Raw genomic sequence first — 144,179 nt, forward strand, 5'->3', positions numbered from 1 at the left:
TGTGTTGAAACTTGGAGTGGAGCTTATCCCAGAATTTATCAAGATTTATACCCAAGCTCAGTACTCATGAATTTCCAATCCTGGGATTGATTACACAAGTCAGATGTTTAGTTTCCCCACTGGTTAAAAAATAATAATACTGTTTTATGGGTTGGTTTAGAAAGGGGGATTTATTGCCTCACAGTTTTGAGGTTTGCAGAAATCCAAATAAAGGCATCATCAAGGCAATGCTTTTGTCCCAAAGACTGGTTTGTTGGGGCTAGCTCCAGAGATCCTTGGTCCTTGGCTCCTCTGTCACATGGCAATACACATGGCAACCTCTCCTTGACTCTCCCTTTTCTTCTGGATTCCTTTGACTTTCAGTTTCTACCTTCTCCCTCTGTGTCTCTCTCTATCCCTCTGAATTGCATTTCATTTACAAAGTAATAGAACTAAGAATCAACCTGATAGAGTTGTACCACACCTAAACTGAAGGAACCTCATCAAAAGTGCTACTTCCAATGGGTTCATACCACAGGAATATATTAAGTTTAAGAACATGTTTCTTGGGGATATAGAGCTCCTAACCACCAAAGATGTTAATCATAAAATCTCAAAGTTGAAGAGAAATTTCCTGAATCACCAGAATCTCTTTCTCAGCACAAAACTTGAAAGGTAGATAGTCAAAACGTTTTATAGCAGTTCATTACATTACATACTGGCTCATATTGCTTTGCTTTTTTCTGCTTAACCCTAAGTTTAACACCTGTGCTCATTCAGCTTTGCTCTTTGATTTTTATTTTTTATTTTTTATTTTTTTAAAGATTTATTTATTTATTTAACTTCCCCCCCTCCCCTGGTTGTCTGTTCTTGGTGTCTATTTGCTGCGTCTTGTTTCTTTGCCCGCTTCTGTTGTCGTCAGCCGCACGGGAAGTGTGGGCGGCGCCATTCCTGGGCAGGCTGCTCTTTCTTTTCACGCTGGGCGGCTTTTCCTCACGGGCGCACTTCTTGCGCGTGGGGCTCCGCCACGCGGGGGACACCCTTGCGTGGCACGGCACTCCTTGCGCGCATCAGCGCTGCGCATGGCCAGCTCCACACGGGTCAAGGAGGCCCGGGGTTTGAACCGCAGACCTCCCATATGGTAGACGGATGCCCTAACCACTGGGCCAAAGTCCGTTTCCCACTCTTTGATTTTTAGATCAGTGATTCTCAACCTTATTTTTTTTGGCCCTGATCCACTTGAGAATTACAACACTGAATCTCAATAATGAAACATCTTTCTCCATTTTAACAGAAATTTCATTTAATTCTGGTATACATATAATTTAAAGTTTATTTATTACCAGATTTCCATAGCCTTTGATGTGTCAATATGCAGTCTCAATGAACAAAAAGAATATACAATTTATGTTGTTTCCCAAACTTCATTGACTGCAAAAATCTCACATCTCCATCTTGCTACCTCTCCAGCCACAGTGTGGAGGATCTATTCATGATATAATTAGTTCTAATACGTGGAAAGTCTTTGAAAGAAAGTTTAAGATATTATACTGTGTAAGCTGTTTACTTGTTCAGAAGTAGTATTTAAAAACTGAAAATGCAGACATATTACACCAATTAACTAAAAATGAAGGAAGTGCTACACCTAAATTTCTCATAAGGCAGATTCTATACACACTATCTCTTTTGAAACTCCTCACTACCCACAGGAATGTTACTTTAAAAGTACTTAATGAAAATTATTGGTGGACTAACAAAATTGCAGACACATCCACTTTTTGCATTCACACACTCAATGAACATCATTTGACTGTTCTTTCCATGATCTGGAATGTACATGCGGCTAAGTAGGTTTTTAAATCATGGTCTATATTTATCCACTATCAACAAAATAAGGAAATGGTGCTGAACCTAGTCTTTTACTTCCCTCCCTATAATTTCCTCTGTTTCTAATTCTGTAGCAATCAAGTTTCAACTAGTTAATCAAATGCCTTTTGTGTAGCAGGTGCCAGGGTGTTTGTTTTCATTAGTGTACCAAATGCCATATTTAGGAACTTGGCCTTTTGGTTAACTGGCTACAGGCATGGCTTTAAACCATTAAATGTGTGTATTTAAACACGGCATTTATTTTTACATCTCCATATCCAAATAATCAGGATGTGGTTATCTGTAAGATGATATGTTATGACTTTTTCCTATATACACCCAAGCACAAAAATATATGTTTTAAACATAATCATCAATATTATAAACAATCATCATCCTGTGCCATTTATAAGATTGGAAAAGATTAAGAGAAACCTGGCTTGGAAAATATAAATGAAAATAGTTAAAGGAAATCCACATGGAAAGACTTATAAAATTGGACAATTTCACACATTGTAACCTATCTTTGACATTATAAAAAGAGAGGAAAGAAAACATCACAATAGTATTTTATCTTTATTAAATAAGAACGCTATTAAAAAAAAAGATATGCCAAAATACAAGGTTATTAAAAATGCAGATCTTAATATATCTTCCTCAATGGTAAGGAAAGTTAAAGAGACATCATCAAAAAAACAAAGGAATAGTTAAGGTAGTTTCTGGTTGGTATTTTTACCAGATAACTGTTGCATTCTTTCCTGTTATCTATCTGTTTTCTCAACTTAAAGAGAGGATGTAGTCATGATTTATTATTCTCTAGTACTTACCAAAAACTCAGCTCAATTATCAATTTGGAAAAGAACACAGAGATAGCACACTGTCTCTTTCCCAAAAAAATGTGGAATCAGAGAAATAGTTATTGATGAACATCATTTGACAATATTTCAAAATAGATTAATTTGAGGGACAAAATGAAGGACTACTTTAGATTATAATACATAGAAATTAAAATTGTATTTGACTTTGCTAAAATGTTATAGGCAATGCTAAAATATTTTTATCTTCAGTATACATCTTAATAAGCCTAGCAAAATACTGATACCATTCTGTCTACATAAAAGATTTATTTTTCCCTATTCTACCATATGTCATTTTACTATAATCTACACTTTGAGATTTCACAATTTTTTAAGGAAGTATTGTAAAGAGGAGCTGTCTTGGGTCACACCAAAAAAGAGTAAATTTACTAAAGAACCTCTTTATAATATCTCATAAATATTCTTTCACTTAAAAATTACATATATATATGTATCTATATCTATCTATCTTGCTATATATATGTGGGATAAAGCAGTTATATATTCAATCAATTCAATCCTCTCAAAAGCCAACTGAAGTGGGACTCTTGTTCACTTGCAAAGGAAAATGAAGCTCAAGTGGTTAAATGGTGCATATCCAAGGTCACACTAACACTAGCACAGATATGAGACATAAATGCAGGTCTTCAGATTCCATTCTAGCATCTTTTCTGTGATATAAGGCTTAAAACTAATATGATGTACTGCCCTGACATCTGGGGAAACTGAGAAGGCCTTGACTGCAGGTTCCCCTATTCACTGCTCCCACAGATAAGTTCCCTGGCCAAACAAAGCTCCTTATCTTCAGAACTAAACACAGTGCCACCTTAACTATGAGTAAAAGGCTTCAGTTCCCTGCCATTCCACAGAATTACTAAAACAAGCCAATCGCATGGTCCTGTGGGAACCAGAGGTCACCTCATCCTCTTGTTCCTATAAAGCCTGCCTCTGCAGTCCCTGCTTGTTTACTCTGTTCCTCAGAGCAATCCCTCATGTGGTGCTGCATGACATACAGCATCTTCCTAGGGCAAGAATACCTCCTTCTCCAAAGGGCTCAAGAGGAGGTGATCAAAACACCTTGCTATTTGCACACACACACACATATTAATGAGATTTAAGGAACTGGCTCACAAGGTTGAGAGGATCGGTAAGTCTGGATTTTGTAGGGCAGGCTGTAACCTGGAAATTCTGATGAGATTGATGTTGATGTCTTGAATTTGAAATTTTTAGGGGAAGCTAAGAGTCTGGAAATTCTAGAAAGATTTAAATTGACGCCTTGAGTCTGATATTCATAGGGGAGGTCAGCAGACGGGAAACTCAGAGAAGCCAAAACGGTGTAGCCTTGAGGCAGAATTACTTTTTTTCTGGAATTCTCAGTTCTCTGTTCCTAAGGACTTCTGCTGATTAGATGAGGCCTACCCTCATTTTATTGCCCAATTTTCTCCAAATTATTTGATCTTCTTACAGTCACACCTGCTCTGTGTTTTTCTGTTCCTTAGCATCATCCTAATACTTGCACTATTGACTTTAAAATTTTTTCCAATCTGATGTGTATTAATTAAACATATTTCTTTTTATTTGCATTTTTTTCCTGATTATTAATGAGGTCTATGAATTTTCTTGTTTATTTTCCACTCAATTCTACTTTCCTATGAAATGCCCATTTATAACTTTGGCTCATTTTCATTAAATTGTATGACATTTAAAATTCTAGTTAGTTACGTGTTCTAATGCTGATCTTTGTCATATAAGAAATATCTTCCAGTCTATAATTTGACTTTTGAATTTGTTTACTGTAATTTATCATACAGAATTTTTCAATTTTGATGATCAAATTTATCATTTTTTTCTTTAAGATGGCTACTATTTGAAACTTACTTAAAAAAAACTTGCATAACCCAAAACAAAAATATTCTCCAACTTGATGTGTGGTGTTTTTGAATATTGGAGTTTAGAAGCTTTTAGACATAACATACTTTTTCTGGGTTACCACAGACCCCACCAGGCATTATTCTCTTATACCTGACCAATTTACACTTTTCCCTTTAGGTACTTTAGTTTGTAATCCTTGAATTAGACAGTCAAAGCAAAAGGTGAATTATATGAACTGATTTCTGAGACTTTAGGTTACTTTGCATTAAATTATGATTATAGCTGTACAACCCAAGTCTAGGTTTCCATGGAAAGTAAGCCTTCAAAGAATATATACTGGCAGATTGACAGCGTCCAATAAGTATTACTTAAGTTTTGTAGCGGTACACTCTGAAAACTGATATGTTGGCTTACCCCTTGCCTCTAACAAGCTTTATAGGAGCTTTTGTTTCTTATGTTTGTATAATGTACTAATAAACGTTAACCCTGATGTGCATGACCCTTAGATGCTGGACTGGAGAGTGGCAAGTGCACATTTCATCCTGGCTGTGACGTTAATGCTGTGGAGCTCAGGAAAAGTGCTCTCAGCGGATGTAGCAACCGAGGTAATAACTTAAAGGGCCACATATTTTTATGAGCATAAGCAGTTTCTATTAGAGTCAGAAAGTAGTGCAGCTCACAAATAAGGAAATGCCTTGATAAGATAAAATCAAGCAAATAGCCATATTTATCTACTGTCTCATTTTTATTACCATCAAAACAAAGTTGCAAACTTGAAATGTAAAGAGCAACAATTATTAATTTTGTCCTCTTGGGGGATTCAGATGTTAAATAGATTGAAAGTAATAGCAAAGATTTGTATTCCTTGATCAAAAGAGCACAGGAGAAAATTTATCATTTGGTCATATGTATAATTAAATCAATTACATCTAGATGAAGTGCTTTTATATGAAATTTGAAGTTCTTTGCATTTCAATATGTGAGTAGTGTTAGCCAAATTTCTTTATTACTATATAAATGTTTACTTGGTGTCCTGACAAATACAAAGTAAAAGAAATGCAAGGGCTTCTTCACACAGACTAAAGTTAATTTAAGTTATTTGATCTTATTAGGGGGAAAAAAACATAAAACATATAAACTGAAATGTATTTCAAATAGAACATTTTGTGTAGGAGTTTTATGGGGTTTTTTTTGTGGCGAAGTATATCTTTTAAAAGAAGCAGAGCTATATTTTGTAGGTGTCATTAGTTGGAAAAATAAAAGCACTTCTTGGAGGATGCACTGAGTCATGAAAAAAAGATCTATCTTTGCCCTTTGAAAGTTTGTCTACTCCTCTTTGGAGTTTCTTTCTCATGATTTTAGCATCCTTTGCTTTTCCAGTTTCCATGTTGTTAGACTTATATAGGGAAGTGACAGAAGTTAAGATTTTAAAAGGAATATGGAACCACATTGTGGACTTCGTCCTGTAGGTAACATCACTGTGAAAGATTTTTAATAGATAGGTAGGTAGGTAGATAGATAGATAGATAGATAGATAGATAGATAGATAGATGATAGTGATAGAGACAGAGGTAGAGACAGAAAGAGATATAGAAAAATATGATGAAAGTGGTATTTGGAAATAATTCCATGGCAATATTCAGAATGGAAAACAGAGTGGAATATGAGGTAGGGAAACAAGTTATAAGGTGACTAATCCCTTACACTAAGCAGTGAAGAGAAACTGATAAGTGTCTATTGATGAAAATCAGAAAGACAGGGACAAGAGAGACTGTCCAGGAAAAATAGAGCAAATTTAGTAACAGATTTCACTGGAATAGAAATAGGCAGCTCAAAAGCTTTGAATCCCTGTATCTAACTATGGGTATTTCAAAGAGAGTTGCTTGTGTCAATGATAAAGGATGCAGTAGAAAGTCACTCTATTTTTATTGTAGAAAAGGAATGAAACAGAAAATGAATGGAACAAATAATCCAAGAATAAATACAGAACGTAAGGGAGATGAAGAGAATTTGAAACTAAGACCAAGAATTTATCACCTGAAAGAATACTGAAAGGGGAAAGAGATCTCCTGGAACTAATGTTTCTTCCCAAAGGGAAATGTTTTCATGCTCTTGGAGACACTACAGAATGACTCAAGAAAGTTAACAAATACATGGAAAAAGAAATACTGTTTTGGGGACTAGGGGGCTAAGAAAAGAGAAGGTACAAATCACACAGTCATCACATACTTTTATCATGTGGATGAAGTAAAAAGTGCAAACGTGTAACCAATAAACAAAGAAAAACTTTACAAGGGACAATAAATTTATTGGGACAGCTCTGGCATATTATACACTCATTATTTGTTAATAAATGAGGCACATTAATAGATATGGTAGTCTCCCTGAAAACAGAAAATGAATTATGTATATTTTCATATACCCTAGGTTTTATTTTATTCAAACCTTATTTCAAAATCAAATAAATAACAAACAAAAAGGAAGCTCAACAAGTTATAGAAGGATTACTCCTAAAAAGTCTGTATAGGAACATTCATCTCATTACAAACTAAATTTTTCTTCCAGTGTTCAGAAAGATACACAAATAAACACAGATTACTTAAATGATATAGTCAAGATCTCCTTATCAATGGAAAAAAAAATGAAGAAGAGAAAAAATGCATTTCACAAAACAAAACCCCACATACTTTTTTTCCTGAACCTTAGCAATATCACACTGTCTTTGCTCTGGCTACAAAAACGTTACAATATTGTTTTTAACTATAGTCTATAAATTACATTAGTTATGTTTTCCCATGTGTCTCCACATTCTTAATACCTTGTAGTTGAAAATCATTTTTGTATTTATATTAACCACAATCTTCAATACCGCCAAAATCAGTTTTATATCTATATTATCCTCCATCTGTCTTCCAGCTAACGGTAACTTCCTAGACTACTCATTTCAACCACAATCACATCCATAAATCAATCATGTTTGTTACACTCATTATAATGTGCTACCATCAAGTCCATCCATTACCACAATTTACAATTGCGGTAATGGATAGACTTACTCAATATTCTACTTGCATCCAGCATCAGCTTCCCCTTCTCAGCCCACATTCTGTCTCCCACCAACCTACACTTCATAGTTCAACTTCATAAGTCTACTCATTGTGTTTAGTTGTAATACAGTAAGGCTATATAATATCTGTCTTTTTTTTGCCTGGTTTATTTCATTCAACATAACGTCCTTAAGTTTTCTATATATTGTCATGTGCTTCCCCAAATTATTTTTTACAGCTGAATAGTATTCCATTGTAAGTATATGCTACATCTTGTTTACCCATTCATCATTTGACAGATAATTAGGTTCTTCCATATTTTAGCAATTGTGAATAATGCCACTATGAATATTGGTGTGCAAATATTTATTCACATCCATGTTTTCAGTTCTTCTGAACATGTTCCCACTAGTGGGATTGCCAGATCATATGGCAGTTCTGTAGTTTCCTAAAGAACCACCAAACCGTCTTCCACAGAGGTTGCAGCATTTTACACTCCCACCAACAATGAAAGAATGTTTCTACTTCACCACATCCTCTCCAGCACTTGTAGTTTTCTGTTTTTGTTTTTTTTTAAATAATGGCCAATCTGTATGTTGTGAGATGATATCTCATTATAATTTTGATCCACATTTCCCTAATAACTAGTAATGTAAGCTTCTTTTCATGGGTCTTTTGACTATTTGTATTTCCACTTCAGAAAAATATCTACTCAAGTCATTTGCTGATTTTTTACTTGGGTTGCTTGTCATTTTGTTGTTATGTTGTGTGATCTTTTTATATAACAAGGAAATCAAACTCTCATCAGATATATGGTTTCCAAATATTTTTTCCCATTGAGTTGGCTGCCTTTTAACCTTAACAAAATCTTTTTAAATACAAAAACATTTAATTATGCAGTCCCATTTATCTATTTTTTATTTTGTTGCTTGTTCTTTGGGTGTAAGATCCAAGAAACTACCACCTATCACATGATCTGAAGATATTTCTCTACATTTTCTTCCAGGAGTTTTATGGTTCAAGTTTTTATATTTGGGGTCTTAATCCATTTTGAATTAATTTTTGCCTAAGATGTGAGATAGAGGTTCTCCTTCTTTTAGATATGGATATCCAGTTTTCCCAGGACCATTTTTTTTTATTGAATAGGCTCTTCTGATCCAGCTGTGTTGGAGACCCTTGTCAAAAATCATTCAAATTACATATAGGTCTATTTCAATTCCTTTGGTCAATCCGTCTGTCTTTCTGTCTTTAGGCCAGTATCATGCTGTTTTTTTTAATTTGTTTTTGCTTTTGTTTTGTTTTGTTTTTACCACTATAGCTAGATAATACCTGTTAAAGTCTAGGAGTGGGAGTTCTCCAACTCTGTTCTTGTTTTTTAAGATATTTTTGGTTATGTGGGGGACCCTTAGCCTTGCAGATAAATGTGATAATTGTCTTTTCCAATTCTACAAAGAATGATATTGGAATTTTTATCAGGATTGCGTGAAATCTATAGATTAATTGGATAGAATTGACATCTTAAGAATATTTAGTCTTCCTAACCATGAGCAGGCATATCTTTCCATTTATTTAGATCATCTTTGCCTTTATTTTATAGTTTTCTGAATACAGGTCCTGTTTTACTTTGGTTAAATATATTCCTAAATATTTTTTCTTAAAGTCGCTATTGTAAAGGGAATTTTGGGGGGAGAAGGGGATTTCTCCTCAGGTTGCTCATTAGTAGTATATAGAAATGTTACAGATTTTTGTGTATTAATCTTGTATCCTACCACTTTCCTGAATTCATCTTTGTTCTAATAGTTTTGTTCTGGCTTTCTCAGGATTTTCTACATATAGGATCATATCATCAGTGAATGGTAAAAATTTTATTTCTTCCTTTCCTATTTGAGTCCCATTTATTTTTCTTGCCTAATTGCTCTAGATAGAATGTCTAGCACAATACTGATAACAGTGGAAAGAGTGGGCATACTTTTTTCGTTCCCAATCTCAGCAGGAAATGTTTTAGTCTTTTGCCAGTGAGTGCAGCATTAGCTATACAGCATTTTTATATATGCACTTTATCATATTGAGAAAGCTTTCTTCTATTCCTATCTTTTGATAATTTTCATCAAGAAAAGATATCATATTTTGCAAATGCCTGTTCTACAACTATTGAGATAATCATGTAATTTTTCTTCTTCAATTTATTAATGTGGTGTATTACACTGATTGATTTTCTTATGTTTAAACACCCTTGCATACATGATATAAAGCCCACATGACTGTGGTGTATAATTTTTTAATGTGTTTTTGGATTCAGTTAGCAAGTATTTTTGTTAAGGATTTTTGCATCTATGTTCATTAAAGAAATTGGTCTGTAACCTTTTTTCATAATGTCTATATTTGGCTTTGGTTTTAGGGTGAACATAGTACCATAGAATGAGTTTGATAACATTTCTTCCTATTCAGTTTTTTGGAAGAGTTTGAGCAAGATTGGTATTAGATCTTCTTTAAATGATTGGTAGAATTCACCTGTGAAGTCATTTAGTCCTGAACTTTTCATTTTTTGGAGGTTTTTTATGACTCTTCCAATTTCTTTACTTGTAATTTGTTTGTTGAGGTTTTTTGTTTCTTCTAGAGTCAGTGTGGTTTGTTTGTGTGTTTCCAGGAATTTTACCATTTCATCAACATTGTCTTGTTTGTTGGAGCACAGTTGTTCTTTTATTTCTGTTAGGTCAGCGCTGATGCCCCACTTCTCATTTCTGATTTTATTAATTTGCATTAGTTCTTTGTCTTTCTTTGTTACTCTAGCTGTTTATCAATTTTGCTGATCTTCTTGAAAAACAAACTTTTTGTTTTGTTGATTTTCTCTATTTCTTTAATTCTCCCTTTCATTTATTTCTGCTCTAATCTTTATCATTTCTTTCCTTCTGTTTGCTTTAGGATTGGTTTCTGTTCTTTTTCTAGTTCCTCCAGGTGTGCAGTTAGGTCATTGATTTTAGTGCTTTCTTCTTTTTTAATATAAGCATTGAGGGTTATGCATTTCCCTCTCAGCACCACCTTTGCTGTATTCCTTAAATTTTGATATATTGTGTTCTCATTTTCATTTTTCTTGAGGTATTTACTGATTTCTTGTGCAATTTCTTCTTCCATCCACTGTCTTCATCAACTGAAGTCGTGCTGATGCAAAAATACCAGGAATCTGTTGGCTTTTATAAAACAGTATTTATTTGGGGTAGAAGATTGTAGTTACCAGGCCATAAAGCATAAGTTACTTCCCTCACCAAAGTCTGTTGTCACGTGTTGGAGAAAGATGGCTGCCGATGTCTGCAAGGGTTCAGGCTTCATCTTTCTCACAAGGCTCCATAGTCTCAGCTTCTTTCAATATTAACTGTAGGCTACGACAAGTCTTGTTTCTCTCCTGGGGCTCATTTCTCTCCAGGCTCAACCATTCTGCTCTCTCCACAAGGCCAGCTGTAAACCGTCAGGCAAATGGCTTGTGTTTCTTCCTGGGGCTTCTGTCATGTCTAATGAACCCTTCTCTCTTTCCTCATGTGTTTGCTTCTCTGTGTATTTATTTCCCAATGCTCCAACATTAAAAACTCCAACTAACTCCTCTGCCTTGTCATTTTCTCTGTGAGTCCCCACACATCAAGGGAGGTGGGGGGACTCAACGCTACTGATGTGGCCCAATCAAAGCCTTAATCATAATTTAATCAAGTAAAAGTGAAACCTCTGAATCCAATACAAACTAATGTGCCAAGAGGAACAGACATGGACACAAATATAATCCAATATCTATTTTTGGATTTCATAAACTGTATCAAACAACTACACCCACTGATTATCTAAGAGCTTATTGTTTAATCTCAATAAATTTGTGAATTTTCCCTTTTTCTGCCTCTTATTAATTTCCAACTTTATTTCATTATGATTAGAGAAAGCACTTTGTATAATTTCAATGTTTTTACATTTATTTAGATCTGACTTATGTCCCAGCATATGGTCTATCCTGGGGAAAGATCCATGAGCACATGAGAAGAATGTATATCCTGCTGTTCTGGGGTATAATGCTCAATAAATGTCTATTAGGTCTAGGTTATTCATCATCTTATTCAAGCTCTCAGGTTCCTTATTTATACTCTGTCAGATGTTATATCTAATGCTGAAAGTGGAGTGTTGAATTCTCCAAATATTACTGTAGAGACACCTATTTTCCCCTTCAGTTTTGCCAATGTGTGTCTCATGTGTTTTGGGGCACCTATGTTAGGTGTATAAATATGTATTGTTGTTATTTCTTCTTGGTGAATTCTCCCTTTTATTAATATGTAGTAACTGTCTTTATCTCTTACAAGTGTTTTGTATTTAAAATCTATTTTATACAATATTAGTACCACTACTCCAGCTCTTTTTTTTCATTACTATTTTCATGGAATACCTTTTTCCATCCTTCCATTTTCAGCCTATTGCGTCCTTGCATCTACACTGAGTCTGTTGTTGACAACAAATAGATGGCTCATGGTTTTTTGTTTGTTTTTGTTTGTTTGTTTTTTTATCCATTCTATCAGTCTATGTCTTCTAGTTGGGGAATTCAATCCATTAACATTCAGCACTAAGGCATTACTTCCTTTGTCCATTTTATTTCTTGGCTTTCTCTTGTCATATCTTACTATTGTCTGTCTTTTTATCCTTTCAATTTCTCTTACTTAGGTTCTTCATTTCTACATTTTTCTCCAGGGCTCTCACTCTTGTCTTTTCCTTTCAGGCTGTAACACACCCTTTAATAATACTTGTAGATCCATCTCTTGGGAACATTCTCTCTCAGTTTTTGTTTGTCTGAAGACTTGAAACTCACCTTCTTTCCTGAAAGATTGTTTTGCCCAATAAAGAATTCTTGACTTGCAGTTTTTTTCTCTTTTCAACACCCTAAATATATTATACCACTGCCTTCTTCTGTGCTTTCTGATGAGAGATTGACACTTAGCATTATTGAGCTCCCTTGTAAGTAATGCATTGCTTCTCTTACTGCTCTCATAATCCTCTCTTTGTTCTTGGCCTTCAACATTCTGAATAGTAGATGTCTCAGAGTAGGTCTATTCAGATTTATTCTGTTTAGGATATGTTGTCTTTTTTGTATATTGGTATCCATGTTTTGCATAAAGATTGGAAAACTTACAATCAGCATTTCCTCAAACATTCTTTCTATCCCTTTTCTATTCTCCTTCTAGGACACCTATAGCACAATTGTTTGTGTAGTCCTTATTGTCATTCAATTCCCTGAGACCCTGTTCAAATTTTGCATTCATTTTTCTGCCTGTTCTCCTATTTTATTTCATTTATTCATTCTTCTATCATTTCAAATCTTCTGTTATATGCCTCTAACCTATTTTCAATCTCTTCCTTTGTGTCTTTCATCCTGTAAATTCTGTTCCTCTTTTCTTTTTTTTTTTTTTTGCCAGCCTTCAAATTGTTCTTTATGCTCTCACAGTGTTATCTTAATATCCTTTATTTCTTTAGTCATATTTTCCTTCATCTCCTTAAATTGTTTTAGGAGGTTTGTGTGACTATTATTGATTAGTTGTCTTATATCCTGTGTCTCATCTGGATTCTTGATTTGTTCCTTTTGCTGGGCCACATCTTCCTGTTTCTTACTATGGCTTTTTTTCTTATGCTGATATCTTGGCATCTGATTATTTTTGTGATTTTTCTCTGTTAATCAATGTCTTTCTCAGTGGTTTTATGTCACAGTTCTTCTTTGACAACTGGTTTAAACTTTTCTAAAATTTTAAGAGTGCCCTATTTAAGTAATCAAAACAGGGGTGCAACACCCTGCTTCTTCTCAGGAAGAAATGTCCTTTCCTCTCTCAGTTGGTCACTCAGCCCACAGGTTTGGCTGTTCACCCTGGGAGTGGGGGATGGGTGTCATCCCAGCTACAGGGCCCAACTCACAGATTTACTTTTGGCCTCTTCATCTCTCCATTCCCAGTCCTTCCTGTACTATGTGTACAGCATTCTCCTGGTCTGCAGTTCCCCAAAGTGGCTCTCTTAGACAATTTCCATGCCCTCTCCCCTACTTTGCAAGAGAGCTGCTCTCTGTCTGAGTTACTCCAATGCCATTTTGTATCACTTTCTCCCTTAGGTTTAATATGAAACTTAGTGCATAGTGGATGCTTAGTAATTGTGGCTCAAATAAATAAGGATTGAATGAACAATGAAAAGAAAATAGCATGAGGTTTTAGTTATCTAAGAAATCATTCAATATGCATTCATCAAAAACTTACTGAACACTAAATATGAGCAAACTAATGGGCTAGAATTGAATGAAGCAAGTAAAAGATTAAACAGACTTTACTCTTAATTCACTCACAGTCCAACAGAGAATACACATGTATTGTAACCAATCTACTACAAGGTAAAATGTAGTGATTGCTATGATGCAAGAGGTTTAAAGTGCTAGGGGAATAATACAGAAGAAGAAATTGTCACTGGGAAAGAATCAGAAAGAATGATCAGTGAATATATCAAATTTTAGAGGCAGGCCTGAAGTCTTCCTTTTTTTCTTCTCTTTGTTTTTGTTTTGTTGTTATTTCTTTTAGATATAATTCACCTCTATGTATTTCAGTTCACAAAAGTCTAGCTTTCTTTCTGGAAAATAATGCTTCATGATGGGCATGTCAACTAAAGATGGAAGAAGCAAAATGTAGATCATTATATTTATTTTGGGTTTCTTGGTCTTAATAAATGGAATCACTTCTCACTGCCCTACAGGACTTTGATTCTGGAGTCATAGATGTACAGTCACAACCCACAGTTGGGGAAGAAAAATCAGTTACTGAAATGGCAGCAAAACTCTTGCTTCTTAATGAACTTGTGTCCCTGGAGAATGATGTGATTGAGACAAAGAAGAAAAGGAGCTTCTCTGGCTTTGGGTCTCCCCTGGACAGACTCTCAGCTGGCTCTGCACGTCGTAAAGGTAAAAAAAGGTAAGTGAGCTCTAGGAGAAGGAAAGTTAACATTTTCTAATTCTTCCACTCTGAGTTTAGAAACAGCAAAAATTCCACATAAGAAATACAGTGAAAATCTTGTAGGTAACCAGATTTGACAGGAGGTTAGCTAACTTGTGGGATATATAGTACGATTTTGTAAACAACTGTTTAGGGAGCAAAATTAGTGCTGTAGCATGCATTATTAATTTTGCCATAGTATTTCCTCAGAAAGATGCTATTACATGGAGATTTAAAATAGTTGTCATAGGACATTACTGGAGTTTGGAGATAAGTGGGAATGTATGTGCAGTGGTATAAATGTTCTGGTTAATTGAGTTTTCTTTTTAACAAAATTCTTGGTAACAAGAATAGCATTTTTACATACTCACTTATCTTTCTAAAATATGTGAATGAGTTCACACTCCTAGATAAAGAGGTAGTGGACAGCACTTAGGATGTGAAGTCAGAACATGTGTTTTAAATCAATTTTCTGCTAATCTCTAGTCATGTCATTTGTACAAGTATTTTATCCTTTGTGATCCTCAGCTTGTTTATCTATAAAATGCAGTTAATAATTACCTTGGTAAAAATCAAATGGGATAATTAAAAGAAAGTTTTGTAAGCTGCTTATTATTGTAAAAGAATTAGAATTGATCTCCATTTGATTATTGAGTATCTGTCAATATTTTAAAGTAATCATTCCAAACAATTCATTTTCTCCCCCCTCAACATCTGTTCTTTCATACTGTACATTTCACATTATCACTGTCACAAGAGACTACATAATTACCAAAGCTAGAAATCTGGAGAATTTACTAGAATTCCTATTTCTCATGCTGAACATCCCATTTTCAGTAAATTCTCTAAATCTCACCTGTTCCATATCTGAAATATCGTCAAAACGTTACCTCTCCTGAAGGTTTTCCTAACTCTAATCTTAATTTTTATCTTTTTCTCATTTTTCTTTCTCCAGTCTTTTCTCATCTCTCCCTTTACCACCACAACAAATTCTTCATCAATGAATATTCTACTCTGCCACCAGCGTGATTTCTAAATCAAAAATCTTTGTGTGAAATGTGTCCCATTGCTTACAAGATAAAATTCAAATATTTAAGCAAATTCTATAATAACTTTGTGGTTTGACACCTCATTACTTCTTTATCTGATTGCTTGGAGTTCAACAATTTGTCTTCTTATTCATGGTTTCATAGACTCATGATACTCAATTTCCAGGATAGAGAATGCAAATTGTTAGGCCTCTGTTATAAAAGATTCCCAAGGCTACACCAGGAATTAAGATCACCACTTGGGGACTGTAATTTATTCTACCTATGCTTGAAAAATAACCCCACACCTGTATTTTGAACTAATTTACAAATTAGTTCTACTTATGTCCTAGTCACCATACTGGGCTCCGGTGGGAAAGAAGAGGAAAATATAGTCTTTGTCCCTCAAAGAAGTCACACTGTTATAAGAAACGCTGAAATATTTGTAATGCATTATATTACAAGACAAGAAGAGATATGCTTAAAGAGGAATGTAAGAAGAGGTTGGGTTATGTAAATCCAAGAGATAAGTGAACTTTTTAAACTTTTTTAATTGAAGTTTATCATTCATAGATCAACAGTTATAAACAATAAGTGTATAGTATAAGTTGTGAACTTACAAAACAAACATGCATACCATTACACAGGGCTCCCACACATTACCCCACTACCAACACCTTGCATTGCTGTGTGAGGTGACTTTGATGTAAATTTTAGATGTTGTATAACTTTTCTTGCTATGTGAGCAACTGAGTACCATGCAACAATATACAAATGCTATACATGAATATATATATGAATTAATAATAACAGAAATGCATAGTATATATGCCAAATATATTGTATAAATCTTATGTTTATAATATATATGTATATAAATGTGTATATGTACAGAAACACACATATATAATCCATATCATTGAGGTTTCACCATAATAATTTATCATCTAACTATATCCATCATTCTATCTATCTATCTATCTATCTATCTATCTATGAAGCATAACTTAGCTTACAAGAAATTAAGGGAAATAGCCAAACATTTAATATACTATGTATTAGTCTGCCAATGGGGTCTTGATGCAAAGTATTAGAAATCTGTTGGTTTTTATAAAGGGTGTTTATTTAGGGTAAAAGCTTACAATTACAAAACCCTAAAGAGTCCAACCTGAGGTTGATTTCTCACCAGTCAGTTGCCACATGTTGAAGCAAGATGGTTGCCCACCTCTCCTGGGCTTCCTCTTCCTCTTGCGGCTCTGTTGGCCCAACTTCTGATCTCAGCTGTAGGCTTGCATAAAAGCTTATCTCTCAGAGCTTTCTATATCAGCCTCTGGCAAGGGCTCATTTCTTTCCAGGCTTTCTCAGCTGCTCAGCTGCAAACTATCAGGTGAATGGCTCATCTTTCCCTGGGTCCCCATATCAAACATGATAGAGCTCTTTCTTCCTGTGTGTCTTCTTGAATGAGAGTCCATTTATATAGGCTCACCAAGGGTATGGGGACTCAACCTGAGCCACGCCTTACTGATGTAGTTGAATCAAAACACTAATTTTAACAGGTAAGTTAATCAAAGGCATTTCAGCTGAATCTAATGAAATTAGGGGTATCACACCCAGAGGGATAGATTAGTTTGCAAATACAATCTTTCTCTTTTTGAGAGTCACAAAAATAATCTCAAACTGTCACATACTCTATCTGAAGAGATTTTCACACAGAAAGGCTGCAAATAAACTGTTATAAAACATGCAAAAACTTAGGCAGTATTATTCCATTCAGCACTTCCTCAGGAGTCTACTAGATGATGTTCTTTAGGTAACCAAAATGACTGGATGGACATCATTGTAAGAATTAATTGTAAGCACTGCCTTTAGAACTAAACTGAAATGATGATTGCAAGGAAGAAAGTACTTTTTATTGTAGTTATATGTTCTGATAGTATAGATACAGTATAACTATCAAACAATTCAGGGAGCGTGGGGGAGCATATAAAATGTTGAATGAACTTTCAATTGCTTCGTGAACATTAATAGGTAATAAAGGGATTTATTCCAAATAGATGCTTAGGGACATGGAGAAGAGGTAAAAAAGAGAAATTGCAAACTAAAGGTAATAATTTATATTAGGTTGGTGTAAAAGGAATTGCTGTTTTGGACTGTGAATTTTAAATCATTATAAATAGGCTCAAACACATCTTTGTTAATCAAAATAGGAACCGTTACAGTCAACACATTTTTGCCAATAAGAAAAATTTTGCTTATTCCTGTAGCATAAAAATCCATGCTTCAGGATTTGACAAACTCTTGGAAAGCATTTTCTACATCCTGCTGGTTGTGGAAGTGGTTTCCTGCAAAAAGTTGTCAAGATGCTTGAAGAAGTGATAGTCAATTGGCAAGAGGTTACATGAATATAGTGGCTGAGGCAAAACTTCATAGCCCAATTCGCTCAACTTTTGAAGTGCTGGTTCTGCAACATGCAGTCGGGCATTGCCGTGGAGAAGAATTGGGCACTTTCTGTTAACCCATGCCAGCTGCAGGCATTGCAGTTTCAGTGCATCTCATCAATTTGCTGAGCATACTTCTCAGATGCAATGGTTTTGCTGGGATTCAGAAAACTGTAGTGGCAGCAGACCACCAAACGGTGACCATGACCTTTTTTAGTGCAAGTTTGGCTTTGGGAAGTACTTTAGAGCTTCTCAGTCCAACCACTGAGCTGGTCATCACTAGTTGTTGTATAAAACCCACTTTTCATTGCACATCACAATCTGATTGAGAAATTGTTATTTGTTGTTGCATAGAATAAGAGAAGATTGATGCTTCAAAATTATGATTTTTTAAAAATTTTCAGTCAGCTCATGAGGCACCCACTTATGGAGCTTTTTCACCTTTCCGATTTGCTTCAAATGCCAAATGACAGCAGAATGGTTGACATTGAGTTCTTTGGCAACTTCTCCTGTAGTTGTAAGAGGATCAACTTTGATGATTGCTCTCAATGGTTTGTGGTCTACTTCCAATGGCAAGCTGCTACTATACTCCTCAACTTCAAGGTTCTCGTATCCTTTGCAAAACTTCTTGAACCTCCACTGCACAGTATGTTCGTTAGCAATTCCTAACCAAATGCGTTGTTGGTTGTTGATGTTGAAAGTAGTGTGTGCTGCTTTAAGATCCATTTTGAACTCAAATAAGAAAATTGTTCAAATTTGCTTTCTGTCTAACATCATATCCATAGTCTAAAATAAATATAAAATAAACAGCAAGTAATAAGTCATTAACAAAAAACATAAAGCAAGAAATGCACAGTAAAATGATGTCCAACATAACCACATTTATTTAAGAATGTATGCCAATATCAAATGGCACATTTCAACAATGCAAAACCGCAATTCCTTTTGCACCAACGTAATACTACAGAATAATAGACAAACAATTGAAAAGAGAAAGAACCAAGCTTATTGATAAAAATATTAGTACAAAGGTATCCATAAGAATAAAAATAATCCTGAAAGAAATGACAACACAATAACATAGAACACAAGTGCAAACTTTTATATAATATACCTATACATAAAACATAAAAATATTGTAGATACAAAAATACATTGATCATATCAATAAATGTTAATGATGTAACTTGCCTATTAAAATATAAAATTTTCTAAGTGGCTAACAAAGCAAAATCCAAAAATTTTCTGTATTCAAGAGACATAGCTAAATATAGATACTTAGAAAGACTGCGATAAACGAATGGCAAATTATACTAAGGAAAATACAAATGTAAAAGAACCATTGCAGCAATAAATATTAAAGCAAAACCACAAGAGCTTTTAGGAAATAGGTAGAAATACATTAATTATAGGAACCATTAATGCCTTTTTAAAAATCCAAGAAAGATTATATATTCACAATTTAGAAATGATAGAGAGGACCTATAAAACATAATATACAAAATAGAACTTATAGGTCTGTTTTGAACTCTGTACTTCAATAGTAGAGAATATAACTTCTTTTCGAGCATATATAGAACACTCACAAAAATTTATCATGTTCTGGGAGAAAAACAAAACCACAAGAAATTTTGAACATAAATATCACAAAAGCATTTTCTAATACAAATGAAATAAAACTAGAAATTAATTATACAATGTCAAAAAAAAAAAAGGCACCTTTACCTGGAAAATATAAACCTGTAATTAAATAACTATTGGATCAAAGAGGCATACAAAATGAATTTAGACACCTTATTGAAAATTATGATAATGTATTATTAAGGAACCATAAAGCAAACATCAGGTTAAACATATAGCATTACAACAATAAAAAATGTGAAGTAAACACTATGCCAAAAAAATGTAGAAAGTACAATAAACTGAGTAAGAAAAGCAGGAAAAAAGCAGCAGCAGAGTTAATAATGATAAATCAATAAGTGTACAGACCAAAACAAAGTTGCAATAAATAAATGTAAAGCTAGTATTTTTAAAATCAGGAAAACTGTCAAGTCACCAGCTAATCTAAATAAGAAAAATGTAGAAAGCAAAAATATCATAGATAAAATGTTGGCAAGCAGATTCCAACAATACTTTAAAAATATAATACGTCCTGAACAAGGGGGTCTTATTATAGGGAAGTAAGAGTGGTTCAATGTCAGGAATTTCTTTAATGTAATCCATGGCTATGGAACTAAGGCATATGAGCATATCCATAGCTTGCAGAAAAGATATTTGACAAAATCTAACATTTATGCATGTTAAAAATAAAAACACGCAATGAAAAAATCTGACAGATAACTTCCTTAGCATGCTTGTTTGTGTGTGAGTATGTGTGTCTGTGAACCTTACTTAATCCTGGGATATACTGGAAGCTTTGCTAAAGTAAGGAACAAGAAAAACATACTCATTTTTCCACTAAAATTTAGTAACGAATTAGACAAGAGAAAGTATTTAGAGGCAAAGGAACTGGAAAGGAAGGAATAAAATTTTGTTTATTTGCAAATATTGTGTGGGGAAAAAACAAGATAATCAGTGAAAAAACTACTACAAAAAAACTCTTTTAATAAAAATAACACATAAATGTATATACATATAAAATAGCATAAAGTTTACTAGGCTTTCTATGTAAAAACAGATAGCTAGAAGATATGTAGTACAAAAGAAAGGAAAATGCTTAGACATAAAGCTAACAAAGAGTGTCCAAATCGTAAACTAAATATAAGCAATATATTATACATATAAAATATTATATTATATTTTAAATAAGTATAAATATTGTTTTAGTTTAGGTAAACTAAACAATATTAGAATATTCAAGACTGAATATAAGCAAATGAAGATCTATACTATGTTCTTGGATCAAAGACTCAAATGCATAAAGATGTCACCTCACCAAAAGTTAAATTATAAACTTGATACAGGTCCAATTATAAATACCATCAGTTTATCTGGAGCTAAAATCATCTATTACAAAGTTAATTTGGAAGAATAAAAAGCCAGCCAAATTTTTAAAAAAGCTACCATGGCTAGGAAACTATTTGAAAAGAAAAAAAAAGGAACCATACCTAATACTTTTAAATATTTTACATTCCTTTCTTTAAAATAGCATAAGTTGGCCCTAATTCAAGAAATAGACTCAAGTATATGTACAACTTTAATATAGGAAAAAAGCAGCATCTCACATTAGTGCATATGGCAGTTCGATATCATTTATGAATTCCAAAAATGATATTAATTATGTTTGTAAACTGGTCTGTTCCTCTGGGTGTGAGACCTTTCAACTGTATTAGATTTAGCTAAGATGTCTTTGATTAAATTATGTTAAGATTAGGGCTTTGATTCAACCACATCATTAGGGCAGCCCCCTGGTGGTCTGATAAAACACTTTCACATAGAAGTAAATACACAAGTAAATTAGTAGAGTATAAAAATCCCCACCACCTTTGTGGGCTATATAAATGGACAATCAAGGAAACACACAGAAGTAGATACACAGGGAAGATACATAGAGGAAGAGAGCTTCACAGACATGGCAGAGGCTCTGGGAAGAGATGAGTCATTTGCCTAATAGTTTATAGCTGACCTTGTGAAGAGACCAGAGCAACTGAGCCTAGAAAGAAATGAGCCCCCAGAAAAGAGACAAGCCCTTACCAGCCTACAACTGAGGTCAGAAGAAGCTGGGCCCACGGAACCTTAAGAGAAAGAGGAAGGCTGAACCCTCACAGACATCACCTACCATCTTGTTTCAACATGTGGCCAAAAACTTTGGGTAAGAAAATACCTCTTATGATACCTTGAGTTGGACTCTTTAGGGTCTTGTAATTGTAAGCTTCTACCCCAAGTAAATACTCTTATAAAAGCCGACAGATTTCTGGTACTTTGCATCAGCACCCCTTTAGCTGACTAACATACCTGTTTAGTAACATATTCACAGATTATAGGGATTAGGTTGTGGGCATCTTAGAGGGACCACTATTTTACCTAACACTGAGGTTATGATATATTCTTGTAGGCAAAAAAAAAATGGTAGATATTAGAAAAATAATTTTCAACTCAGTAATATTTAAACAAACCCTTTGCAAACTTTATATCAAATTTCATGAGGTCTCCTTTTATACAAAACAATTAAATTTATATAAAAGGAGAAAGTATATTCTAGTAAATAGTTAAAATCAATTTTAACTAATAATTTATCTTTAAAAATAAATTATTTTATTTCATTTCATATTTAAGAATATTTAAACTATAATTACAGTTACATGGTAGTTCTTAGAATGAAAATAATGAAGCAAGCACTGTACATTTGTAGTAATTTACCCAACAAAACCCATGGTATGTTGGCATGCTATCACATCATTTGCAATGATATTTCAAAACATAATAATAAAGAAAGGCATTTTGACAATCAAGAATCCATGCCCAATTATGGCAAATTAGTTCATCTAAATCAATCCTCTGATAATGACAACTGGAGATGCTGGCACAGATCATGATGAAAGAAAGGAAGGAAGGAAAGGTGGGAGGGAGGGAGGGAAAGAGAAAAGAAGGAAGGGGATAAATAAATGGAAAGAGAGAGAAATATTGATATCCATTGGAGAGTCTTTGAAGAGCTAATAAGACAATGAAGAATTAGCTGTTCTATATAGCTGTGGAGGAAGGAAGGAAAATGAGGTATCGAAAGGTGAGTTCAGCATTTGAGATACTTACCCCCAGGAGGAATATATTGGTTCTGTCAAATGCTACTAAGAGGAAGATAATCTGAGTTACATTTTTTTACAACCTTTACATGAATTGATGGATAAAATTTGGCACTGATGTCCTGCAAAGGTGAATGGTCCCTAGTGAACACCGACCTATTGTTGGTTGAAATTTTGAAGAGCTTATGCTCTAGAAGTGTGAACTGAATATAAACCAGCACTTTCAGGGCCTGCAGTACAATGTTGATCATCTTCAAATCACCTCAAAATGTTTCAAATGCAACATAATAAAATATAACCTGGTAAACATGGAAATCCAGCAAAAACAACATATAACAGAAGTCTACTCACATAGCTCTAGATATTGAAGTTGCCAGACCATACATTAAATGAATTGTGTTTAATCTCTTCAAAGAAATAACGTATAAGATCGTAACTCTATGAAAAAGAATCAAGAAGAAATTCTATGACTTAAGGATATATTAATGGGAATTAATAGCTTAATAATAGGATTTAACAGTTTAGACATAATTAAAGATACAATCAGTGACTGTGGCATTTTGGTATTATTTATGAATTCCAAAAATCCATAGATATTGGATTATGTTTGTAAACTGTCTTGTTTGCATAGTAGATTGGATTGGATTCAGAGGATTCACTTGAGTTTCCAGGAGAAGTTGGCTGTCCGAAGACAAGCTGGTAAATTCTCACAGCAAAGTCTGTTGCCACATGTTGGAGCAAGAGAGCTGCCAGTCTCTCTGAGGGTTCAGCCTTCCTCTTCCTCCTAAGACTCTGTGGTCCCTGCTCCTTTCTTTCTCAGCTGTAGTTTAGCATAAGGCTTTTCTCTCTCCCTGGGGTTCATTTTTCTCTGGGCTCAGCTGTTCTGCTCTTTCCAAAAGGCCAGCTGTAAACCCTCAGGTAAATGACTCATCTCTCTTCCGGTACCTCTGTCTTGTCTAATGGAGACATCTCTCTTTCCTCAAGTATCTGCTTCTCTGTGTGTTTACTTCCCAGGGCTCCAACACCAAAATTGCCAACTTTCTCCCCTGCCATGTCATTTTCTCTGTGAGTCCTACTGACATGGCCCAATCAAACCCTAATCATAATTTAATCATAATCCAATATCAATTTTTGGAATTCATAAATATCAAACTGCTACAGATGTAAAATATTTTTAAATGGTTGCCTATAGAGAAAGAGAGAAAATTAAGTCAAGAGGTCAAAAATAAAAGCAAAACTTCTTTGAACTATCTTTGAAACCATCTAAACATTTTACATAACTATATAAAGAAAATAGTTATCAAAATGTGATACCTAAATATTAAAAAGGCTATACTTCTTTGAATGTATCTTTGGAACCATCTAAATATTTTATATCACTACATAAATAAAATCAATATTAAAATGTGATAACTAAATATTAAAAACAATTAAAACCATTTAACTTAAATATGTATTCCAGTTGATATCATTACTTCACAAAGAATTACTCAAAATGTCAAAATAAAAGAATTACTCTGTACTCCTAAGAGAAATATGCCAAAAAATCTGAAATAAAGAATACTGAAAACTATTTTCTATAGTGGTGTTGATACTGTTATTCTGAGATTGTTGAGAATATGGTGTGGGATAAGGCAAATAAACAATGATTTATGATTCTAATTCTGTCATTCTTGATTCTAATAAAAAATGGGATTCACAGTATTAAAAAAATGAGATGAAGATGTTGGCTGAACAAATTAAGTAAAACAAAAACCTGGTGGTCCTTAAATATCCCATAAAATACAAAATTTCCATGAAATATTCGTAAGAGTATGAACTCATGTTTCTGAGTTTAATACCAGCATGAGTTCTATGCTCTAAAGTCTCCTTGAAACAATTACTCACCCAGGAGCAATAAGCCACCTCAGTGTCCAGATTGTCAACGCATATTATCATTACCCATTTAAAGGAACAAGGACTCCTCTGAGAAAGGGATAGGGCAGAGAATCTATAAAACGAACTTGAACAGCTTGTCATACCTGAGAGCAAGGAAACTTCTTGCTACCAAGGTCAGGTCAAAAGAACTAAAGAACCAATCTGAAGAGGTTACCACTTGTCAAAATAAGACAATTTGAGCATCAAAATGAACATTAATTTACCAAGCATTGAACATGTTTAAATATATGAATTAAAAATAATATTTAAAGACTAATTTACATTTGCAGAATAGTGGTTATCAATTCCTTGTTTTGGAAACTTGTAAATAAAGAGAACATTAAATTCACCGTTCCTATATAAGCTGTACACTAAGTAATAGTAAATATGGTGGAAATTTCTCTTTATAAAATTGTAACAGCTAAAGCAATGAAAAAGAACTGATAGAATTAGTAGATGAGGTTGAAATTCTTTTTTGTGGAATTATTCTAGCTAAAAAATTTATAAGGAATGATTTTAAAAATCTCTATTTTGCAAACCCTAATGAAATGACAGACTTAGGCAATAATTATCAGTGGCTGCTAGCATCATGAGAAGAAAAACAGCAAGCCATTATATGTTTCCTGATGGAAGAGTCTAACACTACATATAAAATAATCTGGCCACAAAAAGATCCATCTACCTATGTTTTGTTAATATATATGTTTAATTATTTAAAATATTTACATTACATAAATGTTACATAAAAATATAGGGGTTTCCTATATGCCCAACTCCCCACACCTCCCACATTTTCCCACATTAACATCCTTCTTTAGTGTGGTACATTGATTGTAATTGATGAACACATTTTGGAACATTGCCACTAAGCATGGTTTATACTTACATTGTAGTTTACACTCCCTCCAACATAATTCTGTAAGTTATGACAAGATAGTGTGGATGAAAGAAATGGCTTCAGAGACATTACAGGGTTGCAGACAGCAAATTCCAGACAATGGGAAACTATAAGACAAATAATTTCTTCAATAAATTAATTACAAGTATTTGACAAAAAAGAGATATTGGGGGAAGGGGATCCTAAAGATTCAAGTAACATTAAAAGACTTGTTTAGAATCACAGTGGTTTTTGGAGTACTGATTCAAAAAAAGATCTGTTTAAAAATTAACTTATTTAAGAGATAGTTGGGAATGTGAACAGTGAATATCTGATGATTAAGAATTATAGTTTACTTTTAAGTGTGAAAATGGTACTATGGTTATGTTAAAAACGAGATGGGATGTCTGATTTAAATATCTGAATATGAAATTGTTATATCTAGGATTTACTCAAAATAATACAGGAGTGGGGATTGTATAGATGAAATAGGATTTGGCATAAATTGATAATTGTTGACATAAGAGATCATTATACTATTTTGTTTTGCATGTGTTTGAAATTTTCCATAATAAAAAACTCTAAATAAGAAGGTAAATAGCAGATTTTATTCAGCAAAAGATTTTAAAAGTTCATGGCAAGATAAGGCTAAAGAAGTGACTCAGAATATACCACAAAGATGTGGAGAAAAGAATAAGTTATTGTGACAATGCAATTTTTTTAGGAGGTACTGGGGATTTGAACACAGAACCTCATACAGGGGAAGCAGGCATATAACCAGTGAATTACATTCGCTCCCCAATGAAAGTTGATTTTTTCATTTGTTTATTTGTTTTGTTTTTAGGATGTACCAGGGATCAAACCCGAGACCTTGGGCATGGGAAGCAGGCACCCAATCACTTGAGATACATCTGCTTAACCGCTTAACCTATATACATTCCAATTTTTTATATATATTTTTATTAGAAAAGTTGTGAGCTTTCAAAACAATCAAGCAAAATGTGCAGAATTCCCATACATCACCTCCCCACACCAACAACCCTTTCCATTGTTGTGGAACATTTATTACAGATTATGAAAGAACGTCATCAGACTATTACCACTAATTATGGCCCATAGTGTACATTTGGAATATTTTTCCCATGCATAAAATTGAATAAGAGTTGAGTGGCAAAAATAGAAAGTAGAGTAATAATCACTCTTTCATTGGATTATACGTATTTTCTTGAGTATTTTCCAAAATGGTAAAATAAATGTTTTCTCAAATTCAGGTGTAACAACAAATTTTGACCTGAAAAACTAGACTGCTTTTTTTTTTTACTAATACATGGTGTTAATACTAGTACTGCTTATGACACAAGACATGGATTAAAAACAATTATTCTGGTAAGAGATGGCTTGAAGACTTGAATATTCCAGGCATAGTCTTTCTTTTTTCAAAAAATAATATATTTTTTTAAGATATTTAGATTACATAAAATGTTACACAGAAAATATAGGGATTCCCATATGTTCCACTCCCCACATATCCCACACCCTCTTACCTAAATAACATTCTTCATTAGTGTGACACATTCATTGCAATTAATAAATGCATCCTGGGGCATTGCCGCTGAGCATGGTCCATAGTTCACATTGTAGTCTGTACTCTCTCCCACACAATTCTGCATGTTATGGGAAGATATAAAATAGCCTATATTGGCCTATATCTGTTGTTGCAATATCATTCAGGACAATTCCCAAGTCCCAAAAGAGTCCCCATATTACACCTGCTTTTCCCTCTCCCTGCCCCCCAGAGCTTCCAGGGGCCACTGCCTCCACATCAGTGTAATTTCTTCCATTGCTAGAATCACAATAATTCTATAGTAAAATACCAGTAAGTTCACTCTAGTGCATGGTTCATTTCCCAATCCTGAGGATTCTGGTATGGTGATGTCCACTCCACCTCTAATTGAGAGGGAACTTTGATCCCATACAACAAATGGGTGGGACTCTTTTGCTTGCAATTGTAGGCTCTCTCATTTCCTTGGTATGGTGGTTGTCAATCCCCACCTCCTTGTTAGGTGTCCTGGGTGACTCCAATGAACTGGAGAGTAGGTCTTGCAACTCCAGTGAGGCTCAGGGCCCAGCTGGCATATGGACAGCCCAAAGATTCCAGTCTTTTGGACATACATCTACAAACTCCAGCAACAAGTATAGGTTTAAATAGAAGGGACAGATGAGCCATGTGCAAGGAAGCCGTTACTGAGTCCAACTCTTTTGCTCTCAGGAACACAAACTCCAAAGTAGGGCCCACTGGCAAGGTATCAAACTCCAGAGCTATCTGCCCTGACCACAGGACCTCAGTGTCTCCAGAGCCCTCAGGAGCCCCACTATTTGGGGTAGTATCCACTTTGGCAGTCTATGAGATCCTGTGAGATGTGCATAAACATTACCTCTTGGATGACCTCGCAACTCACTTTGAAGTCTCTTAGCCATATAAACTCATTTGTCTTTACCTTTTCCCCCTTTTATTAGAGGTCTTTTTCCAGTTGCATTGCTAGTTGGTACTTGGTAGTAATCCCTCAGTGCCAGGGAGGTTCATCCCTGGGAGTCATGTCCCACAGTCCAAGGAAGGTAAAGCATTTATATGCTGAGTTTGGCTTTGAGAGAGGCCACATTTGAACAACAAGGAGGCTCTCAGGAGGCAAACTTTAGGCACCCCACAACACTAGGCTAAGTTTCAATTTCAAGCACAAAGGCTCACAAGCAATAGTCATCAATATCAAGGGCCCATCAATGGACCATCCTCCTTCACCAGTCATTGCCCCTGCACTTGAGAGACTATTGCTGCTCCACTAAAGAACATGGCAGAGCTCTCCTGGATGGGAATTCAGTATTCTCTCAGTTATGGTGTGAGCCTCCATCCATTGTGACAATGCCCCATAAACATTTGAACACATTTATATACCTTATATGTGTGCCCAGATGAACTTCCTCCCATGTATCCCCCATCCCTGACACCCCACATCAATGATCCTCCCCTGCCCCATTTGTAACACTTCTGTGATCCAAAGTTTCTTCAAAAATGAAGCCAGTCATATTCTTGGGAGGGCTGAGTAGCATGGTGTGGATTCAGTATAAATTGATAAGAAGAATGATAAGAAATGAGGTTGGGAAGGAGTATTGGGGCCAGACAAAGCTGCTGTATTCAACAACCATTCATATTGCTGCCCTCTGGACTATTGTAGTATGTAACTGGTTTAACCTTAGTCAATATCCCTGGAACCAAATTGCTATGATCTCATCCAATGTTGTGTAAAGTTGAAGGGATTTTATTACAGTAGTTGTGACCTTTAAGAGGTAAAAAAATATCTTTGTGTTCCTTCCATTTTCTCTACCTTTACATTCATGTCCTATGAGAAGGTTGGCGGTGTTAAAGAAAGGTAATGCATTTGCAGAAAAGCTTACCCTTGGCTTGAAAAATTGAGGATTTCTCCCAGTATAGACCATTTATCATGCTTCATTACTAAGGTTAAAATACCAATATTGTGTTACCTTGTGTTCTATGGTTCAACAGCAAAGATGACTGCTAGTGCCAATATTACTTTACTTAGAATCCATTTATAATGAAATACACATTAATAAATTTGTCATTGATGTATAATTTATGGTTTTTTATGTTTTCATTTTTAATAGTTAATGCTTAACTAATTCAAATTAAATACCAAAGTTACTCCTTCAGATTTTTCTGCAGCATTCATTTTTTACCAGAATTCCTGTTCTTGGTGTGAAAATAAATATTAAATTTGGTTTTTATATTATAGAGGTGAAAAAATATGGGAGAGAAATAATAACCATCACATCAAGTATTTCTATACACATTCTTGAGTTTTAATTGAAGAACATAATTTTGGACATCTTTCAGTGTAATAACTCAAATAACATTCACATTTAAAATTTTCTATTACAAAATTATTTTCAAAGTCAGTTAAATATTTAATACAGTCACAGGATTAAAATTAAAACTTTCACATATTTAGTAGTAAGAACTTTCTGTTTAAAGATCTGCAACTATTTTGTGGAAATGTTTCATAAAAATTAGAGAAATTTTGCTTGAGAGAGGTGTATTCAGGGTTAGTTGCTGCTCTTTTATCACATTTTATGAGATAACACAGAAAGTTTTATTCCCTTCTTATTTATTTTTGGATTTTTAAAGGCCAGTGAATTATTTTATTATTTTAGTACCCATCATTGAACATACTTTCTGTGGTTGTTTATAAACATCTGTGACTTTCATGTATATCCCTTCAGTTTTCTCCTTCTCTGGCATGTATTCTGCATATCCTCGTACTAACCAAAAGAAGGTTATAGGCCAAAATCCATCTTTCATACTTAAGTCCCAAATATATCATAAGTGTTTTGTGTGCCATGGATCACTTTAGCACTCTGGTGAAACCTATGTTCCTCTTCTCAGAATATTGTTTCAAGTGGATAAAAATCATAAGCATTTGGAGGTTACCAAGTATATGGAAAGAGACTTTCAAAATATTTTTAAATAACTTGTAATAAAATAGTATATGCTTCTTTATTACCATGTAAAATAGTAATATCAGATGATGGTCTAAAAATGATAATTTCAAGTGGTGATGAACAAACAAACAATTTCAAAGTATCTACAACAACTAAAATGTGATCTAAATATATCTATGATTTCTATTTGTAACAAAGGTCCATGTACTACTAACACTATTCTGATATATTATCTATATTCATAATTGAAACAAATGCTATTCTATTAGTCAGAGTTCACCAGAGAAACATATCCACAGACATATATATGTGTGCGAAAATATGATGATCTCTATTTTAGGAATTGGCTTACATAACCATAGGGATTGGCAATTCCAAATTCCTTAGGGCAGGCCATAAGTTGGAACTCTGATGAAAGTTTCATTGAATTCCCCAAGAGAAGCTGTCTATCTGGTGTAGGGAGAGAAATTATTCTTTCTGACTGTGAAAGTCATCAATTCTTCCTTTAAGTCTTCAACTTATTGGATGTGACTTCTCTTACTGCTGAAGGCAGTCTCCTTTGCTGATTGTAGATGTAATCAGCCATAGATGGAATCAATTGACTAAAGATTTAAATACGCAAAATACCTTCACAGTAATGATCAGGCCAGTCCTTACTGACCAAACAACGTGACCCTATAATCTTAGCAAGTTGACACATGAACTTAATCATCACAGTCCCCTGTTGTCAACCTGGTACTCATATACATCTCCTTAGACCATACTTAACCTCTAAATAAAAATAATGACAGTCATATTTCCACCTAATATAATTCCACTGCCCTGCATAAAAACTGAAAATGCACTAACACTGCCCCAGAAGTGGATGCCAGTCCTTGTCTAATATTCACTCTTTAACTTGATATTCTATAACTTAATGCTATGACAAAAAGTTAATACATCTTATATAATATGATAATGGGATAAGACAGGGAAGAAAACAAAGATATTTGATACATATATATATAAATGTATTCATAACAAATCAAGGAAGAAATGCTCATACCCATTTAGTCCTTATTTCTGTAACTGGACATGTAGTCAAACTCATATTTATAACCAGCTTTTTCCATTATCCGTTCATCATTCTTTTTACCCTCAGCAAGTACCTCAGCTGGTCTGGGTTCTTTGCCTGGTGGTGTGACCCAAACCTTCATTCCTGAAGTTTCTTGGCCATTGGTAGTCCTGCCTAGATTGAGTTGTTGCATTTTTCCATTGACTTTAATTACATGTTAGTACTAAGAGACACCCTACAGAATCTCCTATACCCCATGAAACTCTTCTTTACCTCTCTTATGTAGTGTAATAGTAGCAGTCCTATTTCCCCCTGATAATCAGGATCAGAAACCCCAGCCAGGACAGTAAGTCCATTCTTTGCCTATTGATTCAGAGCCATGAGCATCCCAAAGTGGCCAGGGGGTAGGCTTAACTTCCAGTTCAATGGGATCATTATTGTGTTTCCTGGTGGAAGCACTCCTCCTTTTGGAACTAAGACCTATAAACCAGAAGAGCTTAAAGTCATGGGTACTGAAAGCAAATTTTTTTCTAACGAATCACTAGAGATAATAGGAGTGGCACCATTCCCATTTCAACTCCCTTGATTCCTGAACCCATGTGTCCTGATTATGGGAAAAACAGCAATGTAGAGTGGATACTGATTTAGAGCCTCCTGGATAATATTACTCCTATACTGCAAGGTATTGACACTCAGTGGATGCCATAATTGATCCTTCAATAAACCACTCCACTGTTCAATCAATCCAGCTGTTCCAGAATGATGGTGAACATGCTAAGACCATTTAATTCCATGAATATATGCCTACTCATGCACTTCATTTGCCATGAAGTAGGTTCTTTGATCAGAAGTAATGCTGTGTGAAATAACATGGTATTGGATAAGGTATTCTGTAATTCCATGGATGGTGGATTTTGGCAGATGCATGGTATGCAGAGATGGCAAACATATCTGTAGTATGTGTCTATTCCAGTAAGAATAAAATGCTGTCCTTTCCATGATGAAAGTGGTTCAATATATCAACCAGGTAGCATGTTGATCCCTGCTGCTGGTATATTGAGCACTCAGCAGTAACTGTAGCCAGGTCAGTCTTGTTGAGTGAAAGTGTTGTTGAGCCAATGCCTGACCTCAATCCCTACCATCATGACCACTTTGTTCATGAATAAACAGCAACATGGGGAGCTGGAGAAAGAGGCCAACCAGTATCCATAGAACAAGTCATTCTATCTACTTGATTATTAAAATCCTCCTCTGTTGAAGTCACCCTCTGATAAGCATTCACATGGAACACAATATCTTCATGGGTTTTTCCCATTAAGAAAGATCTATTCACATAACTTTTCCCAGACCTCTTTGGTACTTCAGCCCAGTCTCATATATACCACTCCCATTTTATGATAGAGTGTTAGTGTGCACACTGAACTTTCTGGCTTGGTGAACCAGAAAATACCGAGTGCATGATTGGCAATTCATGTTTTGCGGTAACTTGGTGGCCCTAGGTTAAGTGTGTGGTCTCTACTAGACCCAGTAACTGGCAAAAACTGTTTCCCAAAAGGAAAGTAGTTATCTACAGAGGATGGCAAGTCTTTGCTCCAAAATCCTAAGGATCTTCATTGTGATTCTCCTATAGAGTCCTACCAAAGGCTCCAGATGGTATTTCTATTTGACACTGACACTTTCAGTACCATTGGATCTACTGGATCATATGACCAAGTGGCAGAGAAGCTTACATGGCAGCCTGGGCCCATTGCAGAGCCTCTTCTTGTTCTGGTTCCTACTCAAAACTAGCAGATTTTTGGATCACTCAGTAAATGGGCCAGGGTAGCACACCCAAATGAGGACAAGTTGCCTCTAAAATACAGAAGCCAACTTTTTTGGTTGTAGAAGAGGTCAAATGCATCAGCTTATCTAACACCTGAGAAGGGATACCTCAGTATGTTACATACCACTGAATGCTTAGAAATTTCACTGAGGTGGGGGTCCTCGAATTTTAATTGGGTTTATTCCACACCCTCTGACATGCAAATATTAAACAATAAGTCTAGAGCTTGCTTACTTGGCCCATTCAGCTTCATGGCATGATTATAATCTACCAATGTTGTATTTTGTGGAAGGGAAATGTGATCAAGATCCCCATAGACTAGATTATAACATAGGACTGGAGAGTTGATAACCCCTGAGTAGGACAGTGAAGTTTTAGCTAAATGAAAACTGTTTCTTTACTCAAAGGTATCAAGAAAAATAAAATTGCCAGATTAATAGCTGCATACTGGGTACTAGAGGATGTGTTGATTTGCTCAAGCAATGATACAGTGTCTGGAAAAGCAGCTGCAATTGGAGTCGCCACCTGATTAAGTTCACCATAAGGTACTGTCATACTCCAAGAGCCATCTGTTCTCTACACTGGCCAAAAGGGAGAGATGAAAAGATGTGGTGGGAATCACTCACCCTTCATCTTTCAATCCCTCCAGGAATCCAATATTATTTGATTTACTATTTTACTAGGTTGAGTTCTAGTGGCTCTAGACCATTGTTTGTATAATCATATAATTGAGAGGAAGGGCTCCATAGTACATAGTCAGAATAAGAATATTATGTGCCATCTACATGCATTCAAATCCATTCAGTGTGGTTGTTGTTCCTTATTCCATGGATAAAAACTAAAGCAGATACTATGACTCTGTTAGTCACATTGAAACTTTAAGAAATTCCTTTAGTCACTTTTATTAGGAAAAACAACCACATTTTAGTCATTAAAATAGCCAATTTTATGTTTTAACCCAAACCTATGAGTATTATTAAATATTCTCCTCTCCCTAGTTTGGGCATCATTCAAGCTGGAAAGCTGCAGTGGGAAAAGGTGTGTGGTCAGTTGGTTCTTACGTCCTCCCCTACTGTAGTAAGCTAATTTCTGTCTCCTCCAAAATGGAGGATGGGGTGCAGAGAGATAAAGTCTTATTTGACTTATACTATCATGACCTGACTTTAATGCTCACTGGCCTTGGTACATGCTAAAAGCTAACACTTTATCATAGGATGATTTTGTGAGATCTTCACATAGCCCTTCTTGGGATATAAACATCCCTAACACCAGCAATGCTTCCTCTCCAGCATGTTAGCTTTGCCCCTCATCCCTATCCCACCCTCTCAACATCTCCTCTTGACACCACCATCAGCATACATTGACTGCAATTGTCTCATCCATCAGCATTGGCAGAAAGCTCCTGGGGCAAGATTCCTTTTATAATTAAACTAAGTCACTTTATCCACTTGCTTTACATCCACTCCACAGAAGGGCCATATCCTAATCTCTGGTCACTGAAAATGAAGCTGTCCTTTATACAACCATCTCTTCACTTTGACACCAAGCCAATCCTTACTGCTTCATGCCCTTTAAACTTTCAAGACACTGTTCTATCATGTCTACCATGTTTCAACCATGGGTATTTGCCATTTAAAAATCAGTTCTACATAGTTTTGTGGCCTTTCCCCCAAAGGAGGGAGGAGGGAACATGCTGCAGTTCTCTAATAATTTACCTCAGAGAAATGCCTCCCCCTTCTTGGTTTATTCAACCTCAATCTTTGTATTGGAGTAAAGTTTGAAAAATAAGTTGTGGCAAATTCCCTTGAAAATACTGCATAAGCCTTGCACCTCACTTTGGAAAGCAAGAGGAAGTACTTGCTACCTACTCCATTTATTTTCCTCAGCCTTTTTGGCCCACAGTCAAAACTGAAGTGGAAAGAATAATCCCATTTTAACATCCTGGTACATTATTATTATTAATATTATGTCTTCAAAACACCCTAAAAGAGAGGCATTATTATCACATTTATTATTGTGTTTTCAGAGAGGTAAATTTGCCTTAGATGACAAAGCTATAAATTATATGATAGGTTGTTTGATTTCAAGACCAAAGACTTTCAATAAAATATGCTGCTTCAGACAAAGATAAATACCCTAACTTTTCAGTTTTCTTTCGAATTCATTGTGAAGCAATGCCACAGGCCTAGGTCAGTCTAGGCATCCAATGAGTTTTACTGTTTCTTATCCAGATCTTATTTGGTGATGTCCAAAGCAGGTTGTTCAATAAGACCTCCATTTCAGATATGCATTCCAAGTGCAGTACACTTTTTGCATGCTTCCCTTCACCTAGTTGAAAAGTCTGACTGTTCAATGGAAAAATGCCCTTGAGCACAATGATCTTTGGCCATTCGTACCAATAATTGCTCTTTATCTGCCTCTTCTTCCCCCCAACTCAACACTACAGGATGAGTCAGTCTCTCCACCTTTTCCCCCACCTTAATTTATATATAATGGCTTAAAATTTTTCCCAAAAGGGAAAGTACAGGAATCCATAAAATGGGCTCTGAAATAAGTATTACAAACAAAAATACTGTAGGATATTTTTGTTTAAGTCCATTTTCTGGATAGAAATTTGAAAAGCTTCATAAAGTCCTCTAAGAGATTCCTGAGTCAGTTAAGAAAGACCCCTTCTGCCTTATCCAACAGCTCTGCAGCAATTTCCAAATCATTCAAGCCTGTGTTACTTTACTATATCTTAAATATCTTTTTTTATTCTAGTGCTCAAGATATATTTCTGAATGCCATGAGTACGGCTCATTCCTTTGGATTTTAATTCAGAAGCTGACATTGTACCTAGTCAGCAACATTACCATAAATTTAATAGAATCTGTTTCAAATTGAATTACTGTTTTTACCATAGATCTCTAAAAGTCGACTTTTGGTTAAATGAAGTAGCACTTTCCTTCATAATTCTGATCTTACCTCACTTGTTAAGCGTGAATCACCTTTCTTCTAGACTCATATTTCCACCTGGAGAAATTCCTATTAGGGCAAGACTGCTGACCCCTTGCATTATCCTTTGTTCATTCCTTCTAGGGGAGGAAATGTTATTTCTCTGATTTGTAAGTTTGGGAGGAATAGTTGAATATGTTCAGCTCATCCCCAACCTTCCTGGTTTTATTGGATAAATATTACTAGTTGAATACATTTGTCTCATCTAAGGAAGAGATGTAAGGAAACACTTTGAAATGCAGATGTAAAATCAAATTCTACATTCAACTTTATCAGTCATATCAACTTTATCAGTAATAAAAATAATATTTTTATTTCTATGCCTCAGTCATTCCCATCTTTTTTCTATTGTTTCTGAGGATGGACTCAGGAAAAAGGAGCAATATGTATTGGCTTTAAAAGCACATCATCATTCAGACTTACCATGTTCCTTCACCCTAGCACTCTGGAATTTTAATTTAAAAGCCTAATGGTGTGTTTTAAATTTAAACATGACTCTATGGACTTTGATTATATCCCTTCTCATCCTTCCCAGGGCTTTGCTGAATCTTTTCTTTTGTTTTTTGCTCACATATCAGTTCTTCCAATCTTCTGTATATTTGTCCACTTACAGTTATTTCATAATTCTGATCTTCAATTTTAAATTAAGTATTCAGGACTGCTGGTTTCAGGTTATCATTAATTTGTTTTATTATTCTCACATAGATTCTTCCTGGAACTCCCAAATCAAGCGTGATCTTTTCTCCTGTGGAATACCAGAGCAGTTTGAATCTCACTATATTAGACATTTATATCTACATAGACTATGTAATATAACTTAGCAACTTAAGACAGGAGTAAACATTCTGTTATCTCACACAGTTTTTGTGGCTCAGAAATCCTGAAGCAGCTTGGCTGGGTGCTTCTGGCTCAGCATCTCTCACAAGGTTACAGTGAAGATGTTGGCCAGGGCTACAGTCATCTGACTTGGGTTAGAGGATTTACTTCTAAAATAACTCACTCACATGGCAGATGGCAGGCAGCCTCAGTTCCTCACTGGCTGTTGCCAGAAAGCCTTAGTTCTTTGCCACATGAATTTCTCCATGGAACTATTTGAGTGTCCTTAGGAAACGGCAGCTGGTTTCCCCAGAGTGAATAATCCAAAAAATCAAGGCAGAAGCTGCAATATCCTTCATCACATAGCCTCAGAAGTCATACATCATCGTTTCCACATTATTTTATGGGTTACAGAGGTCAGCCCTGTTCAACGTGTAGGGAGAATACATAACAACCAAACTACTGGGGACATCTTGGAGTCTGGTCACTATAAACACCTAAGACTTGTACTAATACAATTTAATTTCATGTTTTACTAGCTCATTTACATTAGCTATTTAAAAGAAAAAAACAACCTTTTTTCGCTATTACTATAAAGATCTTCCTTTTTGCATAGTACTCCTTGGTGGTGGTGCTACGTACCCTCCTTAATGGGGACCTAGCATTTTATTGCCACTTTAAGCTGTAGCAGCAAATCATACGATTGTTCACAGGGAACATGTTCCATACCCTAACTCCTAGATTTCTTTCTTTGGAATGCAAAACCATAAGCATGATCAGTAAAAGTTGTTTCTATACACCACAGTTGGTTAAAAAATAAACTTTAAAAGTACACATAAAATGAATATTAAAATTATGAAGTGTTAGTTCTCATAATAAGCCTTAAAAATGTTAAAAGCATGGTTATTTTATAAGACATCATCTCAGACCATGATTTAATTAAATCAATAACAGAAAATAATTAGGGGAAAATGTTTTAAAAATTAAAATATGATTCTAAAGAATGCATGAGTCAATGAAGAAAATAATAATGGAAATAAGGATACATAGAACTTAATGAAAATAAAAAAACTAACAACAAAAATAATAGAAATGAAAAATGGATTAAAATTATTGAACTAAGTATCTAAAATATTAGAAAATGAAGAGAAGAGTATATTTGTTTATTTATTTATTTTTAATTAACTAATTTTTTAAATGTTACATTCAAAAAGCATGAGGTCCCCATATAATCCCCCAATCCCCTCAACCCACTCCTCCCATAACCACAACCTCCTCCATCATCATGGGACATTCATTGCACTTGATTAATAAATATCTGAGCACTGCTGTACCACATGGTCAATGGCCCACATTATAGTTTACACTCTCCCCTAGTCCACCCAGTGGGCCATGGGAGGACATACAATGTCTAGTAATTGTCCCTGCAGTACCACCCAGAACAATTTCAAGTCATGAAAATGCCCCCACATCACACCTCTTCTTCCCACTCCCCACCCTCAACAGCTACCATGGCCACTTTCTCCATCTCAATGCTACATTTACTTCTTTTTTTTTATTTTTTTATTTTATTTATTTAATTCCCTCCCCTCCCCCGGTTGTCTGTTCTCTGTGTCTATTTGCTGCATCTTGTTTCTTTGTCCGCTTCTGTTGTCCTCAGCAGCACGGGAAGTGTGGGCGGCGCCATTCCTGGGTAGGCTGTACTTTCTTTCAGGCTGCACTTTCTTTCGCGCTGGGCGGCTCTCCTTACGGGGCGCTCTCTTGCACATGGGGCTCCCCTACATGGGGGACACTCCTGCATGGTGCGGCACTCCTTGCGCGCATCAGCACTGCACATGGGCCAGCTCCACAAGGGTCAAAGAGGCCCGGGGTTTGAACCGCGGACCGCCCATGTGGTAGACGGATGCCCTAACCACTGGGCCAAGTTCGTTTCCCTACATTTACTTCTATTACTAATCATAATACTTCCAGAATAGAATATCAGTAAGTCCACTCTAATACATATTCTGTTCCTCCATGCTGTGGACCCAGGGATGGTTGTGTCAGCTACACTTCTGTATCAAGAAGGTGCTTAGATTCCACTTGGATGATGGATGCAATTCTCCTGTTTGCAATGATAGGCAGTCTTGGCTCCCTGGTGTGGTGATTGACCTTCTTCACCTCCCTGTTAGCTGGGTGGGGTAGGTCCAATAAACCAGAGGGTCGGAGTTACAAGCCTGTTGAGGCTCAGGGCCTGGCTATCACATGTACAGCCCAGAGATTCAGGTCCCCTAAGTATACACTAAACCCCAGCACCAACCACAAATCCGGTAAAAGTGACAGGAGAGACTTGTGAACAAAGATCACATCTGAGTACAACTCCATCACACTCAGGAAGACAAACTCCAAAGTAGGGCCAACTGATATGGCACTGAAGTCCACATGCTATGACCATAGAATCTGTGGATCTCTGTAGTCCTCAGAAGAACCAATACCTGGGGTTGTATCTACTTTAGCTGTCTCTGGGACTCTGCTGAGGTATGTGTAAGGGTGACCCCACCGATGACCTCCTGGCTCTTTTTTGAAGACTCATGGCCATATAAACTCATTTTTCCTTTCCATTTCCCCCTTTTATTCAAGGTCAAAAAGCATTTTGAACTCCTGATACTACATGTAGGCTGAGATATTCTGCTGGTCTGAGTTGACCCTTTTATTCAAGGCCGTTCTCCAGCCACATCATCAACTGGTACTTGGTAGTAATCAATCAGTGCCAGGGAGGCTAATCCCCTGGAGTCATGTCCCATGCTGGGGGGAAGGCAATGCATTTACATGCTGAGTTTGATTTCAAGACTGGCCACATGGAGGCTCTCAAGAGGTAACTCTTAGGCACCCTGCAGCTCTAGGCCTAGTTCTTATTTCAGGCACACTGGTTCACAAACATAGTCATTAGCATCAAGAGCTCATTGTTGGACCATCCTTCCTTATTGGTCTTAGCCAGTGCACTTGGGGGATCGTTACTGTTCCATTAGGGAATATGACAAAGCTCCCCTGGCCAGGAACTCAGCACTCCCCCAGCCATTGTCCCAACTGTAACCACTATGAAAATATCCAAACATTTTTCTGCACCCCGCACATATGCCCTGGAGAACTCCCTCCCAACCATGCACTCCCCACCAATAACACCCCACACCAGTATTCCTCCCCCACCACCATTGAACCCCTCTGTAGTCCAAAACCTCCCTGAAAATGAAGCCCAATATATTGCCAGGTTCCATTAATAGTAAAATGGAATATAGTGATGGGTTTAGAGGTTAGATATAGAATACATACTAATTTAGAAAAAAAGTAAAAATAAATTGAGGTATCAAAATATTAAAAGGCTTTGTTTTTGATGTTTCATCTTCCATCACTGCAATAAGTGTTGCCCTGTATGCACATTGGCAAGGCACCTTCTTCCATCTCTTCCTCAGTGTTTACGTCCTTTCTTTTCTTTTTTTTTCCTTATTATGTTTGTCTTCACAAAAGTTTTAGACCACAGTAATTGATATATACAATATACAGTACTTCCACATATTCATCATTAGACACTTTGTCCCTTCCCCAGAAATAATCTTTTTACATGTTCATACTATATTTACTGCAACTGATGTACAGATATTGAGACAATATCTTTTAAACAAGCTTACTCTTGGGTTTACATTGTAGTTTATATTTTAGACTATACAATTTTCTAAATTTTTAGTTATCTTATGTTTTACGTTATGATTTACATTTTAGCCTATAGCCCCTATCCATTTTGGAGTGATTTAACAAGTCCTATATCCATCCTTGCATAATCTTGTGGAACACTTCCATCGCCCCACAATTACACTGATTCTGCCTATTCAAAACCTCTTTCCCCCTCCCCTCAGGGCCCACAGTGAAAATCACTCTTCATTGCTTGAAGGACCATGTTCAGAGATACTTGCAATAATGTTGAGGGCTTGACATGCTCGAATGCCCTAAAGCATTGGGAGCCATCGTTTCTCATAAGAGATACAATTCCCTCTATTTGAGAACATCAGTCCTCCTCAGGATGTGGGTATACCTTCATTCTCATTGTATGGGTCTCTATCCAATGATACAGCTCACTATGACAAAATGAGCACTCACACACTCCCAAGAAGTCTCTCCTGTATCAGATTCTCCCCTTTAAGCATCTTAAACAGATAACCTTCCTTATTATGTTTTTGAAATAGTTTTCTCAACAATATACTCTCAACCACATATCTGACAATCTCCTATGTTCATATGTTCCCCCACACTCCCCCCAATTTCTTTGGCTATATTACCCATCCTCCCATCCCTAACCCCCCTCAAGCCCACAAAGCCCACCCAAAGGTAACCCTATGCCCCAATTTTATCCCTTCCCTGTACAAATACTTACCTCCAGCTTATCATAGATTTCACCCAGGTAGGTGTCAGCTCACAACCTTCCTCTACCCCCCAAATCCCTTTAAGCCTATCATTCAGTCTCTAGCTCTCTGAGGCAGCTTGGTTTACTTATTTCATATCATTGAGGTCATGTAGTATTTGTCCTTCAATGCCTGGGTTGCTTCACTCAACATAAGGTTCTCAAGATTCATCCACATTATCACATGTGTTTGTAGTGTATTCATTCTTAAAGCTGAGTCATATTCCATTGTATGTATATACCACATTTTATTTATCCATTCATCTGCAATGGGCATTTGGGTTGATTCCAACTTTTGACAATAGTGAACAATGCTGCCATGAACATTGGTGTGCATATATCGGTTTGTGTCCTTGTTTTCAGTTCTACTGGGTATATATCCAGCAGTGGAATTGTTGGATCACATGGCAAATCTATAGCTAGTGTTTTGAGAAACTGCCAAACAGTACTCCAGAATGGCTGGATCCTTCCGCATTCCCACTAGCAGTGGATGAGTATTCCCATTCCTCCAAATCCTTTCCAGCACTTGTAGTCTTCTGTTTTTTCATAGCTGCCAATCTTATAGGAGTGAGATGGTGTCTCACTATAATTTTGATTTGCATTTCCCTAATAACTAGAGTTTTGGAGCATTTTTTCTTATGGTTTTTAACCATTAGTATTTCTTCTTTGGAGAAGTGTCTGTTTAAATCTTTTTCCCATTTTTTAAATGGGTTGTTTGTCTTTTTACTTTGAAGATATAGGAGTTCTTTATATATGCAGGATATAAGTCTCCTATCAGATATACGGTTACCAAATATTTTCTCTCATTATGTAGGTTCTCTTTTCACTTTCATGACAAACTCCTTTGAGGTGCAGAAGGCTTTAATTTTGAGGAAGTCCCATTTATCTATTTGTTATTTTCCTTCTCATGCTTTTGCTGTGAAGTTCATGAAGTCATTTCCTATTACAACCTCCTGCAGATGGTTCCCAACATTGCTTTCCAAAGTCTTTATGGTCTTAGTGCTTATATTTAGGCCTATGATCCACCTTCAGTTGATTTTTGAAAAAGGTACGAGCTGGTAATCTCTTTCATTCTTTTACATATGGATATCCAGTTCTCCAGGCACCATTTGTTAAAGAGGCCATTCTCTCCTGGTTGAGAGGGTTTGGTGGCCTTATTGAATATTATATGACTGTATATACGAGGATCTATATCAGAACTCTCAATTCTGTTCCATTGATCGGTGTGTCTATCCTTATTCCAATACCATGCTGTTTTCACTACTGTAGCTTTGTAGTACGTTTTGAAGTCAGGTAGTGTGATTTCTCCCATGTCATTTTTCTTTTTCAATATGTCTTTGACTATTCAGGGCCTCTTTCCTTTCCAAATAAACTTTATAGCTAGTCTTTCTAGTTCATGAAAGAATGCTGTGTTGATTTTTATTGGGATTGCATTGAATGCGTAGATCAGTTTTGGCAGGATACACATCTTAATAATATTTAGTCTTCCTATAGATGAACAGGGAATATTCTTCCATTTATGTAAGTCTTCTTTGATTTCCTTGAACAGTGTTGTGTAGTTTTCTGTGTATAAGTTTTTTACATCTTTAGCTAAATTTATTCCTAGGTATTTGATTTTTTTATTTACTATTGTAAATGGTATTTGTTTCATGATTTCATCCTGAGATTGCTCATTATTGGTGTACAGAAATGCTACTGATTTTTGTGTATTGATATTATAACCTACAACTGTACTGAATTCATTTATGAGCTCTAGAAGCTTTCTTGTAGACTTCTCAGGGTTTTCTATGTATAGGATCATGTCATCTGCAAATAATGAAATTTTGATTTCTTCCTTTCCAATTTGGATGCCTTTTATATCTGGGTTTTGCCTCAGTGCTCGAGCAAGTACTTCTAAGACAATGTTAAATAGAACAGATGATAGTGAGCATTCTTGTCTTGTTCCTGATCTTAGAGGGAAAGATTTTAAGATTTTACCATTGTAAATGATGTTGGCTGTGGGTTTTTCATATATACCCTTTATCATGTTCAGAAAATTTCCTTATATTCTGATCTTTTGCAGTGTTTTTATCAAGAAAGGGTGCTGTATTTCGTCAAATGCTTTTTCTGCATCCATAGATATGATCATGTGATTTTTTTCCTTCAATCTGTTTATATGGTGTATTACATTATTGATTTCCTTATGTTGAACCATCCCTGCATACTGGAATGAATCCCACTTGCTTATGGTGTATAATTCATTTAATGTGTTGTTGAATACGATTAGCAAGATTTTGTTGAGGATTTTTGCATCTAGGTTCATTAGAGAAATTGGCCTGTAATTTTTGTTTCTTGTGGTGTCTTTGGCTTTGGTACTAGGGTAATGTTGGCATCATAGAATTAGTTAGGCAATGTTCCTTCTGATTTGATTTTTTGGAAGAGTTCCAGCAAGACTGGCATTAGTTCTTTGTGGAATGTTTTGTAGAATTCATCTGTGAAGCCATCTGGCCCAGGGCTCTTCTTAATTGGGAGGTTTTAATGAATGATTCTATCTCTTTACTTGTGGTTGGTTTGTTGAGATCATCAATTTCTTCTTTCATCAATAGAGGCTGCTTATGTGGTTCTAGGAATTTGTACATTTCCTGTAAATTGTCCTTCTTGTTGGAATATAGTTTTTCAAAAGTATCCTCTTATGATAGTCTTTATTTCTGTAGGGTCCATTCTTATTTTGTGTATTTGCATCTTTTCTATTTTTTTCTTTATTAGTCTAGCTAAGGGTTTGTCAATTTTATTGATCTTCTCAAAGAACCAGCTCTTGTTTGTTTTTTTTATCTTTTCAAGTGCTGTCTTATTTTTTATTTCATTTAGTTCTGCTCTTATCTTTGTTATTTCTTTCTTTCTTCTTCTTTTGGGATTACTTTGTTGTTTTTTCACTAATTCCTCCAAGTGTGCAGTTAGTTCTTCAATTTTAGCTCTTTCTTCTTTTGTGTTATATGAATTTATGGCTACAAATTTCCCTCTCAGTACTGCTTTTGCTGCATCCCTTAAGTTTTGGTATGTTGTGTTATCATTTTCATTTGTTTCAAAGTAGTTATTAATTTCTTTTGAGATTTCCTCTTTGATCCACTGTTTTTCTAAGAGTGTGCTGTTTAATTTCCTTATATTGTTGCAAAATCTGGGCCTCTGGCCCTTGCAGATTTCAAGCTTCACTCCACTGTGGTTGGAGAAATTATTTTGTATGATTTTGCTCTTCTGAATTCATTGAGACTTTCTTTGTGGCCTAGCATATGGTCTATCTTGGAGAATGATCCATGTGCACTTGAGAAAAATGAATATCCTGCTGCATTTGGGTATAATGTTCTGTATAAGTCTATTAGGTCCAGTTCCTCTAATATACTGTTCAAAGTTTTTGTTACTTTATTGATTCTCTTTTGAGATATTCTTTCCAAAGTTGATAGAGGTGTATTAAAGTCGCCAACTATAATTGTAGAGACATCTATTCTTTCCTAGTTTTTCCAGTGTTTGCCTCAAGTATTTAGAGGTGCCCTTGTTAGGAGCATAAATGTTTATGATTGTTCTTTCTTCTTGAAAGATAATCCCTTTCTTTAATATGTAGTGTCCATCTTTGTCTCTCACAATTGTTTTGCATTTAAAGTCTATTTTGTCTGATAGTAATGTAGCTACTCGAGACCTTTTTTGGTTATTGTTTGCTTGTGAGATTGTTTTCCAGCCATTCACTTTTAACCTCCTTGAATCCCTGGGCTAAGATGAGTTTCTTGTACACAACATATAGATGGGTCATATCTCCTTATCCAATCTTCCAATCTGTGTCTCTTAACAGGTGAGTTTAATCCATTGACATTTAGTGTTATTACTTTCAAGGAATTACTTATATTAGCCATATTTTCTTTGGATTTGTGTTTGTCTTATGTTGTTTGATTTTTTTTCTCTTTTTGTAGTTTTAGCTGTTCTTACACTCTCCCCCTACTCTGTCTCTCCTGTTTCTTTCTTTCCTCCGCAGAACTCCCTTCAATATTTCTTGAAGGGCAGGTTTCTTGTTGGCATACTCTCTTAGTTTCTGTTTATCTGTGAATATTTTGAACTCTCCATCATTTTTGAATGCTAGCTCTGCTGGATAGCGTATTCTTGGTTGGGAATTCTTTTCTTTTAGTACCTTGGTTATATCATACCATTGCCTTCTTGCCTCCATGGTTTCAGGTGAGAGACCAGCACTTAATCTTATGGAGCCTCCATTGTATGTGATGGTTCTCTTTTCTCTTGCTGCTTTTAGTATTTTCTCTTTGTCATGTGCATTGGATAATTTGACAAGTATATGTCTTGGGGTAGGCCTGTTGGGATTTATGCTGTTTGGGGTGCACTGTGCTTCCTGATCATGTACATACGTCTCCCTCAATAGGTTTAGGAAGTTTTCAGCCATTATTTCCTCCAACACCCCCTCTATCCCCCTTTCTCTTCTCCTTCTGGGAGGCCTATAATGAGTATGTTTGTGCATTTTGCATTTTCATTCAGGTCCCTAAGTTCCTGCTGGATTTTTCTATCTTGTTATTGATTAATTCTACTATCTGTTTGATTTCAGATGTACTGTCTTCCACATCACTAATTCTTTCCTCTGCCTCTTCAAATCTGCTGTTATTTGCTGAGAGTGTATTTTGATTTCTTGGATTGTGCTGTTGATCACCATCATATATGTGATCTTTTTGTACATGATCACAATTTCTTCTGTATGCTCTCCAAGTGTTTTCTTAATATGCTTAATCTCTTCCTTCACTTCATTGAATTGATCCATGATACATGTTTTGAGAGCTTTAATTACTTGTTCAGTGTTGGACTTCTCTTCCTGGTTTTTAGTTTGTTCTTTGGATTGGGTCATGTTTTCCTGATTATTGGTATGATCTGTAGTTTTTTGTTGCTGTCTGGTCATCGTTTTATCTTGTTGGGTTTATTCTGTTGATTATCTTCTCTTCTAGCTTGGGGTTTAGTTAGCTGTTGTTTTTGTGTGCATGTTAAGACTTCTCTTTGTCACTTTTTTCTTCTTATTCTATTTGCTTGTTGTTGGCTAAGTTCCCTTGAAGGAAAATATTAGGTCCAGAGAAAGCAAAAGGGGTAATAGTAGTATTGATAGTGAGTATTAGCAGAAGAACCATATGGGATCTAGGAGAATGGATATAGAACTCTTGGAAGTTGTGTACAGTTATAACAATAAAAAAGTGGAGTACCTGTAAAGAGATATTAAACTGAATATGGGGAGGAATATACAATGAATTAAAAGGTCAGTGTGATTAGGAGAGAGGGAAAAGAAAATAGAGGACATTAACATAAAGAGTGAATAAATGATAGAAAACAGATTAGAGATATTAGAGATAAAAAGTCAGAAATATTGGGGGCTAGACAGAGAGAGGTGGAATGTAAGAGAAACAATAAATGATGGAGGAGAGAATGATGTAAAGGAAAGGGGATTGCATTGGTAGCCAAAATCAGTACACACAGAAAAGATAAAACTGAGAATGTGGAAGCACAGCAAATAAGAAATGTTTCCTACAGCACTAATATAAAAAAAAAGAAAAAAGAGGGGGAAAAGGAGAAAGTGAAAAGAAAAAAAAAGCAGAGAGGGGAGAAAAAAGAAAAAAAAGGCAGTGGGGGGGGGGGGATAAAGAGGAGAATAAAAAGGAAAACAGACCAACAAAAAAGACCAGACAAGGCCTCAGACAAAGAATCCTCTTTGCAATTGAATAAACTGCTTAGGAGTCTGACCTTCCCTCTTTCTCCCTTCCTCACTTCCTTCTCTCCCAAGGCAGCAGGAAGGCTCCAGTGAGGGCTCCTGTAGGAAATTCAAATGGGTCCCTGGTGAACCAACTCACCTGAGAAAATAACGACTCTTAATTTCTCAAGAGAGCACACAGCCCTTGCCAGAAACCCTAAATATGCTATTGGAAGTCTGTAAAGCATGTCCTACTGTCCCTCTCTCTTAGGTGTGCTACAAGGGGACCTGGTTGATTTTCTGACTCCACCTTCTCCCAGACCAAGTTTCCTATCCCAGGGCGTTTAGGTAAATTGGGCTCTCTCACCAGATTTGCTTCTTCTCTATTCCTAGGCTCTCCCCAAGCCAGCTAATATCACCTCCAAATTCAATAAAAAGGGGGGGCCAGGAAATTGTACCTGCACTCCTTAGCACCTTTGCACCTCCCACCTAAACTCTCCAAGTTCTGGAGTTAGTCCAAGTCTGGAGGAGTGGGCAATGCCAGATTTTCAGGAGTGCTGGTTTCGGGAAACAGAGGCCCAGGAGAATGTGGACTCAGGGTGTTTAGTGTGGGCTGTGGGGGTTTAGGGGACACAGGTGTTTGGGGGACATGGGGCTTGGAAACTCTGCCCCACGACCAGCAGTTCTTAGTGAATGCCACAGCTCTTAGCCCTAGCGGGGTAGGGATTTATCTTCCCATAGCTTCCACATTCAGTGTTAGAAACCCACAGTTCTCCCTAGAGCAAACACCAATTCTGCTGCAGTCTCTCCAAATCGAGAGGTTTTAGGTTCCCGAAATAGCCTGCTCTGGTAGGACTCCGTCACCACACAGCCGATGGTTTCGAGGCTAAAACAAAGTCCAAATCAAGATGCAGTCAAGGCAGTGCTTTCTCCTGGAAGTCTATGGCCCAGAGTATATTTGAAACACACAGAAGCAACACTGCCACATGATAGAAAAGCAAGGAACACCAAATATTGCTGGTCAGCCAGAACACTACAGACCCTTGATGGAAGCAAATCTTCTAGCCATCATCTTTTTTTGGACTTCTGGCCTCTGGAACCACATAACACTTCCTTGATGAATTCCTAATAGAAAAGTCATTTTTTTAAAAAATTTCCATGGATGGTAGAAGACTTAAACTATAGATACAACTATATTCCTAATGAGCTTTGTGACCTTGGACTTATGGAAAGATGGTGGCATAGACATAAGCATGGCTAATCTCTTTTCTAAAAACAGCAAGAGGAAAATTAGAAACTGCACACACACACACAAAACTATTCTAGAGGTTTGCAGACCATGGGAGTGCTGTCCATTTTCCAGGAAGGAGCAGAGCAGGGCTATGGAGAAGGTGAAGAAAAAAACACAAGTAAATCAGCCCACAGCTGGGAACAGGAACCATTCCCACCTTGGAGGCAAACACCTTCATCACTGGTAGGGACTGACTGCCACTAATGCAATGGGAAGCACTGATTTTGACTCCCTGGGAAAAGGGAGGGTGAGTTTGAAATGTGGGGTGAGGGTACCATAGTAGGCCTGGAGGGGTACACCCTTGGGTATTGTTTCAGCATCAAAGACAGGTGGAGTTTGGAGTAATCACATTTTCCACTAGAGCTGAGGGGAAAGGTTTGTCAAAGTTCCCTATGTCCTGATGGTTGAAAAAGAGTGCACTCAAGAAAGAAAACAAAAACAAAAAAAAAAGAGGCTTTTTGGCATATTTATTGTCTCCCTCCCCAAGACCCTGCACCCCATTAGTTGGCTCCTGACGCTGTTTTTATGAGTTAAATAGGGGCAATTTTAAAGACCCCAGAAAAAGTTTAACCAAAAAGCAAAAAAGAGCCATAGCACAAAGCCAATCAGCCATAAAATCTTAAGGAACAGAGAGAAACCAACCACCAGAGTAAACATCCCTTTATAATCAGATGGCTAGTCATTTGCAAAAAATTACAGGCCATACTAAGAAACAGGAAGATATGGTCCAGCCAAAAGAACAAATTACAATGCTAGATGAGACACAAGGATTTGAAACAACTGATCAATGATATTCAAACAAATCTCCTAAATCAATAAAAAGGATTTGATGGAAAATATGGATAAAGACATAAAGGATATTAAGAAGACACTGAGTAAGAATAAAGAAGAATTTGACAGCTTGAACAGAAAAATTAACAGAATTTATTGGAATGAAAGACACAATGGATGAGATTAAAATCACATTTGAGGCATACAGCAACAGATTGAATTGGAAAACAGAACATCTGCTATTTAAAATTCAGAAAAACAGAGTAAAGAATGGAAAATTTTGATCAGAGGCTCAGGGAATTGAATGATAGCGCAAAGTCCAGTAACATACACATCATGGGAATTCCAGAAGGATAAGAGATGAGAAAAGGAGAAGAAATAATATTGGAGGGACTAAGGGCCAAAAATTTCCCAACTCTGATGAAAGACATTAAAACCCATGTCCAAGAAGTACAACAAACTTCAAACAGATAAATCTGAATAGACCTACTCAAAGACACATACTTTTGAGTAGGTAAGATTAAAATAGGCACAAATAAACTATAAGAGTTCATAAACAGGATGTTGGCCTTACAAGAAATACTAAAGGGAATTCTGCACCCTGAAAGGAAAAGACAGGCAAGAGGGACTCAGAGGAGAGGGTAGAAATTAAAAATATCAGAAAGAGTAACTAACAGTGTAAAACAACAGGTGAAAATAAGACATGATGTAAGAAAGCCAAAGATTAAATGACTGAAGTAAGTAATGCTTTCACAATTATAACATTGAGTGATAATAGATTAAACTCTCCATCAAAAGACATAGACTGGCAGAATGCATTTTTTTAAAAGTATGAGTTATATATATGCTGTCTATAAAAGACTCACCTTTGATGCAAGGATAAAAAAGGCTGAAAGTGAAAAGTTGGAGAAAGATATTCCATGAAAACAGTAGCCAAAATAGATCAGGAGTAACTGTACTAATTTTGGACAAAACAGACTTTAAATGCAAAACTGTTATGAGCCAAAGAAGGACATTATATATTAAGAAAAGGTGTAATCCACCAGGAAGAAATAACAAGCATAAATATTTATTCACCAATCCAAAATGCCCCAAAATACATGCAGCAAACACTGACAAAACGACAAAACTGAAGGGTGAAATTGATGTCTCTACAATAATAGTTGGCCACTAACATCAATAGATAAAACAACTAGAAATGCGATCAATAAGGAAACAGACCACTTGAGTAATAAGATAAAATGACTAGATATATACAGAACATTTTACCCCAAAACAGCAAGATACACATTCTTCACAAATGCTCATGGATTTTTCCCAGGATAGACTACATTGTAGGTCACAAAACAGGTCTCGATAAATTTTAAAAGATTGAAAATATACAAAATACCTTCTTTTATCATAAAAGAATGAAGCTGGAAATCAATAACAGGTGGAGAATGGAAAGACTCACAAATATATGAAAACTAAACAACACACTGTCGTTCGAAGAAGAAATTACAAGAGAAATCAGTTATCTTGAAGTGAATGAAAACAATAACACAAAATATGAAAACTTGTGGATTGCAGTGAAGGCAGTGATGAGAGGGAAATTCATAGCTCAACAGGCATATCCTAAAAGGGAAGAGAGAGCTAAAATCAAAGACCTAACTAAACAAATGGAGGAATTAGAAAAAGAAGAGAAAATAATTCCAAAGAAAGCAAAAGGAAAGAAATATCAAAAGATTAGAGCAGAAATAAATGCAGTTGAGAACAACAACAGCAAAACAGTAAGAGAATCAACAAAACAAATAGTTGGCTCTGTAAAATGATCAATGAAATTGATGAATCCCTGAGGCTACTCAGAAAGAGAAAAAAAAAAGAGAAAATGCAGCAAAAGAAAATCAGAAATGGGAGAGGGAACATTACTACTAATCCCACAAAAATAATATGGTTCATAAGAGGATATTATGAAAAACTGTATAACAAAAGTGTAAATAACTAATTGTTCATGTGTTTCTAGAAAAACACGAATGATCTACACTGACTCTAAAAGAAATATAATACCTCAACAAAATAATCACAAGTAAGGAGACTGAATTAGTCATTAATGCCTCCCAACAGAAAATATTTGGCAATTACATGTCTGATAAGGGTTTTTTGTTTGTTTGTTTGTTTTTAACAAATCAATTTTATCGATACAGACAAATCATCCAAAGTGTACAATCAATGGTATTTTCTATAATCACATAGCTGTGTGTTCATCACTTCAATCTCTATTAGAGCATTTTCATTATTTCAATATTAATAAACAAAAAACAAACACAAAAAGTCCTCACCTCTTAATCTTTCTATGCTTCCCTAGTATACACAGCTGCTGTTTCTAGCTATTCTATCCAAAGTGTATAATCCGTGGCTTTTAGTATAATCACAGTGTTGTACATTCATCATCTCAAACATTTTAAAGCAATTTCATTACTCTAAAAAGAAAGACACCACATGCGCGAGCATTCCTTCCTCATACCTACATAACCACAAATTTACTTTCATATTTATAAATTGATTTATATTTACATTTTACATAAATGAAATTATACAATATGTATTACTCTGTTTCTGGTCTCCTTCACTTAGTTTTGGGTTTGGTTTTTTTTGTCTAATATTAACATTTTGTTCATATTTGTTCAGCTTACATTTTTTCAGCTTCAAAGTAAAATGGTCTTATATATGCAATTCTACTAATATTCATATTTCACATAATACATTTGTTTTTTACATAATATGTTTAGTTCATAATAGGGTAATCACACAGTATTTGTCCTTTTGTGTCTGGCTTGCTTCACTCAGCATAATGTTCTCCAGGTTCATCCATGCTGTCATATGTTCCACCACTCCATTTCTTCTTACCACTGCATAATATTCCATCATGTGTATACTCCACAATTTGTTCATCCATTCATTAGTAGATGACCACTTGGGTTGTTTCCAAATTTTGATTATTGTGAATAATGCTGCTATGAACATCAGTGTGCAGATATCTGTTTGTGTTACTGCTATCCATTCTTCTGGGTATATACCTAGTAATGGTATTGTCGGATCCCACAGCAAGTTTATTTTCAACTTCCTTAGGAACTGACAACAGTCCTCCACAGTGGTTGTACCATTCTATATTCCCACCAACAGTGAATAAGCATTCCTATCTCTCCACCTTCTCCCCAACATTTACAGTTTTTCAACTTTTTAATAGTGGCCAGCCTAATAGGTGTGAAATGGTATCTTATTGTAGTTTTAATTTGCATTTCCCTCATCACTAGTGATGCTGAACATTTTTTTATGTGTTTCTTTGCCATTTGAATTTCTTCTTTGGACAATTGTCTTTTCAAGACTTTTGCCCATTTTTTAATCAAATACTTTTTTATTGCTGAGTTGTATGATCTCCTTATATATCAGATATTTTCCCCATTGAGTTGGCTGCCTTTTCACCCTTTTGACAAATTCCTTTGAGGTGCAAAGCTGTTGAAGTTTAAGGAGGTCCCATTTATCTATATTTTCTTTTGTTATTTGTGCTTTGAGCTTAAAGCTTAAGAAACTACCACCTACTACAAGATTTTGAAGATGATTTCCTATATTTTCTTTTAGGAGTTTTATGGTTGTTGTTTTTATATTTAAGTCCTTCATCCAGTTTGAGTTAACTTTTGTATAAGGTGTGTGATAGGGGTCTTCTTTTTCTCTTGGATATGGCAATCCTGTTCTCCAAGCACCATTTGTTGAATAGACTGTTCTTGCCCAGCTGGGTGGGCTTAACAGCCTTGCCAAAAATTGCTTGACTGTAGATATGAGAGTTAATTTCTGAGTTTTGATTTGGTTCCTTTGGTCAGTCTCTCTGTTCTTATGCCAATACCATCTGTTTTTACTACTGTAGCCAAGTAATATGCTTAGTTAGGAAGTGAGAGTCTTCTAACTTCATTCTTTTATTTAAGACATTTCTGGTTACTTGGGGCCCCTTACCTTTCCAAACAAATTTGATTGGCTTTCAATATCAGCAAAAGGCTGATTTTTGTTGGGATTGCATTGAATCTGTAAATCAGTTTGGGTAGAATTGACATCTTAACGATATTTATTCCTCCAGTCCATGAACACAGAATGTCCTTCCATTTATTTAAATCTTCTTCAGTTTCTTTCAGCAATGATATGTAGTTTTCTGAATACAGGTCTTTTATGTCCTTGGTTAAATTTATTAGTAAATATTTGATTGTTTTAGTTACTATGATGGCTAGGTTATTGCGTCAACTTGGCCAGGTAATTCTGTGCAGTTGTTTGGTCAAGCAACCACTGGGCTAACTGTAATATAAGGGCATTTATGGACTTTAATCACCATTGACTTTACTGCAGTGGTAAATCATAGATAGCTGATTACAATTACATCAATCAGGGAGATAGCATCAGCAATGAGTGACAATTTATCCAATTAGTTGAATCCCTTAAAAGGGGAAGTTATTCCAGCATTGAGTGAGAATTTCCCAGCTCATCTTTGGACAGCCAACATCTCCCAGAACTTATCAAGAACCTTCACTGGACTTTCATAAGAGCCCCTGGTTCTGGCCTGCCTGCAGACCCTGGACTTGTGCATCCCCACGGTCATGGGAGAGATTCATAAAATCACATTCTATTGACAGATATCTCTTGTTGATTCTGTTTCCCTAGAGAACCGTGACAATTACAGCTTTTATTTTAAATGGAATTTTTTTTCTAATCTCCTCCTCAGATTGCACATCAGTAGTGTATAGAAAAGCAATTGATTTTTGCATATTAACCTTGTAGCCCCCCACTTTGCTGAACACATCTATTAATTCTAGTAGCTTTGTTGTGGATTTTTCAGGATTTTCTAGATACAGGATCATGTCATAAGGGAATAATAAAAGCTTTACTTTCCTTTCCTATTTGGGTGCATTTTATTTCTTTGTCTGGCCTAATTCCCCTAGCTAGAATTTCTAGCACAATATTGAATTATAATGGTGACAGTGGGCATCTTTGCTTTGCTCCTGATCTCAGTGAAAGCTTTCATTCTTTCACCATTGAGTACAATGCTAGCTGGCAGTTTTTCATAAATACACTTAACCATATTGAGAAAATTTCCTTCTATTCCTACTTTTGGAGTGTTTTTATGATGAAATTGTGCTGTATTTTGTCAAATGACTTTTGTACATCCATTGAGAGAATTGTGTGATTTTTCTTCTTCAATGTTTCAGTATTTTTTTTACACTAACTGATTTTCTCTTGTTGAACCACCCTTGCATACCTGGGACAAAACCCACTTGATCATGGTCTATAATTATTTTAATGTGCTTTCAGATTCTATTTAAACTATTTTGTTGAGGATTTTTGCATCTGTATTCATTGGAGATATTGGTCTGTCATTTTCTTTTTTCATAGTATCTTTATCTGGTTTTGGCTTCATAGAATGAGTTTGGTAGCATTCTTTCCTGTTCAATATTTTGGAAGAGCTTGATCAAGATTGGTATTCGTGGTATTCTTGGCACCAATTGGAAATGGTGGCAGAATTCACCTGTGAAGCCATCTGGTGACAGGCTTTTCATCTTTGGGAGGCTTTTGATGACTGTTTAAATCTCTTCACTTGTGATTGGTTTATTAAGGTCTTCTATTTCTTCTAAAGTCAATGCAGATAATTCATGTTTTTCCAGGAATTTCTCCATCTCATCTACATTTTCTAGTTTTTTTGTAATACAGTTGTTCATAGTATCCTCTTATGATCTTTCTTATTTCTGTTAGGTCAGTGGTAACATCCTCCCTCTCATTTCTGATTTTATTTATTTGTGTCTTCTCTCTTTTTTTCTTTGTCAGTCTCGCCAACTTTCTGTCAATTTTGTTTATCTTCTCAAAGAACCAACTTTTGGCTTTATTGATTCTCTCTACTCTTTTTTGTTTGTTGTTGTTCTAGAGTTCATTTATTTCTACTCTGGTCTTTAGTATTTCTTTCCTTTGGCTTAGTTTGGGATTAGTTTGCTGTTCTTTTTCTAGAATGTTCCAGTTGTGCAGTTAGATGATCAATTTTAGCTCTTTTTTCTTTTTTAATGTAAGCATTGAGGAGTATAAGTTTCCCTCTCAGCATTGCCTTTGCAGTGTCCATAGGTTTTGATATGTTGTGTTCTCATTTTCATTCGTCTCAATATATTTGTTGAATTCTCCTGCAATTTCTTCTTTAACCCACTGATTGTTTAAGAATGAATTGTTTAATTTCCATATAGTCATAAATTTTCCCTTTTCCTGTCCATTATTGATTTCCAACTTTATTCTGTTATGATTAGAGAAAGTATTTTGTATAATTTCAATCACTTTAAATTCATTGAGATTTGTCTTGTGACCAAATATATGGTCTATCATGGAAAAAGATCCATGGTCACTTGAAAAAAAATGTATACCCTGCTATTTTTGGGTGCAAAGTTCTATAGATGTCTGTTAGGTCTAGTTCATTTATCATATTATTCAAGTTTTCTGTTTCTTTATTTATCATCTGAACAGATGTTCTATCCAAGACTGAGGGTGGTGTATTGAAGTCTCCAGTTATTATTGTGGAGGTATCTATTTCTCCCTTCAGTTTTGCCAGTGTGTGCCTCATATATTTTTTGACACTCAGGTTACATTTATGATTGTTATTTCTTCTTAGTAAATTGCCCCTTTAATTAATATATAATTAGCTTCTTCATCCCTTATAACAGTTTTGCATTTAAAATGTATTTTATCTGATATTAGTATTACTATTCCAGCTATTTTTTGGTTACTATTTGCATGAAATATCTTTTCCCAACCCTTCACTTTTAACCTGGTCCTTCTGTCTGAAGCGAGTCTCTTGTAGACAGCATATAGATGGTTCATATGTTTTAATCCATTCTATCAGTCTTTGTTTTTCAATAGGGGGGGTTCAAGCCATTAACATTCAATGTAATGACTGTAAAGGCATCACTTACTTCATCCATTTTGACCTTTGTCTTTCTCTTGTCATATCATAACAATAGTTTATCTTTTTACCCTTTCTAACAGTCTTCATTTCTACACTCTTCTCCAAGTCTCTCATCCTTGATTTTTCATTTCAGGTTGTAGCACTCCTTTACGATCTCTTACAATTCTCATATTTTGGTAACTTATTCTGTCGGTTTTTATTTGTCTCTGAAGACTTTGGACTCCCCTTAATTTTTTAAGGACAGCTTTGCTGGATACAGGATTCTTGGCTGGCAGTTTTTCTTTTTCAGTACCTTAAATACATTGTACCACTTCCTTCTTTTCTCTATCATATCTGATGAGAGATGGGCACTTAATCTTATCAAGGGTTCCCTTGTGGTGCTTTGCTTTTCTCTTGCTGATTTCAAAATCTTCACTTTATCACTGATATTTCTCATTTTTTATATTAGAAGTCGCAGGGTAGGTCTGATCATGTTTATTCTATTTAGGATGCATTGTGCTTCTTGGATGTTTATATTTATGTCTTTTATAAAGGTAGGGAAGTTTTCAATTATTATTTCCTCAAATATTCTTTCTGCCCCTTTTCTATCCTTCTCTTCTCCTGGGATGCTGATAATATGTATCTTTTTGCGCTTCACCTTGTCATACAATTACCTGAGACCATGTTCCACATTTTCCATTGTCTTTACTTTCTGTTCTTCCATGTTTTCCAGTTCAGATAGTCTGTCTTTGAAATCAGTAATTCTGTCTTCAAGCATTTCAAATTTGCTCTTATGTGCCTCTAATGTATTTTTAATCTCATCCATCATGTCTTCCATTCCCATAAAGTTAGTTACTTTTCTTCGCAGACTTTCCAATTGTACTTTATGTTCACCCAGTGTCTTTTTAATATCTTTAATCTCTTTAGTCATATTTTCTTTAAATTCTTTAAAATGATTTAGGAGAGTTGTGTGATTATCACTGATTAATTGTCTTAAATCCTGAATCTCTTCAGTATATTTCATTTGTTCCTCTGGCTGGGTCATCTCTTCCTGTTTCCTAGTGTGTATGGCTCATAAATTTTTGCTGATGTCTAGGCATCTGATATGTGGGTGAATTATGGCCAGTTTCTCTTCTTGCTTATTGTTTTGTTGTGGGTTTTTTACAGCTCTTCTTTGATATTTGGTTCAATTTATCCTAAGACTTTAAAATTCTCCAGCTTAAGTTACCAGAATCATGCCAGAGACTCACTAATGGGGCACAGAGTTTCTCCCAGGGGTGGGGTGAAGAGAGCTCTAAAAGCCGTTTCTGTCCATGTAATTTCCAGACCAGCCAGCAAATGGTGCCTGTTGCCTCACCTTTCCACAGTTGTGTATATTTCTTGATTTTCCTTTGTTTTGATCTGGCCAGAGCCAAGATTCAAAGCAGATGCTGCTGGTTGAATTCACTGAAGAAAAGCCCCTAATTCCCCTTCCCTTTTCTCTTGTAACTGTTGGCAGGGAGGAAGACCTCTGCTCCCCTTTCAGTCAGTTGAAATTAGCAGGGGTTTTTCCTCAACTGAATATCTTGTGGTTAGGGGAGAGGAGCTCTTCCTGGCAGCAGGGAGGTTTAGTAACTCACAGTTTGTTGTTTGGGCTTCTTTGTCTCTCTGTCCCTCACTCTCCTGGGAGTTGTGAAGCACTGTCCAGGTCTGCTGGCCCCCAAAGCAGGTCCCTCTGGCGGGCTTTAGCTGTTTCTCCATTGTTTTTGTGAGAGCTGAGCCTTCTCTGCCAAATCCAGTTCCATGTTTCCACTATTCCCCCAATAAGTGTTTAATATCCATGATATATAAAGAAGGCATACAACTTAACAATAAAAAGGCAAACCACCTGATTAAAAATGGGTAAAAGAGTTAAAAAGACAATTGTCCAAAGAAGAAATACAAATTGTGAAGAAACACATGAAAACATGTTCAACATCCCTAGCAATTAGGGAAATGCAAATCAAAATTACAATGAGATATCATTTCACACCTATTACACTGGGCACTATTAAAAAGTCAGAAAACTGTGAATGTTGGAGAGGCTGTTGAGAAATAAGAACACTTATTCACTGTTGGTGGGAATTTAGATTGCTACAGCCACAGTGGAAAACTGTTTGGCAGCTCCTAAGGAAGTTGAATATAGACTTGCCATGTGACCTGGCTATACCATTACTAGGAATATACCTGGAAGAACTGAAAGCAAGGACATAAACAGACACCTGCACACCAATATTCACAGTGGTGTTATTTATAATTGCCAAAAGTTGGAAACAACCCAAGTGGCCATCAAGTGGTGAATGCATAAACAAATGGTGGTGTGTACACACAATGGAACATTATGCAGCAGTAAGAATAAATAAAGTCATGAAGCATATGACAACATGAATGAATCTGGAGGACATTATGGTGAGTGAAGCAAGCCAGACATGAAAAGACAAATACTCTATGATAGCACTATTATGATCTAAATATATTATGAAATTAATAATTAAAATATAGGTCACCAGAAAATAGAATGAGGGTAGATGATGGAAAGCTGAGTATTAATCTGTGCTGAATTAGTTAAAAGGTTGTAAATCTTTGGAAATGATTGGAAATGGTGAGAGCACATCAAGGTGTTTGTGACCAGCAGTGTGACAGTGGTTGAAAGGGAAAACCTAAGGACAGGTATATTACTAGAAGAAAGGTTTTAAAATATAACATTGGACTGTGTAACATAATGAAACCTCATGTAAAATACAAATATGGGTGATATTGCATATGTAAGATTGTTTTCACAAAATATAAGTACAAATAAACTAGAGAGAAGGAAACAGGATAGCACCTATATGTGGCAGGGGAAGCACAGAGAAATTGAGAGGTAATGAGATTGGCTGGTTTTTGCTTTTTAGTGTTATTTTATTATTATTACTGGAATAATCAAAATGCTGTAAAAATGTTTGAAATGATGAATGCATAAATATGTAATTATAGCAAATACCATTGATTATATACTTTGAATAGATTTATGCTTTATTAATATGTATCAATAAAAGTGATTTGTTAATAATAATTTTTAAATAACAACAAAGGAAACCCAGGACCAGAAGTCTTCACAGTTGAATTCTACCATTCATTCCCAGAATAATTAATACCAATCCTGCTCAAAATCTTCCAGAAAATTGAAGAGGAGGGAAAATCACCTAACTCATTTTATAAAGCCAACAACACCCTCATATGATACACAGATACAGATATTACAAGAAAGAAAATTATAGACCAATCTCTCTAATGAATACAGATGCAAAATTCTCAACAAAATTCTTGCAAATTGAATCCAACAGCATAAAATTAAAAGAATTATACACCATGTTCAAGTGAGTTTTGTCCTAGGTATGCAAGGGTGACTCAACACAGGAAAATCAAATAACATAACGCACCACAATAGAAGAGGAAATACACACAGATGGAAGGAGGAAACCACATGAATCATCTCAAGTTGCAACAGATCCCCCTACCTCACCCCATAAACAAAAATTATTTTCAAAAGTACTAAAACTTAAATGTGAGAGGCAAAACTACAAAAATTTTTAAGATAACAGATGTGGCATTTTGAAATTATTTTATGAATTCCCCCCAAAAAAGAAAGATTGTGTTGTGAGCTAAATCTATTTCTGTGGTTGTGAGGCCTTTTCAATTGGACTACTTCAGTGAGGAGTGACTCAGGTCAAGTCTCTGCTTTCTTGATGGGTCTGATATAAACCAAGACACACAAAAAAGGGAGTTCCACCATATTTGATCCTGCCCTGTGAGATAAAGGAGAGGCTCAAAGAGCTGAAGCCCAGGGACTGATGAGCCATATGCCTGATAACTTGCAGCTGAATGTGGGAAGAAAGCAGAGCAGCTGACATTGATAGAAGAGGCCAGGAAAGAGAGACAAGCCCTATTCCTGGTGACCCACAGCTGAGCTCCAGGACACAGTACAGTCTCACCCACTAATGGGAAGGGAAGGCAAAGAACCAGGTAGAGATCACCTGCCATCTTGCTTTACCATATGGCAGCTGACTTTGATGAGAAAGCACCTCTTAAGGTGCCCTGTGTTTGACTTTTCACTGCCATGGAACAGTAATCTTTCTGGCCCCAAATAACCCCATTTATAAAAGCTAACCCATTTCTGATACTTTGCATTGGCAGCCCTTTGGCAAACTAAAACAACAGAAGAGAATATCTTCATGGCACTAAGATACAGAACTATTTAGTAAACAAAATATGAAATATTGATAAACATGAAAATAACATTAAAGAGTTCATAGAAGACACAATGAAGAAGACTAATTATAGAATGGAAGAAGACATTTACATATGACTGATAAAGTCTAATATGCAGAGTATATGAAGCCCTTCTACAAAACCATATTTAAAAGAAAAACAAACCAACAGTAAAACAGAAAACAGAATTGAATGAACAATTCCAACAAAGAAATCCAAGTGGCCAATAAACAAACAAAATGGAAAACAACTTAATTAGTATTCAAGAAAAGAAAATTAAAACCAAAATGAAGTATGATTACAAGTGGATTAAAATTGCAAAAAATAAATGTCCAACAATACAAGGTTAGTATAGATTTGAAATAATAGGAACAGTCACTCACTGCCCTTTATTGGGTAATTTGACACAATTTTGGAAAATTCTGACATTATGTAATAAAATTAAGTATAGGTATAGTTGGCAATTCTAACACTAAAATTATACATAGGAAAATACTTAAATGTGTGCCAAAAACATGTATAATAATTTTTTCAGCTGGATAGTACATTATAACAAAAGAAAAATGAGTACCTCCAAATTCCATCCATGGATTATGGGAAGATGGCATCACACTAACAAGCAGGGTTCAATGCTTCCATAAAAACAACAGAGAAAGAGCCAAAAGCTATCTGAGGGACCTGCTTTGGGGGTCAGCAGACTAGGACAGTGGTACACAACTCCCAAGAGGATGAGGGACAGAGAGATAAGCCAAAAAAACAAACATTAGTCATCAATCCCCTGGAGCAACAGAAAAGGCTCCCCTCCCCTACCTCCAAGATATTAAGTTGTGGTAAAACCCCTGGCTCACTGTAGCTGACTGAAAGGGGAACACACACCTTCCTCCCTGTCAGCTGATTCAAGGGAAAAGGGAGGGAAGTTGGGAGGCTTTTCTTCAGTAAATTTGGCTAGCAGAGCCTACTTTGAATTTCTCTTCTGGAGAACACAGGAGAGCCAAGACTGAAACATCTCTGTGGAAAGGTGTGTTGACAAGTGCCATATAAAGGCCAGTCTGGAAATTGCATGGACAAAAACTGTTCTCTGTTATAGCTGTATACTAACCCTAGGAGAGAATCTGTGCCCCATTAATGAGTCCCTGGCCTGATTTTGATAACTTAAGCCAGGCATTTTTAAAGACTTAGAATAAGTTGAACCAACTATCAAAGAAGATCTGTGAAAAAAATACATGAGAAAGTAACTGACAATAAGACTAAATTCACAAGCATATTCAGATGCCTCGACATCAGTAAAAAATTACAAGCCATACAAGGAAACAGGAAAAAAATGGCCCAACCAAAAGAGCTTACCAAATATCCTGAAGAGATACTGGATTTAAGACAATAATCAGTGATAATAACATAACTCTCCTAAATCACCTCAAGAATTTAAAAAAATATGACTAAAAAAACAAACAAACAACATTAGGAAGATACTGTGTGATCATAAAGAACAATCTGAAAGTCTGTAAAGGAAAGTATCAGACCTTATGGGAGTCAAAGCCATGATGGATGAAATTAAAAATAAGAGCAGATTTGAAATGCTCGAGGGCAGAATTAGTGGTTTTGAAGGCAGAACATCTGAACTGGAAAAGACAGGAGAACAGAAAGAGAAGAGAATGGGAAAAAATGGGACAGAGTCTCAGGGAATTGAATGACAATGCCAAATGCACATATATTCACATTATCAGTATCCCAGAAGGAGAAGAGAATGGAAAAGGGGAAGAAAGAATATTTGAAGAAATAATGACCGAATACTTCCCAACCCTTATGAAAGACATAAATACCAATACCCAAGAAGGACAATGCACAACAAACAGAATAAATTCAAATAGACCTACCCCAAGACATCTACTATTCAGAATGACAAACATCAGATATGAAGAGGGGTTTCTGAAACCAGAAAGAGAAAAGCAAAGCATAACATACAAGGGAAACTCAAGGGAAACTCAATAAGATTAAGTACCTACCTCTCATCAGAAACCATGGAGGTAGAAGAAAATGGAATGATGTATTTAAGGTACTGAATGAGAAAAACTGTCATCAAAGAATTCTGTATCCAGTAAAGCTGTCCTTCAAATTTGAGAGTGAGTTCAAAGTCTCACAAACAAAAACTGATAGAATATGTTACAAAAGAACAGAATTACAAGAGATGCTAAAGGGAGTGCTGTAGCCTGAGAGGATAAACAAGAGTGAAATTTGGAGAAGAGTTTAGAAATGAAGATTATTAGGAAACATAAGTGAAAGGGTAAGAATCAAACAATAGAAAAATATTACAACAGAGAGTCGAAGGACAAAATGGATGAAGTAAAGTGAAGGAAAAAGATTTTTTTTAAAATTTTAAATGGATGAACTAAGTAATTCCTTTACATTAATAACATTGAATGTTAATGGATTGATTGAACTCCCCAATCAAAAGATATAGACTGATTGACTGGATAAAAAGTATGAGTCATCTATATGTTGTCTACAAGGGATCCACCTCAGATGTAAGGACACAACCAGGTTAAAAGTGAAACATTGGAAAAAGGTATTCCACACAAATAATAACCAAAAAAAGAGCTGGAGTAGCAATATTAGTATTGGGAAAAATAGATTTCAAATGCAAAACTGTTATAAGGGATGAAGAAATTCATATACTAATAAAAGAGGGAATTGACCAAGAAGAAACAACTGTACTAAATATTAATGCAACTAACCTGAGTGCCCTAAGATACATGAGGCACACACTGGCAAAGCCAAAGGGAGAAATAGATATCTCCACAATGATAGTTGGAGACTTCAATACACCACTCTCAGTCTTGAATAGATCATCTGTTCAGATAATAAATAAATAAACAGAGAACTTGAATAACATAATAATTGAACTAGACTGAACAGACCTCTATAGAGCATTGCACCCGAAAACAATAGGATATATGTTCTTATCAAATGCTCATAGATTCTTCTCCAAGATATACCATACAATGGGGTCACAAGACAATTCTTAATAAATTTTAAAAGATTGAAATTAAACAAAACACAGCCTCTGATTATAACAGAATGAAGCTGTAAATCAATAGTGGATGGAAAAAGGGAAGATTCATAAATATATGGAGATTAAACAACACACTCTTAAATTATCAGTGGGTCAAAGAAGAAATTGCAAGAAAATTCAGCAAATATCTTGAGGAATGAAAATGAGAACAAAACATATCAAAAGCTATGGGACAGTGCAAAGGCAGTACTAAGATGGAAATTTAAAGTCCTCGGGGCTTACATTAAAAAAGGAGAAAGGGCTAAAACTGAAGATCTAACTGCATAACTGGAGGATCTAGAAAAAGAACAGCAAATTAATTCCAAATGAAGCTGAAGGAAAGAAATAGAGAAAAACAATAGTAATGATCAAAGCAGAAATAAATGAAATCGAAAAAAAAATAGAATCAACAAAACCAAAAGTTGGTTCTTTTAGAAGATCAACAAAATCAGCAACCCTTAGCTACACTGACAAAGAATTAAAGAAAGAAGACAGAAATAAATAAAATCAGAAATGAGAGTGGGTATATTACCACTAACCCTGCAGAAATAAGAATAATCATAAGAGGATACTAGAAACAACTGTATGCCAAAAAACTAGACAATGTAGAGGAGATGGGCAAATTCCTAGAAACATGCAAACCAGCTACACTTAGAAGAAATAAAAGAACTCAACAAACCAACCACTAGTGAAGAGATAGAAACAGTCATCCAAAATAGCCCAAAAATTAAAAATCTGGGACCAGTTGACTTCAATGTTTACCAAACATTCTAAGATGATCTAATCTAATATTGCTCAAGCTCTTTCAAAAAAAATTGAATACAAAAGAACACTACCAAAGTCATTCTAGGAAGCCATCACTCTAATACCAAAACCAGATAGAGATACAATGGAAAAAAGAAAATTACGGACAAATATCTCTAATGAATATAGATGCAAATCCTCAACCAAATTATTGCAAACAGAATCCAAAAGCAAAACACGTTTAAAAAAATTACACACCACAATCAAGTAGATTTTATCCCGGGTGTGCAAAGGTGGTTCAACACAAGAAAATCAATTAATGTAATTAACCACATTGATAATTCAAAGAAGAAAAATGACATTATCCTCTCAATTGATACAGAACAGGCATTTGACAAAATACAGTACCCTTTCTTGATAAAAACACTCCAAAAAATAGGAATAGAAGGAAGCTTTATTAATACAATAAAGTGCATATATGAAAAACATACAGCTAGCATTATACACAATGGTGAAAGACTGAAAACTTTCCTGCTGAGATTAGGAACAAGACAGGGATGCCCGCTGTCACCATTGTTATTCAATATCATGGTAGAGGTTTTAGCTAGAGCAATTAGGCTAGATAAAAAAAAAAATAGAAGGCACCAAAATAGGAAAGGAAGAAGTAAAACTTTCACTATTTGTTGATGATATTATCCTATATCTAGAATCTCCTGAAAAATCAACAAGAAACTATTAGAATTAATAGACAACTTCAGCATAGTGGTGGGATACAAGATTCATTTGCAAAAATTAACAATGTTTCTATGCACTACTGATGTGCAATCTGAGTAGGAAATCAGAAAAAAAAAAGGCATTTTTATTAGCAACTAAAATAAACAAACACTTAGGAATAAATTTGACCAAGGACATAAAGGACCTGTATTCAGAACATTACAAAACATTGCTAAAGGAAGCTGAAAAAGACTTCAATAAATGGAAGGACATTCCATGTTCATAGATTGGAAAACTAAATAGTGTTAAGAGATCAATTCTACTCAGACTGATTTACAGTTTCAATGCAATCCTAATAAAAATCCCAACATTCTCTTTTGCAGAAGTGGAAAAACCAATTATCAAATTTATTTGGAAGGGTAAAGGGCCCTGAATAGTCAAAAAGATCTTAAAAAAGAAGAATGAACTTGGAGGACTCTCACTTCCTGACTTTAAAGCCTATTACTTGGCTACAGTTTTAAAAATAGCATGGTACTGGCAGAAAGACAGACACATCGACCAATGGAACCAAATTGAGAACTCAGGAATGAATGCTTACATCTATAGTCAAGTGATTTTTGACAAGGCATGCAAGCCTTCCCAACTGAGCCAGAACAGTCGATTCAACAAATGGTGCTAGGAGAATTAGACATCCATAGCCAAAAGGAAGAAAGAGGATCCCTATCTCACACCATATGCAAAAATAACTCAAAATGGATCGGAGACAACCATAAATCTCCTAGAAGAAAATGTAGAAAAGCATCTTCAAGACCTTGTGGTAGGTGTACCCCTTACATCCAAAGCATGAGCAGCAATAAACAAAAAAATAGATAATTTGGACCACCTCAAAACCCTTTTGCACTTCAAAGGATTTTATCAAAAGGGTGAAAAGGTAGCTCAATCAATGGGAAAAAATATTCAGCAATTGCATGTCTGATAAAGGTTTAATATCCATAATATAAAAAGAGAGCATACAACTCAACAATAAAAAGCAAACAACCAGATTTTAAAATGCACAAAAGACTCTAAAAGAAAGTTGTTATCAACTTGCCATTGGACCCAGCAATACCATTACTTAGTGTATATCCAGAAGAGCTGGAAGAAGAGACACGAACAGACATCTGTACACCGATGTTCGTAGCAGCATTATTCATGATTGTCAAAAGTTGGAAACAATCCAAGTGTCCATCAACAGATGAATGGATAATCAAACCGTGGTGTATTCACACAATGAAATATTATGCAGTGGTAATAAGAAATGAAATCGTGAAGCATATGAAAAAATGGATGAACTGGAGGACATTTTGTTGAGTAAAGCAAGCCAGACACAAAAGGACAATTACTGTGTAATTGCACTATTTTGAACTAAATATATTATGTAACCTCTTGGCATTAATAGTTAGAATACAGGTCAGCAGAAAACAGAATGATGTTAGAGAATGGAAAGCTGAGGTTTAATCTGTGCAGAATTGGTAAAAAGGTTGTATGTAAATCTTTGGAAATGAATAGAAATGGTGAAAGCATGTAGGGCTGTTTGTAACCAGCAGTGCTATTGGGTGGGTAAAACAGTGGTTGAAAGGTAATGTCTAAGGTCATGTATAGTACTAGAGGGAAAGATACAAACTGTACAATGGTACTGTATATGACAGTAAAACCTCATGTAAAGCACGAATAAGGATGATATTGCATATATAAGACTTTTTACAAAATACAAATACAAATATACTAGACAGAAGGAAAAAGAATAGCAACTATGTACAACAGAGGAAGCATAGAGAGATTGAAAGGTGATGAGCTTTGTTTTTTATTATGATTATTGGAATAATGAAAGTGCTCTAAGAATAACTGAAGTAATGAATGCATAACTATGTGATTATACCAAATTGCACTGATTGTACACTTTGGATGGGTTTATGCTTTATTAATATGAACCAATAAAATTGATTTGTTAAAAAATAAACAAATTTTAAAGTTCCATCCATTATGGAATGGGTAAATTATTTCATATTTGAAGAATGAAATATTTGCTGAGAAAAGTAAATTCATGATTCCATTTTAATAAAATTCTAAATCCACCTAAAAATGAGTTTTGAAGAGTAGATGCATAGATTGAGATTATAAAGAAAAGCAAGGGAATGATTAGACCAAAATTAAGGTACAAATTACCTCCAGGACAGAGCCATGAAAAGGATACAGTTTGGGAAGGAGCACACTGGAGACTTCTAAGGTTCTGCTAATATTTTATATAGTAAGTCAGTGCTATAAACAGGAAAATTAATTTATTTTACTTAGCTTGAATAGATACATTTATAGGCTTTTTGTGTGTGTGAAATGATTTCCAGTACAAATTTTAAATACAATTATTCTAACACATTTTTAAGAATATGAAACACTTTTATAAATGGAACTATCATCAAAGACTATAAATGTTAAAGAAAATAGCAGTTGGCATAGAAATCTATGTTTCTGGGCGATGATTAAGGTTGTGTTTAAAATTGAAAATCTCATTCTTTTGACAATAGATTGATGGATACTCTATATCCTTAAAATATTTTTGGAATATTTTAGAATTGTGGGTTGCTTTAAGTACATATATAGTATAACTTGTCATACTACTATTTCGTCACAAGAGGGACTAAATAGAAAGTACAGTCCTCCCATTTGGTCTTAAAAATACTTCTCTATCTCAACACGTATTTTTAATAATGTGTATTCTTGTCAGTGCAAGTTTTATAGATCATTGTACTATTATGCTTATTTCATATCAGAAAAAATGTTCAGCTAAATGTAGTTTACTGAGCTATTGTAGTTTCTGTTTATCTGCTTTCTGAAAATTATTTTTATTTTTGCATCAGTGCTAAAAATTTTAAAGATTGGATTTTTTCAAATATATTTGTTCCATTTATTTTTCTTATTTGATTTCAAGGTACCTATGAATACTTGCAACTGAATTTGATAAAGTGAATCAAAATAATTATGGATCTATTGCTAGAACAAAAAAATATTTATAACCTAGGCATCTACTTTATCCACTTGACCAGTGGGTTTCAATCTCTTCTCTAAGTACCCTATAGGAGCCACTGTAATCAGGGAGGAGGGGAAGCCTCTTTGCTGAGACAATTTCACACTTAACTTTTTAGAATAACATCCTCTTTTATAGAATTTTTATTTTTAGAAATAATTCCTAAGCCAGAAATCGTTTTAAAACCACTGGACTAGACTCGTAGGAATGAATAGTATCTGTTTAAATGTGTAAAAGAGTTTCATGTGCATTTTTAACTTATTAGCTTTTTTTAATGTAAATTGTGAGCTCTAAGAGCTTATTCATTATTGAGGCCCAGTGCATAGAACAAATACATATTCTTAAGTATAAAACAATTAATTTTCATTTAACAAAGAAGTGTTTTAAATGACTAAATAGCTCCCGAAGTTAGGCAGGGCAAGGTATTATCTAAATTTTACTGAAAAGGAAAGAGAAACTCAGAATACCAAACTTGCAAATAATTATAATACCAGTGAGAAGAGTCAAATAGAACCCAAGTCTTTCATCTCGTTTCCTAATAATTTTTAGATCAAATATGGCAGAAAGGAAGGAGAGAATGGAGAAAGAGGGAAGGAAAGAAGGGGAAAAAGTTTATTTTGCTTTCTGTGATACAACAGCTGCCTCTCATTTACTTGAACAGGAAGAGAAAATACTGTAAGAAAACAAGGAAGTAAAATGCTATTTTCATTTATTTGATCTTCATTTTTGAAAACATAAGTTGGTAGTATAGGCCAATAAATGTTCTGTTCTAATTTATAATGATGCATACTTCTCTTTTAAAAAGTAAAAGAATGATTTTTTCATGACAGCATCTCATTCTCACTAAAATGTTCGTGCCTGGAATTAAGAGACTTACATTTATGATATGGATATTATTTTACCAAATAACTAGATTTTCAAACTGTAAGCATGTTACTCCACTTAAAACATGTTGGTTCTTAGAGTCCAAAGTCTTAAGTGTTTTCATTCAAAATAGAACATACCATCACAGAATGAAGGTCTCCAAAATTTTATTATAACTGCATTATTTTCATGGGCTTTGTTGTCATTGTTGCCCTTGAAGAAATTAATTGTTTGCAGTTTTAAAATTTTATCTGATTTTTAATGGGGTCCGGGCTTTCTGTCTTCCTCTTTCCCTTCCATTGGTCCATCAATTAATTGCCCAGCTGGGACTGAAGGCTCTCATTCCAGCTGGAAAATCTGCAAAAGAAAACCTGAACACTACAAGTCTAATGAATAATGTGCCTTTTTTCTAAATTTAGCCTTTCATGAAGTTTTACAAAGCTAGACTTTAGGACAGTAGTTCTCAGAGTTTGATCCCTAGAACAGCAGCATCTTCATCACCTGGGAGATTGCTAGAAATGAAACATTTCCAGGCCCACCTGAGATCCACTGGATCAGAAATGCCAGAGATGTACCACTGTTTTATAGTATGTTATACATGTAGTGCAGTCCAAACTTTAATCACTGTACTAATTAAATGTTCAAAGAAAACACAATTCCTTTAACTTTCTATAATAGATCTAATTTTCCCTGCTTGCTACACCCTTCCTCCCTCTTTCACCCCACCCACCAACACCTACCCCAATGACAATAAGGAAAAATTTTAATTTGTCAATTTAAAGTATCACAATTTTTTTGTATTAAGTTTTTTAAATGACTCGGGAAAAATTCTCAATCTTTCCCAATTCCTCACATTTCCTGGGCAACTTCCCAAGATGACATGTGGCTATCAAGGGTATGTGAGGGGGAATATAAAATGACCTGTGACTGAAGATTCCTGGAGGTTTGGCTGTGATTCCCATGAGTTCACAGACATGGGCTGCCTGTCCAGTTATCATCAGTGACAAAGTATTCATTCTGGCCTTTCTTTGTTAGTTCTCTCTGGAAAACTCCACATTAATTCTCAGGGGCTTGCAGAGGCTTCTAAGTCACTCCAGTATCAGGCGAAAGCCAAAAGCACTACTGGAAAGATTGCTGAGGCTGGATATCTACCAAAAAATGTTTGCAATTTAAACCATTGTATTACTCAGTGGACTACCCTGTGATATGTACACAAGTAGAAAGTAACTGATTTTGATTTTCTCTTCAAGTACCTAATGTGTCTCACCTTCTAAGGCTATATTAGGCTAACTACTTTGTTAATCAACTCCAAAATGTCAGTGTTTATACATATAAAAGTTTATTTCTTGTTCCTGTCATACTCCAATGTGAACCTGTGGGCTGAGGAGGGCATTGATCCACCAGTCCTTCAGAGACCAAGGAACCTTCTCTCTATTGACTATACCATCCCTCAAGGCATTGTAGACCTCCACTCTATATTCTGTATCCAGCAGGCAGACATGGCAAAAGAGAGAGCAGAGAGCAAAATGCAGCAAGATTTTTAGAGGCCACCCACTCAATCACAACACCACCTAATTGAAAAAGAGAATGGAAAAAGTTGTCTACAAAGATATATTGGACTTGTTGAAAACATAGCAATGTCTCTTCCCAAGGGGCTTCGGGAGGTCAGTACATGTCTCACTGAACTTTTTCCGAACTGTCATCTTCCTCTTCTCATAAACTTCTTGAACACCTGGAACTGATGGGATTTTCACTTCCTCTTCCTGTTCACTTCTTCCTCTAAGTGTTATCTTGCATACTGAGGTGGCTTTCACCTTACCCTGTCCCTAGAGTTATAGTAGTGGAATAGTCAGTAAATGAATTTAAGAGTTAAAGGAATGAAAATCACATTCGTTTAATATTTTCTATATATTAACCACATTATACTTAGACATAAGCCCTAAATCACAAAGAGCAATGTATTAGTTTTCTCTTGCTCTGCCCTAATAAATTGCCATGAAATTGTTGATTTAACACAACACAAATTTACTATGTTATCTGCTACCTAGACAACAGAGCTCTATAGGTCATAAATCCAGTACAGTCTCCCTGGACAAAATCAAGATGTCAGGAGGTCACATTGCTTCCTAGACGCCCTAGAGAAGAATCCATTTCCTGTTCTTCCAGGTAGTTGACAGAATTCAGTTGTGGTTACAGGGCCCAGGTCCCTTTTCCTTCTGGTTGTAAATTGACACCCAGCTACTAGAGCTGTTGTGATACTTGGTTCATGGCTCCTTCCTCCATCTTCAAAGCCAGTAATGGAGAGTTTAATCTTTCTCACATTGCATCTCTTTGGCCCACTCTTCCTCAGTCATCTCCACTTTTAAGGATTTAGTGATTAGATAATCCAGGATAATCTTCCCATCTCCAGGCCTTTAACCTTTGTCATATTTGCAAAGTCATTTTGATATGTAAGGTTACATAATCACAGATTCTAGGGATTGGAAAATAGACATCTTTAGGCGTACATTATTCTGGCTACCACAAGGGAAATAACTGCTTAAATTAAGAGTTCAAAATTTTACTTATGTGAATAAAAAGAAAAAAAACATACAGAGGAGACATTTTTACTTTTCTTTAGCAGCCATTTTTTAACAATTATATCAGAAGACCTAAACTATTGCTAATAGGCAGAGTTTCTTATGGTTCTCAGCTAAGATCAATAATTTTATGCTAATTTTACAGTTAACATGCTTTCCATTTGGCCATCATAGAATGTGTTTTCCAGAAATCAAAGCAACCTATTAAAAATTTGAGGCAAGGATATGGATAGGTTCAGAATAAGCATTAAATATGTTTTTCTGAGATCCCCCTCCCATCTCTCATTTAATTAACTAGATCAAATCATTGTCCAGGTGGCAGAGGCCTAGAAGATGATACATATAATCAATACAGATAGCAAAACCAAAAACCGATCTAAAAAAGCAAGGTGCATGTGAATCAGCAGGAAAGAAAGTAGAATTCAGTGAAAAACATGATATAACCCTATTCTTATTGGATCCCCTGAGGGTAAACTTCATGATATCAGGTCCCATATCTATTTTTATCATCCCTGTATACACAGCACAGAGCACAGTGTCTGGCATATCAAAGGCACTAAATAATTATAAAATGAATCCATGAGTGAAAGAATGAATATTTTTCTGAGATATTTCTACACTTACCTTCAAATTAATTACATTAGTTAAAAGTGACCAATGTTTACAGTATTCCCTATGTGCAAGATACAGCGATAAAATCTTCTCATGTTTCCATTGTTCTTTATGCTTTTCAGGGCATTGTAATAAATTATTTATTTGCTTATGATAATACCTTGGAACATTGATGAGGCCTGGTTTAAGGTTAAAAATTTGGTAGAAATAAAAACGAGAGATATTTTCCTCTATAACTTGCATTATTAAATCTTTATCAACCTGAGAGTGTTTAATTTCTACTTTTTGAAGGTAAAGACCATTTTTTACTCATGTATCCCAATACAGCAATGGAAAGAACCTTATAGTTAGTAGGTATACAATATATGATATTAAGGGAAAAAATCATAGACACAGAGATTTTCATTTATTTTTAGTGTTTAAATTACGTAGTATGGAACAATGATAAAATGCAAGTAATTAGAAAAAGAATTAAGGAAGTTAATGAAAAATTTCTGAAACAAAGGTTTTTACTCTACTGAAAATGGAAACGGTTGTCTTGTGAAGTAGTAATTTCTATTTCTTTAAGATATTTAAGCAATGAGTTGAATCATTGCTGGTCAAAAAAATGAAGCAAAAATTCTCACATTTGGTGGGAGAATAACCTTTAATATTCTTTCCCATTCCAAAAAAAGTGTTGTTCTCTTTCTCTTTCTGGACACTCATTGCATTTATAGTGTATATTATGCTGACATAATTGTTTACTTATGTATTCAATTTTGCATGTATATTATAAGTCAATAAAAAGCCTATCAAATCTATATGTCAATTATCTTTAACTGAGAGACAAGCCACTTGCTACACAGGCTTCTTAGCTTTTCCTACCTATTTCTATCTTCATTAAGGGAACTTGAAATTTCTCTTAACTCCAAGGCTGTGCACACAAAATTCAGAGACTTCTGTTTGAAATTTGGTTTGACAGAATTAGTGATGACAATAATAAATCAAACCAAAATGTTAAAAATTTTCTTCTTTTATTTATAGAACATATGAACTGAAGGGTACATTAGGTTTCTTCTTGTCCTCTGGGTTTATTTAAACCATATTTTCAGTTAATGAAGCTGCTTTATTTTTTTTTCAAAGATTTAGTTCAGAGAATATATTTAAAAAGCATAGATCAACACATACAAGAGCTTCTTGGATGAAGTTTTATGGAGACATGAGGGTCACACCCATTCCACATTCAGTTTGTGTCACAGTACCCTTTCCTCTCCCACCACCAAAGTCCCCCAGAAGAATGATTCCAAGACAGAGGTTGTATTTCCAATCTTCCTTAGTTAATAGAGGAACACACTAAAATCTGAAGAGGGGAGGGAATTTTCTAAACTAAAACCCCTACTTAGCGGATTGGTATGGTGGGAAATGCATTACCTCCAAAACTGATAAGACCTACCTTTTCATCTGGGCTCTAATGCTAATGGGTTATTTGATCTCGCATAAGTTCTTTAAGTGCTCTGTGCCCTAGTTTCCTCTTTGATAAAATGGAGGTAGTAATGCCTACTTTGACATATGTTGAAATGATAAGAATACAATTGGACACATAATTGCTACTCAATGCCCAGTAACTATCATTTTTTATTTCAACCTATTAGGAAAGTCCCCTGATCTGCATGAAAAAAGGAGTAAATGCAATTATTAATAACTTGTCCTTTAGCTTAAAAGTGATCTCCTTGGTTTGTTTCAGGAAAGTAGTAGATCATCCCAAAAGGCGATTTGGTGTCCCTATTGATCGGATTGGTGGAAACCGGCTTTCAAATCCCAGAGGCTAATTGATTCCAATCGTGAGTACAGTAAAAATATACAACAATTCATGCAGGCTTTTGATTAACATTTCACAACTGATCCACCCTACTTTACCTCTCTCCTATTTCTTAGCTTATAGATTTCCTTTTTCAAACATTTGATGACTTAATATATAAATAACTTAAATAGCATTAAAGAAGCAAAGGGATGTCCTTGATTTATCATACTGAAATGAATGATTCAGTTATTCTCACAGACTTCTATATAATTGTTAAATGCTAATATGTAAACAAGGGTTAAAATTCTAATTAATTTAATAACTCATCTCCATTAAATACATAATGTGTAGACATCGCTTAGCTATGAAGAAGATATATTCCAACAACATATAATATATTGTTGCCAAAAAATATATCACAGGAGATATAGTTATGAATAGCATGGAATATAGGAGATAGATTCATGTAGCAGAAAGAATATTAGTCATGAAATGAGAACACTTAAGCCAAATGCTGGTTCTGTCATTCTTTATCTTTTTTCCATCAAATGTACATCTTGTACATTTAGATAATGAAACAGTGATATTGTGAAGATTAAATTAGATGTTTAAAGAGGTCCTAGAATGCACTGAACACACAATACATACAAATGACAACAATTCTGAAAACTTAGTCAGTGCTGGGCACTGTGCTTAGTACTTTACATGCATTGCTTCATTCTACCATCCTGTTCCATAGAGTAGGTACTATTAATCTCTCTAAAATCTTGGAAAGTAAGACAGCATAAGAGAGAAAAATGCCAACTATGGAGGTCAGTTTTGTCTATCTGTTAGCTATGAGACCTTGCTTAAATTCTGAAGCCCTCCTTCTTAAAATGGGAATTATTATCATTTCTATCATATAGCCTTGTCCTAAGGAATAAATAAATTGATACATATTATACACTTAAAATTGTACCTGACACATATTAAGTACTCAATAATCATTTGTTGCTGTTATTATTGTCATACAAATAAGTGAAAAGGCTTAGATATGTTAAATTAACTCATAATGCTTCATAGCTAATATGAGTACACATAGAATTCAAACACAGAAAATTTAAATCCTGAGCTTATATACTAAATGCTATATGTAACCATCCATATTATATGTTTAAACACTAAATGCTTGCTGAATACAAAATCTAGGCAATATATTTTCTCCTAAAAAGGTTTATAAAGGAAGCCTCTTCCTTCCCAAACAGATAAGGTAAGCTATGATCCTCAAATCAGTTGAATGATGTTGAGGCCACGGAGCATCACTTTAGACCTGATCCTCACTTAATTGAAATCATTCCATATGTCCTTCCCAAATGCTCTAAAGCTACATTAAAAGGTCAATATTTTACCTTAACTTTCTCATTGTCAGAATGACTTAGCTAAAAGAAACTTTATTCTCTGTGGAGTTGCTCATCAATGAAGTTCTGAAATCGCTGAATGCCCATAAACACAGGAGGCCTTCCTGAATACTGCCAGGAATCCTGCCATATGAATAGTACTATCTTCAAAAACTCAGCTTGAATTTTCTTTCTTTATATCTGTAGATATACCAAGGTCATCTCATCAGGGTTATTGAAAATCAACACATTTATATTTGAGTAGGAAATAAGGTAATGGGCATTAAAAACCAGATAACTCCATGGATCAGGGTCACAATCCCTCAATTTCTACATGTATTCAAACATCATAAAACTGAAGTTAAAATAATTAGGTTTGATGTGATTTTCACATGTGCCCTATCACCTATACTGCTTCTGAATTCAGCCAAAACAGTTATCATAAACAGTTCATCCAGGGAACTTTTTTTTTATTTTTCATTTTAATTTTTCAATCTTAGAATCTCCTGATCATTTCTCAACTATAAAAGCCAAGTTGAGTAAATACATGTTTCCTCAGCCACTGTTAGTTGAAATTCAAATTGGCTTATTGTGTGCTTCTGTTAGCAGACTTTGCTGAACATCATAACAATCCTTGCCCTTATTATTAGAACCTCAAAATGATAGCAAAACATGAGAATAGGTTTAGAAAAGAACTTAATATCATATAGTCTGTTTGTTTTTCAGTCATGGTGGGTTTACCTGAATTTATGATTAAACCTTTATGTTTCTATTCATTATTTCCTATCAATATCACTATGATTTTTTAGGTTTTTTTTTTTTTACTTCTTCATGGGCAGTTTCATGTTTTATACTTTATGAATAGTAAAATTCATAACAATAATAATATATTTGTAATCTCCATTTAACATTTCAAAATTATTCTATATTCTTTCTCGAATTCCTTTGCATTAAACAGGATGCAATATACACACCATTAACAATAATTTGAGTCATTAAATATGCTCACAGTCATGTGCCAAGTTGACATTTAAGAAAATATTTCATTTAATACAATCCCATTTTTTTTCAATAAATAAGGAAACAGGTGGTGAAAGGAAGGTGATTTGCCCAGAGTTTTACAGATGATCAGGCAAAGCAAGATGCAGGACTCAGGTCTCTGGATTTGTAGGTCAGAAATCTCTCCGTGACCCATAAGGTCTTGGAGCTAGATTGCCATTGCTGGGTGAAAACAAATAGAAAAACTTAGTTTCACTTCTGTGGGGTTTGATGTATACTCTTTTGGAGAGGGTATATTTGTGGGTTTTCACCTTCTAGGTTTCATTTTAGGTCTTCTTGCTAAAAGTGAAACTTGTACCTAATTGTGGAAGTTTTGTTTGGCTTGAGGTCAAATCTAAATACAGCTGCTGTGTTTTACCTAGTTTCCAGCCCAAGTGTTAATCCCTTGACCAAAACATAATTTGAGAAGGAAGATAATCTGACATTTACACAATGTCTTCCTGAAATTATTTTGAATTTTCATTATGCCTCAGATCTAAGCAACTCAGATTCAGAAAGGTATTTTGTCTAAGGTTGCACAGCTTCTCTAAATGCAATTAGCAAGTTCTAGGTCTCTGCCATTGAAATCATGATGCCTAATTAATGAAATCTGGTAGAAATATGGCCATTAATTGGGTTGCCAAGTTTTATCACATGCATTAATATTTTCCTTTTAATGCTATGAAGTACATATTGCTACAGTACACTGGCAATTTTTATTTTAAAATATTGACATACTATCATTCAAATAAATCAATAGAACTTTCAAATATGGAAGAAATATCATATTTTAAAATACAGGTATTGGGTTAGACTCTCTTACCACAAAATTTTCAGTTACCAATGTGTTATCATAGTAACAAATAAAAACTAGAAGTCAGCCTTCCTTTATTTTTCCATTGTTTGTCATGGCTTTTGAATTAAGATTGAAATTTGAGTAATAGAAGAAAGGAGGTGTGGCAGAGGCAGCTTTCAATTTTTATTAAAAAATGAGCACCAGAGTCTAGCTTTTATTTGAAATTATCGTTTTGCATTGTTGTCTCTGCAATCAAAACACGTTACGTAAATGAAAGTTATAATGAAACATGCCTTTAGAGTTTTAGCTCTTCTCAACTGATATCAATGTACTTCCACCTGATCCACAGAGTTCTCATTAGCTTTAACAACTTCAACTCTCACCTTTTCAGATGCACCTTCCTTGGGTGAAACGTCACAGGATATGGAACATGCTTCATGAAGTTCTTCGCGCTGCTTAATGAGTAAATGTTTAAGGAAATGACCTGCAAATCCTTTCCAAATCTGGTACTTTAGTTTATCACATCAGAACGTTGTTAAATTTAATTGTTCAGATCATTTCAATGCATGGATTTTTTTTAAAGTATTTTAATCATTCAAGGATGGTCACCTTTCCTCAAACCTTTTTAAAGTAAAAGTCAAAAAGTACAATACAGTGAAATGCCTTCTGTCTATATTTGCAATTCACATTAACACAATTGAAGAATTGTAACTGAAGGCGGATTTCCTTTTGTTAAATTGAAATACAACTTGTTCATCATACGGGAACTAAAAAGGCAAAAATGTATATGCTTCTCTTGAGTGCTTTTCTTTGCCTTTTGGATAATAATTATGAAATTAGGCTTCTGTTAACATAGTCAAATTGCAGTCAAGTTCAACCAAATAAAGTACAGTCCCAGAGAAATAAGAGAAGCTCTCTGAGCAAGGGAATAAAGCAACAACAACAAACAAAAACAGAAAAAAGCAGTCATAAAGTCCATAAACTTTATTCCCCCAAGAACTGATAAAATGTCTATATCTGCAGCTCAGAGCATACTGACTTAGAATTAAGGAAATGAAGAATATTACTCATTTGTCAGGCTTGGATATCCAATGTCCCTGTCTAAAATCTTTCCACGTCCCTAAATTACAACTGATGGTTAATTAAAAGCAGCAGTAGCTAATTATGAGAATAAATATACAGACTTAACAGCTGAAATTAAGAAAGAAATCAGAAGGATCACTAAGTAATAAACCACCAGAGTAGTAAGGGCTCAGATGAATACACATCATTTTAGCTCAATATAGTATACTAAGAGATCATTTTGATGTTACTGAATCATCTTAGAAACTAACCTGTTTCATATACTGTGCCTAATAAGGCATTAAAGGGTATATTGTGTTTGAGAAAGATTTCTTTCAATTGATTCAAATTACTTTTTTAGGGGAGGGCTTTCAAAGAATAAGTTTTCATATTCTGGAAAGCTCAGTTCTCAGCGATATCTGTTAAGCCACTATACTTAACAGCTCATAAACTCATTTGCATTCGATATAAGATAAAGATAAATTATTCCTTGGAGCAGAGACTAAGCATAAATTAGTTCGCATAAATTTTAAAGCATCTTAAAAATACGTCTTTTTTAAACCCTAGTAATCACCTTCAAACAGGACTGATATGTAGGAGTGACAAGTTTTGGCTAGTAGAGCAGAGGTTTATATCAGCATATAAAGAATGATATGTGGTGTCTTCCTATTAGAAGAGGAAAGGGCAAATGAGAAGTTGTTAATCTTAACTAAAAATTAATGTACTTGTGTGATCCAAAGCATAAAATATATACAAAAGAACCCCACAATGACAAAAAAAAAAGTATTAGAAAGGAGCAGATGAACTAAATGAATTGACTATAATGAAAGACTAGTTATTCTGCTAATGTGCTTTTAAGAAGACCCAGTTGAAAAGATCTGGAAAGGAGGAAATTTTTAAAAAGAATGTGTGTACATTGAATACAGAGTGGCTATCTATATAAATTATTAGTTTTCTGAAATATTTTCAACTTGCAGAAAATACTCAAATTTAAGTTTATGAAATAGCGATAAATGAATCTTTTTTTTAATCCTAATAGAGGGGCTAGAGCAAATTGATTGGAAGACAAATCAATTTTCGGAAATTTAATCAAATCTGTTCATAAATTTTCTTTAGAAAGTTAGCAGAGCTACACGGGAAAATATCTCACAGAACTCACTACTTCAAAGAATTATTATTTAAGAAAAAGTTATTATCTCTACCACCTTTTCTCCAAACTTCAAGTGAATTATAGGAATGTTTCCTTTTCCTGGGAAACTTGCTTTCCTGTGCCTCCTATTTGAATATTCACAAGCTTGTAATCCAACTGGGAGATGCATCATGCTTTGACCAAATATATTAAAATGTACTCTAGCCTAAAGATATTTCATGGTAAAGATTTAAACTTGGATTAAACAAGTTGATTTCCTACATTTATTTTTCAACTTCAAAATTAGGCTATGGTATCTGACTTAATTAAAATAAAGGATGGCAATATATTGATTTATACTCTTTTCTAACATGAAAGGAATGTGCCTCATAGTAAAATTTATACATGAGTTTTCCATCAAGAGAAAAGAAAACTGTTTATTCCACTTTATTTCATATTTTAACTTTTACTCCTAGTTTGTACAGAGTAGAAAATGAGGCAGAAATATGCTAGTTTACAATAGGGCATTCCTTTGATATAGCAGTAATTTAAGACATAATTTCTGTTAAGAATATAATAAATCATCTCGTTTATTTGTCCAATGCATTTTATACTATTGTACCTATTGTGTTCAGAAGCTACAAACTTGCAAGGACTTTTCACTGGGTTGCTGAGGTTCCAAGGCTGAGTTGGGGGAAATAAAAAAGTTAATGGATGTTGAGATGTGAATATCAGAATCAAATTAAGTATAAAGGTATGAGTAATCATTATTTTTAAATTACTACATTTAGTACCAAAATAATACATTAGCTTTTTGCCAATTGTTCCTATATGGTGTTCATATGTATAAAATTGAATATGGACTTCTGAGCTCTGGTGTCAATACATAATAAAATGGACAGGAGGAAATGTTATTCCTGACTACATCATCTTAAAATTTACTCACACTACAAAACATCTGGCAATTCTATCTTTAATCTACATATAGCTTTCAGGAATTAAATTTATTAAACAAATCATTAAAAAATAACTTACGGAATTTTATAAAAGGAAGAAGCATCAGAAACTTTTCAGAATGGTAGAACCCTTTACACCTAAAGGCCCAAAATGCTTGGCTATTGTTCACACTGCTTTAAGGTTAATAAATATGAGATGATGAAAACAGAAGTTTTTGTCTTTCTTTATGGTAACATTATATTTGTGTTCATGGCTGTTGTAAATACATGGGAACATCTTCAGACATTATGTGGCAACTAATATTTATGTGCAGTTTTGGAGTTCTCAAGCAAATATATGTATAGCACTCAGGCATAATTTTCAATTTAGTCTGTTTTATGTTTTTTTTTGTTTGTTTTTTTCCTAGTTTAAACAATATGGCTCATTCTATCTTACAAGGTAGTTTTACCAGTAAACATAATAAACTATCATATAGATAAAGCTGCACAGCCCCCATATCTCAAAATAATGAAATGTATATAGGCTTATCAGGCCAGTCATCACATAATTATAAACTAGTCATTAATAATTTTTACTTGCAAAATTACCTTTGGTAAAACAAGTGGCAAACAAAGTTCAAATTTAACTCTCAGCCTTGGAATTGTTTGTTAAACTTGTTCAAATGTAAGCAAGAACAGTTTGATGTATACAAGTATAAACTCATATGAGTTTTATTGTGTTTTTGTTTTTTTTTTCAGCATGAGTCTAGTTGAGAGAATCAAATACACTCTAATGTAGTGGAAAAGGTAGAAATGAGATCTCAGAAACCAAGAGGCAAATTGTTCTATAAGCAAATTTTGTTAGATATTATATAAAAGATTTCTACTCACTGGTATTGTGGTTGTAGTAATGGTTGTGGTTGCAGTAATCTTAAGGAAAATTGCCTACATTAATAGAAAAGATATGGTGGCCAGCACTATCAAAGTTGGAGTAAGGATAATGATGACATATGTTTCCAATAATGGAGACAATATAATTTATTTTAACTTTCCATTATGCTTTTAAAAAAATATTTTAATCGATAGCACAATAGCACAATCATCACAGGACAAAAATATATGTAAACAATAAATTTATGTAAAGCATACAGCAGACACAACACTCAAATTTAGCACTGCAAAGCCATTTTGATAGCCAAATGCATTCAAGAGTGTGTGTGACACATTTGTCATCATTCATATCATAAAACATAAGCTTATTACAACCCACTTAATCAGAAGTCAACAAGGTGAGAAAAATAATATTAGGATAAATGTCACAGTTCATACATGAAATAGCAATAATATGTAAGCAGTAGAGTGAGTAGTTATAGTCATCTTTTTCTAATATTATATTTTTTGCATCCAGAGAAAAAGCTTTAGACAATTATTTCCTAAAGCAGTCTATAGGAGAAAACAATTTTTATTAGGAGGATCTTTGATAAAACATTATATTTCAATAAAATAGTCTGTGTGTAGGTGAATAAGAGAGAGTTTTATAAAAGGGATGTTCAATATGGTAGCCACTAGCCAAATCTGAATCTTTAAATTTAAATTTAAACTAAATAATATAAAAAACCCAGCTTCTTCATCATACTAGCTACATTTCAAATGCTCAATAATCACTTATAGCCTGTGGCTACCATATTGGCAGTGCAAATTAGAGAATAGCCCATCATCACAAAAATTTCTATTGGACAGCACTGTTGTACATTATAATGCATGTATTACAGTCCAGAAAATAAAGGTTGGCATTTTAGGTCTACCCTTCTATTTTACAGTTGGCATAATGGAAATCTCAAAGAAGTCATTTAAGTAAAAGTAGTGGTAAATGCTTTTCTGTTGGAGGCAGTAGAGAGAGGAGTTTAAAGATCTCTGCAAACCATCAATTATATTTAAGTAAATTCATTCTTTATCATATTGAATCTTCACATTCTAATCACAAAATGATACTTCAGACAAATCAAACCAATTCTGCAGTTGACAGCATTTTAATCTTCAAGTGCACAAATGAATCTTCTAAAATTTAAGTTGTCTGTAGTTTGTTCTCAGCCAATCATTTGACATAACAGTAATTTGATCCATCTAATTATAAATCCCTATAATTTATTTCAATCCAAATAGCTTATGAAACTGACATCTCTTGGAGATGGATCTTTGATTCACTATTAATTATTTGAGTAGACAATAAAGAAGAAGTTGAAAAACCCATAATAGAGTTAAATCATTCATTGAAATTAATGATTAAACCCTATGTGCTTGACCAGCTTACCCTCCTTAACTCTACTCACCCAACTGTAACCCCCATGCCATCACCACATACACGCACAGAGTATCATAACAACACTCACAGACTACTTCATTTCTACAAGTGCCACAGCTTCCCTTAAACAAAACCATGCTCAAGCCCTACAAAAGCAGAAGTCCATTCTCAGACTTTTAACTAAAGAGCTTAGTCTCACTAACCCAATTTTCTTCTTATAGATTGCTTTAGAAAGCTATCTTCATTGCCCTTTCTGTCATTTTGGATGGTCAGGCTCTTTGAGTTTCTCAATGTGACAGAAAATTACAAACTTCTGAGCCTACACATAGCCAAAATTTATACCACTTGATTAAAAATAATGTTTAACATCTTGACTAAAACAAAAAAAATTTCCTTGTCTCCTTTAACCTACTCTAGCTAATAGCTAATTTTCTTCTTTCTTTAGAAAAAAACTTCTCAAAAAACTTGTGGAGAAATTGGCCACGGTAGTTGCTGAGGGCAGGGAGAGGGAAGAAGAGATGTGATATGAGGGCATTTTCAAGACTTGGAGTTGTCCTAAATGATATTGCAGGGACAGATGCTGGACATTATATATCCTGCCATAACCCACTGAATGTACTGGTGGAAAGTGTAAACTACAATGTAAACTATTATCCATGTGGTAGAGCAGTGCTCCAAAATGTACTCACCAAATGCAATGAATGTGCCACAATGATGAAAGAGGTTGTTGATGTGGGAGGAGTCGGGTGGAGGTGTGTGTGGGGTTTATGGGAATCTCATATTTTTTTATTGTAACATTTTTTATGATTTATGTATCTTCAAAAAAATACAATTAAAAAAATGATGGAAATGTGGGATGGGGAATGGGTTATATGGGAATCTCTTGTGTTTTTTAATGTAACATTTTGTGTGATCTATTAATTTTTTAAAAAGATAATTCAAAAAATTAAATTAAATTTTTAAAAAAGACTTGTCTATTCTTAGTTAGCCCAGGTTTTCTACCATGCTCTCTTTAACCAAAGCCCACCAAAGAATTATTGTCTAGGTTACTAATTTTCCTTCCTTGGCTGAATTAAACTGAAGTTCTCAGCTCTTTTCTTACTGGAATTATCCTAACTTTAGATACGATTGAATTCCTTCCTCCTAGGAGCAATTACTTCACTTGGCTTCTGGGGCATCCCTTTCTTTGTCCCCTTCTGCCTTGGTAACCACAATTACTCAGCATCCATTGCTGATTCTCCCTCATTTGCCCAATCTATAAATCCTGATCCTCATTGCTTGGCTCTCTTCTAGTTTCTATCTGTAGTCATTCCCTACATTGTCTTATCACAACATCAAACACTATTGATATATGCGAATAGCTGTGAAATCTATATCTCCAATCTGAGCCACTGCCCTAAATTCCAAATTCATAAAATCAATCATCAACTCGAATCTCTACTGGGAAGATTTTGTAAAGGTATAACAACTGGGGGAGACCCAAGAGAATGGAGTAGGAAGCAGCAGGACACAGTTGTCCTCCAGAAGTGGTAAGAAGGTAGTCCGGCTTACTGTGCATGGGGAGAGCAGCAGGGGAATGGGGGGAGCAGTGCACAGGTGGCCGGTGAGGGGGAGGGCCTTCCCAGATGGTCAGGGAAGCAGCAGGGCAGTGGGGCAAGTAGTGAGGGCAGCCAAAGAGGTTCCAGAGGGAAATGGCAAGGGCACAGGGCAAGTGGCCCATCAAAAAAAACAAATAAATTTATTTATTTATTTATTTATTTATTTATTTATTTATTTTTAAGATTTATTTTTTATTTATTTCTCTTCCTTTCCCAGCCCTCCCCCCAGTTGTCTGCTCTCTGTGTCCATTGGCTGTGTGTTTGTCTGTGTCTGCTTTGTATGCTTGTCAGTGGCACCTGGAATCTGTGTTTTTTGCTGCATTATCTTGCTGCGTCAGCTCTCCATGTGTGCAGCACCATTTCTGGGCAAGTTGCAATTTTTTCGTGCTCGGTGGCTCTACTTATGGGGTGCACTCCTTGCACCTGGGGCTCCCCTACATGGAGGGCACCCCTGCGTGGCACGGCACTCCTGGTGCGCATCAGCACTGTGCATGGGCCAGCTCATCACACGGGTCAGGAGGCCCTGGGTTTGAACCTTGGACCTCCCATGTGGTAGGTGGATGCCCTATCCATTGGGCCAAATTCTCTTCCCAAAGGAACAAATTTAAAAGCCAGAAAATAGGCAATTAGTTGGAACAACTAATCCAAGATGTCCACACAAATCTCCTACATCAATTTAAGGAAATGAAGTAAGAGATAGAGAATATTAAGAAGACATTGGATGAGCAGAAAGTGTAAACATACATAGAAAAATAACAGATCTTATAGTAATGAAAGGCACAAGAGATTAAAATGAAAATGCAATAGAAGTTCACAACAGCAGGTTTGAACAGGCAGAGGAAAGAGCAAATTAGAAGATACAACATCTGAAATCATGCAGCTAGAAGAACAGAGAAGAAAATATCAAACAGGATTTCAGAAAATTGAATGATAGCATGAAATGCACAAACATACACATTATAGGTATCCCAGAAGAAGAAAAGAAGGGAAATGGGGCAGAAGGAGAATTTGAGGAAATAATAGCCCAAAATTTCCCAACTCTTATGAAGGACATAGATGTACAGGTTCAGATAGTGCAGTGTACTCCAAACAGACTAAATCTTAAGAGAACTTCTTGGAGACACATACTAATCAGATTTTCAAATGCCAAAGATAAAGAGAGAATCCTAAAAGCAGCAAGAGAAAAGCAATCCATCATATATAAGTGTTGCTCAATAAGATTAAGTGCTGATTTCTCATCTGAAACCTGGGAGGCAAGAGGGCAGTGGTATGACATATATAAGGTACTGATAACGAAAAACTGCCACACAAGTGTTCTGTATCCAGCAAAATTGCCCTTCAAGAATGAGGGAGAGATTAAAATATTCACAGATAAACAATAATTGAGAGAATTTGTCAATAAGAGTCCTGCCCTATAACAAATACTAAAGGAAGTTCTGAAGGCTGAAAGGAAAAGACAGGAGAGAGAGATCTGGAGGAGAATATAGAAATGAAGAACATTAGTAAAGGTTACTAAAAGGGTAAAAACAAAAATAAGGTGTGATATTCAAAGCTTAAAGATAAAATTGTTGAAGTAAATTCTGCCTTGACAATAATAACATTGAATGATAATTATAATGAATTAAACTCTCTGATTAAAAGGCACAGATTAGCAGAATGGATTTTTTAAAAATATAATATCTATTTACTGTCTACAAGAGACTCACCTTAGACCAAGGGACATAGATAGGTGGAAGGCAAAAGATCAGAAAATTATTTTCCATGCAAACAGGAACCAAAAAAGACATGAGGTAGCTATACTAAGATCAGACAAAATAGACTTTAAATGCAAAACTGTTATGAGACAAAGAAGGACACTGTATACTAAAAAAGGGGGCAATCTAACAAGAAGAAAGAACAATCATAAATATCTATGCACCTAACCAGGATGCATATATGCATAAATGAGGTAAACATTCTCAAAACTGAAGGGAAAAATGGACACCACTACAATAATAGTGAGGGACTTCAATACATCATTCTTAGCAATAAATAGAACACCTAGACAGAGGATCAATAAAGAAACAGAGATCTTGAATAATATATAAATGAACTAGACCTAAGACATATACAGAACACTGCACAACAAAGAGTAGGATATACATTTTTCTCAATTACTTATGGATCATTTGCCACAATAAACCACATATTGGGTCATAGAACAAGTCTCAATGAATTTGGAAAGATTTAAATTATACAAAGCACTTTCTCTTATCACAATGGAACAATGCTGGAAATCAATAATGGATGGAGAACTGGAGAATTCACAATTATATGGAAGTTAAACAACATGCTCTGAAACAATAAGTCAAAGAAGAAACTGCAAGAAAAATCAGTAAATATCTTGAAGTGAATGAAAATGAGAACAAAACATATCAGAACTTATGGGACACAGTGAAGGCAGTGTTGAGAGGAAAATGTATAGCCCTAAATGGCTATATTAAACAGAAGAAAGAGCTAAAATTAAAGACCTAACAACAAACCTTGAGGAATTATAAGAAGAACAACAAACTAATTCCAAACAACACAGAAGAAAAGAAATAAAAAGAAATTAGAGCAGAAATAAATTAAATTGAGAATAAAAAACATTGACCATGAGGTGCAGTGGTGCTTAGAGATGTATTCACCAAATGCAATGAATGTTTCATGATGATGGAGGAGATTGTTGCTATGGGGGGAGGAGTGGGTGAGGAGGGTGGGGGGTATATGGGGACCTCATATTTTCTGAATGTAATAAAATAATTAATTAATCAATTAATTAATTTTTTAAAAACAATAGAATCAACAAAATCAAAAAGTAGATTTTTGAGAAGATTTGTAAAATGACAGACCCTTAGCTATAGTAACAAAGAAACAAAGAAAAAGAGAGAAGATGCAAGCAAATGAAACAAGAAATGAGAGAGGAGACATCACAATTGACCCTGAAAAATAGAAGTTTCATAAGAGGAAACTATGAAAACCTGTATGCTAATAAATTAAACAATTTAGATGAAATGGACAAATTCCTAGAAACACATGAACAGTGTACACTGACTAAAGAAGAAATAGATGACCTCAACAGACAATCACAAGTATTGAGTTTGAATCAGTTATCAAAAATTTACCAACGAAGAATTTAAGTCCAAGACCGGATGACTTCACAGGTGAATTCTATGAATCATTCCAAAAAGAAATAATACCAATTGTACCCAAACTCTTCCTAAAAATTGAAGAGGAGTGAACATTCCTAACTCATCTATGAAGTCAACATTACCCTAATATCAAAACCAGATAAAGATGCTACAAAAGGGAAGCAGATGTGGCTCAGTGATAAGGCTTCCGCCTACCATATGGGAGGAACTGGGTTCAATCCCTGGGGCCTCCTGGTGAAAAAGAAGAGAAACTGTGCCTGTGCAGCAAGCCATTGTCTGTGTGGCGAACCAAGTGCCCACATGGTTCACCATGTGCCCATGTGGTGAGTCGAGTGCCCACACAGTGAACCAAGTACCCACATGAGTGCCCACATGGTGAGCCAGTGCCTGTACAGCAAGCCAAGTGCCCATGCAGCAAGCCGAGTGCCCATGCAGTGAGCCAGTGCCTATGCAAGTGAGTCATGCAGCAAGATGATGACACAGCAAAAGTGAGATGAAGGTGAGAGTCAAGGTGAAACACAGCAGAGACCAAGAACTGAGGTGGCACAATTAACAGGGACCCTCTCTCCACATCAGAGGTCCCCAGGATCAAATCCTGGTGAATCCTAGAGGAGAAAGATGAGAAGACAAAAGGAGAAATAGATACAGAAATAGACACAGAGAATGGACACAGCAAAAAGAGCAAGGAGGGAGAAGGGGAGGGGAAGAAAAAAGATACTACAAGAAAAGAAAATTACAGATGAATTTCTCAGATGAACATGGATGCAAAAGTCCTCAACAAAATGCTTGCAAATTGAATTCATCTAATTCATAAAATGAATTATACACCATGATCAAGTGAGTTTTATCCCAGGTATGCAAGAATGGTTTAACACACAAAAAATCAATTAATGTAATTTCCACATTAATAAATTGAAGGAGAAAAATCACATGATCATCTCAATTGATACAGAAAAGGCTTTTAACAAAATGCAGCATCCTTTCTTGATAAAAACACTTCAAAAGATAGCAATAGAAGGAAACTTCCTCAACATGATGAAGGGCATATATGAAAACCCACAGCTAACATCATACTCCATGGTGAAAGACTGAAAGATTTCCTCTAAGATCTGTTAAGATCTTGTGAAGACAAGGATGCTGACTGTCACCATTCTTATTCAACGTTTTGTTAGAAGTACTTGCTAGAGCAGTCAAGCAAGAAAAAGAAATAAAAGGCATTCATATTGGAAAGGAAGATGAAAAACTTTCATTATTTGCAGATGATGTGATCCCAAATATAGAAAGGCTTGAAAAACAAAACTACTAAAGCTAGTAAATGAGTTCAGCAAAGTGTCAAGATATAAGGTTAAGATGTAAAAATTGGTAGTGTTTCCATAGAGTAGTAATGAGCAATCTTAAAAGGAAGTCAGGGGAAAAATTTCATTTACAAAAGTGACTAAAAGGATCAATTATTTAGGAATAACTTAACCAATACAGTGTCCTTAAATGTTGAAATGCTAACTGCTTCTAAACCCCAAACACTAAAATGGGATTAAAAATAGCTCAAAGTCACAGAGGCCCAATAAATATAAATTGGATTAAAGGACTCTGGGCAATGATCAGATACAGTGTGTGGCCTTTAAGATATGTTTGAGATATTTTAAGGCAGCTGTCATTAATTTGGGGCAAAAAATGCAATATAATTCAAACTGTTTGGGAAAAAACCTGAATGTAACAAGCAGTTGAGAAGCTTTCCAAATTTTTGAAAGAACTTCATTGCTGAAAAAAACCATGAACCCCGGAATAAAACAAGATTTTGACCCTTAAAGACAAAATAAACTTTGAGCCTCCAACCTTGTGAGACTAGGAAGGGACTTGGGAAAATAGTGCAATTCATAAGAAACGATTATATCCCAAGTAGCACATAAAATGTGTCCATGCATAATAATGGAAAAGCAAGAATCTCACAAGGGGTAAAGCCAGGAGAAAAAGAAAATAATAAATGAATGACTCCTTTTAGAAAATAAAACCAAGTCTTCATCAAGAAACCTCCCTTGCCCCTAGGGTAGAAGACCCTCACACTATCAGCCCAGTGGGATGTCAGGATTGCTGAAGATAAGCATCCCAGATGTTGTGTGCCTCGCAGTCTTCTCCTTCATGAATGGAATTATTGATTATGGTCATTGTGTCCTTGTTCCATGGCCATTTATTGGGTTCATGTAGAATGGATAACTAGTCCTTTAAGTCACTGGAAGAGATTTGGAATGTCTTTAATGGGAAAGAATTAAGTAAATTTTATATTTATAAAGACATCAAAGGATTTACTATGGTAGAGGGAGTGCTCCCCAAGTGTTACATATACTTACTTACCTTTACCAGCCTGCCTTGTGAATGTGTGGGTATAAGACCAATTGACTAATTCTGACGAATGGACTTGAGAAGGTATGATGCTTGTCACTTTGGACTGAGGCAGTATAGCGGGATGCCTCCTCTATCTCTCTCCTTTACCTGGGCAATCATGAAGATAGCCATGATATATCAATATTCTAGATGATATAACTAAAATACAGAATTGTGCATTATGCACTGTACTTTATGTTTGGAATTTATTAATCCTCTGAGATTTGGCTTAAAACTGTTTCAGCCTCACAGCCTAGGCCATACGGACCAATGAAAGGTCCAACAAATCATTATTCTGATCCTTTTCCACCACCAAACTTTCTCTTTCTGAAGCTTATCACTGCATTAATAAATAGAAATTTCCACTTTTTCTAGTTTCTCAGATACCAGCCTTTCTTTCATTCCCCACATCTAAACCTATAGCAAATTTTGTTGACTTTTTTCCCAGTATATATCTATAATCAAACCCCTTCTCATCAATTCATGGTCCTAGCTATTATCATTTATCATCTGGACCATTAAACTGTTTCCACTTTTGTCTCTCTTCTGTAGTCTATTCTCCACAAAATAGTAAGAACAGTTCTGTTAAAATTTATTGCATGATACTCTTTTGCTCAAAATTTTCTAATTATTTCCTACATGACACAGAGAAAAAGCTAAAGTCCTCAAAAGGCCCTAAGGATTCCCTCCCTGCAAATATTTAAACTAAATCTTCTACAGACTCTCTCCTTCAGATTCACTGGCTAGGTAACTTAGCAGTTAGGTTATTATCAGCACATTATTTCTGATCTCTGAGATGTAGCTTCCTCATCTATAAAATGTGCAAAGTAACAGCTATCTTATGGTGTTTTTGATGACAATAAAATTATTATTATAGTAATAATGATTAGAATGATTAAAAACAGTTGATTCACACAGTACTTGCTATACATTCTAAATATTCTAAATATCTTTCATATATTAATTGATTTGATCTTCCCAACAATCCCATGAAAACTATTACTATTAATACTTGCATTCTTGGTCAAAGAAAACAAGGCATAGGAACTTAGGCAATTGCTTGCCACATAAGTAGAAAATGTTCATGTAAAGACTTGAATCCAGGCAATCTAGCTCTAGAATCTATGTGCTTAACCACTACAGTTTAAGACATTAGAATATAAAATGCTTGGTATATGCTAAGTGTTTAATACCAGTTACATACTCTTAATAGCACTGTGAAAACAGGTTTTTACAGAAGTTAAAGATGGAGTTGGAGAGAGGGGAGCAAGTAAAAATAAATAAAATTTGCCTGAGGAAATCTCACATCCCTACATGAATAGAGAAACACACAATTTTTTTTTTCAAAAAATGAGAACTAATTCAGCAAGAAAAGATAATTTCTCAGGAAAAGTTATGGAAAGTTAGAAGGATTCAAAAGACTAATCTTTCCAAAATCAACTGTTACGAATAAAATATGGAACAAGTGTTATTATTCTTCTTACTTAAATGAAAATTCTCTAAAATTTCTGAATTGACTTTAAAATTATTTCTATTTATGATCCTTCTAACTCCATATTTAAGTCAAAATACCAAGGGTAGGACAGAACTTTAAACAATGAGTACATATTGCAGTTAAAGCAGGAAAGTGTGACCTTGTTACCTACTATTCTAAATATGACAAAGGTCAGAAACATTAATATGGGAACACTTCCATTGGAATCTTTTTTAAAGATGAGCCTTGAACTTTGTCACCATCCTAAGATTAAGAAATGTCAACTTAATTTCTTCTCTGTTGTATATAAATACAAAAGTAATCTTTCCAATGTCAATTTTAAAACATTAAGATGAAAGCTTGCCTGTCTTGTTAGAATGGAAAGAGGACAGCTTTCTCAGCTGTCAAAAATCAAATATGATAATTCATTAGTCTTTAAAAACAACCATTGAAGTTCTAGTGAAGAACAGGAAGAATAAAAGAAGGGAAGAAAGGAAATAAGGAAAGATGGATGAAAGAGAGAAAGGAAAAAGAAAAACACAAGTAAAGAAGAATAAGAGAAGAAACAAAAAGAAAAATTGGAAATCAAGTTTACATTTAGAGGCTGCCTGGGAAAGGTACATGACTCAACAGGAAATCAGGAAGAAACCAATTTTTAAAGGAAGTCAACTCTGGGTGTTAATGGGGTGGCAGTTAATTCGGCTTGTGTAGCTGGATGTGATTTTATGCCACCTATAATGAACAGTCTTTTTGAAAGAACTCCAAAGAGCTATGTGAATACTTGGATTTCCGGAATTCTTTGTCCTTTTTAGGCAGAAGAAAGTATTTTGAAGCCCCGGGGTTTCCACCATAATTCAACCCATGCTAATTTTTAATAAACTCTCTAATTGCCTAGCCCCTGAAGACCTAACTTACTAAAGTAGGGGCTCAGTCTGGGCCAATGCATGTGTTGATGTCCTGGTTGCTCAGAAAAGAATGATGGTGCTAAATCTCTCCCAAATAGCCACAGAGTTTGAAAAATGGAAGTGCATGTAGTTGTTTCTAAGGGTTTAGAAATCATCTATCTCAGTGATATTCAAATTATTTTCAAAATAATGATGGGGCAGTATTGCTAAGGGGAACCATATTGGGAGGCCAAGTGCCAGTCAAGAGGGCAGCACTTCAGGCCCTCCAAACCAGCTGCTTTGAGCAGAAGGGCTCCTCTTTTATATGTTTTATTTATTGGAAGTTCTTGAAATTTTGTTTGGGGGCAAAAATAAACTTTCCACAGTTTAAAAATAATGACTTTTGAAAACCACTAATCTAGTTACATCCTCCCTTTTGAAAGATAATGAGATTTAGGCCAAGAGAATTTTTAAAATTTTCCCATGTTCTCATAGTTAGGTAGTTAGAAAATTGGAACTAAAATCCTGATTTCTAGAGTTTCCTGACAGTCCATCTTAAGCCATAGTTTTGTTCTGTTTTGAATAAATGTGATTATTTTTCACTACGGATTTACTTCACCATTTTACTAGTAACAAAAAAATTTACATTAGATGATTAATGGTTTAAAAGAAATCATTTGACCAAAAATTGCCTTATAATTATTAATAAAATTGAGTATTTAAGAATTTCACTTTCTCACCTGGTCAATTTCTTCCAATTTGTTAGCCAGTTCTGTATCTGTATTTGTAATATGAAAAATGTATTTAATACATTATAATTAATACTCAATTCACTTCAGGACACACAGTCAAGATCTATGGGGATGACAAAGGTCTTTTTATTATGATTTGGAACCACCCACCCATCCCTAATACAAAGCTCTAAATACTTTTTCAATACCAATAATATTGAAATGCAGTTATATCTTGAGAAAATCCCTAATTTCCAATAATAAGTACAAAATGTTCTAAAGTAGACCATAGTTCTAACACGGACTATCATTTAACAATAAACTATTTTACTGACATAGAGAAATACTCATGAAACAACACTACATAAAAAAAAATAGAACACAAATTTTTATTGATAGATACTTTAATCAAGAAGGAATTTCCCCCAAATGTTAATCACACAGCTGAGTTCTAAAATTTAGATAAAATTTTTTAATCTTATATAACTTAATATACATTCTTCAGTGAAAATTTATTACTTTTTAATTGTAAAACTTCAATTTTTAAGTATTTGGGAAGGTATTATTTTAGCCAGTAGACTGTCCCATGAAAACAGACATTTTTCAAAGAGTTCAGATGTTCTTTGCAGAATACCATATTGTCATACTGTCTCATTTTCTCTAAGGTCAAACTTGCTATATTTCTGAAGAAATCTCAGTCATTTCTTAGAGAGCAGTCTGATGCATAATTGCAAATCAAATTCTCCTTTTCTACCAATGAAAAAAAAACTCAAGTGGTATAGTCTAAATCTTCCATTCACAATCTTTACATCAATCATTCCCCAAATTGAAAGAATTTTATTGAAAAGGGAGTTGCTTATGGAAGCTGATGTGGCTCAGGCAGTTGGGTGTCTGCCTACCACATGGAAGGTCCCAGGTACAGGTCCCCATGCCTCCTAAAGAAGATGAGCAAGACAGTGAGCTAATGTGACAGAGTGGTGTGGAGAACTGATGCAATAAATTGAAGATGCAACAAGATGAGAATGCAACAAGTTGACCATGAACAGACATAGTAGACAGTGAGTGCAAAAATGAGGGGGATAAGAAATAAATAAAATAAATATTTTTTAAAAAGGGAGGTAGCTTGAAAACCACAAAACTTCTTTTAACTTATGAAATTTCTAATGGAAACCTATGAACTTAAGACTCTCAAAGCATTTGGTAAAGAAAATATTATCTGTACCCTTGGGAATGGGAAATACAAGTAAAAACTATTTTTTAAATTAAACAGTTACCATTGCATTGACTCCTTTAATTGAACAAAATAAGCCTTTAATATTTAAAAATAACCCCATTGCTTTTAGAATACAAAACAAGAAAAACACACCTCAACAACAGACCTGTAAGGGATGTTCTGTTTTGTGCTTATTTGCATGTATTTTGTTGTTTAATATAAATTGCTGTTTGTTTGGGGTTTTTTTCTCCACCCCCCCTCCATTGTCTGCTCTCTGGGTCCATTCACTGTGTGTTCTTCTGTGTCTGTTGTATTCTCATTAGGTAGCTCTGGGAACCCACCCTCGGATCTTCCGGAGTGGGAGAGAGGTCTTCATTCTCTTGCTCTACCTCAGCTCCCTAGTTCGTTGCATCCATATTGTCTCTTCTCTGTCTTTTTTATTGTTGCATCATCTTGCTGGGTCAGGTTTCCATATGGGCGGCACCACTCCTGGGCGGTCTGCAGTCCTGTGTGGGGCTGTACTCCTTGAATGGGGGGCACTCCATGCACAGGGCAATACTCCTTGTGCACAGCAGCACTCCACGTGGGCAGCTCACCACATGGACCAGGAGGCCCTCATTATCAAACCCTGGACCTCCTCTATGGTAGGCAGAAGCTCTATCAGTTGAGCCTCATCTGCTTTCCTAAATTGCTGTTTATGAAGAGGAGACCAGAAGATAGATCTGATAGTTTTTACAGCTTGAATTTATTCCCAACTCACCAATATTGGAAGGTCATTGGAGAAAGTTCCTATTCAGTAGAGCCAGCAAAAGCTCTTCATGATTTGTATTTTTTTATCTAGAAACAGCTTATTTCCTGTAATGAGCATAAACATCCATTTCAGACTGTCACTGAAAGGGTTTCTAATTAAGTAGGTGTCATCATCAACTATTACCACAACATGGTCCATAGCCACATTTGCCACACTTTTTCTGTACTCCCCTATTATCAACACAGTACATCCCTGGCATAGATGCATGAATGTTATAGTACTGCAGTTAATCACAATCCATAGGTCACTCCAGTCATATTTTTTCCTTGCTTCTCCACATTCCCACCATCCTGCAACAGTGACATACATCTACTCTAGCTTACAAAGGACACTCTTGCATCTGTACCATCAACCACAATTCTCATCCACTGCTGGGTATACTGTGTTATTTAGGCCCTAGATTATTCCCTAGGTTTCTTTCAGCTGACATTTACATCCAAAGACAACCCTTTACAGCCACATTCCCATTTATGAACCAGCTGTTACTCACTATAATGTGTTACTGTTTACTTTTACAGTAAAGTTAATTAAAACTTCCACAAACCTTAAGCATCAGTAGTCCATCTCAGGCCTCCTCTTATCTCCTTTAAGAATATACCACCTACTGCCAGGTCTTGAAGACATTTTCCTACATTATCTTCTAGAAACTTTATGAGACTTGTTTTATGTTTAGGTCTTTGATCCATTTTGACTTAATTTTTGTGTAAGATGTAAGATAGGGGTCCTCTTTCTTTCTTTCTTTCTTTCTTTCTTTTGGCTATGAATATCCAGTTCTCTCAGCATCATTTTTTTAATGGACTGTTCTGCCCCAGTTGGGTTTAACAGGCTTGTAAAAAAACACTTGACTATAGGTGTTAGGATCTGTTTCTGAACCATCAGTTTGGTTCCATTGGTCTATGTGTCTAACTTTATGCCAGAACCATGCTGTTTTTACCACTGTAGCTAGGTAATATGATTTAAAGTGTGGAAGTTAGAATCCTCTGACTTAGCTTTTCCTTTTTAAGATATTTCTGGCTATTTAGGACCTCTTATCCTTCCAAGTAAATTTGATAATTGTATTTTCCATTGCTTTAAAAAAAAATGCTGGTGGAATTTTTGTCAGGATTGCATTGAATCTGTATATCAGTTTGGGTAGAACTGACATCTCAATGATATTTAGTCTTTCAAACCATAAACATGGTATGTTCTTCCATTTAGGGTTTTTTTCAAAATTTCTCTTAACAATGCATTGTGCTTTTCTCAATACAAGTGCTTTACAAGCTTGGTTAAGTTTATTCCTAAATTTTTATTCTTTTTAGTCATTATTATAAATGGACTTGTTTTCCTAACTTCCTCCTCAGATTGAGCATTACTAGTGTCTTTATTTTTCCTGCTGTTTACAAGTTTATTTCTGTATTGCAAAGATTATTTCCCCTTCCCCAAATTTTCAGAATGTCCTGTATTCCCACATTCAATCTTGGCTGTCACAACCAGAGAGAAAGTACAAGGACCTTCTTTTTCTTGCATCTATAGTGGAACTAGTGTCTGTTAAAGTCTATTTTATCTGACATAAGTACAGCTACTCCAGGTTTTTCGTTTTTTGGGGTTTTGTTTGTTTTTGTTTTTGTTTTTGTTTGGTTACTGGATGTATGGAATATCTTTTTCTAGCCCTCACTTTCCTTGGATCTAAGGTGAGTCTCTTGCAGACAGCATATAGATGGTTCATATTTTCTTATCCATTCAGTCAGTCCGTGTCTTTTGATTAGGGAGTTTAAACCATTACCATTCAATGTTATTACTGTAAACACAGTTCTTATTTCTCCCATTTTGACCTTTGGGTTTTATTTGTCATATTTTATTTTCATCACTCTTTTAAGACTTTTCATTGCTTTTACTGATACTTTTACTTTTACTAGAATCTTCATTTCTTGACTCTCTTTCAATCCTGTTTTTCGTGTCTTTACTTTTCAGACTGTAGCATACCCTTTTGTATTTCCTGCAAGGCCAGTCTCTCTTTATATAAACTTTCTCACTTTCTGTTTATATGAATATTCTAAACTCACCATTATTTTTGAATGACAATCTTGCTGGATATAAGATTCTTGGCTGGAAGTTTTTCTCTTGCAGTATCAAATATATCATACATTTGTCTTTTATCTCCATGGTTCTGATGAGAAAGCACCACTTAATCTTATTTAATATCACTTATATACTATGCATTACTTTTCTTTTGCTGTTCTTAGAATTCTCTCTTTGTCTTTGGCATTTGACTTTCTAATTAGTATGTGTCTTGAGTTGGTTTATTTAGATATATTAGGATGGGAGTATATTGTGCTTCTTGGACATGGATATCTAAGTCTTCAATAGGGGTGGGAAATTTTCTACCATTATTTCTTCAAATATTCCTCTGCAGTTTTTCCCTTCTCTTCTCCTTCTGTGACACCTATGACACATGTTTGCACATTACTGTCTTTTCATTCTCTAACACCTTTTTCACTTTTTTTCCATTCTCTTCATTTGTTCTTTTGTATCTTCATTTTCAGAAGCCATGTCTTCAAGCTCACTAATCCTTTCTTCTGCTTCCTCACATCTGCTATTATATGCTTCAGTGTATTTTTAATTTTATGTATTGCATTTTTCATTCCCATAAGATCTGTTCTTTTTCTATGTATGCTTTCAGATTCTTCTTTGTGCTCATCCAATGTCTTCTTAATATCCTTAATCTCTCTAGTCATCTCATTGAATTTATTAAGGAGATTTGTTTGAAGAAATATGATTGGTTGTCTCAACTTCTTTATGTCAAATAGAGGCTTATCTTGTTCCTTTAACTGGCCATATCTTCCTGTTTCTTAGTATGGATTGTAATTTTTTTGTTGGTGTCTTGGCATCTGACTTACAAGATGTATTTTTTCTGGGTGTAGTTTCTCTTTTTAGTTTAGGAGTTTTTTGCCCTTTTTCCCTTGATGGTTATATAGTAGGAGCCAAAGATGTAGTTGGTGCTGTAAGCTCTGGAGGTTCAAGCTGTCAGCATTGCCCCAGGGACCAATGAAGTTTTTCCTACCTTTCTCCTCTGCCAGGAGTAGGGACAGAGCCACAGCTGGATGTAATAATCCAAGTTGTACAGGCCTATCTGTAGTTGCCCGGAGAGACTGATGAAAGTATGCCCTTCCTCCCTTGCCTGGAGTGAGGATGGTGCTGCAGGTATGGGCAGCAATCTATGCTGTGCAGGGCAAATGTGACTGCAGTTGCCCTGGTAGACTTCTGACTATTCAGTCTGTGCCAGGCAAATTGACCTGCAATTTCTTGGAGAGTTGGGTGCAGGTCCTGCCAGCTTCCTTCCTGTCAGAGGTGGGCCTGAAACCTAGGCTAGGGTGCAGGCCAGTCTGGGTGGAAATAGCTGGTCCCTTCTATCACTGTAATTTTCAGTCAGCCCAGCTTCCCCTCTTCCTGGGGACAGAATCAAAATGGCGACTTAGACAAGTTCAAACTTTAGCTGCTCTTAGGGTTATATTTTAGCCAGCTGAATTTACTAATCAGTAGCTGAAGTCAGTGGCCAACCATTTCTTTTTTCCCCTGTTCTTGGGAAATGGAGTTTTCAACTCCAGGCAGCTTGTGCCTCCAGAGTAGGTTGAGAACCAGCCTCCACACAGGATAGCCTGTAGTTTCCTGAAGAGGCTGGCACAGTTACCCCCAGCTTCCTCCCTGCCAGAGGTGGAGCTAGGGCTTAGGCTAGAGCTGCAATCTGATCTGAGTGGAAAGAAGCCTGCCCCTTCCATCACTGTGATTTTTCAGTCTGCCCTGCTTTCCCTCATGCCAGGGGTAGAATTAAAATGGTGGCTACTGGCCTCTTTCTGACATGGACAGCTTCAAACTTTAGCTGTTCTTGGGATTATACTTTAGCCACCCAATTTTTCTAATCTGTTCTGAAGTTGGTGCCCAGTCATCTTCCTCCCCTATTTTGGGGAAATGAAGCTTCCAATTCCAGCCACAGAATAGCTCCCGAGGCATCTTGTGCCACCAGTTCAGGATGGGCACTGGCCTCAGTGGTGTGGAGCGCTCTACTTATCAATCTTCTCTGCAAATGGGCAGTCTCCTCTTTCCATTTTTTGAAAGATATTGCAGGATGCTCCTCTGGTCTCCTGGAGCCCCAAAAAGGTGCTTTAGATAGGTGATTACTAAATGCCCTGTAGCTTTAGCTGACTCCAGGAACTTCTTATTCTACTGCCACCTTACTGGTCGTCCTGCCCTTACCTTTTAAGACAATCACCTTTGACAGACCTTTCTGAAGAAAACTTTTTTTCAGAAAAACTTTAAAAATCATTTATTTCTTATGTAAAATATTGGCTAAGAAAAAATACAAGAAAATAAGTCTTTTGTTTCTCTTTTACATTTTTAGTTTAAAAGCGAATTGGATTTAGCTTTTCATAAAACACGTGTACTCTTTTTTTTTAAGATTTATTAATTTTATTTATTTCTCCCCCCCCCACCCCCACCTCATTGTTTTTGCACTTGCTGTCTGCTTTCTGTGTCCATTCACTATGCATTCTTCTGTGTCTGCTTGTCTTTTCTTTAGGCAGTGCCGGAAACCAATCCTGGGATATTCCAAAGTGAGAGAGAGGCACTCAATTTCTTGCATTACCTCAGTAACCTGGTCTGCTGCATATCTTATTGTCTCTCCTCTGTGTCTCTTTTTGTTGCTTCGTCTTGCTGCACCAGCTTTCCAAACGGCCAGCATCCCTGTATGGGCAAGCACTCCTGTGCAACCCAACACTCCACATGGGCCAGCCCTCTGCATGAGTCAGCTCTCCGTTCAGGGCAGCTTGCTGTGTGGGCCAGCTTGCCTTCACCAGGAGACCCCAGGAAACGAACCCTGGACCTTCTATATGGTAGGCAGGAGCCTAATCCCTTGAGCCACATCTGCTTCCCTACATTGACTCTTAAAATGTTTATATCTTTGAACAGAGAGTTAATATTGATAAGGGTAATATTTGTAGATAAAACACCTGAGTATAGTTGCACCTTCAGTACAAATGATGGTGAACCTTTCAGAGGTAGGTGAGTACTTTTACAAATAAAAAGAAAATACTGATTCATTAAACTCAAGATACTGAATTTCAAACACTTAGTTGACTCCTTATTTTTCATATAAATGTATAGACTTTTACTGGATATAGAAAAGAACTTTGTGAGAAAGAAGCTTGGGAAACCCACAAGATTATGACATAATGGAGAATAAATTTTCCATAGTCTTTGTAGTCAAGATATTCTTTCTTCCATATTTTGTGGTAGGCAACATGCCCAGCTTTAGGTTTAGCCATTGAAGCATGCTTTATTACGTCCAGGACCAAATGAAAGCTGGCAAGTGAGGGCCATTCATCTTGGATATTGCCAAACACTGATAGAGAAGAATGGAGACCCCAATTTATAGTCCTTATCTGCACACAAATGCTTATTTGAAAAAAAAAATGTTAAAAGACTAACGTCAAATATTTGGTTGCTTGGAAAAATATGGGTACACAGAGAAAGCCTTGGTCTAATCCTGGAAAATTTAGACCAGAAAACTATGTAAAAATAATTTGATATTCTCAACGTACATATAATGAAATAGAGATAGAAGGGGCTCCCAAAGAGAATATTTTCCACTCTGCTGCCTGTGATATATGCTTATCAGTGTGTGGCAATTTGAGGTAAGAAATATTATTTAATTGTAACTGAACAAAAACAATTTAGAGGTGGTTTCTATATTTTGTATACACATGAAATCAGAAGTTACACTTACTACTAATACCCCCTTATTTTCCTCAACAAATGACCACATTTTTCCTCATATATTTACATTGTGATGGGAACATTGAAAATCTAATTTCACAAAAAGAACAATGGAGGCTACCAACTGCAATGATTTTGACTGGCAAGATAAAGACAAAATGTCATGGATAAAATCAAGAATCTCTGATTCCCAGGATAGTATTTAGATCTCTGAGATGACTTGCCTTTCATTGAGAAAATTCTTATAAGTGAGTAACAAAGGTTTATGCCATTTTGTTGCTAGTGTCAAAGGAACCCTCCAATTTTCATTGATCTTTTAAAACCATATCTACTGGCCTAAGCACATTATAGGCTATCACACAAAGAGACTGTAGTTGTAAGTACACTATTCTTTACATGTCAAGCAAGTTCAACCATAAAGCTGAACTTAACCCAAAAGTGGGAAACTTGGTTTCTTTCCTTAACCCAGTGTCATTTTTTAAAAAAATTATTGTTTTCTGTCTTAGATCTTCCTACATAAGTTTAGAGTGAATGATATCTCATTCTTCCTAATGATGTCAGTCAGAAGAAAGAAAACCCTGAAATTTCAAACTAGAAGGAATGTTAGTGAGCACTATTTTAAAGCACTCTTTATAAAGCATGAAAAAATATTAAAAGTTTCAATGAGATTAAATTGCTTGCCTAATATTAAGCATCTTATAACTCAACCCTGAAATCCAGCTCTACTGATTCTCAGATTACAAACTGTTTCTAACATAGAATGCACTGGAAATTTTAAAGGAAGATAAATTCAAGTTACATTATAAGAGCAGAAACTTATTTTCGCTCTCTTTATCATGGTATATATTTCTAGATATCATAGATGAAATAATCTCACTTAACGTAAGTCCCCTAAACATATTAACAATCTGATAAAGTCCTTTCATTAGGTGAGTGTCAGCATCATTCTCTTGAAAGTGTTAAGCATATTGCCCCAGGCATTATTATCCTCAAATCCTCAAACATAAATTTCTAAATAGATGTCTTTTTCTCTGAGCCAATCTTCTGTCATAAGTGATTTACTAATAATCCCATAGGATAGAAATGACTTACTTCTTTCCCCAATGCATACCTTTGTAATATACACAAATTTTATACTGTGTATATATTATACTGTAACTGACAGTAATACTATTTATACATTGCTTATCTTTGGTCATGTAATAAGAATGAGAAAAAGTGTCCAATGAGAAGAAAAAAATAAAATGTAGCTAAAATAAATTTGGTAGATATTGATTAAAATTACTTTGGCATAATTTACTTGGAAAGAATAGCATAGCCAATTATATTTAACTTAAATAGCAACTACCAAAAGGATTATTGGTGATTAAAATATAGTAATACCTTGAAACATCATTTCCATAATGGCATAAAAGCCAAACCTCCACAAACAGTAAGATAAGGATTACTTATCCACCTGTAGGATTTTAGACCCATGTGTACACGACCTGAGTAAGATATGGCCATCCACACACTAACACTATAAAAATCATTGCCGATAACAAAGCTAGAACCCCAAAGCAAAGAGGAGTTTGATATTGTTCATATCAAAAACAATTTTCTTCTGTACTAGCTGAGAAACTGGCTTTCCAGGTTAAGAAGAATATTTCAATGAACCTGGAATGCAGCAGAGCTCACTTTTAAAAGGCAGCATGTTTGCTTCAAATACAAAAGTTCTAACAACAATAAAAAAAAAAACCATAAAATGTAATAAATACATCCTGTCAACATGACTCACAACTTGGAAAAGTGACAGGTTTGCTACCCAATCAATAATAGGAAGAACCCAACAACCTATCTCAGACCTGTCCATTAACTAAAAGGGGGCATTGCTATGCATGTCCACATACTCAGACACCTTGCACAAGCATAAAGCAAAACCTGGAAATATCGAGTGAATTGACTGGATTTTCAATATTTATAGTTTAATTTCCTGGTGCAAGGATTAATTAAGCTCAAATCCTATTAATACTAAAGTTGAGCGAATAGAAGGAAGGTGAAAGTGCAAGCAATGCTTCCCATTTGACTAAATAGGAGCCAGGTGGCAGTCTTCCTTGATAGCAATGTTTTGCAACCATCACTTCATTCTTAACCAACCAAATAGATCCGGGTTGAGAAGGGTTCAAAATTGAAATGATTACTGTCTTCATGTGTTGGAGAAGGATGGTGTCATTTTGCTGGAAGCATCACTTTTAAAATTCGAGGTTAAATCTAATTAATTTAAAGTTGGCAAATGTCCTGTCAATACTCTTTTCAGTACTTGCTTTAATTGCGATGGTTTTCTAAGTCAATGTCTTTCAGTATATCTCCAGTTCCAAATTTATGTCTCCAGTAAGACTATAATGCCCTCTGATCTTAACTTTTACTTCCCCCAAGTGACTTTAGATGCATCAACCCTAAAAGTGAGTCAGTTCCAAGAACTTACATTATCACACAAGATGATGGTAAGGAGTGAAACGGCCAAAGTTTTCATTAACCCATTGCTTTAGTATGTGACCTGAATAAAGTCCAAACCCCTTAGTTTGATATTTAGGGTTTTTTTCCTTACACAGTCTCATTTTCCACTACATGTATTTGTGTACCAGCCACATTAGACTTCTAATTCCCCAACATATCCTTCTCTTTGATCATTCCAGAGCTTGGCTTACATACCTCCATCTGCCATGGTCATTTTAGTTACTGAAATGTAACTCATTTCTTAAAGCCCCGGATCAAATGTCACCAGCCTTTAGGATCTCTCTCTCACTGTTGATCTCTCTCTCTTTTCTTTTGCTTTCAGCTATAATTATCTTTTCCCCCTTTGTACAACACTTTGCTTATATACCTGTCATAATACAAAATCCATTCTTCCTTTTATTATAGTTATGTGTTTCTGTGTTTGCCTCCACCCTAAGTTGTAAATACTTTGAGCAGCTAATGCCAAAATCATTTCTGTCTATTCAAGTATCACAGTGATAAGAAGGAAAACTAAATAAAAACATGATTTATAGAATACAATGTGAATAAATAAATAAATAGAATTTCTATTAATTAAAAGGCAATATAGGAATGTGGTTGTGGCTCAAATGATAGAGCATCCACCCATCATATAGGAGGTCCAGGATTCAGTACCCAGGGCCTCCTGACACATGCGGTGAGCTGGCACACGTGCAGTGCTGCCATGTGCAAGTAGTACTGTGCCACATAGGGGTGTCCCCTGCATAGGGGTACCCCACGAGAAAGGAGTGCATCCTGCAAGGAGAGCTGCCCTGAGCCAAAAAAGCACAGCCTGCCCAGGAGTGGTGCCACACACACACAGAGTTGACACAACAAGATGATGCAACAAAAAAAGCGCCACAGTTTCCCAGTGCTGCAAGAAAGAATGCAAGTGGACACTGAAGAACACACAGTGAATGGACTCAGAGCAAACAATGGGGGGGTGGGGGGGAGAGGAGAGAAATAAATAAAATAAATCTTAGAAAAAAAAGGCAATATAGTGTAATGCCCTAAAACTTCATATTCAGTTATAAATATTTTTAAAAATTCCAACTCTTTGTGTCAACTTTTCTTGATCCTAAAAATTCAAGAATAATGTTTTATCATACAATAGTTTTTTCAAAATATTCTGTCATACAAATACACCTTAATCATATTTATCATTATTTATTAAGTTATATATACTTATAGCAGTTTGATATTGTTTATGAATTCCAAAAATAGATATTGGATTGTTTTTTAACTTGTCTTTTCCTCTGGTCATATTAGATTATATTGAATTCAGAGGTTTCATTGTTACTTGATTAAATTATGACAAGGGCTTTGATTGGGCCATGTCAGTAGGACATCAAGTCTCCACCCCCTTAGTGGGTGGGGACTCACAGAAAAAAACACAAGACAGAGGAGACAGAGTTTTGAATGCTGGAGTCCCAAGAAGTAAATACATAGAGAAGCAGATACGTGAGGAAAGAGAGAAGGCTCCATTAGACACAGCAGAGGCCCTGGAAAGAGAGACAAGCCATTTGCCTGATAGTTTACCGCTGGCCTTGTGGAGAAAGCAGAGCAGCTGAGCCCAGAGAGAAACAAGCCCCAGGAGAAAGAAGAGACTTACCCCGCTCTACAGCTGATTGGAAGAAGCTGGGACCATGGGGCCTTAAGAGGAAGAGGAAGCCTGAACCCTTGCAGACTTTGACAGCCATCTTGCTCCAATACATGGCAACAGACTTTGATGAGGAAGTAACTTCTGCTTTATGACCTGGTAACTGTAAGCTTCTACCCCAAATAAATATCCTTTATAAAACCCAACCAATTTCTGGTATTTTCCATCAGTATCCCTTTGGCTGATTAATAAAACGCTAATTCATATTTTAAATTCAAAATTTATTTTTAAATTATATTATAATGTAAAATGGAAGGTCCATCTCACTTTGACATATAGAGGATATAAATGTGATGAAAAATGTATAATTATAGGTTAAATATTAAAGAAAAAAGTAATAAGATGTAAAGTGTACTGATAATAAATCTGATCAATATCCTACCTTGAAGACCTGAGAATAAGTTCTCCAATGAAAAAGTTAAAGATGAGCCAGTGCTAAAAGCATATTCCATTTGAAATTACTTAACTTTTTAAAAGATGCTTTTAAATATAAATAAGATTATGCTGATTTTCTATTTTTTATTTTTTATATTAAGCAGCACAAAGAAGTAAGTACTCATGCATGTGTTCTTTTTTGTTTGTTTGTTTTGGGGTTTTTTTATTTTTTTATTTTTAAAAGATCTTTATTTTTTTTTAATTCTTTTTTAAAAAAATATTACATTCAAAAAATATGAGGTCCCCACACCCCCACCACCACTCCCCCCACAACAACACTCTCCCCCATCATCATGACACATCCATTGCACCCGGCGAAGACATCTCTGAGCATTGCTGCACCTCATGGTCAATGGTCCACATCATAGCCCACACTCTCCCACATTCCATCCAGTGGGCCATGGGAGGATCTACAATGTCTGGTAAAAAACACGGAACACTTCACGAATTTGCATGTCATCCTTGCGCAGGGGCCATGCTAATCTTCTCTGTATCATTCCAATTTTAGTATATGTGCTGTCGAAGCAAGTACCATGCATGTGTTCTTGAGAGTTGCAAAATTATTTTATTACATTCTTTGATAAGGTTGGATACTTACAATTTATTTCTAAACAAAATTATATGTATGACTTTTGTTCCACAAACTTTTATTTCAGTAAACTTGAAACAATTGCCCTAATATTATCTTCTGTCCTGTTTTAGGAAATGTTGGCAAAGAGACGAAAAATAGTTCCTTATTCATGACTACGGTAGCTTGCCACAACTTTGTGGAGAAAGCCTACAAAGACCTTTTATTAAATCTTTCAAATCTGTCTCCTTAATTGTCAGAGTATTTTGCTAAGTTCTAGTCATGAGTGCATAGCCAAATTGTTCAATTTAAAGCAATTTTTCACTATTGGTGGTATGAACAGATAAATGAAGTTAGAATATTTGCTTCTGAGGCTCTTCGTATACACATTAATTATAATAAGTATATAAAATTATAATTTATAGTTATGCTTTTTCCATCATATGTATACCTTCTGTATACTAACACTGATTTTCCATTTTCCATAATGATATCATTTTTGAAAAATAATGTTGCATTTAAAAACTGAGTGTTTAAATAAATTGTTGCTATTGTTTTTTTATTGTTCCCATTTATTGAGCCAGGTCCTGTTTAATCTCATGCTATTATTATTTTTTATCTTTTGTGGCCAAGGAAGAAAGTTGTGGAGGCTAAAGTGAAACTGAGATCTGTCCTACTGCAAAGCTATGATTTTAACCCACATTGTTCCTTGTCCACCTAACAAAATTGGGGGAACACAGAGTTGGAAAATGATTGACTGCTCCAATAGTAGGAACCCACATTTTTAAAAATGTCTTATTATTTTTAAAGAAGCTTTAAATTACATAACTGATATATTGAAAATATAGGGAATTCCCATATACTCCACCCCCTCCACCTCCCACATTTTTTACCATTAACATCTTTCATTAGTGTGGTGAATTTGTTACAATTCATGAACAAATATTGAAGCATTGCTACTAACCCTGGTGAATGGCTTACATTATGGTTTACACTTGGCACTGTACACTCTTATAGCTTTTGACAAAATTTAAAATGGCCTATATCCATCATTACAAGATCATGCAGAACTATTCCATGACCAAAAATGCCCTATGTTCCATCTATTTACTCTTCTCTTCCTCTCCCCTCGGAACCTATGGTAACCACTATGTTTCAATTTTTGAAGAATAAGGTTCATAATTACATGAATTAATATTGAAAGTTTGACATATTGGTCTGTTTTCTTTTATTAGGCACTGCCTATGTTCTCAAGAGATTCTTGGCCCTTTTTAATTGAAAACATAGCAGCTCTCCCTAGGATGGGAGTATTTTCTTGTTTATTGCAGGGGTCTTCACCCACTGAGATAACACACTAAGACAAGATGAACACTTACATAGTCCATAGAAGCATGCCCTAGGTGCACCCTCTCACATATCCCCCCACCCCAACACCCTGCACCAGTGACTCTCCCCTGCCACATTTGCCAGAAGAACATTCCCACCATTGTAGTTTCAGCCACAGTCCTGAAATACCCAGTATTCATCTGTTCCTTTCTCCAGCCCTCCCGTCCATTCTATGGATAATACAACCCTACTCTTCCTCACCCTCCAGTACCGTCGAACCCCTCACATCCCTGCACCAACATCACCCCCATTCACCGCCCACCCCTTCCCATTTTATTGTAGGTTTTGCATCATCTCACAACACTCAACATTTTTAAAGGAACATTGCAAACATTTTAACTTTGTATTTTCAAGAGCAATCCTTTTGATCACTTAGTCTGTGTACCAATTACAGCATATAATAACATTCCTGTTTGTTAGTGAAAACATTGTCAAGTTATATTATAAATTTATATATAAATATATATATTATTTATATATTATAAATTATATCTAAATAGAGCTATCCATTGAACAGATAGCTCTAAAGTTAACCTACATCATTACTATTTTGCATAATAAGTCAAAGGAGAAGGAAAGATAACCAGCTTCCTTATGGTGACTCAATTACATGTATTTCTTACTATCTCTGCTAAGCATTTGAGCTTTTTTTTCCCCAGTAAGCAGAAAAATTGGATGATTTAATTTTGATCACTCCTCTGACCCTGTTAGTTATTAGTAGAGTTCCTAGCGTATAGTTAAATGAATGAAGAAAAACAGCAGGCAGAAGGAGGAAGGCAAAAGTAGAGGTATTCATATCCTGACAAGTGAAGTCTTGGATTTTATTTTCCATTTAAAAGAAGTCAAAATGACATTAATTTGTCATAAAATAAAGGAGAATTCTGAATTCCAAATTTGGCACCCTGTCAATAGTCCTTACTTTGGAATGTATGCTCCCCAGTGTAACAGAGTTAGATTCATTTATAAGTTCTCTACACCTGGCTCCTCTGCCCGTTTTACTTGACCCTATAATGAACAGTATACTTGTTAAATTTATGTTCCAGAGACTTAAATCTTTGGTCTGTCCATGTGTCAGTTGAGCCCTGAATCTCAGCAGAGTTGCAACACCTACTCTCCAGTTCATTAGACTCACCTAGGACAACTAACAAGGAGATGATAATGGACAATGCCCATTCCAAGGAAGAGAGGGCACCTGCAACTGCAACCAAGATAGTTCCATCCATCTGTCCCATGGGATCTAAACTCCCTCTCAGAGTGAGCATCACCATCCCAAAATCCTCAAGAATGGGGAATGGACTAAAGTAACCATTATTCTTCTACAATAGACTTATTAATCTAGCAATGGAAAAACTCTTATCATTGATATAAAGGCAGTGGCCACCAGGGGTTCTGAGGAATAGGAGAGGTAAGAAGAGGTGTAACATGGGGCATTTTAAGGACTTTGGAGTTGTCCTGAATGACATTGCAGTGATGAATACAGACCATTGTATATTTTGTCATAACCTATAAAACTGTGCAGAGCAGAGTGTAAACTATAATGTAAACTGTAATCCATAGTTAGTAACAATGCTTCAGTGTGGATTCATCAATCATAACAGGTGTACCATAATAATGAGGGATGTTGATGTGGGAAAGTATAGGAGGGGAAGGAGTGGAGCATATGAAAATGCCTTATATTTTTTAGGTAACATTTATGCATTCTAAAGCTTCTTTTAAAATTAAATTTTAGAATTAATTTAAAAAATAAACAAAGGAGAAATGTCTATTCAAACCCTTTGCCCATTTAAAAATTTTTTTCTGTCCTTTTATTGTTCAGTTGTATTGTTTATGTATTCCAGATACTTGTCCCTTACCAAATATAAGATTTGCAAACATTTTCTCACATTCTATGGATTATCTTTTCACTTACTTGGTAATGTCTTCAAAGTGCAAAATTTTTAGTTGAATGAATTCCAATGTGTCTATTTTTTCTTTTGTTTCTGGTATTTTAGTATAATATTTAAGAAACTATTGTCTAATCAAAAACACAAAGTTTAGCCCAGGCTTTCTTCGAAAAGTTTAACACTTTAGCTCTAATGTTTAGGTTTGTGATCCTTTTTGATATAAGTTTCATATATGCGTTGTGGTAGGGATCCAACTTTATAGTTTTGCATGTGGATATACAGTTATCCCTGTGTCATTTGTTAAAGATTATTCTTTCTTCAATGAATGTTCTTGGCACCGTTCTGGAAACCAATTGACCACAGATAAATGGGTTTATTTATGGACTCTCAATTTTATTCTTTTGATCTCTTTGTCTGTCCTTATGCCAGTACCATGGTGTCTTAATTACAGTAACTTTGTAGTAAGCTTTGAAATTGGGAAATGTAAGGCTCTAAATTTGCTTTTCCTTTCCCAAGATTCTTGTGTCTATTTGGGTCTCTTGCATTTCCAAGTAAATTTTAGTATCAACTTCTCAATATCTGAAAAAAAAAACGACAGATGATATTTTGATCCATTTTTCATTGAATCTATAGATCAATTTAGGAAGTTTGTAATCTTAACAGTATTGTCACCTAATCCATGAACACAAGAAGTCTATTTATTTAGGTATTCTTCAATTTCTTTCAACACTGTTTTATACTTTTCAGAGAGCAAATCTTATATTAGTCTTGTTCAATTTTTTTCTAAGTATTTTATCTTTTCAATGCTATTGTAAATGGAATTGAGGATTTTGTATTTATATTCAATAAGGGATATATTAGTCTGCAGTTTATTTGTTAAGTTTTTTCTTGGTTTTGGTATCTGGCTTACACAATAAATTGGGAAATGTTTTCTCCTCTCATATTTTTTTTAAGAGTTTGAAAAATGTCAATATTAATTCTTCTTTAAATGCTTGGTAGAATTCACCAGTGAAGTCATTTGGGCCTGTGTTTTTCTTTGTGGGAAGGTTTCTGAAATACTAATATGAACTTCTTACTTCTATAGGTCTATTTCTTCCTGATTCAGTTTTGGTAGTTTTTTTCTTTATATGAACTTATGCATTTAACTAGGTCATCTCATTTTTGGCATACTATTGTCTTGGTATTCTTTTATAATCTTTTTTAATTACTGTAAAGTTGGTAGTAATGTCCTAACCTTTGGAATTTGATTATATTTTTAAAATCTGGAATTAAGGCACTATGAGATATTTTGTGACTTCTTAATTAAGAAGAGCCCTGAGATATAGAGACCTCACTGGAAAAGTCCTGGGGAGTATAATAGTAATAATAATACACACATACAACAATTATTTAACACCAACCAGCAAATATAGGAACAGCCTTAAGAACTTTCCACAAATTATCTTCCATTCTTAAGGCAGCCCTCAAAGATAGTTGCATCTCAATTTTACCAATGAAGAAAGCTAAGCCTCAGAGAAAGAAAAAGGGATTTTTCTAAGGTAATACCAGACTATGTTCTTTATACCACACCACTGATAAAATTGACTTGGAGATAGGGTGGTCACCTGAGGAAAAGTAGGAGAATTACCATCCAGAATCCAGAAGGGGTTCTGTCCTAGTGAATGGACATGGAAACCGGGACTTTCAGGCATAGACACACTGTTGTCTAGTTCAGTCTATATTTCAAGCAGCATCTTAAGCAATGACTGGGAGAATGGAAGATGCTTGAGTAGATGTGTATATGAGATTAGTTAGATTCTGGTCCAGTCCAGGGCTTCAAATCCAGGATCAAATATATGGGTCTATACTTGTAAGGCATGATGTAAAACAAAACATCATTCAGAATCTTAACTAAGGTGAAACCAGTAAGGACAAATCATCTGAAATGGATAGCCCATGGGAACAGAAAGAACAAAAACTGGACTAAAAATCCAAGGGCTATTAGAGAATTCAAAATGACATAAACAGTATCTGTGTAAGAAAACAGATTCTCTAAGCTTTAGGATGTGGTAAACAGCAGAAAACAAGACTTGAGACCAGAGGAAGAAACTGCTGGGAAAAAATTTGGACCCCAGTTTAAAGGGTAGGTCCCCCTGATCAACAGGAGCCCTAGATTATTATAAATATTTCTAGCTTCAATTTTCCCTTCAACTACCATGGCTGTTGTACTTGTAAAGATCTTTCAATCAAGGATCAGACTTCTGTATGTGCTCCTCCAATCTTCTCAAGATGGTTACATTATCAACTATTCCTTTTATAGCTTATGATGGTTAGGTTCATATGTCAACTTGGCCAGGTGATGGATGGTGTCCAGTTGTTTAATCAAGCAAACACTGTCCTCATTGTTACTGTGAGGATATTTCATGGACTTAAAACATCAGTCAACTCACCGCATCTGTGGCTGATTACACCTGCAATCAATTGTGGAGATTGCCTTCCACAATCAGTCGAAGGCTTTAAAAGGAGAAGCGAAGATTTCAGCAGCCAGAAGAGAGAATTTCCATCTCTACTTCAGCCAACCAGCTTATCCTAGGGAATTTATGAAAACCCTACATCAGAGTTCCCAGCTTGCTGCCTGCCCTATGGAATTTGGACTTGTGCATCAATACAGATTTTTTTTTAAGATTTATTTTTTTATTTTTTAAAATTTATTTCCACCCCCCTTGTGGCTTGTTTTTTGCTGTCTGCTCTCTGTGTCCATTCACTGCACATTCTTCTGTGTCTGCTTGTCTCCTTTGTTGCATTGTCTTGCTGTGCCATCTCTCCACTGGTGCAGGCTGTCAACTCTCCACAAGGCACAGGTTGTCAGCTCTCTGTGGGGCATGGGGTGCGGGGCACAGGCCAGCTTGCCTTCCCAAGGAGGTCCTGGGATGTGAACCCAGGGCCTCCCATATGGTAGACGGGAGTCCAATCAATTGAGCCACAGCCACTTCCCCCCACAGATTTTTTAAAATAAAAACCGCATAATATATACAGATCTCTCCTGTTGGTTCTATTTTTTAGAGAACCCCAATTAATACATCGCCTGTCTCTTCACTCTCTCCCTCCTTGCAGGAATTTTTCCATCATCTAAACACTTCTTTCTATTTCTCTTCTTAAAATAAACAAACAAATACTAGATCCCTCAAAGTCTTTTACCTACTATCTCCAATTTTTCCATCTCACCAGGACCAAACTTCCTGAAATAATTTTCTGCCTCCAGTTTCTTTCCTCATATTTATTCTTCAACCCATTTAATCTTGCTTTCATCTTGCAACTCCCCTGGAACTGTCTTTCCGAATAATCTCATTACCACAAATCCAATAAACACTTTTTGGTCCTCATTTTCCTGAATGTTTTTGCAGAATCTCCGTGGTTCACCACACTCTTCTCCTTGATAAACACCCTAGTTTTTCCCTAATTTATGATTGCTTTTTTCAGTTGTTTTGTTTCGTTTACCATTTTCTTCTCCTGTAGTTTACCTTAAAAGATGAACTTTCTCAGGGTTTTCTTCTATAAATATTACAATCTCTTCTCCTCAGGAAACACAGATTAATTGTCTACAGACCAATGACTCCAAAAATTTACATCTCCCTTCTTTTCTCTTGTTTGGATACCATACCTTTATATCCAAAGACAATTTCATACCTGAATTTCTCACAGACTTTTCAATCATATCCAAAATTGAACTCAGCTTCACACTAATAATTCAATTCTTTTTCCTCAGTAAATGATATGACTATTTGGCTAGTGTTTCATTCAATAAACCCCTTCTCCCTTACCTCTCCTTTTCCAATCGAAATTGAAGTGTTTCAAGATTAATCCTCCTAAGTATTTTTTAATTTTTCCTCTTCCATCTATCTTCCTTGCCACTTCCCTAGACCAAACCACTATCATCTCGCACCTGAACTACTGAAATATCCCCATTAACAGGCCTCTCCCTACCCACCGTTGTTCCTTTTAAATCCATTCCTCACAGTTACTAAAGTAATTAAAGTAATTTATTGGAAACGCAAATATCAGTATGTAATACTGCTTAAAACCATTTAACTGTTTTCCATTACCCTTGGGATAAAAATAGAAAGTCAGCATAGTCTATAAAGCCCTGCACTGTCTGCTTCTACCTACTTCTCCAAATCGTCCAGAACCCCGCCCCCCACTTGCCACAGTTCAGCCATAAAGATCTTCTTTCAGTCCTTCAAATATGTCAAGCTACTTTCTGCCACAGGGACTTCACACCTGCAAAGAGGCCTACCCTCTTCCCCACTTAGACTCATGCACATTCCTTTTTAGCTTCAGTTAAAATAGTCATTTCCTCTGATTTCTCCAGACCAGGTGGGTCTTCTTGACAGTCTCTCATTTCACACTATACATCTATTTCCTGAATAGCTCATATCATAACTCCAAATGAATTACTCATTTAAGTTTTTGTGTAGTATCTGTTTCCATTGCACTATAAGATTCATTGTGGCAAGGAGTATGTTGCCTCTTTTGAAATTGTAACTTTAGTAACTAGAAGAGTTCTGGCCCATAGCCAGGACTATAGCAATAGCAATAGTCCTCCCGCACAAGTATCTAAGGATTAAACAAATGAAGAAAGAAATAGAATAGGAATCCATGTATAGTACTGTTTGTGCTTGGGTGCTTTTCAATAGTTTGACTAATTAAAATCCTACCTACTAAAGAAAAGCAAATTCCTAACTATTTTAGGCACAGAATAGGGATATCTCATAGAAATTAGAAGGGTGAGTGAATCCAATACTAGGTAGGGCTTGGACGTCCAAATTTAGGGTCTCTCAGTGCCTGGAAGGAATGAGGGAGATAGAAAGATGAAGCCACTATACTTGTTTGAGGAGGAAAGAGCAAGTATTAAGCAATGAAGTGGAGAGAAAACAAACATAAATTTGACTTAATAGGCAAGTAACTAAAAATATGTGAAACCTTAATGTGTGTGCAGAAAAGGCAATAAACTGTAATAGTGTTTGTTGCACTTGGGAAAAAAGCATCAGTATCTGTGAAGAAAGATGGTGTTGAAGCCAAAAGATAGCAATAAAGGAATCTGGCAAGCCTCTTGCGGATTATGAAGGTCTGAGGTCAAGGCTCCTTCCAAGGAAGCATGGGTGCAAAAGCCTCTTTGTATGAGAATCTCTTCAGATGAAGAGCCTACTATAACTTCTGTGTGTTTTCTCCTGTGTGTGCCTCTTGGATCTGAGCTGTAGTTTAACTTAAGGCTTTGTCCCTTAGATATGTCTGACTCATAGAGCAATATGTCTATCCTTGGCCCTTTTTTGACTTTACTCTTGTTAGGAACCATCTCTAGAGTTCTGTTTGTTCTTCTCTGACCCCGGTTTCAGCTTTTCCATTTCTCATAGCCTGACAGATGGTTTAGACTTTGCCTCACTGTACAGTGGAGAGTGAAGAATGCTGCTAAGAGACCATTCCTTTATTCACATGGTTCCCCTAGTCTTGAAGATGCTTAGCCTTCATTTCCAGTCTTCCTGGAAAACTCATATTTTTAAAAATCAGAAATCCAAGTCCATTTCAAATAAAGACTTCTTTGATCTCTTAAGGGCAGAATAAATTACTTCTTCTTCCCAATTCTTGCAGCATAAAATGACTTTTGTTATTACACTTGTTTTCTTAAATTAATAATTATGTCAATGTATTTTTCTCCCTCTAAATTCTGAATGACTTGAGGACAAGGATAGTAATACCTCATTTGTCATTGTAGCTCATACCTTTCATCAATTTGTGGGTATTAAAGGAGAAAATAGATGTAAAATATTTATCATAGAGCTCAACATATAGTAGGTGATTATAAATGCTAGTTAAATTGAATAATTATTCCACTATTGATTATCTACTTTAAATAATCTTCTTACTAAGCAAATCAATTTTAAGAAAACCATATTATCATGATAATTATGTTGAGAAATATGTACATTGTCGTCCAGTTAAAGTATTTTTTACTAGACTATATTTTTGTGCAAAAAATAATGACATCTGCCCCTACCATATCCTTGGGACATCTAAGCTCTAGGCTTCATTAACTCATGTGTGAGATGATGGCATTAATTATATCTAAGATCTTTTCCCTTTAAATATTTTCTGACAATATTCTGCTAAGCACTTTATTATAATCTACTGTTCTATAGTTGTTGTATGTATATTTATCTTTTCTTCTTTAAAGAAAAGGAAATTCAAGACTCTCCTTATATATTTGCACACCTAACATAGTACCTAGCAGAATAATAGACTCACAGTGGCCTCAAAAAAACTCTTATGTTGATTTACAGAAAAGTCATTGGTTTATTTAACAGTGCTTTTATTCTTTATCCACAGTAAATCAAAATTGTTCAGTGAACTTTACTTTATAATTTCCTTTCCTTTCATTTACAGGAGTGGCTTACTGCCCTACCCAAAATGTGTCACTTTACTCTTCTTGGCTAAGGCAGCTGTTCTCCACTTCTTCTATAAGTGGATTCCAGTGGTCTTTCTGCAGCAGGTGGCCAAACGGATTCAAGAACTTACTTGCATCTTAGTCAAACTGGAGTATTTGTTTCATTTTAGTAGGTTGTCTGAATATTTGAATGAAAACCAATAAGATAGTTCAAAAATACTTGGGAATGTTTTCACATAAAATTTTCATGTAAAGCACATTTCACATTTCATTTTATTCAGTTCTAAGTGATCCACAATGCTACATTGCCTTTCCACAAATTTCTCTTTGTGTATGAATACAATATTTTCAAGGTTTCACTGTGAAAATCTTTAAATGTCATCAACACATTGAGCAAAGGAATAAGTTAGATATTGAAAAATTCTAATTACTTTTAATAACTAAATTTTGGTGATGATAATACATCCATAGAACCCTGCTCCTAATAGTAGTGCCATAGGGAGAAGATGTTATTAATAATGAGAATTCTTTCTCTGAAAGGAACCATTAGATAGAGTCAATATTTATGAAGCTTTTATCCTGACTTGCGTAATTTGTAACTGTTACTGAACGTGATTTTACAATTCAGCTAGTCATAAGTTCATTAATTACTGAGATAGGATAAACTGAGGTTTATTGGCACTTCTGGAGTTTTGGTAAGAAGTAAGGTTTGAGAGGAAAGGATTCCCTGGAAGGTGGAGGGTTTAGAAACAATCAGTTTTGTTGGCTGCCAAGGTTTAGCTCCACTCATGGACTTAGTACGAGACATCTCCAACAGACATCCCTTAAATTCCTTGAGCAGATATTTCCTCTGGGAGAGGGGAATTTAAGATAGGAATTACTACAGTAATATAAATAGGAATGAATTGCCTTTATGAGATCTCATGGTTAATGCATGAGTGCCTTTTCGAAACCAACCATGTGATCATCAGAGAGCTAAGTGCTATGAGGGATAAAAACATTTAAGAAGGGGAAGGCGGGGCAAGATGGCAGTGGAGTAAGGCACTCCAAGAGTCAGTTCTTCCTGCAGGGCAGTTAGTAATCACCCAGAGCTATCTAAAGTACCTCTTTGGGGGGCCCAGGAGACCAGAAGAGCATCCTGAAACATCCTTGAAAGAATGGAAGTAGGAGACTGCCCATCTGCAGAGATTCATAAATAGAACACTTCACACTGTGGAAGCCAGTGCCCATCCTCCACTGGCAGTGCAAGCTACCTCAAGAGCTATTTGGTGGTTAGAACTGAAAGCTCCATTTCCCAAAAGTGGGGCAGGAAGAGATAATCAGGCATTAACTTTAGCTACTGATTAGTAAATTTATCTGGCTAAAGTAGAATCTTAAGAACAGTTGAAGTTTGAATCTGTCCAAGTCAGAAAGAGGCTGGTAGCTGCCATTTAACTCTGCCATAAGAAGAAGCAGGGCTGGGTGAATATTATATTGATGGTAGAGACCAGCTTCTTTCCATCCAGGTCTGACTGTAGGCCTAGCCCATGTTCCAGCCCCACCTCTGAAAGGAAGTAAACTGAAAGGACCTGCACCAGCCTCTCGATGCAACTGCAGGTGCTTTTGGCCCACAAGTACTGGATAGCCAGACATCTGTAGCTCCATCTCTGTCCCTCAATAGGATTGGAGGGGAGCAGTGTTTCCTCAGCCTCTCTAGGAAACTGCAGGCACTTTTAGCCTGTATGGACTGGAATATTGGGCGCCTGTGGCTCCACCTTATCCCCCATAGGATAGGAGAGGGCTGGGGTTTCTTCCAGCTCTCTGAAAAACTGCAGGCACTTTCAGCGTACACAGACTGGACTGTTGGATGCCTGTGGCTCCATTCCTACCCATAATAGGAAAGGAGAGGAGCTGGACTTCCTCAGCCTCTCTGGGCAACTGCGAGGGCTTTTGGGCCACATGGACTGGTTTGTTGGGAGTTTGTGATTCCATCCCCACCCCTTAAAGAGCAGAAGGGAGAGTACTCCCTCAACCTCTCAGGGCAACTTTAGGCATTTTTTCCCACAAAGGTTAGATTCTTGGGGAGACCCCAGCAGAGGAGGAAGTGGACCAGTGCTATGCCAGTCTACCTGGGCAACTGTGGTCAGTTTTGAGACACGTGGCCTGGTTTGCTGCCTACACCTGCAGATCCATCCCCACCCCAGGCAAGGGAGGAAGGGGCACTGCATTAGTCTCTCCAGGAAAATACAGATGGTGTCGGTCTATATGGCTTGGATTACTATACATGACTGTGGCTCTGTGCCTATGCCTGGCAGAGGATAAAGGTAATTTTTATTAATTAATTCCTTGGGCAATGGGAGCAGCATCAGCCTCCACAGCTACCACAGTACAAACTTTATCTTCAATTTCAACAAAACAGTCAGCAATGGAGAAAGGTCAAAAAAGCTTTAAACTAAATAGAGAAACTGTGCCCAGAATAAATAAATCTAGTAAACCAGATGCAAACACACCAACAAAAAAATTACAATCCATACCAAGAAACAGGAAGATACGGCCCAAAGAAACAAAATAAGCTTCCAGATGACATAAAGAAATTAAGACAATTAATCATAGCTGTTCAAACAAATCTCCTTAATCAATTCAGAGATGGCTAAAAAGATAAAGAATATTAAGAAGACAATGGGTGAGCTCAAAGAAGAATTTGAAAACATACATAAAAAAATAGCAGATCTTATGGGAAAGAAAGGCACAATAAATGAAATTAAAAATACACTGGAGAACACCTGAGCAGCAGAACAATAAAGAAACAGAGAGCTTGAATAATATGATAAATGAACCTAATAGCCATATACAGAACATTGTACCCAAAACAGCTGGATGTACATTCTTTTCAAGTACTCATGGATTTTTCTCCAGGAGAGACCATATATTGGGTCACGGAACAGATCTCAGAAGCACCACTACCTGGGGTTGTATCTACTTTGGCTGTCTCTGAGATCCTGCTGAGACATGCATAAGCACAACCCCTCTGGTGACCTCCCAACTCATTTTGAAGTCTCTTAGCCATATAAACTTATTTGTGTTACCATTTCCCCCTTTTATTCAAAGTCTTTTAGTTGCATCACCAGCCAATGCTTGGTAGTAATCCGTCAGAGCCAGGGAGGCTCATCCCTGGGAGTCAAGTTCCACACTGTGGGAAAAGTAATTCATTTATATGCTGAGTTTGGCTTAAAGAGTGGCCACATTTGAGTAACATGAAGGCTCCCAGAAGGTAACTCTTAGATACTCTGCAGCTCTTGGCCTAGTCAAAATTTCAAGAACATAGGCTCATAAGCATAGTCATCAGTGTCAAGGACCCATCACTGGACTATCCTTCTTCACTGGTCTTTGCCCTTGCACTTGGGGGATTGGTGCTGCTCCATTGGGGAATGTGATAGAGCTCCTCAGGATGGGAACTCAGTACTCTCTCAGTTGTCATGTAGAACTCTACCCACTATGTCAATACCTAATGAACATCTGAACATATCTATATACCCTATATGCATGCCCTAGCGAACTCCCTTCCACCTACTCTCCAATTCGTTGAACTTACCCAGGTCAGCTAGCAAGGAGATGAGGATGGTCATCCACCACACCAGGAACTGAGAGAGTCTACAACTGCAAGCAGGAGAATCCCATTCATCAGCCTTGTGGGATCTAAGCCCCCTCTCAATTTAGAGGTGGAATGGGAGGCGCCATTCCAGATCCTCAGGATGGAGGAATAAAATATGGATTAGAGTGGATTTACTGGTATTCTACTATAGAATTATTGTGACTCTAGCAATGGAAGAAATTATATCATTGATGTAGAGACAGAGGCCACAGGAATTGCTGAAGTCAGGGAGAGGGAAAAAGAGATGTGATATGGGGGAATTTTCAGGACTTGGAGTTGTCCTCAATGATACTACAAGGACAGATGCAGGACATTATATATCCTGCCATAACCCACCAAATGGACTGGGAGAAAGTGTAAATTACAATGTAAACTATAATCCATGTTGTGTAGCAGTGCTGCAAAAGGTGTTCATCAAAAAAGATGAAAGTACCACACTAATGAAAGAAGTTGTTGATGTGGGAGGAGTGGGAGGTATGCAGAGTGGGGTATATGGGAACCTCTTATACTTTTTAATGTAACATTTTGTATAATCTATGTATCTTTTAAAAAAGAAAAAACAATTATAATAAAAAATAAAGTAAATAAAAATTTTTTAAAAAGAATTGGAAAATACAATTATCAAATTTATTTAATAATTTATATAAGGGAAGGGGAAGGGCCCTGAACAGCTAGAAACATCTGAAAAAGTAAGGACTCTCACTTCCAGACTTTAAATCATATTACATAGCTACAGTGGTAAAAAAAACAAAAACAAAACCAAAAAACAGTGTGGTTCTGGCATACAGATAGACCAGTAGAACCAAACTGATGTTTCAGAAACAGACCCTCACATCTATGGTTAAGTGAATTTTAACAAGGCTGTGAAAACTACCCATGGGGGCAGAACAGTCTATTCAACAAATGGTACTGGGAGAACTGGAGAACACAGAGCCAAAGAAAGAGGACACCTATCTCATGCCTTACACAAAAATTAAGTGAAAATGGATCAAAGACCTAAATATAAAAGCTAGAACCATAAGGCCCCTAAGAGAAAATGTAGAGAAATATCTTCAAGACCTAGTGGTAGGTGGTGGATTCTGAAACCTTAAACCAGTAGCACAAGCAATGAAAGAAAACATGGATAAATGGAACCTCCTCAAACTTAAACACTTCTATGATACAAAGGAATTTTTCAAAAGGGTGAAAAGGCAGCCCACTCAACAGGAGAAAATATTTGGAAACCACATATACAATAAGAATTTGATTTTCATTCTATATAAAGATATCAAACAACTCAAAAATAAAAGAGCAAGGAATCCAATTTAAAAATGTGCAAAAGACTTAAATGGATATTTCTCCAAAGAAGAAATACAAATGGCTAAAAATCACATAAACAAATGTTCAATATCACTAGCTATTAGGGAAATGCAAATCAAAATGGCAATGAGATATCATCTCACATCACAAAGAATGGCTATTAATTAAAAAACAGAAAACAATTACTGCTGGAGAGGATGTGGAGAAATAGGAACACTTTTCACTGCTGGTGGAAATGGAAAATGGTGCTCCTTTTGTGGAAGACAGTTGGTGGTTCCTCAGGAAGCTAAATATAGAACTGTTGTGTGATCCAGGAATTTCTCTGCTAGGAATATATCCAGAAGTACTGAAAACTTTGACATGAACAGACATTTGCACACCAATGTTCATAGTGGTGGTTTTCACAATTGCCAAAAGACGGAAACAACCCAAGTGTCCATCAACTGAAGAATGGATAAACAAAGTATGTTATTTCCCTATGATAGAATATTATGCTGCTATAAGAGGAAATAAAACTGGGACACATATGATAACATGGATGAACTTTGAACACATTATGCTAAGCGAAATAAGCAGACACAAAATGACAAACATTACATGGACCCACTAATATGAACTAAATATGAAAAATAAACACATGGAGTTAAAACCTAGACTTAGGTTATTAGGAGATAAGAGGAGGGCTGAGAAGGGTTACTGATGCTTAATGAATGTAGCAGTTTCAGTTAGCTTGACTGTAAAGCTGTGGAAATGGGTAGAGTTTTGGTAATACATTATAGTGAGTAGAACTAACACAGCTGGTTTATAAATGGGATTGTGGCTGAAAAGGGTAGTCTAGGGATGTGAACGTCAGTTGAAAGAAAGTTAGAGCATAATCTAATGACTGAATAACTTAATGGACCCGGAGGTGGGTGAGAATTGTGGTTAATAGTACAAATACAAGAATGTCCTTCTATGAACTAGAATAAATGTTGATCACTATTGCAAGGAATAAGACTGTGGAGAAGCATGGGAAATGCACAGTAGTATAACCTATGAACTGTTGTTAACAGCAATACTGTAATATTCTTTCATCAATGCCAAAGATGTATTGTTAACAATAGGAGGGTATGGGGAAAATACACCAAACGTATGCTATAGACCATAGTTAGTGATAATAGTCTGATGATATTATCTCATAATCTGTAAGAAATGTTTCACAGCAATGTAGTGTGTTGGTTGAGGGGTGTTGCATGGAAATTCCACACATGTGCATGATTGTTTTGCAACTTTACAACTTCTCTAATAAAAATGTATTTTTAAAAATCCTTCAAGAAGCTGTGTGTCATATGAGAAGAGCAATTTCTAAAATTCAGAATTCTTAGGTTCAATCTATGCTATACTACTCATAAGTGTTATGACATTTGGTGAGTACTGATTTTTACATCTTCTTCTAGTATTTCAGGCTGACAGCAATGTCAGCATTTGTCCATGGAGTACCATGCACATGATCATGACCCAGGTCCAAACCAGTTGTTTCATTAGCATGGGGATTATGATTTTCTATGCGGTCATATACAGAATAGGATGAGGTACACTTGTTTAAGTCTAGCGTGGAACAAGACCCTTCAATAGGGAAGGATATAATGCATAAAAGAGTCTTGGCTGATGGCTTTGAAAAGAAATTTAGTAGAGCTCCCCTGAAGCAGACTTCAGTGACAAGAATTTGATGGATAAATATATCAACTTCCTTGATTTTGTTTGGGATAACTGTGAAATGTGTTCTTCGTTGTCTCCCCCAGTTCCATAATAGAATTATATCCCAGTTACTTACAGTGGTAACTTGATTGATAATATATTATATTCCTTTTTTTTTCTTTCCCAGGCTCACTTCCCCTCTCTCCACCATTGTCTTCTGGTACTACATCCCAAACAAACTACTTGTATTTGAATCTTGCCTCAAGGTGTACTCCTGTATAAATAAAATTAAGATACCTCTAAATCAGTATGAACATAATATTAACTCTTTTTTAGTGTCAAAACTTCATTGAGCAGAAACTCACCAAAATATTTTCATATTCTTTTTTTCTTATTTATCTTATAAGATAAAGATTCAATTGCTTCAAAGACAAAAAGAGCACAAATTAATTTCAGAGATACATATAACTTGCTCACTAGTTTCATTTTTTATAAATTAGAGATAATGACTGAAAGATGGCATATTTTATCATTTAAAAATAATCTGCCATCCATTTTATTAATTTACATGTATCTTTGTTCTGTCCCTCAAAAATATGACTCAGAAACACATAACAGCAACCAGATTCCAAGTTAATATCAGAAATTGCCTAAAGCATCTTATAGTTATTGGTAATGGTAATTGGTAATGAAAGATCTGCTTTAAGGTTCTTAAGTTACTTGAGTCCTAAAGAGTCTCCTCTCGTAAACAGGGTAAAATTTCATGCTCAGAGTAGCTGCATATTTCTCATTAATGTATTCCCTGGAGTAGATTTGGTTCGCCTTTAGCAGACCTTTCCTCCCCAGCACATGAGGGATGGGTTGCTGGCAGGAAGGAGAGTGCAACCCACTAAATTAAATGAAAGAGAGATTCATAGGTATTAGGTGAAGAGAAAGAATCAGCAATCTTCACTTCCAAGTTTAATTAGCTAATGAATGCCTGGACAGGCACTGAGTCACTTTACTGATGCAAGGCCCTGCTCCTAAATCTCTACATGAATAGAGAAACATAGATTCTTGGAACCTAAAAGTATTTTGTATCCTTAGTTTGACATTGAAGATTCTCTGCTGCCTAGCCTCAACCTATCTTTTCATTCTCCTCCCCTTAACAACTACAATTCCATGTACACTCTATGTTACATTAATACTGCCTTAGTCTGAGTGCATTAGAAAAGAAAACCTGAGGTAAAATTACATACTAATGCTTTACTTGAGGGTGAAAAGGAGTATGAGTAAAGAAAAAGGAAAGTGTGTCATAGAAGGAGGGAAGGCAAATATAACGTGAGATGTTTTTGTGTTGGCTACAGTCTCACATGAAAACCCAGTCACTTGTTCAGTCCTGCTGGATGAATCTGGATGGGCTACAAGGAATCACCACAACTCAGAACAGTCCATGGTGCCGAAGAAGGGTGAGGGATTCTCTGCTGCCTCCATCTCATCTCTAGCATCTCACTGGTCTGCTCCAGGAAATTTTTGCTCCCTTTCATGTCCAGGCTGTTATTCCCCTCCCTGTCCCCCAGGCATCCTATAGGGATGCCCTGTTAACTTCATTCCACCAATAACCCTTTGCAGAGGTCTCTCCTTGCCAGTAAACACTTGTGTGGGAACTCAGCTCTTTTGTTTACATTGGTGGTACAAGCTGAAGTAGTTGGATCTTCATCATCACGGGACGTGCAAAAGCTATTGTTAAAAACTATGACTTAATGGGAAACGGACTTGGCCCAGTGGTTAGGGTGTCCGTCTACCACATGGGAGGTCCGCGGTTCAAACCCCGGGCCTCCTTGACCCGTGTGGAGCTGGCCCATGCGCAGTGCTGATGCGTGCAAGGAGTGCCCTGCCACGCAGGGGTGTCCCCTGCGTAGGGGAGCCCCACACACAAGGAGTGCGCCCAGTAAGGAGAACCGCCCAGTAGGAAAGAAAGCGCAGCCTGCCCAGGAATGGCGCCACACACATGGAGAGGTGACGCAACAAAAAGAGACACAGATTCCCGTGCTGCTGACAACAGCAGAAGCGGACAAAGAAGACGCAGCAAAAAGACACAGACAACTGGGGGGGGAGGGGGGAGGGGGGAGGGGGGAGGGGGAAGGGGAGAAAAATAAATAAATAAATCTTAAAAAAAAATAAAAAAACTATGACTTAGAAACAAGGCAAGTGTCAGAGCCAATGATAAAGATAAAAGTCAGCCACATAGACTTAGCCTATTTGGCTTGCAATGCAACATGGACCTACCATAGGGCCTCTCTTCTACAAGACCATGTTCAAAACATACAGCCTCTATGTTATTGAATTAACAGGTCAAAATTGTATCACCAATTGCTCTAAGTATTACCTCCAAAATTCAAAGGGACCTATAAACCCTAAAATGTTTTTGGTGCTGTAAGTGTTGCAAGGGGCATATATTTATCATTTTAGAGGAGGTTTTCAAAATCTTGGCACTATTGATATTTTGAGTTGGCTAGTCTCTGTTGTGGGAGGCTGTCCTGTGTTGTGGAATGTTCAGCAGCATCCCTAGCATCTATCCACTTGATTTTAGTAGCATCTCCTCCCCAAGTTATAAAAACCAAAAATGTTGCTAAACACTGCCAAATATCCCTTGGAGAAAAAACTGTCCCTGGTGTACAATCACCATTGTAGAGGTAATGACTCAGTAAGCACTTAGATCACTAGACCCCTATAATCATTACCCTTGAATCAATATGGCATTTTTTCTCCTCTTCTGGCATTTATATGTCTTACTAGGGTATTTTCACACATTTTGATGCTACAGTAAATAGTTCTTTTTAAAATTTAATTTTCTGATTATTTTATACTAGTATATAGAAATATAATTCATTTTTTAAAATGATCTTGTGCCTTTGCTAAATTTACTATGATTTCCAAGTTCCTTAGGGTTTTCTATTTAGACAATCATATTGTATATAAATAGCAATTTTTACCTTTCCAATCTGTGGATTTTACTTTCTTTCCTTCTTATTGCACTATTGAATGTTTCAGCATAAAATGTTGAAAAGAAGAGGTGAGAGTTGACATCCTTTTCTTGTTCCCAATCTTAGGAGGAAATCATGCAATATATATATAATTTATCACGCGCTATTAATATATATATATGATTTATTTTTTAAAATATACTTAGATTACATAAAATGTTACATAAAAATTATAAGGGATTCCCATATGCCCTACTACCCACACTTCCCACTTTTCCCCACATTAACAATTTCTTTCATTAGTGTGGCATATTCATTGCAATTGATGAACACATTTTGGAGTATTGCCACTAAGCATGGATTATAGTTTACATTGTAGTTTACACTCTCACCCACTCAATTCTGTAGGTTATGGCAGGATATATAATGACCTGTATCAGTCCCTGTAATATCATTCAGTACAACTCCAAGTCCCGAGACTGTCCCCATATTACACCTCTTTATCCATCTCCCTGACTTCAGCACCTCCAGTGGTCACTGCCTCCTCATCGATAATATAATTTCTTCCATTGCTCGAATGACAATAAATCTATAGTAGAATACCAGTAAATCTACTCGAATCCGTATTTTATTCCCCAATTCAAGGATTCTGGGATGGTGATGCCCATTCCCTCTCTAATTGACAGGGGGCTTCGATCCTATATGGCTGATGGATGGGCTTTCTTGCTTGCAGTCGAAGACTCTCTCAGTTTCTTAGTGTGGTGGTTATCCATCATCACCTCCTTGTTAGTAGTCCTGGGTTAGTCCAATGATCTGGAGAGTAAGTGTTGGAACTCTGCTGAGGCTCAGGGCCCAGCTGGTACATGGACTGCCCAGAGATTCAAGTCTCTTGGACATACACATACCAACTCCAGCACCAACTATAGGCTCAAATAAAAGGGACAGAAGAGGCATGCATAGAGAAGTCACATCTGAGCCCAACTCTGCACTATTTAACCATTAAGTATGAGGATGGTTATAAGGTCTTTGTAAATGCCTTTTATGATAATGAGGAAGTTTCCTTCTATTTCTGGTCTGCTGAGAGTTTTTTTAGTTTTTCTTGTTTTTAAAAAATGCATTGGTGTTGTATTTTGTCAAAAGCATTTCTGATGGTATCTATTGAGATGATCAATAAGTTGAATTATATTAACTGATTTTTAAAAATGGTCACTTTTACATTCCTGAGAATAACTGCATTTGGCATTTATGCATTATCCCTTTTGTATTTTGCTGGATTTGATTTGCTAATATTTTTCTAGGATTTTTGTATATATTTTTTATGAAGAATAGTATTCTATAATGCTATTTTCATGTAATATCTTTGTCATTCAGAAGTTTTATATTCAGAGTTATGCTGGGTTCATAAAATCAATTGAGCTGTGTTCCCTCTAGTAGCAGAGTCTTCTACAATTCAACTGCATGATGATTTAATTCAATTTATCTCCCTCATTAATTTACACTTTTCTTGTCATGTATTTTATTTCCACATGTTTTACATGCCAATGATTTTTTTTGTCTTTAAACAATTAATTTTCATTTAGGGAAAGAAAAAGATAATCTAAGTTTTAAGAAATTATTCTCGTATTTAGCTTGTTTCTTTCCTCTCAGTCTGAAATTCCATTTGTTATCCTTTCAGTTTGTTGAACATCTTTTTGTATTAAGGTATAGCTCTACTGGTTACAATTTTTCTGAGTTTTCATTTATATCAAAATATTTTTATATTTAATCTTATTTTTGAAGGACAATTTTACTAGATATTGACTACAAGCTTGACAAGCATTTTGATTTCGCTATTGTTGGGAACCACTTTAAAGTTCTAATTCTCTTGTTTTCTGGTCTGCATTGTCTCTGATTAGAAGTAAGCCATCATTAATATTGTTGTTCTCTTAAAGGTAATATGCCATTTTTCTTTGTATGCTTTCAAAATTTTTCTTTTCATCTATCTTTGACTATTAGCATTTTGACTATGATATTCTAGTTGCACTTTTTTTGTATTTCTCCATCTTGGGGTTTGCTGAGCTACTAGGATCTGTAGATTGATGTTTTGAAATAAAGTTTGGGACATTGTCAACCTTTTCTTTTTTTTCTTAACTGTGTCCTTCTCTCCCTCTCTTCTCTCCTTCCAGGTTTTCAAGTACTGTTTTGCAAACAGTCCCTGAGATCCTTTTAAAGGAAATTTGTTTCTGCTTTTGGATTAAACAATTTCTATTGATCTGCCCTCAAGTTCACTGAATATTTATTCTAACATCTCCAATCTACTAGTATGCGCATCCAATGATTTTTCATTTCAAATGTTGCTCTTTTGGGTATTTGAATTTCCACTTAATTTTCAATTTTATTTTTCTGCTGTTCACCCATTTTCATGTAGTTTCTATTTCTCTACTAAGATTCCACAGTTGCTCACTTATTTAGACCATATATTTTGCTCTGAGTCCCTGACACATATTTATCATATGTCCTTATAATTGCACCTTTAAGTCCTTGCCTGCTAATTCAAACATCTGGGTCATCTTGATGTCCGTATCCATTAATTACTTTTTTCCTTGATTATCTACCAGAGTTTCCTACTCTTCCACACACCTAAGAATGTTTGATTGAATGCTGTACCTTGTGGATGATGCATTTTAAGAAGTCCAAATTAGATTGTTTTTCTTTAATACCACAGAGTAATATTTCTTTCAATTCTGTTCCATTGGTCTGTATGTCTACTTTTATGCCAGTAACTCATAGTTTTGATTACTTGAGCATTGTAATACATTTTGAAATCAGGAAGCATGAGTCCTCCAATTTTCTCTCCTTTTTCAGAATTGTTGTGTCTATTCAGGTCCCCTTGCAGTGCCATATGAATCTGAGACTTGGCTTTGACATTTGACATTAAGTTTTCCAATGCATGAACACTGGATGTCTTGTCATTTATTTAGGTCTTTTTAAATTTCTTTCAACAGTGTTCTGTACTTTTAAGTGGATAACACTGTTATATTGTTGGTTAAATTATTCCTAGATATTTTATTCTTTTGGATGTTATTTGCACATGGAATTGTTTTATTAATTTCCCAGATTGTTCATTAATAGTGTGTAAAAGCACAATTGACTTTCATGTTGATTCTGTACCACACCACCTTGTTGGAATTGTTTATTAGCTATAGTAGTTTCTTGCGGAATCTTTTGGATTTTCTATATATGACATCATATTGTCTTCAAATAGAGATAGTTTTACTTTTTTCTGCTCAATAACTTGTTTACTCCTTTTTCTTGCATAACTGTTCTGTCTAAAACTTTCTAGTTCAAAATTCAATGGCAGTGGTGGAAAGAGGTATCCCTGTCTTGCTCCTGATCTTAGTTAGGGGGGATGTTTTCAGCTTTTCACTATTGAGTATGATGTTTGCTGTGGGTTTTTCAAAAATGGCCTTATGTTGATGAAGTCCCTTTCTGTTTCTAATTTTCTAAGTGTTTTTTTTTTTTTTTTATCATGAATGTGAGTTGGATTCTGTTAAATGCTTTCCCTGAATTGACTGAGATGATTCTCTGGATTTTGTCCTTTACTTTATTAATATGGTATATTACATTGATTGATTTTCAGATGTTGACCCACCCTTGAATTCCTGGGATAAATTCCCTTAGTCATATTGAATAAACTTTTAAATAAGCTGTTATGTTCTGTTTAGTAGTATTTTGTTAAGGATTTTTGCATTTATATTCTTAAGGCAAAGTGCTCTATTACTTTCTGTTCTCATTGGCTTTGCTTTCAGGGTAATACCAGCCTCGAGGAAAAAATTAGGAATTGTTCCCTCTGAATCTTTGGAAGAGTTTGAAAGGATTGGTGTTAATTTTTCTTTAAAGGTTTGTTAGAATTCACCAGTGAAGCCATTTTATCCTGGACTTTTCTCTGATGAAATGTTTTTGAGCATTAAGTTAGCTTATCAATTTGAGTTCTTTCTTTTACTTAATATGTATGTTCAAACTATAAATTTCTCTCCAACCACTGACTTCACTGCATTCTATAAGTTTTGGTATGTTGAATCTACATTTTCATTCGCCTCTAAGTATTGTCTAATTTTTCTTGTTAATTCTTTAATCCATTTGTTTTTTTAAAGAATGTGCTGCTTGATTTCCACATATTCATACATTTTTCAGTTTTCCCTTGCTATTGCTTTCTTGTTTGAATCTATTGTTATCAGAGAAATCACTTTGTTTGATTGCAATATTTTTTAATTCCTTGAGGCTTTTCTCTGCCCTTACATATGACCTATGCTAGAGAATGATTCATGAGTTCTTGAAAGGAGTGTGCATTATACTGTTGTTGGGTTAAGTGTTCAACATATGTTTTTCAGACCTAGATGGTTTATAGGCTTCTCTAAGTCCTTATTGATCTCTGTGTAGTTATTCTACCTGGTATTGAAAATGGTATATTGAAATCTCCAATATTATCATAAAACTGTTAGCCCCTCCCTTCTATTCTGCCAGTGTTTGTTTCCCAAATTTTGGAGCCCTGGTGTTAAGTGCATACATGTTTATAATTTTTATGTCTTCTTGTTGAATTGACACTTTTATTGTTAAATAATGTCCTTTGTCTCCTGTAACAGTTTTTGATTCAAAGTCTACTTTGTTTGGTATTATTATCATCATCTCAGCTCTCTTTGGATTATTATTTGCATGAAATAGCTTTTCCATCCTTTCACTCAACCTGTTTTTGTCTTTGGATCTAGGATGAATGTCTTATAAGCAAGCATGTAGTTGTGTCATGCTCTTTATGCATTCTTCCAATCTCTGCCTTTTGACTGTACAGTTTAAGCTATTTACATTTAGAGTAAGTACAGCTGAGACATGCCTGTGTTCTGGCATTTTCCCAATTTTTTTGTCTTAAACCTTTTTTGTCCCTCCTTTCCTCAATTACTGCCTTCCTTTTTTATTACAAATTCTTTTGTAATTATCCTTTTGAATCACTTTTTACTTCCTTTTTATAAATACATTAGATATTTTCTTTATGGTCACTCAGGATTATCTTTAATATCCTAAATATATTTCAAATTTAGTTTATATAGATATCAATTTAACTTTAAAAGCCTATACATACTCTGTTCCTAAATCTCTCTGTCCCTCCCCCTTTGTCAGAAATTATATCATTATGCATGTGTGCCCAGTAACATGAGCTTATGCCTGTTTTTATGCATTTGAATTTTAAGCCATTTAAGAAATAAACAACAGCATCACAAATGAAAATTCAAGAATTCTGCCATTTACGTTTACCCACATAGTTACCATATACTTGAGGTCTTTATTTCTTCATACAGCTTTCAGTTACTATCTTGTCCTTTCCTTTCAACATGAAAGATTCCTTGTAGGAGTTCTTTTAAGGCAGATCTAGTGGCAATTAATTCCCTCAGCCTTTATTGATCAGAAATGTTTTATTTCTCTCTCATTTTTAAGGACATCTTTGCTGGATATATTATTATTGGATAATATATATATATTTTTATCACTACAAATATGTCCTCACACTGCCTTCCTGGTCTCCATGGTTTCTAATGAGAAATTAGGTGTTAGTCTTATTAAGGATCACTTGTATGTGATATGTCTCTTCTCTCTTGCTGTTTTCAATATTTTGTCTTTGTCCTTGACAATTAATAGATTGATTGAAATGAGTCTTAGTATGATTTTTTTGGTTCACCATGTTTGACTTTTGTTGAGCTTTTTGGAGTTGTATATTTAGATATTTCATCAGATTTGGGAAGTTATCTTTCATGATTTATTTGAATATTTTAATACTTTTTCTGCTTCTTTATTTCTCTTTCTTTTCTTTCTAGGACTCCTATGATATGTATATTGGTATGCTTAGTGATATCCCACAATTTACTCAGGCTTATTCATTTTCGCTCTTTCATTCTTTTTTCTTTCTGCCCCTCAGACTGGATGATTTCAACTTATCTTCAAGTTTACCAATGCTTCCTTCTGCCTCCTGCAATCTTTTATTGAACCCCTCTATTGAAAGCTTACATTCAGCTCTAGAATTTCCATTTGGTTCTTTATAATTCCTATCTCATAATTGCAACTCTCATTTTATTCATATATTTTTTCCCATTTTCCTTTAGTTCTTTGTCCATGATTTCCTAAAGTTCATTAATTTAAGAAAGTTGATCTAAGGTCTTTGATAGTAATTCCAGAGACTGAACTTCCTTGGAATAGTTTTTGTTAAATTATTTTTTTCCTGTGACTGGGTAATAGTTTCCTGTCTCTTTTTATGTTATGTAATTTTTTGTTAAGAACTGGATATTTTGAATATTATATTGTAGTCACACTGGAAATCTAGTTCTCCTTCTCCTCAGTCTGCCAGATTGTCTGGCCTTCTTAATGCCTTAAATTGGAAGTCTCAAAATATTGCTCCAGCTGCAAGATTTTGTTCTAAGTGCACAAGTTCAGTCTGGATTCAGGTGGAAGGGAAATAACCTCATATTTTGATGGAAGATTATAATTCATAACTCAGGAGAGCATGTTTGATGGGAACCAATGTTGCAGTCATCTTTGTAAATATCTATCATATACATTTATCACTTCCATTATTTTCATCCTCCCTACTCAGAGGTAGCCATTGTATTTGAAGTCTACCCTTTGCATTCATGCTTTTAAACTTTTATTAGAGCTCTAGATGCCTTTCATAACTCAAGCATTTTCCACACATAGCTAGAAATATCATGAGGAAATCTCACAAATGTGTTGAAGGACTGTGAGATTCTATTTGCTATGTTTACTCAAGAATCTGTTAAGATCATCACAGTGATGACTGCTCAAGTTGCACAGTGCATCATTCATTTGCTTTCCTTTTCCCCTTTAGAATCTATAACCCTGCCCTTCTATTTATAGGTATAAGAGAAAAAAATGTAAAAAAGGAGTTTCCTAAACTATGGGTTTCCTGCAGAAAAACCTTTGGTTATTATATAATCACAAAAAGTTGCATTGATCTTAAAAAATTTATATTTATTAATCACAATGTCATCTGTGTCCATTCAAAAATTAGAAATATGTTTTGAGATATTTATAATTTATGTAGTCTCTGAACAATTCTTGATGCACAAATGAATTTGTGGAAAGTATCATAATAATGCTAGCATAAAAGGTGTTCCATCCCAGGCATTAGGAACATTTTACCATAGTTCACACTCTGATGAATCTTGCGTTAGCTCCATGTTAGCTCATGGTCTTCTCTGTAGTATACTCCTAATTAGTGCCTGTGCCAGTGTGTTTAATATCCCTGAATATGAAAACTGTTGACTTCCTACTCTAATCTCTGCCAAGTATTTTGGTTGAAATTACCTTGTCCTGGCTCCTATCAATTCATTTTCTTCATCATTCTCTCTTGCCTGCATTCTTGTGGCAGCCATGGAAAAAAGTCCTAAGTGGCAGTAGATGTACATAATTTTCTTTCTCTCTTTTTTTGTATACTTTCCTCTTTAAATTTCGACCTAGAAATTTATTTGCCTGTAAATTCTTATGTCCCTTAAGTAAAAACTGAGTTTCAGGACATGGTGATATAATTCTTGGCAAAGCAAAAGGATTCCTTCTTTTTTTAACTCAGTTGCCTCTCTAAATATTTTTCAATTATGCGTATGATTTATTAAAGTCTATATACTTTTCTTAAAACTCATTTTTTAAAAAAATTCTTTAAAATATTGTTTGATCAAGATATTCATCATAGGCTTTAATAATTCTTTACCAAATGAATTATTCGACAATTTATTCCATACATTTTTTGAGCATCTGTTATTGTTCCAACATTATTCTATGTATTGAAGATAGAGTCATAATCCACATGAACAGAAGTCCAGTCCTTATGGAATATGGACAAAGAAAATAAAAACAAACACACAAACAAAATGTAAAAACACATAATCTGGCAGAGATGCTGTTCTTGAGAGAAAAAAGTAGAGTGGGGAAGATATGACTGACAGGTACTGGATTGTTATCTTAGATAAAGAGATCCAGGAAGGTGAAGGTCTCTCTTGGAAGGTGGCATTTGAGCAGGCACACAAATGAAAATAAATTGAGTGAGCACTTCATGCAGTTATTTGGGGGTGCAAAGGAAGAGGAGCTTCCCAGGAAGAGGGACTAATTAAATGAAAAGGCAGGGTTTATTCAAGAAATAACTAGGAGTCCAGTATGAAAAGAAAGCAGTAAGTGAGGGCATGAGAGGAAAGATATGAGATAAAAGTGTTGGTGGTGATGATGAGGGTAATGGTAGTGGTGGTGGTAGGGTGTCTCTGATAGATGATTGTAGCCCTTTGGATTGTATTCTGACCAAAATGAGATGCCACTTAAAGTATATGCACAGAAGAATGACATGCTCTGACAGGATCTGACTTATTTTAAAATATAAGTCATATGGCTGTTGCGTAGAGAATAAATTCCAGAACAAGGGGAGAAACAAGAAACCCAGAGAGGAGATGAAAAAAATCCAAGTGAGAGATACTGGAGCTTGGTCCATGGTGGTAGCAGTCAATTAATAAGGTATAGTGAAATTGTAGTTATATTTTAGGGCTTGAGTAAACTGACTCCTCTAGTGGATAGATGTGGATTGAAAAACAAAGAGTCTTAAACAACCCTAATTTTTTGGATCTGAGCAGCTGCATGAGAGGAAGCATTTTCTATAGAGATTAGGTATACAGAAGGAACAGGAAATATCAAACAGCTTTGTTCATTCATGCTTAAATTATAATTAAACATCCAAAAATATGTAAATTAGGCAGTTGGGATACATGAATATGAACTCAAAGGTGGTTAGGGTTGAAAATATAAATTTGGGACTGTCAGCATATTAAGTTGAACCATATAAACTGCCAATATTTTTTCCACACAAAATGATTGCTTATTGGCAATTTCATTTACTGTGAGAGTTGGTAATTAAAGCAAAGAGATTGAATGGATTTCTCAAAGGACTAAGAATCGTTTGGAAGAAGAAGAAATTTGAAAATTGGAGTGCAGCTGGAGACATACCAACATATAAAGGTCAGGAAAATGGGGGGAAATCCCTAAATAAGACTGAGAAGGAAGATGTGTTGAGTTTTGCATTTATTCATTCAGAGTACCTGTGTGATACAGGAGTGTGTTTGTGTGTGTGTGTTATATACTATAGAGTTATCACTTGCCTAACCAGGAATACAAAGTGCATGAGTTGTAACCTATAATTTTACCAGAATGACACTCTAGAGAACATTGTAATGAGACTTTGTATTATTTTTTTAATTTAAATTAATAACAGACATTTTAAAAATATATATTTATTGAAGTATATAATTCATACATATAATTCATAAATCATCCCTCCACCAACACCTTGCATTGTTGTAAAGCAACTGACTATACAAGAGCATCATCAAAATATTACTGCAAACTATAGTCCCTATCTAACATTTGGTGTACTTTTCCCCAACCCACCCTGTTTTTTAAAAATATTTTTATTGTAGAGATTTTGAACCTACAAAACAATAATGCACATGTGCAGAACCCCTACACAGCACCCCCTCACCAACACACCACACCATGATGGAACACCTGCTACAGACTATGAGACAATATCATCAGACCACCAACAACTATGGCCCATAGGGCACATCTGGCACTCTTTTTCCACACATCCCTATTATCAACACAGTGCATCCTTGGCATTGATGCAAGAATACTACACCATTGCTGTTAACCATAGCCCATAGGTCATACCAGTCATATTTTCACTATGCTTCTCCAAATGCCACCACCCTGCAATAGTGACACACATCCACTCTAGCGCACAGAAGGAAACTCTTTTACCCATACCATCAACCACAATTTTCATCCACCTTTGGGTTTACTGTGCCATTCAGTCCTTATTATTTTAGCTTTCTTTCAATTGACATTTACTTCCCCAGACTATCCTTTTCAGCCATAATCCCATTTATTTTCTTTTAAAGATTTTTTTAAAAAATTTCTCTCCCCTTCCCCCTCTCCCCCGGTTGTCTGTTCTCTGTGTCCATTTGCTGTGTGTTCTTCTGTATCCACTTCTATGCTTGTCAGCGGCACTGGGAATCTGTCTCTTTTTGTTGAGTCATCTTGCTGCGTCAGCTCTCCGTGTGTGCAGCACCACTCCTGGGCAGGCTGAACTTTCTTTTGTACTGGGCAGCTCTTCTTATGTGGCGCACTCCTTGCGTGTGGGGCTCCCCTATACAGGGTATACCCCTGTGAGGCATGGCACTCTTTGCGTACATCAGAACTGCACATGGGCCAGCTCCACACGGGTCAAGGAGGCCCTGGGTTTGAACCGTGGACCTCCCATGTGGTAGGTGGATGCTCTATCCATTGAGCCAAGTCTGCTTCCCCACAATCCCATTATAAACTAGCTGCTATGCACTATAATGTGTTACGATCAACGCTATCCATTTCCACACCTTTACTGTTAAGTTAGTTAAAACTTCTACATACATTAAGCATCAGTAGTTCTTCTCAACCCTCCACCCATCTCCTAATAACCTATACTGTAGTTTTTAACTCCATGTGTTTATTTTTCTTATATAGTTCATATTAATGAGACCATGCAATATTCGTCCTTTTGTGTCTGACTTTTTTCACTAAGTATAATGTCTTCAAGATTCATCCATGTTATCATATGTATCCCAATTTCATTTCTTTTTACTGCAGCATAGTATTTCATCATATGAAAATACCATATTTTGATAATCCATTTATTGGTTGATGGACACAAGGGTTATTTCCATCTTTTGGCAATTGTGAATAATGCCACTATGAACATCGGTGTGCAGATGTCTGTTTGAGTCACAGTTTTTAGTTCTTCTGGAATGCTAGCTGAGGAACAGCCAAACTGTTTTCCCCAGAAGCTGCACCATTGTACAATCCCACCAACAGGGAAGGAGTGTTCCTATTTCTCCATATCCTCTCCAGCATTTTTGGTTGACTTTTTAAAAATTAATGGCCATTCTAAGTAGTGCTAAATGATGTCCCATTGTTGTTTTGATTTGCATTCCCCTAATAGCTAGTGATATGGAACTTTTTTTCATGGATTTTTGGCTATTTGTATTTCTTCTTTGGAGAAATGTCTGTTTAAATCTTTTGCCCATCTTTTAATTGGATTGCTTGCTCTTTTAATGTTGAGTGGTATGATCTCTTTATATAGAAGGGAAATCAAACCCTTATCAGATATGTGGTTTCCAAATATTTTCTCCTATTGAGTGGACTGCCTTTTCACCTTCTTGATGAAGGCCTTTGCATTACAGAAGCATTTAAGCTTGAGGAGGTCCCATTTATCCTTGTTTTCTTACATTGCTTGTGCTTTCAATGTAAGGTTTAAGAACCCACCACCTACCACTGGGTCTTGAAGATGTTTCCCTACATTTTCTTTAAGGAGCTTTATGGTTCATGCTTTTATATTTAAGTCTTTAATCCATTTTGACTTAATTTTTATATTAAGTGTGAGACAGAGGTCTTCTTTCTTTCTTTTGGTTATGGATATCCAGTTCTCCTAGCACCATTTGTTGAATAGACTGTTCTGCTCTAGCTGGGTGGGTTTGACAGGCTTGTCAAAAATCACTCTGCTATAAATGTGAGGATCTCTTTCTGAATCATCAATTTGTTTCCATTGATCTATGTGTCTATCTTTATGCCAGCACCTGCTATACTGTTGTTGTTTTTTACCACTGTAGCAAGGTAATATAATTTAGATTCCAGAAGTGAGAGTCCTCTAACCTCACTTTTCCTTTTTAAGATGTTTCTGGCTATATGGGGCCTCTAATCCCTCCACATAAATTTGATAATTGTGTTTTCCATTTGATTAAAAAATGCTAGTGGAATTTTTATTGGGATTGTATTGAATCTGTATATCAATTTGATTAGAATAGACATCTTAATGATATTTAGTCTTCAAATCCATGAGCATGGAATGTTTTTCCAATTATTTAGGCCTTTCAAATTTCTTTTAGCAATGCATTGTAGTTTTCTGAATACAAGTGCTTTACATCCTTAGTTTATTCCTAAATATTTCTTTTAGCTGCTATTGTAAATGGAATTTTTTTCCTGACTTTCCCCTCAAATTGCATATTACAATTGTATAAAAACACCGCTAATTTTTATGTATTGTTCTTGTATCCTGACACTACTGATATCATTTATTAGCTCTAGAAGCTTTGCTATAGATTTTTGGGACTTTCTAGATGTAGGATAATATCACCTGTGAATAGTGTAAGTTTTATTTCTTCTTTTCCAATTTGGGTGCTTTTTCTTTTTCTTGCTGATTGCTCTAGCTTGACCCTCTAGCACTATACTGAACAGTGGTGACAGTGGGTATCCTTGTCTTGTCGCTGATCTCAATGGGAAAGATTTCAGTCTTTCACCATTGAATACATTGTTAGCTGTGGGTTTTTCATATATGGCCTTTATCATGTTGAGAAAGTTTCTTTCAATTCCTATCTTTTATAGTATTTTTATCAAGAAAGGATGCTATATTTTGTTAAATGTCTTTTCTATGTCAATTGATAAGATCGTGTGATTTTTCTTCTTTGATTTATTAATATGATGTATTATGCTGATTGATTTTCTTGGGGATGTAACACCCTTGCATGTCTGGTATAAAACCCACTTGATTATAATGAATAATTTTTTTAATGTGTTGTTGGATTGTTTAGCAGGTATTTTATTGAGGATTTTTGCAACTCTATTCATTAGAAAAAGGGGTCCGTAATTTTTTTTTTTATAGCAAATTTATCTGGGTTTGGTATTAGGGTAATATTGGCTTCATAGAATGAGTTTTGTAGCATTTCTTCTTGCTCTGTTTTTTGGAGGAGCTTGAGTAAGATTGGTATTAAATCTGCTTTGAATGCTTGGTAACATTCACCTGTGAAACTTTGGTCTTGAGGTTTTAATTTTGGGGAGCTGTTTGATGACTGTTTCAATCTCTTTACTTGTGATTTGTTTGTTGAGTTCTTCTATTTCTTCTAGGGTTAGTGTAAATTATATGTATATTCCTAGGAATTTTTCCACTTCATCTACATTGTCTAGTTTTTTGGCCTAAAGTTGTTCATAGTATCCTCTTATGATCTCCCCTATTTCTGTGAGGTCAATAGTAATGTTCCCATTTTCATTTTTTATTTCATTTATGTGCATCTTCTCTCTCTATTTATTTGCATCTTCTTTCTTTTTTTCTTTGTCAGTCTAGCTAAGGGTTTGTTGATTTTGTTAATTTTCTTAAAGAACAAACTTTTGGTTTTGTTAATTCTATTGTTTTTTATTCTCAATTTCATTTATTTCTGCTCTGATCTTTGTTATTTCATACCTTCTACTTGTTAAGGGTTTGTTTGCTATTCTTTTTCTAGTTCCTCTAGCTTGTAGTTAGGTCATTCTTTTTTAATGTTAGCATTGAGGGCTATAAATGTCCCTCTCAGCACTGCCTTCACTGAATCCCATGGGTTTTGATATGTTGTGTTCTCATGTCATTCATCTCAAGATATTTATTGATTCCTCTTAAATTTCTTCTTTGACCTACTGATTATTTAAGAGTGTGTTGCTTAATCTCCATATATATGTGTATTTTCCTTTTTTCTGCTTCTTGCTGATTTCCAACTTTATTCCATTATGATCAGAGAAAGTGATTTGTATAATTTCAATCTTATTCAATTTATTGAGATCTACTTTGTGACGCAACATATGGTCTCTTGTGGAGAAAGATCCATGAGCATTGAAAAGAATGTATATCCTGCTGTTTTGGGGTGCAGTGTTTTGTATATGTCTATTAGGTCTAGTCCATTTACCATATTATTCAAGCTCTCTTTTTTTTTTATTGATCCTCTGCCCAGATGTTCTAGCCAATGCTGAGAGTGGTGTATTGTAGAAATGTCTATTTCTCCCTTCAGTTTTGCTGGTGTTTGTCTCATGTACTTTGGGGCACCCTGGTTAGGTGCATGTACATTTATGATTGTTATTTTTTCCCAGTAAATCATCCCTTTATTACTATGTAATGTCCTTACTTGTCTCTAATAATTTTTCTTTTAAAGTCTATTTCATCCATATAAGTATAGCTACTCCCCCACTTTTTTGTTGTTGTTGTTACTGCAGGTGTACAATATCTTTCTCCGACCTTTCACTTTTAGTCTGTTGGTATCCTTGGGTCTAAGGGGAATCTCTTGCAGGCAGCATACAGATGGGTCATATTTTCTTATTCATTCCACCAGTCTGTGTCTTTTCATTGGGGTGTTTAAACCATTAACATTCAATGTTATTACTATAAAGGCCTTTCTTATTTCATCAGTTGGCCTTTGGGTTTTATCTGTCATTTTATTTTCACCACTCTTTTGACACTTTTAGTTACTGTTCCTGATACAATCATTATGACTAGAACCTCTCAAGCCTCTCTCTTCTGTGTTTTCTCTTCAGGCTGTAACAATCCTTTTAGTATTTTCTTCAAAGCCAGTCTTTTTGTTATAAACTCTCTCAGTTTCTGATTATCTGTGAATATTTTAAACTCATCCTCATTTTTGAATGACAATCTTGCTGAATATAAGATTCTTGGATGGCAGTTTTTCTCTTGCAGTATCTTGAATATATCATACCACTGGCTTTTTGCCTCCATGGTTTCTGATGAGAAATCAGCACTTATCGGGTATCCCTTATATGTTATGCATTGCTTTTCTCTTGCTGCTTTTGAAATTTTCTCTTTGTCTTTGGTATTTGGCTTTCTGATTAGTATGTGTCATAGAGTTGGTCTATTCAGATTTACTTGGATGGAAGTACACTGTGCTTCTTGGACATGGATGTCTATGTCCTTCAATAGGGCTGGAAAATTTTCTACCACTATTTCTTCAAATATTCCTTCTGTCCCTTTTCCTTTCTCTTCTCCTTTTGGACACCCATGTCACCTATGTTTGCATGTCTCTTGCTGTCATTGAGACCCTGTTCAATTTTTTTTCCATTCTTTTCTTTACCTCTTTTTTTATATGTTTGCTTTTGGAGTCCATGTCTTCAAACTCATCAATATTTTCACCTGTCTCCTCAAATATGCTTTTATATGCCTCCAGTGTATTTTTAATTTCATTTATTGCACCAGTCATTCCCATAAGACCTACTATTTTTCTATGTATGCTTTCAAATCCTTCTTTGTGCTCACCCAGTGTCTTTTTTTATTTTCAAAGTTTTATTTATTTTTTACTTATTAATTTCTTCCCCCCTCATTGTTTATGCTCACTTTTTCAAAGGTTTATTTATTTTTTACTTATTCATTTCTTCCCCCCTCATTGTTTGTGCTACTTGTTTTCTTTTTAGGAGGCACTGGGAACTGAACCCTGGGCCTCCCATCTGTGAGGGAAGTGCCTAATCACTTGAGCCACCTCCACTCCAACCCAGTGTCTTCTTAATATCTGTACTAGTCAGTCAAAGGGGTGCTGATGCAAAATACCAGAAATTGGTTGGTTTTTACAAAGGGTATTTATTTGGGGTAGAAGCTTACATATACCAGGACATAAAGCATAAGTTACTTCCCTCACCAAAGCAAGATGGCTGCTGACATCTGCGGGGGTTCAGGCTTCCAGGGTTCCTAAGTGCCTGAGGCTTGCATTTCTCTGGGTTCAAGTTTCCTTTCTCCCTGGGCCTGGCTTCTCTTTTCTCTTTGTGCTGACTTCCCAGGACTCCAGTTTAAGTCTTCAGCATCAAACTCCAACATCAGAAACCCTCAACTCTGTTCTTTGCTATGCCTTTTATCTGTGAGTCCCCACCCACTAAGGGTGATCAGATTACAAGCATAATCCAATATTTCTTTTTGGAATTCATCAATAATATTAAACTGCTACAATATCCTTAATCTCTTTAGCCATCTCATTGAATTTATTAAGGAGATTTGTTTGAATAACTATGATTAGTTCTCTCAACTCCTTTACATCATCTGCAGGCTTATCTTATTCCTTTAACTGGACGATATCTTCCTGTTCCTTGGTACGGATCATAATTTTTTGTTGGTGTTTTTCCATCTGGCTTGCTAGGTGTATTTATTCTGGGTGCAGTTTCTCCCTTTAGTTTAGGGGTTTCTTGCCTTTTCTTTCTTGCTGGTTGTGTAGTAGGAGTCAAGGATGTAGTTGGTGCTGTAAGATATGGAGGATGAAGTTGCCCACGTTGTCCCAGGAATTGATGAAGCTTCTCCCAACTTTCTCCTCTGTCAGGGATAAGGACAGAGCCACAGCCATATGTAATAATCCTAGTTGTGCAGGACAAGATTGTCTGTAGTTGACTAGAGGGTCTGAATAAGCTTCACACTCCCTTCTCCCCTACCTGAGGCAAGAATGGAACTGCAGTTGTGGGCAGAAATCTATGCTGTGTGGGTCCAAAATGACCACAGTTGCCCAGGTAGACTGATGTAGCACCAGCCCCCATCCCTGCCAGGGGTGTGAATGGACCCACTGGAGTGCCCAACAATATAATCTGTATGGGCCCTAGTATGCCTGTAGTTATCCTGAGAGACTGAGGGAGTACTGCCCCTCCTGTCCTTTAGGGGGTGGGAACAGAAGCACTGACACCCAACAGTTCAGTCTCTATAGGTCAAAAGTACCCATTGTTGCCTGGAGAGTCTCTGTAGACACCAGACTCCTTCTATCCAATTGTGGGTGGGGTGGGTCCACAAACATCCAACAGTTTAGTCTGCACAGGCTGAAATAACTGCCATTGCCCAGAGAGGCTGAGGAAACAACCCCCCCTCCTATTCTACTGGGTGGTAGGGGTGGATCCACAGACATCCAACAATTTGCAGACTGTGAAGGCTGAAAATGCCTGCCTTTGCCTGGAAAGGCTGTCGAAACACCAGTCTCCCCTTCTTTCCTATTGGGGAATAGGGGTGGATTCACAAGTACCCACCAGTCCAGGCTGTGTGGGTCAAAAGCACCTGCAGTTACCCAACACAGTCCTTTTCTTGTCCTATTGGGGGTGGGGGATGCAGCCATAGGTGCCCAACGGCTGAGTATGTGCAGGCCAAAATCACCTGCAGTTGTCCTAAGAGGCTAAGGGCATACCAGTCCCTCCTATCCTATGGGGGAGCAGAGGTGGAAAGAAACTTCAAGGCACTCAGCAAACCTGTTCGTGTGGGCTAAAAACTCCTGCAGTTGCCCTGAAGCTGAGGAAACCCGGCTCCTTTCCTGTGCAGGGATGCAGTCCAGGTGTCTGATTATTCTGTTTATGCCAGCCAAAAGCACCTGCAGTTGCCTGGAGAGCCTGGTGCAGGTCTTGCCAACTTCTTTCTTGCTGGAGATGGGGCTGGAGCCTAGGCTATGGCTGCAATACAATCTTGGTGGAAAGAAGCCAGTCCCTAAAATCACTGTTTCCAGTTTCACCTCATGTTGGAGATGGAGTCAAAATGGAAGCTACTGGCTTCTTTCCAACTTGGATAGGTTCAAACTTCAGCTGTTCCTAGGATTATATTTTAGCCAGCCAAGTCCACTTATCAGTAGATGAACTGTCTCTTTCTCCCCCGTTTATGGGAAATGGAGCTTCCAACTTCAGCCATGGAATAACCCCTGAGGGGGCTTGCACCAATAGAGTTGGATGGGCATTGGTCTCTGCTGCATGGCTTGCAATTTCCCAGAAAGATGGTACAGGTGCCTCTAGCTTCCTCCCTGACAGAGATGTGGCTGGGGTTTAGAGTACAGGTTTAGAGTAGAGCTGAAATCTGATCTGGGTGGAAAGAAGCTGGTCTCTAAGAGCCCTGTGATTTTCAATCAGCCCTGTTTCCCCTCTTGCCAAGGTCAGAGTTAAAATGGCGGCTACCAGCCTCTTTTTGAATTGGACAGGTTCAAATATTAGCTTTTCCTAGGATTATACTTTAGCCAGCCAAATTTACTAATCAGTAGCTGAAGTCGTTGCCACACCATGTCTTCCTCCCCAGGTTGGGGGAAATGGAGTTCCCAATTCCAGCTGCAGAATAGCTCCTGAGGTGGCTTATGCTGTGGGTACCGGTCTCCACAGTGTGGAGGGCTCTACTCACAAATCCTCTCTGCAGATGGGCAGTCTTCTCCTTCCATTCTTTAAAATATGTTGCAGGATGCTCTTCTGGTCTCCTGGGGCCCCCAAACAGGTGTTTCAGATAACTCTGGGTGATTACTAACTGCTCTGTAGGATAGGCTTACTTTTGGAGCACCTTAATCTGTCACCATTTTGGTTCCTCCCTAATAACCGACATTTTATAGAATTGTTTTAATGCATATTAGAAATTGCTTTCCTGGAAAAATTAAAGATATTTGAGATGAGTGGATTGGCTAAAATATTTTAAAGAAATTCCGAACTCTTATTTGAGTGGGATATAACAACAAAAGATGTCTTTCAGCCATCACTTTTTACAATGGTCACCAAGGTGTGATTCCAAAATCATGCCTGTGTTTGAATAAACCTTTTATGTACCATGTCACCAGAGCTCATAAAAAAAAAATGAATTAGGATTTTTTCAAATTTTCAGAGCTGGTTTCATGACCTCATTGTACCTACTTGTTAATAAATGTGTGAATAAATGAATTTCTGTAGGTGCATATATATATTATATCCTGATGAATATATACACATGCACTCATATATAGATGAATGAGGTTTCAAACTTGATTTATTTGTAATGTGGTAGGGAGGTTTGGGTGTGTGTGTGGGGGGGTTGCTAACCCACAGCTATCTATAATAATTGGCACATCCAATGTCTATCAAAAATAATCCAAAAGTTTAGCATTATTTGGTTTAGGTCACTTTTCACCAATGTAGCAGTGATGTAGAAGAAGGATAACAAGATATGCAAAAAAGCAAAACAAAATAAAAACAACAAAACAAGCAAAAAGCAACAACAAAAAAACAGAACAGTGGTTCAGAATGGGGGTAGGATCATCTTTGCTAAATGTTGCCAATTAATGAAGTATGAGGTAGATTGAGAATTGATCTCTGGGTTTGGGAACATAGAAGTCATTGAAGTTTCCCTGTAGTGGTGGGGATAAAAAGTTTCATTGAAATGGTTTCAAGAAAGAATGAGAGAGGAGGAAATGGAGATCATAGGAAAAGACAAATATTTTAAGGAGGTTTACTATAAACAAGTGCAGAAAAATAGAACAGCTGAAAGGGGATTTAGAGTCAAGAGAAGTTCTCATTAAGATGTAAGTATTATAGCATGTTTGCTTTCTGTTATAAAGATTTTAACAAAGAGGAAAATAATAATCAGCAGAGAGGGAAGATAATTTGGGGAGCAATATCCTTGAGAAAGTGAAAGGATGGTATCTAATTAGGTTTGTATTCGGCATACAAGCAAACAACAGTCCTAGCAATTGCTAAAATTGTAACGTACTTTTCAGACTCGTTCATAAATAGCTGCTGTCCTTGGCATCCTGAGTGTCCCTGCCCTGGTCTAGACTATACCTCCTACCTCTTGGGAGTCCCTGGATATGTCAACCATCCAGAAACTAAAGGGTTAACAACCTGCTC

General features: G+C 35.7%; 1 protein-coding gene and 1 non-coding gene across 2 annotated transcripts; one reads left to right on the forward strand and one right to left on the reverse strand.

The window, feature by feature from the left end:
• The first annotated feature begins 5,080 nt into the window (after window positions 1-5,080).
• Window positions 5,081-80,165, forward strand: OSTN (osteocrin). Its single transcript, XM_004460840.3, has 4 exons — window positions 5,081-5,179; window positions 14,369-14,583; window positions 73,546-73,642; window positions 77,204-80,165. Exons 1-3 carry the CDS (start codon window positions 5,081-5,083, stop codon window positions 73,628-73,630), a joined length of 399 nt encoding a protein of 132 aa, XP_004460897.1. The 3' UTR covers window positions 73,631-73,642; window positions 77,204-80,165.
• Window positions 80,166-105,282: 25,117 nt separating this feature from the next.
• Window positions 105,283-105,389, reverse strand: LOC111764739 (U6 spliceosomal RNA). The gene has a single exon (XR_002797276.1). It is a non-coding gene; the product is annotated as a U6 spliceosomal RNA (small nuclear RNA).
• Between the last annotated feature and the right edge of the window lie 38,790 nt (window positions 105,390-144,179).

Source organism: Dasypus novemcinctus, chromosome 4, assembly GCF_030445035.2.
Source record: "Dasypus novemcinctus isolate mDasNov1 chromosome 4, mDasNov1.1.hap2, whole genome shotgun sequence".
In the NCBI taxonomy this organism is placed as follows: domain Eukaryota; kingdom Metazoa; phylum Chordata; class Mammalia; order Cingulata; family Dasypodidae; genus Dasypus; species Dasypus novemcinctus.

What these genes read in the sequence shown, in the direction of transcription:
- OSTN (XM_004460840.3), top strand. Translation starts at nt 5,081, where the DNA reads ATGCTGGACTGGAGAGTGGCAAGTGCACATTTCATCCTGGCTGTGACG. An exon ending in CAGCGGATGTAGCAACCGAG is followed by an intron (nt 5,180 to 14,368) that starts GTAATAACTTAA and finishes ACTGCCCTACAG; the next exon opens with GACTTTGATTCTGGAGTCAT. An exon ending in CGTCGTAAAGGTAAAAAAAG is followed by an intron (nt 14,584 to 73,545) that starts GTAAGTGAGCTC and finishes GGTTTGTTTCAG; the next exon opens with GAAAGTAGTAGATCATCCCA.